We start from the raw sequence: 139534 nt of genomic DNA, 5'->3' as shown, positions 1-139534 counted from the left end.
TTGTACTAGCATATTCTGCAGTCAGGACACCATTGGAGATCAGAGAGTCTGTGGCTGTGTTGGTGTTTCCATTTCTCTTTTGGTAGCATGCAGAGTACCTTCCTGTACCAAAGACACTAGAATATAGGGGTGAAGGCTTTGTGCCAGTACCAACACAACTTCTCCATGTTCAACGAGTTGTATAGGCATTGTCTTCATCAATGGAGACTTACTGTCAGCTTATGGAGAGCACCTATAGTCTTGGCAACAGTCTGGAGTGTTTGATGATTCCCATAGGGTCCCTTTGGCCAATAACTCAATTAGATATAACTCAGTCCCGGTACTGGAAGCTTCATTTGGTGACAAGAGATGCCTTCCCCATTATTTGGTGATTTCATTTAGATCACCTTCATAGATGTGTATATTTTAGGAAGCTTCTACTGTATTTGGTTTCTCAAATGGCTCTTAACTTATTTATTTCTCCCTGTAATCCCTCCCTCATCCTTCCCTCCCTTCTCCCCCTCCACTTGATCTTCCCATTCCAGCCCATCTTCCCCATTCATCCATATCTACTATCTTTTTCCCTTTCCTAACAAGATCTATCTGTACCCTCCAGTACCTATTCTATACCTACCTTCTGTGATTCTGTAAATTGTAGCTTGGTTATCATTGACTTAAAGCTAACATCCACATATAAGTGAGTGTATACCATATTTGTCTTTCTGTGTCTGGGATATATAACTCAGGATGATTTTTTTTCTAGTTCCATCCATTGCCTGTGAATCTCTTAATGTCTTTTTTTTTTTTGTACAGCTGACTAATATTACATTGTGTATATGTACCACATTTTCTTTATTCATTTTCCTGTTGAGTAACCTCCATATTGCTCCCAATTTCTGGCTATTATGAATAGAGGAGCCATGAACATGGTTGAGCAAATGTCTCTGTGGTAGGATAAAGCCTAACAGCCCACATGATGAAGCTGTAAAAAAAAAAAAAAAACATTCTTACATGTACATTTCCCTACCTCTGTAGAGACAAGTGAACCTAATTGTGAACTGTAGCAACTTTTCATAGGTTCAGATCTGACAAGGTTTAATAGCTTGTCTCTGATTGGTCCAATTTCTTCACCTTATCTGCACTCCTACATTCAGCCAATCAGAGCTCAGCTGACACCCTGGCACCTTTCTATATTCTGACATTCTGGGTCTGACTACAGAGATGGAGCTGCTGTGGGGAAGGGTTGTTCTCAGGGCACAGGAGCCTGGCTTGACATCCTCCCTCTCTCTTCAGCAAAGAAGCCTGAAGACATCAGAATCCAGCTCCCAGCTGACTCACTCATCAGAGGAAAACACTGCCTTGAAGACTCACCAGGGACAGTCTTTTCTCAGGCTGGAAGTTCCCTCAAGCCAGTTTCCAAGACTCTATCAGTGACTTCAGGCTAGGGAACTCATTCCTGCCTCAGCCTCCAAGATTGCTCACTCAGCTGGCCTGGGGAAGGGAAGGGAATTCATTCCTGCCTCTGCTTCCAGCCTCCTGCCCCTGCTACCCCTGCCGGTGACCTGCAAACCTGCTGCAGGAAGGACCACTCTTGGTTGGCACCTCAAGGCCCTTTGGGAGCTCTTGAGCTGTAAAGCTTCTCATGAGTTGTAACAGATCTTGGCTAGCATCCAGCTGCTGAGTGCTCAACCCTGTTTCATTTAAATACCATGTAGCAATCGGTTTTTAAGTTGCTTTATCCCCTGGAGGGCTGTTAATTCCAATCTGATAATAAAGTGCCTCTGGCCTGTACACTTTGCTGAGTGTTCACTCCATTCTTAAAGAAGACTGGGATAAAATAGGTGTCCACCGAATTCAAATACCCAGAGAATCTCCAATTATTACTGGAAATACGTATAAATAGCCAGGCTTGGGGGGGGGGGGGCGCTCCACATTGCTATATTTCAGGTCAAAGACGGGATGAACCAAAAGAAGTTGTATGGGTCAAATTGCACTAATAAAAAGAAATGAGTGTTGGAAACTCACACTTATCAGATTGAGGTCACACATCCTTGAGCCCGCTGTCTTTACATGGGACTTCACATCCCCTCGCCATCTCTTGACCCTGCTTTTGTCTCTTCCCTTTCATAAACATAAGACCTTCAGCAGTATCAGGGCCAGAAAGAAAGAAAGAAAGAAAGAAAGAAAGAAAAGGGGCACAGAGATGGTAGACTGCTCACTTGGCAAGCATGAGCCCAGAGTTGAGATGCCTAGCATCATGAGAAAGCTGGGGCACAGTGACACGTGCCTGTAACCAACACTGTAGGACAGGGGTCTCCACCCACTGCCGCGCCAGCCCCAAATAACACACTGAGACTCTGTATTAGATATAATTCTGTTGGCCCAGTTACTTGTTTCTTATCGGCTAGCTCTGCCTTAATTATTAACCCATTTCTGTTGATCTATGTATTTCTCTTACCGGGGAGCCAGCCGGCATACTGCTTTCTCCCGACTCTCCATCTTGGCTCCTCTTCTTACTACTTCCTCTTTCCTCCTCGTCTCCTAGTCCCTCCTATCTTGCTTTCCTATTGGCCAACAGTGCTTTATTCATTAACCAGTATGAGAAGCATATATACATAATGGCATCTCCCATCATCTCCTCTTTTCTGTCTAAATAGAAAGAAGAGTTTTAACCTGAACATAGCAAAATATATTATACAACAGTTATCAAGTAAGAATCACAGTTAACAATATTTAGTCCATTAACATTTAGCAAGATTTGAAGAAAATATTCCATCATCTATTCTATCTTTGTGTGTCTAAAGTCTAAGTAACTTATCTTTAATCCTAACTAATGAAAACTATAACCATAACTATTTGTCTTCAACTCCTTCAAAGACCACAGAAGGATAGTATATAAACTCTAGAAATGACAGAGACAACTCACTGCCTGGTCAGCTTCTGTAACCTCCCATCTTCAGCCCATAGGCCATAGTGTGTCTGGCAGACTCCTCAACAAAACAGGAAATTAAACTGTCTACCTGTATTGGCAGATTGTCAGTTACTTTTCTCTGTGTCCTGTAGACTGTCTGGCAGACTCTCCCATGAAGCAGGAACCCTGTAGCAATGTCCATCTTGAATCAGCAGTCACTTTTCTGTGAGTCCTGCATGTCCAGTTTATATAGCACAAAGTCAAACAGTCCAGACAAGAGCAGTATCTTGTCCAAATGGCTAGTCTTGCCGTATTGGAAGTAAACTCCATAATGAGTTTCTTCGATGTCCATCTTCCTCTCTGATGCAGGTGGTGTTGCCAGGAGCAATTGTGCCTCATTGTCAAGAAAAACCCTAAATCATTTTAAATGCCATATTCTGTCTTTGAAAGGTTTGAAGAATTCCTATTTATCTTAAATACATCTCTGTTTATCTTGAAAACGCCATATTCTGTAGGTCTTTGAAAGGTTTGAAGAATTCCTATTTATCTTAAATACATCTCTGTTTATCTTGAAAACGCCATATTCTGTAGGTCTTTGAAAGGTTTGAAGAATTCCTATTTATCTTAAATACATCTCTGTTTATCTTGAAAACCCTAACTAAACTCTAAGCTTTGACTATCATAGGTTATTATGTATAATCTGTACTACATTATACATTACATTTCTAACTGAGCCAAATAAGCACAATACCTAAACAAGAGGAGAAATATACGTATTACTTTATTGACCTTAAATTGTATCAATAAATGAAAATCCATTCCAAAACAAAGTATTCATATCTATACCATAATTCCCTTTTTACCTTTAAAACAATATTGGTTGTGATCATTAACCATTTATAACCAATCCCATAATAATGAAAACAAACATTTATAAACAATATTTGGGAATTTGGGTGTCGTTCTTTCCAAACTACTTCCTGCTGATAGGGGGCACTGTCATGGGGGATTCTAAGAAGACACAGAATTCCTGGCTGTAGTCTGCAAGGCTGCTTTGTTCAGCTGTTTTGAATGTAGGATCACCTGGTCCTCTGTTTCAGGGGGTCTGGCTTGATCAACCACATTAGTCTGGAAGGAATCCACAGCTTTTTTTTTCCTGTGGATACAAAAATAGAAATCCTTTTCCCCAGTAACTTGTCCTTGAACTTAAATTTTTGAGTCAAAGCATTTTTAAAATATATAATAATGGCATCTCCCATCACCCCAGAGCTTTCTGGCAAGCCAATCTAGCTGAAATGCACAGCCCCTGAGTCAGGGTTACCACTGCTGTGGTGAAACTCCATGACCAAAGCGACTTGGCGAGAAAAGGATCTGTTTGGCTTACATTTCCAAATCATTGTTCAGTCAGGAAAGGAACTCAAGCAGGGCAGGAACCTGGAGATAGGAGCTGATGCAGGGGCCATGGAGGATGCTGCTTACCAGCTTGTTCCTTATGGCTTGCTCAGCCTGCTTTCTTATAGAACCTAGGACCACCAGCCCAGAGAAGGCACCACCCACAATGGGCTGGACCTTCCCCCATCAATCACTAATTAAGAAAGTTGTGCTAGGACCACCAGAGGAGGAAGAGGAGGAGGACAGGGAGGAGGAGGTGGAGGAGGAGCAACAACCTCTATCATGAAAATCTACAACTGCATTGGAAAGTCTAGATTGTTACACCAAGACCTTAACAGCAGTTATTTCTGAGCACTAAGATTTTAGGTGGGATGTTGGCAAACATGATTGAGGTAGTGAACATGGCTGGGTGCAGACAAGTCAGTATCTTCCTGCTGAAGTGCATCATGTTTCTCCAGTATTACATCAAGGAGCAGGATGATCACATCTATGCATTGAAGAAATCTGACCCTATGGGAGAACAGACTTGTTCTGCCCATCCTGCCCTGTTCTCCCCTGATGACAAATACTCATGACACCAAATCACCATCAAAAAAAAATGTGTCAAGGTGCTCATGACCCAGCAACCATGTCCTGTTCTCTGAGGGTTCGTTAATTTCATGTGCTGCTCACCCTTAGACTGGTTACCAGTAACCAAACAAGTCAATCGTGAGCAGTAAAGCCTTCCCATGCTGTTTGGAATCCTATCTCACTATGTGATTGAGTATGTCATGATGGACATTGCCCGTCAAAGAAACAGTCTGTTTTTTATGCTTTCAATTACGTTATTAAAGATACGATGACTTGAAAATTAAAAACAAAAAACAAACCAAAAAAAAAAAAAAAACCACACACACACACACACACACACACACACACACAGTTTAGGTGACCAGGCATGGGTAGTGCACACCTATACTCCCGGCACTCAGAAAGTAGAGGCAGACAGATTTCTGAGAGTTCAAGGCCAGCCTGGTCTACATACCAAATTCCAGGACAGCACTAGTAAGACACTGTCTAAAAAAACAAACAGATAACTCATTTTTTAAAAAGATTTTTAGGTGATTTCTGGGTGTCTGAGGAGATCAGTGCAGTGGCTTAGAGCACATGATAAAAACCAGAACAATTAAAGTCATTAGGAAAGCGGCTGTAGGCTGAGCATGGAGTCCTCCAGTAGTCCTTAGAAATGCTCCTGTGTTCACCAACCCAGCAAAACCAGGCAGACAGCAATGGCTATAAGCTTACCTTTGCCCACGCCACTGCCATTCCTACAGATGAGCCTCTTATTGTGATAGATTTAAAGAGTGTCTTTTTTTGCTATTCCTTAAGCCTAGCAGGCAGGATAAGACAAAGTTTGCTTTTGTCTCCATCCTTAACAATAAGGAACCTCTATACAGCTCTCAAAAAAAAATTTTAGCAATCTCAATCGCTTTGGGTTTTAGGCCTTGTTGATTTTTGAACATTTCGTTCCAAAAGGCACCATTACAGGAAAGCTCCCTTAAGACACTTAATGATTTTCAAAACCTATTAGGCAATGAATGCTAATTGGATTAGACCATCATTAGGCATATCTACAGCAGGCTTATACCTCTCTTTGACAGCCTTAAAGGTGAGCTGACCTCCCCCTGTGCTCCCAAAAGGAGCCATGAAGCCCTACATTTGAACAAAACGGCATTATAAAAACTAACTACAACTTATCTTTGTCTTCATTTGTTTTGAATGTACCTTCACTTCCTATATTCATTGCCCTCGGCAATCACAGAATGGATACATTTACCATCTTAACCCCAAAGGTCAGTTACCCCCACCAGTGCTCAGTTCAGCTATTAGAGCGATGTCAAGATTTTATTGTTGTCCTTTTGAAGCAGCAAATGTTTCTTCATTATATACTTTTGGTCTCCCATAGCAAACACAAGTAGTCTGCTCTGTAGTGAGATATTCACTTTGTCTGCTTCTATAGCACTGACCACGCCCATTGGGGGTGGAGCCAGGGGCAAAATTGACCTGTGGAACTAGGTCTGAGGAGGAATCCGGAACACTCTCTTGCTGACAGGATGCGGAGAGGACAGCATCCGGTGGAACCTGCTGGTGTTTATCTGTCTAGGTTGTAAGTTATTTCTCCCTGAGTAAACATCTATTCGGCCTATTTATTTATCCTGATCCTTATTAAACCTCGATACTGCTCTATAGGGCAAATCTTACAGCATTACCCCAGTGATAATACTCTACAGTTCCCACAATGCACCTCTTCTGCTATTCCTACCATTGCTTCCTCTTACCCTCTTGCCTGATACCCTCAAAATTTTTACTAATAGTCTCCCTTAGGGAAAACAGCTTATTGGTCCCAAGATAGACATTAGCAACATCAAGTTAATTCCTCCAAGCAGCAAACTGAGTTCTTTGCTATTCTTACAGCTTTTACTGACTTCACCTCTCCTATTAATATTGCTCTAGATTTGTAACATACAATAGAGGTCACAGCCTTCTTTAAAATGTCCAGAATAAAATCAACTCCTTCAAAATCGTGATGTTCTATGGGGTGAGGTGGTACGGGCCTTTAATCCCAGCACTCGGGAGGCAGAAGCAGGTAAACCTCTGTGAGTTCAAGGCCAGCCTGGTCTACATACAGAGTTCAAGACAGCCAGGGCTATATAGAGAGACCTTGTCTCAAAAGACAAACAAAAACATGCAAAGTCTGCTACGGAATAATCTTTCTATACATTATGTGAAGATATGTCGCTATGATAGGTTTAATAAACAGGCTGACTGGCCAATAGCTGAACAGGATACAGTTAGGCAGGAGAGCCAGACTGAGAATGATGGAATGAGGAAGGGCAGTCAGAGGAGTCACCAGAAGACACAGAGAGAGCAGGATGTGAATGTGCCATGTTAATAAGGGTATGACACATGGCAGAGCATAAATAAGGAATATGCGTTAACTTAAAATGTAAGCGTAATAAGCCTGAGCTATTGGCTGAACATTTTTAATTAACACTAAGCCTCTGAGTGATTGTTTGAGAGCAGCTTCGGGACAGGAAATTTCTGCCAACAGATGTCCTGTTTCTAAACTTCAACAAGCCATTCGATGTCACACCCTCTTTCTTTTTCTTTTTTCAATTCACAAATATGCTAATTTTTATTACCCAATCCTAATTATCTAAAACACACACTGCAAACATACAGAAATCTATTCTCTCCACATGTCAGTGTCCACTCATCATGGTTTTGGAAATGGAGAGAATAGGTTCCCCTTAAATTGCAAGTCAATAGGTGTTTCTTTACAGTTTACTTTAGCAAAATTCATACAAAATAGTAATTAACAATGATCTTCTTTACTTGTTAACTCAAAGAAACACCTTCAAAACTGCATTTTTGTTAAAGCTTCTGTACTAAAATGTAGAAAAACTGAACTACACAAATATTGTAAAGCAAAAAATTCCTTAATTTTTTATTCCTGGTACCACTACCACAATTTACAGGACAATATACCTGTAATGAAAAGAAAAAGAAAAAGAAAAGCTGCAACAGATAAAAGATCTCAGGAATGTACATCTAATTGACACTACATTGCATTAATCAATAGCTGCACTTTTTGCAAACTGTGGCTATGACAGTCCTGAACAAGAAGGGTTTGCTATTTAAGCTGCAATAACTTTTCTGACTCTGGATCATCATTCCTCCTGTGGCAGATTTTTACAGTTCCTCTAATGCATTTAGGACGACTGTCTCAAAGTAACCTGCAGCTTTCCTGACAACTCCTTGCTCTCTCTCCTGCTAAGAATGGTAGCCCTTTTCTGCTGTATTTTTTTAAAACCCTCTCCTACCATATCCACCACTCCCACCACCAGATCCACAGTCACCACCACAGGGACGCCTGAGCTTCTTCCACCAAAACTGCCCCCTTTCATGGGTCCATAATTTGATTGCTATTGTCCACTATAATTTCCAAAAGTCATTATAGTTTCCACCACCATAGTTACCTCCACCAAAACCTCCTCCTTCATTGTAACCATCATATCCTCCTCTACCATATCCTCCACCTTGGTTCCCACATCCCTGCCCACCACCACCACAGCCTCCTCTATTACTGTAGCCAGAACCATAGTTGCCACCATCTCCCCCAAATCCATTCTATTCACCATTGCCACCTCCATTACTACCTCTGCTGCTACCACCTCCCCCACCAGAGCCTCCTCTTCCACCAAAGTTTCCTCCACGACCCATAAAGCTGCCAGATCCACCTCCACGACCTCTCTGTGATCCAGCAGACTACATCTCATTTAGAAAGGGCCTTTTCCACTTCCCAATTATGCCCATTAATAGTGTGGTGTTTGTGAACAACACTTTTATCATCGGTGTCATGATCATCAAAAGTTACAAAATCAAATCCCCTCTTGTCCACTCTGCCTGTCTTCCATCACTTCTATGGTTTCAATCTTGCCTACTTTTCAAAGTAGCCTCTCAGATTATATTCTTCTGCATCTTCTTCAATACCACCAACAAAAATTTTCTTCACTGTTAAATGGGCACCAGGCTTTATAGAATCCTCTCTAGAAAGAGCTCTCTTTGGATCCACCACACACCCATCAACCTTGTGTGGCCGAGCACACATTGCAGCATCCACATCTTCAAACAAGAGTAGGTCACAAAACCAAAGCCCCTGGAACATTTTGTTTGGGGGGTCTCTCATTACCACACAGTCGGTAAGTGTGCCCATGTCTCAAAATGTTCTCTTAAGCTATCATCTGTGGTTTCAAAGCTCAGACCATCAATAAACAGTGTCCTTAACTGTTCTGGTTCCTTTGGACCATGGCCCTCCTCCCCTGGGCCTCGACAACGGCTAGAGTCAGGCTGGGGGCAACCGGGCATCAGTTTTACCTCCATTGAGACCGGACTTGCTTTTCCAACTCGAGTTCAATATGAGACTGAGAGGAAAAAGCAGGGCTAGTAGTCTCACACCCTCTTTCTACATAATCCATAACGTATGGTTTCATACTTCACCAAGGCCACTGACTTGTAGAATAGTACAGCTGATTTTCTGGTCATGTCAGTTTCTCATTGAGCTCAAAATTCTCACACTTTGCTATGTTGAAATATTCATCCCTTTTGCAGATGATTTCCTTCACTAACACACACCCATACTACATACATATTACACACACATTACACTACTGCTCAACTTCTGTGGTGTTCCCTTCTGTGGTTAAACCCTTCTGTGGTTTAAAAGTATTTTCTTATTTATTTTTATGTATTTGGGTGTTCTCCTGCCTGTATGTATGTGCACCATTTGCAAGCCTGGTGCCTCTGGAGGCCAGAAGAGAGCTTTGGAACTAGAGTTACAGATTGCTGTGAACTGCCATGTCGGTGCTGGGAACTGAACTCCCATCTTCAGGAAGAACAAGTGCTCTTACCTGCTGATCCATCTCTCCAACCCTAGTCCTGATGGTTTAAAATCCCAACAGAAAGGACAAATGGATGACCCTCAAGTCAAGTCTTTTGATCATTTGACCTTCATGCATGTTTTGGTAGGTCCCTAGTCCAGATTCTCATGGGGGAGGGAGGCATGTATGCCTGTGGGTTATACAACTATGGGGAGGCATTCATGTGTGGTGAGTCACACTATCTTGCTGTGTTGACTGTTTTAGATAGGCACTTCCTGCAGGATCAAAGCAGATAAAAGACCTGCATATACTTCCCAAGCTTTCCAAAACTTTTGTTCCTTTGAGGTTTTACCCATAAAAAACAGAATTCCATATAATCCTTCTGGACAAGCCATTGGTAAAACATACTAATGGTCAGTCCACTTAAAACAAAAACAAAAGAATAAGCTCCTCTAAGACTACTGATTCACTTATGATACTATAAGTATACATCCTTCATTTCTTTCTGTAGGTGATAATGGATGTTCTCCCATGAAAAGGCACCTCACAGGGTCTTCCTCCTATTCTGGGCCATACCTAAAGGTTTTCTGGCAAGATCCACAGGATTGCACATGGAAAGCCCCCCCCCCAGATGTTCCTACTTGGGGTAGGGGATATACTTGTATAAGTCATGACTGTGTTTTGATTCCGGGGTGGGGGGAATGTCTGCTCTGGTGCAGTAAAGCCTAGGCCATGAATGCCTTCAGATCAAGGCTACATCTCTGGCCTGGAGGGAAGTGAAAAAGACATCTGATGGCAAACACCCATACATAAACACTGAGTCGAACTAGAACCCAGAAGCAGATGGAGAGGACAAGACCATGCGGTAGAAGTACATAGAGACAGCTTACCTGAACAAGGAGGAGCTAAGGGCCACTAGACTGATAGCTGGGAAGCCAGCATGGGACTGAATCAGGCCCCCTGAATATGGGTCTCAGCCAGAAGGACTGAGCAGTCTAAGAGACCTCAGACAGTGGAGCCAGGATGTATCCCTGGTGCACAAAAGGACTTTGTAAACATATCCCCCATGGAGGGATAACTGCCTTATTCTAGAGATAGGAGAGAAGCCCTAGTCCCTACTTCATAGGACCTGTCAGATCTACATGACCCCAACTGGATGGCATTCCCCTACATATGGTATTGTGGTGGGGGGTTGGGAGGGGAGGGTGTTTAGAGTGCATGGGAGAGTGCAGAGAGGGCAAAAGGGAGGGAAGGAGGGAGGGAGGGCTGTAGGGGAGGGAGGGAGGGAGGGAGAGGGAACTGGGATCGACATGTAAAATAATAAATTAAAAAAAATGCTTTGACTCCAAAATTTAAGTTCAAGGACAAGTTACTGGGGAAAAGGATTTCTATTTTTGTTTCCACAGAAAATGAAAAGATGTGGATTCCTTCCAGACTAATGTGGTTTGATCACGCCAGACCGCCTGAAACAGAGTACAAGCTGATCCTACATTCCAAACAGCTGGACAAAACAGCCCTACAGACTACAGCTAGGATATCTGAATCTTCTTCGAATCCCCCAAGACAGCGCCCTTACCAGCAGGAAGTAGTTTGGAAAGAACGACGCCCAAATTCCCAAATATTGTGTATAAATGTTTGTTTTCATTTAATTGGACTTTGTTATATAAAATTAAATATAAATAAATAAAAAAAAATAAAAAAAAAAAAAAGAAAGAAAGAAAAAGACATCTGATGATGTACAAGAGTTAAGAGAGTTGAGCCAGCCCCCTCCCCTGCAAACATTTTCTTTATGGTGGTCTCCATTGATATGGGACATTTGATCATACTGTATGAACATGTGTCACTGTTTTATTCTGATTGGTTTAATAAAGAGCCGAATGGCTAATAGCTAGGCAGGGGGAGAATAGGCAGGACTTCTGTGGAAAGAGGAACTCGGGGTTAGACTAGGCATGCAGGAGACACCAGTGAGGCACAGAGGGAGTCAGATGAAAAGGATGGAGAAGAGGCAAAGAACCACGTGACAGACAGAGATTAATATAAATGGGTTCATTTAAGTTATAAGACTTAGTTGGGAACAAGCCCAGGCTAAAGGCTGAGTTTTCATATTTAATAATAAGTCTCCATGTCACTATTTGGGGGCTGGTGATCCAGTCCAAATACACCCCATCATCGGGAACTTGTTTGGTTCTGCATATGAGCAGATTCATTTGGGCACGTATTCCACATCCTGATAGAGCTCACCCTGTCTCTTGGTTTGATGCCCCTTGGTGGCATTTTTAAAATAATACTATATACATGCATGTTTTGGTGAGATTTTTGTCAACACAAACTCATTTGAGATGGAATAAACCTCAACTGAGAAAATGTCCCCACAAGATTTCTTTATTAGCAAGTCTGTGGGGCATTTTCTTAATTAATGATTAATGTGGGAAGACCTAGCTCACTATGGTCAGTGGGCTCTGAGGTGGAAAATTAGCTGAGGAAGCCTTGGGGAGCTGGCAGGAAGCATTGTTCCTCTGTGATATATGCTTCAGTTCCTGCCTCAGTAGGACTAGGACCCAGGGTATGTAAGCCAAATAAATAAAGAAACCCTTTCCTCCCCAAGTTGCTCTGTGTCAGGGTGTTTCATCACAACAATAGAAACCTAACTAAAACATTGCTTGAACCCTTACTTGCAGCATGGCCTAGAGATAGAGTGTTTTTAACTGCACTGGCTTAGTGTCCCAACCTCCACTATGCATTGGTTAACTTGGATATCCAAGATATTTGATCAAAAGGCTATGTTAAATTTTATAGCATTATTTTATGAATTTTTAGGGATCTGAACCTAGAATTCTTAGCAATGTCATTTTTACTCCAAATACACTTTTCTGTGCTAAACATAGGCAATGGGACCCCAAGAGATGAGCTTTTATGATAGTCAGAATGTGTTACTACACATCCTTGTGATTAAAAACAGAGCTGAAAGAGAACTCATAGATTGGAGACCACACAAAAAATTAGTACATGGATAAAATGGGGTGTGGGATAGGGATTCAATAAAAAACAATGTAATCTCTCGTGCCACATGGTGATTTGCCCCAATAACACTATGAAGTGGGCTATAGGTGGGTTATCACCCTCCCCAACTCTTACAATAGCTCTTGGACCTATGCAAAACCATCTCTGGAAGTTGGAGGTGAGGCCTGTAATGGTGTAGAAAGGAAATTATTGCTGAAACACAACTTAAAATGTTGCTCATTCAAACCCAAACCCAAATAAGCAAGTTCCTGTATACATGTGATGCATGTATCACAAGTCTGAATGTCAGAAAAGCATCTTGACCATTATTTGCAACAATGTATTAACCATACTCACTCAGGAAAAGACTTTGTGTTATGAATCTTAAAAGACCAGTACTGCCTAGGGTTCTGTCTTACAAAGCCCTGGCAAGACACTCCATCTGTAGCCTTCCTTCCTGCAAATGGTGGGACTTGCCAAAGGTTTATAAGGTGGTCATTACAATTATTGTTACAATTGTGTTCTCAGCTACCGTTGTTGCTACAGCAACTGCTACAGCAGTGGCTTTAGGGAGGGGGAGCGTGTGTGTGTGTGTGTGTGTGTGTGTGTATGTGTGTGTATGTGTGTGTGCGCGCACACACACACTTTTCTTTAAGAACTTCAAGTAACTCTACTTAAACTTGACAAGCATAAATCCACATTGGACAAGATTCTCAGTAAAATTCATCAGCTAAAGAAGTCTATAGATTCTCTAGGTGAACAAGCCCAAGGCCTTTAAAGATCAAAGTGTTTGAAATGCCATTTTAATGTCTTTCAATATTATGTGAAATCAGTTGTGTTAACCTTGATGAGGACCAGGGAGCAGTCAACATTCTTGTCTGAGAAAAGTATCCTGCACCTGAGAGCAGCCTGACCCTTGGTACACTAAGGACAGAAGGAAACAGTCTGTACAGTAAGTTCCCAGTGCTGAAGCGGAGGGTGCTGTTTATCAGATGGAAAGGCGTTCTGTGCTCCCATGTATTTTTCTACCCATACTTCCTTGTCTTTGTTCTCCCTGGTGACACATTAATTAGACCCTCCTATTACTTGTAAGCCCGGTTTAAGGATTGTATAGTATCTTAACATACTGTTGCTTCTAATAAAAGCTTAGGGCAAGAGGAACTCTGGCTTCTTAGAACTTCTGGAATGTTCTCTTGGTCCCCACTCCCACTAGTTCACATTCCAGGCATAGATTTTTATTTCATGAAGTGAGCTTCACTATCCTCAGCACTGCTCAATCATGAGGACCTGAGTTCAGATCCCAACACCTATGTTGGAGGGTTCACACATGCCTGTAATTCCTGTTTCACGGAATAGCAGTATCCTCTTTTGGTTTCTACATCCATACACTTCAAACGCGCGCGCGCGCGCACACACACACACACACACACACACACACACACACACGTTAAATAATTTTTAAAGGACTTTGGGTGATTTCAGACTAAGAATGTTGCTTACTTGGTAGGGTGCTTGTCTAACATGCATAAAGTCCTAGGCAATAGTCGGGAACACTGTGGGGACAAATGACTGATGTTAGGCAAACTCCACCATGGCTAGAAGTCTTCAGTGTGTAGATTCTTGAAGCACAGGCAATAGATTAAGGTCATGACCATGCTCCCATCCTTTGTTTTTAAAGATAGTCTCAAAATGCAGTTCATTCAAGCCTTGAACTGACTATATAGACCAGGCTAACTCAAATTCTTAGCATCCTCTTAGCCAAATCTCCAAAGACAGCTACAACCATGACTCTTTTTTTTTTTTTTTTTTTTAGGTATGTAAATATTTATTTTTTTATTTTATTTTATATAACCAAGTCCACTTAAATGAAAACAAACATTTATAGACAATATTTGGGAATTTGGGCGTTGTTCTTTCCAAACTACTTCCTGCTGGTAAGGGGCGCTGTCATCAGGGATTCTAAGAAGATGCAGAAATCCTGGCTGTAGTCTGTAAGGCTGCTTTGTCCAGCTGTTTTGAATGTAGAATCACCTGGTACTCTGTTTCAGGGGGTCTGGCTTGATCAAACCACATTAGTCTGGAAGGAATCCACATCTTTTCACTTTCTGTGGAAACAAAAATAGAAATCCTTTTCCCCAGTAACTTGTCCTTGAACTTAAATTTTGGAGTCAAAGCATTTTTTTTTAATTTATTATTTTACATGTCGATCCCAGTTCCCTCTCCCTCCCTCCCTCCGTCTCTCCTTCCCTCCCTCCTTCCCTCCCTTTTACCCTCTCTGCCCTCTCACATGCACCCTAACCACCCTCCCATCCCCCCACCCCAATTCCATATGTAGGGGAATGCCATCCAGTTGGGGTCATGTAGGTCTGACAGGTCATGTGAAGTAGGGACTAGGGCTTCTCTCCTGTCTCTAGATTAAGGCAGTTATCCCTCCATGGGGGATGTGTTCCCAAAGTCCTTTTGTGCTCCAGGGATACATCCTGGCTCCACTGTCTGAGGTCCCTTAGACTGCTCTGAGACCCATATTCCCCCCTGAATCAGCCTGAGTCAGTCCCATGCTGGCTTCCCAGCTATCAGACTGGTAGCCCGTTAGCTCCTCCTTGTTCAGGTAAACTGTCTCTATGTGTTTCTACTACCTGGTCTTGTCCTCTCCATCTGCATCTGAGTTCTACTTCGACTCAGTGTTTATGTATGGGTGTTTGCTTCTGTTTCCAACAGGCATTAGTTGAGGGCTCCATGGATAAGTTAATTGTTGATCTCACTCTCCGGGAAGGGCCTTTCCTCGGAAACTCAAATTGTTAACAACCATGACTCTTAAGTATACCAAGGTCACTTCTTACTTCCCTGGAGAGCTGCTCAGAGAGAGAGCACTGCCCTGAGAGCCAGTCATGTCTCCTGCCTGTGCCCCAAGTCCTGCCATTTTCATCTTCATCAACTGCATCAGAGTCCCTGGTGAAACTACCTAAGATGCTGGGTGAGCATTCATAAAAAGAGGAATATGGTATGTACTCACTCATATATGGATTTTAGACCTAGAGCAAAGGATCAACAGCCTATAATTCACACCACCAGAGGAACTAGGATAGAAGGAGGATTCTAAGAGATTCATATAAAGTCCCTCACAGAAGGGGGAAGGGACGAGTCCCCCAGAGCACATGGGAAGTGGGGAGGGCAGTGGATGGAGAGAGAAGTAGGAGAAAGAGAAGGGAAGGAGAGGAAAACACATGGGACAAGGAAGATAGAGTCAGGGTAAGAATAGAAGACAGAAAAGAGAGAGAGAGAGAGAGCATAAAAGAGGGAGCCATTATTGGTTTGAAGAGAAAACTGATGAACCTAAAGAAATGTCTAGAGACCTACAAGACTGACTCCAACTAACAATTTGAGCAACAGTGGAAAGGCTACCATAAATGCCCTTCCCGGATAGTGAGATCAACAACTAACTTATCCACCATCATGGAGCCCTCATCTAGTACCTGTTGGAAACAGAAGCAAAACACCCATAACTAAACACTGAGTCGAAGTAGAACTCAGATGCAGATGGAGAGGACAAGACCAGTTTGCAGAAGCACACAGAGACAGCTGACCTGAACAAGGAGGAGCTGATAGGCCCCCAGACTGATGGCTGGGAATCAAGCATGGGACTGACTCAGACCCCCTGAATATGGGTCTCAGCTAGAAGGACTGAGCAGCCTAAGGGATCTCAGACAGTGGAACGAGGATGTATTCCTGTTGCACAAAAGGACCTTGCAGACACATCCCCCACAGAGGGATACTCTGTTAACCTAGAGACAAGAGAGAAGTCCTAGTCCCTACTACAAATGACTTGTCAGATTTACATGACACCACCTGGATGGCATTGCCCTACATGTGGAGTGGGGGGTGGGGGATGAGAGGGGAGGGTGGTCAGGGTGCATGTGAGCGGGGAGAGAGGGTAAGAGGGAGGGAGGGAGGAGGGAGGAGGGACGAAGGGAGGAAGAGGGAACTGGGATGGACATGTAAAATAAAATAAATATTTTTTTTTAAAAAAATTGACCTTGAAAATAAATAAATAAATAAATAAATAAATAGAAAGATGCTGGGTGAGGAGGAGCTAGACAGTCAGGACCCAGATTCAGTTCCTAGCACCTACATGGCAGCCTCTAAGTTCTGTAACTCCAGCTCTAGGGGATCTGATGCCCTCTTCTGGAGTCCATGGGTTACCAAGCATACACATGGTGCACATATGTACATGAGGGCAAACACTCAAACATAAGATAATAAATAAATAAAACCTCTGGATGAAAGGGCTCCCGGGGAGCTGGTTCTAAAATGTGGGTGTTTTGTAAATGCCAGTCTTGAGCTGTTCTTGTAGAGCAGGACTTTAGTCAGTGAAATCTTTACACAACCCTGTGTACATGGGTGTTGTCTTAGTTAAGGTGACTACTGTTGTGATGAAACATCATGATCAAAAACAAGCTGGAAAGGAAAGCATTTACTGAGCTTACATTCTGGCATTGCTGTTCTTCACTGAAGAAAGTCAGGACAGGAATTCCAACAGGAGAGGAGCTGATGGCCATGGAGGAGTGCTGCTTACTGACTTGCTTCCCACAGCTTGCTTAGCCCACCTTCTTACAGAACCCAGTACCAACAGCCCAGGGATGGCCCCACCCACAGTGGGCTGGGCCCTCCCCCACTGATCACCAAATGTGAAAATACCTTACAACTGGATCTCATTGAGGCATTTCCCCAGCTGAGGCTCCTTCCTCTGATGACTCTAACTTGTGTCAAGTTGACACACAAAACTAGTCAGTACTAGTGTATATACAATGATGTGCAAGTCAAACATTTCCAGATTAAAAAAAAAAATGAAGGTATTTGTTTTGAAACAGTTCTTTGTTATACATAAATTTTCATATTTTATTACAGATTAAAGCCAAATTTATATATTAATAAGATGGACATGTTTGTCTATTGTTACATAAGGAATTAATTCTTAGGGCTGAGAGATGGCTCAACAGATAAAGCACTGACTGTTCTTCCAGAGGACCTGGGTTCAATTCCCAGCACCCTCATGTCTGTAACTCTACCTCCAGTGGATTTGACACCCTAACACAGACATGCATGCCAGAAAAATACGAATGCACCTAAGATAAAAATAAATAAGTCATTAAAGAAATTAAAGCTTAGCCAGGCATGATGGTGCACACCTTTAATCCCAGCACTCAGGAGGTAGAGGCAGTTGTATCTCTGTGAGTTCCAGGCCAGTCTGGTCTACAAAGCAAGTTTCATGACAGCCAGAGCTGTTACAAAGAAAAACTTGTCTTAAAAACTGCAAATAATAAAGAAACAAACAAACCCTCAAAAACAAACAAACAAAAAAGAATTAAATCTTAGTCAGGTATAGTGGAACTCTTTTTTAATCCTCGAACTTGGGAGGCAGAAACAGGTGAATTTCTGAGTATGAGGTCAGCTGGTCTACTAGTGACTTCCAGGATAGCCAGGGTATACAGTGAGATCCTGCCTGGAAAAACCAAAATAACAAACAATAAACAATTAAATCTTGTCTTAATGGTTGATGCTGATGCTGCCCAGGAGAGAGCAGCAGAGACTGCAGGGAAAGAAAACTGCACCAACCTGCAGCATCAGGAAAGGCCACAGTGGGTGTAGACCAGGCTGGCCTCAAACTCAGAGATCCACCTACCCCTGAGATTAAAGGCGTGCACCGCTGCCCGGCTTGAACTTGCCCTCTTACCCTTGCATCTCTCCCTCTTTCTCTCATCCTTGTCCCTTTCTCTTCTCACCTGTTAGTTACAACCTTCCATCTCTTTAACAGTCTCTAGCGAACCCTAACAGCTTCCCAACTTTTCCTTCCCAGGAACTTTACCCAACTCATTTGTTTTGTTCTTTTCAAAGTCAATCTAAGCTGGGAGTGGTGGCAAATGCCCTTAACCCCCAGCAGTCTAGAGACAAAATAAGATGAATCTCTGTGAGTTCAAGGCCAGCCTGGTCTACAGCCAGAACTGTTACACAGAGAAACCTTGTCACCACCACTACAATCTAATACTTATCCCTTCCTCATCCATCTCACTTCCCTGACTCTTAGTCTTATTAACTAAAATCTGGGCATGCCCCATGTTATCCTTGGTTATTGACTTTGGGGCTAGTCTGGTTAGTTGACTGGTACATTTGCATACTGGGAATACCCAACAGCTATGGCTGCTCTTGCATTTACTATTCTGTTCTGAGAATAATACAAAGTCCACACCAGACTCCTTGAGCTCTTGGACTGGGGAACTATTTTCTGAATTAGACATTCTACCACCTTAAAGGCCCCGCACTTCAAATAGTTGGCTGAAGAAATATAACTGCTAAAGTAAAAAGCATCCAAGACTGGAGACATAGCTCAATGTTTAAGAGCACTAGATGCTCTTCCAGAGGACCTGAGTTTCATTTCTAGCATCCATATGATGGCCCACAAACATCTGTAACTCCAGCTCCAGGAAATCTAATGCTAGGTTCCTTGGGCATCGGACACACATACATGGTGTAAGCAGGCAAAACACCTGCATACATAGAATAAAATAATAGCAATTTTTAAATAAAAAACCCAAAGTAACAAGATAACACAGAAACATAAAAAAAAATCAAGGCAACATTACTCCTCCAAAACTTACTAATCCTACAGTAATGGCATCCAGTGAAAATGAGTTAGATAAAATCCCAGACATAGGACTTTAAAAAATAATAAATATATTCAAAGAAATGAAAGAAAAAAAAACAAGCTCCCAAGTGTAAAGTACAATAAGGTAGAAAAGACCAAATGTTAGGTATTGATTTTTTGATTTACATAATGACTTACTTAAAGCACTGCTTGTACTGCCTATTTGCCAAGCATGACTTCACTTGTAGTCTGGGACAGAATAGCCTGGATAAATAGCTACAACAATTGGTTGTTGCCCTTAAAAGTGGCATGGTCTCCAGAGGGATATCAGGGCACTGGTTGGTATTTGGTGCCTGGAGAAACAGACAAACTAGAAATATAATGTGGGAAATTACAAATTCTGAATGAATGACAAATACATGTGTGAATGGCCCTCTGGTTCTGTGGCTATGGGATTTGATTAGGCACCAATCAACCTGTGGTTCTGGTGAGGTCATTTCACCTGAGCAGGCACTCACCTTCCATAGTAGGAGGTGACTGAGCAAGGTGATATATGCATGGCCTAATGTAAGACCTCTTAAGTCACTGCAAGGCAGCCAGCCAGGTGGGCACCTGCCTGAGGGTAAAGTTGGTCTTCTCCATTCCCTATGCAACACATGGGACTGGGCACATATAAACTCTCCCAGCTCTTGGTTAGGGAATTTTTCCCATAATGGGGTCTGCATGGTCCCAGTGTGAGACCCCTATAGTTCTGCAAAGACTGTTAAAAAAACACTGAGGAAACAGCCCATTAGCATCTCCTGAGGTTGATATCTTGCCAATGATACTGCTTCCCACTGACTTCCACTGCCAGAACCAGGTAGCTGCAAGAACACCTCTCCCATCCCTCCAAAGACATCTGCCTGATGTGATCGATATTCATCAACCTCCACCAGCCACACAGCTCTGCCAGACTCCAGATGGCCGAGTTTCAGGGACAAGTCTGCTCCAATGTGTCTCCTCATCCAAAAAAGACGACATCTATGTTATCTGAACAATACTTTCCTGAAGAGGAAAGAGCCCCTCCATGACTGCAGAGAAATCAATACTTCCAGAAAGTACGTTTTAATAACTGATAAAGGAGTTACTAAAAATGAGGAAGACTGACTACTATAGGGGAATAATAATTCCTGAGATGATAGCTCCCAGCCTAGTCTGGCAAGCTCACAAAGCTACCCATCTTGAAAAAAAATGCTCTACAAGAATTGTTGCAAAGATATTTGGTGTTCCCAAGTTTGCCATCAGTGACCCAACAAGCTAGCAAGGTCTGTCTACAATGTGCTTGGACCAATCTCAAGCAGGGAACCAAGGCCCCATGCTGACATAAAAACAGGGCCTACCATCTAACATCTGGAAGTGAACTCACTGGCATTCATCCCAGAAGAGGGCTTCTATACTTGCTGGGTCTGATGTATACCTTCTCAGTCTAGTAGACGCTTTCCTACCTGCACATAGAATTGACTTGAAACTGTGCACATGGGCCTACCTTCAATCTTCACACCAAGTTGATGGGGGATGTCCTTCTGAATATATGTTTCTCTTATTGGTTGATGAACAAAACACTGATTGGTCAGTAGAGGCAGGAAGATAGGTGGGGCTAGGAAATGAGGAGAGGACTGGAGGGGAGAGGCAGAGAGGCACCTTAAGGAGACACCATGTAGATACTGAGAAGATAGAATGTTCCAGGTGGTAAGATAAGGCCATGTAGAAATACATAGTAGTTATGGTTAATAATTAAGAGATGGCTAGCTAGTAAAAAGCCCTAGCCATCAGCCAACAGTTTAATAATTATTATGTCTCTGTGTGATCATTTGGGACTGAAGGGCAACAGAACCTGGCAGGACAGAAACTTTCATCTTCACCAAGTTGAGAGAATAGATAGGACTTTTAAAATGATACTGGCCAAACATTGTCCAGAAACAGGCCTCCCTTGGGCAGAAATTCTGCCATGTGTACTGTTGAGGGTGCATTGCACACCCTGTAAATGTGGTTACTCTCCTTTGAGATCATGTTTGGTTACCCACTTCCAGTGCTCCCCAATGACTCAAACCACCTCTGGTGGTTCCTGAAAGATTTAATTGACACGGCACAAAAATTGCCCACCCCTCAAATCTGAAAGTTGCAGGTGTCAAATCATGTACCCACCACATCCACACCAAGGCAGCTGTAGACACAATCCAGGACTGAACTGTGAGAGCTGACCCAGAGCAACCTCTAAAATTGAGAAGCTCAAAACCAGCTTGGAATGGAGACATAGCCCAGCCCTACTCAGCTTCCTGACACCCTTCCTGACCCTGAGTGCACGCATCTGGGGATCCCCATTCAGCCTCTCTGACTCTGTCACATAAATTAGTATGGAGAGCAATCTTGTTCAAGGGCAACTCCAATTCCTGGGTACCATCAGCATAACTTACTGTCCCCAGAGGGGCTCTGCCTTATTTCTTCCAGGTGGCTCTTCTCCTGAGAAATGGACCAGCCAAGGATCATCCCTCAGACCACCATGCCATGATGGAACTGCCCACATCAGGAAAATAGACTGTGACACCTTTCTGAGATGTCCCCAGCTAGTGACAAGTGACCAGAAGAATGACTATGGATTGTGGGGGGACCTATTAGTCTTGTCTTAAATACTAGTTGTACATGGGCTTTGCCTCAAAAGAGGCTTGAAGGGAGCTCCCATAGAAGAGCATATAGGCCACATGGCTTGCCACGTTGTTTTGTCAACTAAACATAAGCTAGTCATCTGAGGGGAGGGAACCTCAATTAAGAAAATGCCTGCATAAGATCAGTCTGTAGGCAAGCCTGTAGGATATATTCTTAATTAGTAATTGGTGTGGGACCACCCAGCCTATGGTAGGTAATGCCAATCCTGGGCTGGGAGTCCTGAGTTTTATAAGAAAACAGTGGTGGTATACTTCTTTAATCTCAGCACTCAGGAGGCAGAGGCAGGTGAATCTACAGAGTGACTTCCAGTGTTGGGAAACTTAAGTACTTGTCCCTTACAGCTCTCTTCCTCCCCACCCAGCTGAAGAATGTCCATACTCTCAAGGTTGAGCCGGTACCTTGACCCCAGGTGTGGGTGGTGCATGACTTCCTCCTATGCTTAGCCCATCCCCTGGCTTGGGTATATAAGCCCATCACTCTCTGTAATAAAGGGAAGCAGCTTCTTCACTTCTCGTGGTGATCTGTTAAGTGTTTCAGTCCTGACACCCTCCACCAGCTTGGTACTCTGGCGGCACTGGCACAGCATTCCAGGACAGCCAAGCTACACAGAGAAACCCTGTCTCAAAAAACAAAACAGGAAGGAAGAGAGGGGAGGAGGGAGGGAGAGAGAAAGGAAGGAAGGAAGAAAGGATGGAGGGAAGGAGGGACAGAAAGAAGGAAAAAAGGAAGGAAGAGGGCTGGAGAGGTGGCTCAGCTGTTAAGAGCACTGGCTGTTCTTCTAGACATCCTGAGTTCAATTTCCAGCAAACCACATGGTGGCTCACAACCATCTGTAATGAGATATGGTGCCCTCTTCTGGAGTGCAAGGACACATGCAAACAGAACACCGTATACATAATAAATAAATTGAGGGAGGGGAGGGAAAGGGGGAGGTAGAGAAGGAGGAAGGAAGGAAGAAGATTGAGCAAGCCAGTAAGAAAGGAAGAGAGAGAGAGAGAGAGAGAGAGAGAGAGAGAGAGAGAGAGAGAGAGAGGGCTGAGTAAGCCAGTAAGCAGCACCCTCCATGGTCTCTGCATCAGAGCCTGCCTCCAGAGTCCTGCCCTGCTTGAGTCCCTGTCCTGACTGCTTTCAGTGATGACTACAATGTGGAAGTGTGAGCCAGACAAAGCCTTTCACCACATTTCTTTGGTAATGGAGTTTCATCACAGCAATGGTAACCCTAAGACAAGGGGAACCAGGGAGAAATAATATGGGAACTGACCATTAAAAGCCCTACATCTGAGGAAAGCCATGTCTCACAGTGCTAGTTTTAGTAAATGCCAGCCATGAGCTCCTTGACCCAGATCAGGACCACTGGGTATGCTTACAAGCAGGCCAGGCTACTTGTACTGAAGTGGGAATGACTAACCAAAGCCTGACTAACATGTTTAACTAAGCCACCTGATGAGGTCATAGGAAAAGCCCAATGTGTAAAAAATTAAAATGGTGTACCAGAGTAAGAACAGTTACTGTTAAAAGAACAGTAACTCTCAGTGGTACACACTTCACGTGATCCAAGGGTATCTACATCTGCTACGCAGGAAACAGTTGTGGACTGATATTCTTGTCTTCCAACTTATATGTACTCCCAGGAATCAAGATCCAGCCATATTTATGTCCCTTAGATTCAAGAAAGAAAAGGAAAACAAAAACTCCTGTACTTTTAGTAGTCCTGCAAGGAACAGCCATGATAGAATCCATGGACTGCTGTTGTCACTACAAGAAGCATCCAACAAGTCCAACAGAGCCAAATCTCTATTTAGATCAAGAAAAACTGAACCATTGTTCCAGAAAGCATAGTCAGACTTCAGAAGGAAACAGATTCATTGACAACAGTGACCTTCCAAAACCCTAGGGGATTAGACTTTGTTGTCACTGAAAGGAGAGATATATATGTGGTCTTAAATGAGAAGTGCTATTCTTATGCTAGTCAGTTGGAAATAATGTGAGAAAATTGCCAGTTATTTAAATGGATTAAGGCCAGAGGCACAAACAAGAGCCAATGGAGGACAGCGCAGGTAATGTACCGGGAATATTTCTTCAAGATAAGTTTATAAGGCACTATGAAGGTGAAGAGGAGGAAACAAAGTAGAATAACATAGCAAAGACCAATTGCAAGATACTGACTTAGCTGATGGTTTACTTAAAGCACTGCTTATACTGCCAAGCATGACTTCACTTGCTGCCTGGGACAAAATGACCTGGAGAGATAGCTCAAACAATGGGCTCCTGCCCTTAATGACCTATTGGCTGCTACATAGGCTTCTGTAAAATCCTGCTTGCTTGCTCACCTCACTTTGTGGTTTCAGAGCGAAAAAGAGAATACAAACTGGACCAGGCATCGACCTACGCCTTTCTCACTGACGTCTTTCTCCAATCTCACTGGTGTCTGGGAGCTTATTGAAGGAAGACCCCTTCAGCCAAAGAGGATGCAACACCTGCATGCAATAAGGAGGGTGTTGGAAGACATTCAACTAAGAATTCAACAAAAAGGTAGAAATAATTTTTAAAAACCTGAAAAAGTACTGGAAATTAAAACATAAATAAATGAAACAAAAACTTCTGTGGGAAGTCTCACAACAGAATGATCAAGGAGAGGAGAAAACATCTGAGCTTGGAGACAAGGTGAAGGAAATTAACAATGAAGCAAGGACCAAGGAGAAATATTAACTGGTTACCAGTGGGAACTGCAACATTCTGAAAAGAATGTCTACAAGTTATAGGCAAGAAGGAAAAGAATCTTGTTCTAAAGGGGAAAAAAAATCTAAAAACAGTCTTTCCAGTTAGAAAAAGAGATGTTGCCCAAGATAGCAGAGGCATTGAGGGCCAAACCCACAAACTGGAGAAAGAAAAAAAGAAAACCAATCTCCTTGTGCTGGATACTTCTATGACAACTTAACATAAACTAAGTCATCTGAAAAAAGGGAACTTCAATTAATAAAATGCAGAGTTATGTAGTGAGACCTTGTCTTAGGAAAAAAAGAAGGAAGGAAGGAAAGAAAGAAGGAAGGAAGGAAAGAAAGAAGGAAGGAAGGGAGAAAGAAAGGAAATGATTGCTCCAAGGGGGTGGCTCAGCAGGAAAAGGCACTTGCTGCCAAGCCCAATGACCTGAGTTCAAGGCCCAGCACCTACACACTGAAAGGAAAGAAGGAAAGCAGTGGAGAGAGACATCAAGTCACAGATAAAGATATACCCATCAGAATAGCAGCAGATTGTCTAACTGAAACTTTAGAAGCCAGAAGTGCTTGCAATGATATATTTTAAGTTCTGAAAAGTAACAACTGCCAACCTAGACTACTGTACCCGGAAAAGTTCTCTGTCATGGTATGAGAAAAAAACATGACATTGCCATGATAGAAAATAAGCTAAAGTTGCATGTGGAGGCCAGAGGATGGCCTCGGGTGGTATTCTGTAGGAACGGAACATCTCTGGGTCCAAGGGATTTGACTCCTTCTTTGGCCTCCATAGCTACCAGGCATACTTATGGTACACACACATATATATGGGAAAAACATTCATCCACAAAAATAAAAAATGTTTTAAAATGTATTTTGTTTATGATTATTTATATATTTATTTTAAACTTTATTATGAAAATACAAATAAAAATAGTATTAATCTTTAAAAATAAGCTAGAGAAATATAAGACCACCAAGCCAGCTCTACAAAAAATGCTTGAAGAAATCTACTAAACTGAAGGCCATAGGAAAAGATAAACCATGTGAGAATAATAGTTAAGTAAGAAAATGGAAAAAAATCCAAACACTAAAAGAATCAACAAAATGACAGGAATAAATACAGACAATACACTGATAATTATTTCAGAAATAATTATGAATGAATCATTAGGTCTCAATTTCCTAGTGAAAAGAAACAGGCTAGTACATTGGTTCAAAATGCAGGCATCATCTCTTTGTTGCCTTCAAGTGAGTAGACCTAGAAACAAGAGGTGTCTTGGTTGTAACCACTGACAAAAATGGATTTCAAACTGGAACTGGCGAGCAAAGGTTAAGAAGGTTGCTTCACACTGACTGAGGGAACAATCCATCAAGAGGACATTTCAATCCTAAACATACAAGCCCTAAACACAGGTACATCCAATGTCATAAAAGGGGTACTGCTAGAAATCATAAGCTAATTCCAGAACAGCAGTGGTTTTCATACCCCTCCTCATCTAAAGACAGGTCTTCCTGAAATAAATAAATAAATAAATAAATAAATAAATAAATAAATAAAGAGAGGATGCGTGAACTGGATGGCCTTAACAGATGTCTATAGAACTTTCCATTCACACACTGAAGAGTACACATTTTCCTCAGCAACCCATGAAACCTTCTAAAATAGATCATATATTACACAAAGCAAATCTCAAAGAAAATGTAAGAAATTGAAGGAACTGCTCATATTCTATCTCACCACAATGGAGCAAGACTACAAATCAGTGAGAAAAACCCAAGAATGCATGTAAACTTTCAGAAATTAAACAATGCAATACTGTAAGGTGAACAGATTATTCAAGAAAATCAAGGAATATAATAGGTCCTGTGATCATGTAAAAATGAAAACAGCTTATCAAAACCTATAGGATACGGTCTCTGTGCCTATCTCCAGTGGATCGTGCTGATCTCCTACAACCCCCCTCAACACCCCATCCATTTCTCTCAGGCACCAACTCCCACAGGCATCCTGGGGAACACAGCAGCCTGGCCAGGCTGGTAGGCAGGTGATCTTCAGAGCTTCACTGGAGAAATCCAACCCCCAACTCCCCCACCCCACCCCCAGTCTCATCACCAGGTCTGTAACAGACTACCTGCTGTGACATCTTCCTTTCTGCCCTCATTCACAGGAGACTGAGCAGACCCTAATGGAAAACCTTGTTTCCCCCCTTCCTGTGGACCCTTCCTCCCTCCCCTTCTAGCACATCTCTGTCTATAGTGGTTACTTTTATTGTTCTAGTAATAAATAAAACTCAGGAGTCAGCTATTAGAGTATAAACCAGATAGATCAACAGAACGATGGAGAACTAATCAGCTGACCCTCCTCAACACCTTCCCATATTGAAAAGCCCTTGAATCTTTCCAAGCCCCTCCTAATTCTATCCTCTTTTGGGTCTGCCAAAAAAACTCTGTTGATTCTGGCCAGCTGAATGTGGACTCTGCCCTCTGAACCAAGGTTTAACTCTATTGGTGGTCTTGAAGCAACAGTGTGAACAAATCTCCCACAACATTTCCCCTTTTTTTGTCTAAATAAAAAAGAAAGGCTTTAACTCTAACATAGTAAAACTGTATACAATAAGAACAAATATCAGATATCATCTAAATAAAAAGGAAAGGTATTAACTTTAACAAAGTGAAACTATATACAATAAGAACAATTACCAAGTAAGAATTACATTCACAATGTCCAGTCCGTTTGTATTTGGCAAATTCAGAGACAATACTCCATTATCTATCCTATCTTGGGGAATCCAAAGTTTTGTACCTTATTTACTTTCTATCATAACTAAGGAAAACTGTAACTATAACTGTCTAGTCTTCAACCCCACCAGAGACCCAAGAAGGATATTATACTACATGACTAAACAGGAAGTGCAGAGCAAACAACTTCCAAAACTATAGAAATGACAGAGACATCTGGCTGTCTGGGCAGTCACCCCAAGGTTTCTCTGCAATGATGGGACATCCATTTTGAGCCTACAGGCCTAGAATATCTAACAGACTTTTCTGTGAAGCAGGAACATTTAAAGAATTGTCTTACCTGGTTTTGGCAAAGTTCTGCCGTTACCCTCTTTTGTGTCCTGCTTGTTCAATTTGGATGGCATACTGTCAGCAGTTGAGGTGATGGCAGTATCTTGCCCAGTGGCTAACTTAGCCACAATAAACACAAACTCCATGTAGAGGCTCTTCAATGCCCATCATCTTCTCTTAAGTTAATTGGTGCTGCCAGAAGCAGACATATCTCACTGTCATGAAAAGCCTTATGTGGTTAAAACATTTTAGATGCCATATTCTATAGGTCTCTGAAGTGTTTGAAGACTATTTTTCTGTCTAAAAATATATGCCTTCTCAGTACCCAAAACATCAAGTTAAGTATTCTCTTGTTAGGCAGGACATGCAGCAACCACAAGGCTGGTTCCATCCCCTCAGCCTAACCATCCTAGTTTGGGAAGCTGCTATGCCCAAGCCGCAGCAGGTGTTTCTAATCTCCTACCCCAGTCGCGCACAGGCTAGTCAAGTGCTTGGCTGTATTAAATGGGCCATGCTGCTATATCCTGCAAGGTTATAAATCTGATTGGTCCACAGAGTGATGGAGAAACAATCAGGTGAACCTCCTCTCTACCCTCCCATATCGAAAAGCCCATGAATCTTCCCAAGTCCTTTCTTATTCCTCCCTGTGTCTCTATCTTCATCTGGATCTGCCAAAAAACCTCCATTTTTTTTTTTTGATACCACAAAGGTTAGGTATCAAGAAAGGGACTAGGATTGGAGGATGGATGTCCCTAGGAAGAGGAAATAAAATAACTAGTTAGAGATGGATGAGCTGTATGAGGGAGTGGGGCCCAGAATGAGAGGATCAAATAGGGGAATAGAGAGGCAAGAAAGGGACTATAAAAAGGAGAGCTAGAACTTAGGGCCATTTGAGGGGCATGTGGGAACCTGTACAGTAGAAGCTTCATAAAATATATACATACATGGAGGGAATCTAAATGAAACCACAAAATAACAGGGGAGGCAAGCCTCAATTAGACACCTCTTGTCACAAAATGATGTTTCTAGTGCCAGGAATTGGTTACATCTAATTGAGTTTATAGCTCTAATTCTACACTAAGATACTAGGAAGAAGCCAAGGCTACACTGAGAAACCCTGTCTTGAAAAACTAAGGGAGGGAGGGAGGGGACGGGAGGAGGGGAGAGGGGAGAAGGGAGGAAGAGAGGGAGGGGAGGGAGGGAAAGAGAGGGAGGGAGGGAGGGAGGAAGGAAGGAGAGAAATCCTTGGCTGCAGAGATAGACTCAGTGGTTAAAGGCAATTACCACTCTTCCAGAGGACCCAAGTTCTGTTGCCAACACTCACATTTGCCTAGGCAGTCCACTATCACTTCTGGCCTCTTTAGGCACGAGCACTTAGGCTCCCAGACCCACACATATGCACATAATTTAAAATACAGTAAACACTATTTAAAAACAGATATTTCAAGCTGGCTCATGCCTTTATTCCCAGCACTCAGGAAACATAGGCAAGCAGTCTCTATGAGTTTGAGAACAGCCTGGTCTACATAGTTAGTTACAGACCAGTTAGTTGAGGCTACACAATGGGACCCTGTCTCCAAAAACAAAAACAAAAAAAAAAAATCCAGAGAAATTTATAGTAAATAATGTAATGATACCCCTCAGAGCCTTGGGAGTGGTGGAACAAATCAGAAAATGGAAAGAAACTATTAGAATCAGGAGGGGGGAAAAAAAAAAGATCAAGGGGTTGAAAATTTAACTCAATGGTAGAGTGAAGCTCTGTTAGTTTGAGGCCAGCCTGATCTACAAGGCAAATTCCAGAACAGCTAGGGCTGTTATACAGAGGGGGAAAGAGAAAAAGAAAGAAAATGAAAAACTAGGGGCTGGAGAGATGGCTCAGAGGTTAAGAGCACTGACTACTCTTCCAGAGGTCCTGAGTTCAATTCCCAGCAACCGCATAGTGGCTCACAACCATCTATTATGAGATCTGATTCCCTCTTCTGGCCTGCAGACAGAACATTATATATGTAATAAAAATATGTTATAAAAAAAGCCCATTTTAAAAAAAAAGAAAAGAAAATGAAAAACTAAACTAAAAAATTAAGACAAAAGTTTTAAAAAATCAATGAAACAAAGATTTGGCTCTTTAAAAAGATAAAGTTCAACAAACCCTAAGCCGTGTGTGTGTGTGTGTGTGTGTGTGTGTGTGTGTGTGTGTGTGTGTGTATGTGAGAGAGAGAGAGGAGACCCACATTAATAACATTAAAGATGAAAAGGAATCCATCCCAGTAGACACTAGTAAAACTCAGAAATTCCATGGGTCTTCAGCTGGAAGATGGCTCTACAGGTAGACACTTGCTTACAACTGACCACCTGAGTTCAGACTCCTGAATCTGCACAGTGAGAGTTAAGAATGGTTCCTAAGAGTTGTCATCTCCACACACATACCATGGCATTCATGCCCCCCACCCATGGAAAAAATACACATGATGGCTATTCTTGGTGTTCAATTTGACTACATCTGTAATTAACTAAAACCCAAAAGGCTGAGAGGTTTTTGTTTGTTTGTTTGTTTTTGTTTTTCTTAATTAAATTATTTGAAGTAGGAAGACCCACTTTAAATCCAGATCTTCTGAGGTGGGAAGATCTACCTTTAATCCGGGTCACACCTTCCAGTGGCAACCTATATGAAGGACGTGGAAGGAAGGAGATTTTGCTCTTTTCCTACTTTCCCTTAATCTTGTGTGTACATATCCACATACTGACAGACAGGCATATACATAGTTAAAAACAAAATAAATCTTTTTAAAACATGTGTCCAGTGTGGTGTGGGCCTTTAATTCCAGCTCTCTAGAGGCAAAGGAAGGCAGATCTGTTTGAGTTCCTGGTCTACATAGTGAATTCCTAGTCAGCTAGGGCTGTATGGTGACTCTGTCATGGATGGATGGATAGATAGATGTAGATAGATAGATAGATAGATAGATAGATAGATAGGTAGATAGATAGATAGATAGATAGATAGATAGATAGATAGATAGATAGATACTAGAGACATGAAGCAACATTTGAGTGTTTGCTGTTTTTCTAGAGGACCTGAGTTGTTCAGCTCCCAATACCTGTTACATAGTTCACAGCCACTCAAGCTCCAGGGGATCTTGCAGAGATCTCTGTCATCTCAACAGACTGCAAAGAGACAATCCACAAAAGGCAAGAATGCAGTTCAGCTTAACATGCCTCAGTAGGCAGTGCTGGTTGAAACTTCAGAAGTCTGACCCCAAGTGGTCTGTTTTGGGGATATTTAGTCACAGCACAGTCTAGTGAAAATTATTCTGGTGATAACTGATTCAATCCCACATGCACAACAAAGCATGCATAGGTCTTCCAGAGAAACAGAGTAAGTCAAGTACAGATCAGATGTGACCACATCAAAACTCTTTGTAAAGTCCATAAAGAGAAAATCTACAGGTTGACTGGGGAAAACAAATTTATAATGAAGGTCTAGGGGAGGATCTGGTGCTGGAAACATCTCTAGCCACACAGTGCAAAGGTCACCAGGCTAGTAACCATACCTGCTCCCAGCCTTCTGGGTGGACAACAGGTATTGCATCCTTTCCCTTGAAGAAACAACCCTGTGTGCTTAACACTCCATGTTCCCCTAGTGCTTATCTGTGAGCTCAAACATACCTCCTATGTTTCCCCCTAATATTTTTAAGGAGAGTGTGGCTGTAATAGAAGTCAAGGATGAATGGTTAGGCAAGCATAACAGAATTGTAAGAATAGCTAGCAGGTGACCAAAGAAAAGATAAAAACATCTTAACCACATGTCCATTCAAAGATCACTTGAGAGATTTTATCTCTTTATGCAGGTCATCGATTTGATCATTGATAGTGTTATAGAAATCTGACACATTAAGGAAGCACATGCCAGGAAATTGCTGACAACCAAGATTATGCTTGAGAAACAAATACTCTATAATAGCTTTGTTTTTAAAACTGTGGTTCTCAGCCAGGTGTTGGTGACACACACCTTTTCTCCCAGCACTCAGGAGGAAGAGGCAGGCAGATCTCTGTGAGTTCAAGGCCACCCTTGTCTATAGAGCTAGTTCCAGGACAGGCTCCAAAGCAATTCAGAGAAACCCTGTCTCGAAGAAAGAAAAAAAAAAAAAAAAACTGTGGTTCTCGACAAGCAGTGGTGGCCCATGCCTTTAATCTCAGCACTCCTAAGGCAGAGGCAGGTGACTCTCTGAATTCAAGGCCAGCTTGGCTTGCAGAGTGAGTTCCAGGACAGCCAAGGCTACACAGAGAAACCCTGTTTCAAAAACCAAAGTAAAGCTGGGAGGTGGTGATGCACACCTTTAACCCCAGCACCTGGGAGGCAGAGGCAGGAGGATACCTGTGAGTTTGAGGCCCACTTTGTCTACAAAGCTACTTCCAGGACAGCTAGGGCTGTTACACAGAGAAACCTTGTCTCAAAAAAACAAAATAAGTCAATAAATAAATACAAAGAAACAAAAGAAAAACTATAGTGCTCAATTTACTCATCTCTTGATTAATTTTTCTGCTAATATATTTGCTGTAATATTAGTAGTTTTATTAATCATACAGGCCATTTTTGAAATTCCTTTTTTATTCTGGTAATCACTTCTGGGACAATCTTTAGAGTGGCAAAACAGCACCAACCTATCTCCTATTACGGACATGACTGTTATCCCTGCTGACCAAAGGCATGTGGAGTCTGGGTTGACAAGCTGAGACTTAACATGTAATACAGTCAGTACACATAGCAGCACTCTGGGGCTCACTAGGATTGTGCCATTGTCTGCCCAAGGTCTCGGCTTGACAAGTTGAAGTCCTGGTGTCTCCCCTTGATAGGCTGGCTGTTTGTCTTCATGTGCTTCCTTTGTCTGCTGGTCTCTGGGATGCTGCCCTGGTTGGAAGCATTGGAATGGGAACCATCTGAGACTTCACTTCCTGGAAAGACTCAAGTATAACCTTGCCACAATGTTAGAACATCTGGCCCTTTCTGTTGCTTAGTTTATAAATCTTTCCACTTAACGTTTACTTTAAGCTGTGTCTCCTTTAGGGAAAAAATGCTTTAGTCAGCAGAAGCATTATCTGTTAAAGTGAAAAAATTTAAAGTAAGCATGATTAAGAGTAGCACACTATGTGGGGATTTAGGTATGTGTATATACCCCCTTTTATTTTTAAAATTTGCTATTTAAGCATTTGATGATGTCATTCCACAATAGCTTGACTCTGTGGGTTGTAAGGCATTCCAGTAACATGATTAATATTTCATAAATTGCAAAATTCCTTAAAGCATTTGCTAGCATAAGCGCAGCCATTATCAGTTTTTAGTTTGAAATGGGAGTCCTAGAAAGGAGACGGTGTATAGTACATGATTAATATCGCCCCAGGTTGTTCCAGCCCAGTGAGCAGACATAACAATCATATTAGAAAAAGTATCAGCTATTACATGAGTATTTTAAATGTCCAGATTCTAAGATATGAGTAATACCTGCCAAATGACATTAAACTTTATCCCACAAGGCTTTATTCGGCCAGCAGAGGGCAGTAAGGTGAAATAAAAAGGAGAAGGGCAGGCTCAAGGCTCATACCTGTAAGATCTTGCATTTTAATGAAGGAGTATGTGAAATATTTGAGCAGCTGGGTAAGAATCAGCTTGAGCACTAGCAGGTGTTAACAGATCTCAAGGTTAGAATGAGCATGAATGTAAGGTATGAAAAACGTTGCTATTGGGGCTGGAGAGATGGCTCAGTGGTTAAGAGCATTGGCTGCTCTTCCAGAGGTCCTGAGTCCAATTCCCAGCAACCACATGGTGGATCACGACCATTTATAGTAGGATCTGATGCCCTCTTCTGTCATACAGGCATATAGGTAAGTAAAGAACTCATATACATAAAATACTTAAATAAATAAATCTTTATTTACAAAAAAGAAAAATGTTGCTATTGTCTTATAGACATCTGAAAGGAGAAAAATAATTGTGAAATAACATTAGGAGTGGGATTGGGGTTAAGTCTTGCAATTTCTAAAAGAGGAAACAGTTTGAACACAATATTCAGAGTTAATGGAAACATCTAATAAAAGCTGATTGGTTAGAGTGAATTCAGATTGTTGAGATGAATAACTCAGGGTGGGAAGTACAATCTTTTTCTTGTGGAGTATATGGAATTTGTACATAAAACATAAGCTCCTTGTCCTTTTGAGGAGCCATCAATAAAAGTATTAACAGCAATATCTATGGGATTTTTAGATATAATTTTAGTTAATATCTATGAGATATACCCAAAACACCTAAAAGGGGAATCTTAGGACAATGATTCTCTATGGATCCCAAGTAACATGCTAATGCTACCTGCCAGCTACTATCAGTGTGGAACAATCAACCTGTATTTTATAAAATGACACAATGATTGCTGCAGGCTCTTTACCAGTAAGTTGATTAAGAGGTGTCCTTCCCACCATTATTAAGTCTGTAATATCTTGTAAATAAAGACTTCCAGATCAATGCAAAAATTTTGACATGCATAAATTCTATAATACATGACTATCTTGCTGGTAAACAATTCTTGTAGGCGATGAGGAGGAAGGGTAAGTAATTAATAAGGAGGTGAGGGATTAATTCTGTGAGCTACCATGTTAGCCAAAGCATGATTTAATAAGCTAGTAACTCACTCCCCTTTGGGTGCTTTGTTTCCTACAGAGTTTAACCTAGAGTCTCCAAGAAGAAATTGAAGAGCAGAGTTAAATCTTGAGTCTTGAGCAGTAATAGGCAGATAAAGTTGTACTCAACTGACAAAGTCCAATTTTTTTTGTAAGTAATTGAGGATGCACTATTTGGGGAGTTTTAAGCTGGGAGGATGATGGTGGTGACTTTGTTGAGTAATAATAGAGCCTAAATAATTAGGAGGTACATATATATATATGAATGTCCAATGCCTTGGGAAATTACGTGGAATTAGCTCAAGTGCTTTCTTATATTATGTTGATGTATAGTGGTGCTATTTTTCATCCCTTGTGGTAAAGTTTTTCACTGATTTTGGCTCACTGGCTGTTTATTGTTTAAAGTAGGGACAGGTAATGAAAGTTGTTCCTTATCATCAGGATGTAAAAAAAAATAGAGTTTGCAGTCATTAAGTCAAGGGTAAAAATGTAATGTCCTTCTGGAATCTTATTAGGACCTGGCCCTGGCTGGAGGGCCCTCATTGTTTACATAGTAGCTTCTACGCCCGGGAGATCATGTAACAGCCGAAATTTACTATTTGCCTTTTTGTGAATTACAAAATAGGGAAATTCCAAAATCTAACTAAAGATTCGGTATGTTCTAGTTGCAGTTGTTCCTGTGGTAGAAGTTAGGCTGTTTCAGTTTTTCTCATGTAGGAGCCACTGATCAATCCATATTGGGTCACACCGCAGTGAGAGAAAAAAAAAGCCAAAGAGTCTCTGGGGCAGCTGAGTGCTGGCACAGATGCTTCAGCATCCCACTCTCACTGCAGCCAGCACTGTCCATCTCACTGCTGGGCCAAAAGGAGGCAATGGATGTCGGACACGCCCGCCTTGGCTGGACCTGGGTGGGGAGGGGATGGAGTGGGCAGAAAGCTCTGAGTTCCCACCAGGCAAACTGCCTGGCTCAGCGATGTCAGTGCTGCTGGGTAGCCAGAGCAGTGGAGGATTCTGTGCGCCCTAACAAGGTCTGTCTGTCTGTGTCTCTGTCTGTCTGCCTGCCTGCCTCTCTCTCTCTCTCTCTCTCTCTCTCTCTCTCTCTCTCTCTCTCTGTGTGTGTGTGTGTGTGTGTGTGTGTGTGTGTGTGTGTGTGTGTGTGTGTGTGATGAGCCTTCTTAGAGGGTCCAAATACATTACTGCAATCCAGACTGCAAAATAATTGACAGGGAGTTTATTCTTTTTTTCATGGGGTCTTTTTTATTAGCTCCTATGTGTTTCCAATTATCAATGTTTCCAATATCAATTATCTTGGTTTCCTTGCTCAGGAAACCAAGAGTTAAATTTCACAATCACTTGTACAAAGGCACAGAACTGTCCCTTTGAATATTTTGATCCCCTGTATTTTTTTAATTGTTTTGGCTTTTTGGATTTTGTTTATTTTAGGGGGTAGGTTTGGCTTGTTTGTTTTGTTTTGTTTGAGAAGGGTTTCTCTGTCCTGAACTTGATTTATAGGCTAGCCTCAAACTTACAAAGATCTGCCTGCCTCTGCCTCCTGAGTGCTGGTATTAAAACTGTGCCCCATTGCCAGGCTCCCCTGGGTCTTAACAGACATCTCAATAATTGTGTAAAATGTTTTACCTCAGGACTAGAGAGATTGCTCAGCAGTTAAGAGCACTGACTGACCAGAATCTGGGTTCACATGGCAGCTCCCACCTGTCTGTGACTCCAGTTCCAAGGGTTCACACATTGAGGCAAAACACATAAATCAAGTTTTTTAAAACTGTTTTGCCTCAGAGGACTGAGAAGGACATATGCTATTTCACTCTCACTTATGTAACTTCTCCATGGGTAAGAGGACCCATACTCATGAGAGAGAGAGAGAGAGAGAGAGAGAGAGAGAGAGAGAGAGAGAGAGAGAGAGAGAGAGAGAGAGAGAGAGAGAGAGAGAGAGAGAGAAGAGAGAGAGAGAGAGAGAGAGAGAGAGAGAGAGGAGAGAGAGACAGAGAGAGAGGAGAAAGGCTTTAATATTCTATCTCAGCCTATTCAGTCAGAATGGCTATCATCAAACAAAAACCAAGCAGCGGCCAATGCTGGGAAGGCTGTGGGAAAGAAGAGCACTGTAGCAGAGGTGCGCTTTGGGGTAGCCACCATGGATATCAGTGAGACACTTCCTTTCTTTTTTCCTTATCTTTTTGTTGTTGTTGTTTTGGTTTGGTTTTTGGTTTTTCGAGACAAGGTTTCTCTGTGGCTTTGGAGCCTGTCCTGGAACCTGTCCTGGAACCTGTCCTGGAACTAGCTCTTGTAGACCAGGCTGGCCTCAAACTCACAGGGATCTGCCTGCCTCTGCCTCCCCAGTGCTGGGATTAAAGTCATGCGCCACCACCGCCTGGAGACACTATCTTAAAAAGCTAAAAATAGAGCTTCCATGTAACTCGCTATATCACTCCATGGCATTTACCCGAAGGTCTCCACGCCCTCCTACAGAGACACTGTGCATCCATGTTCACAAGGAGGAAACAGGATCAACCTATATAATGAAGATGCGGTACATATATACAGTGGAATTATATTTACACATAAAGAAAGTGGAATTTACAAAAGAATGGACAGAACTGAAAAAGTTCTGCTTAGTGAGGCCAGCCGAGCCCAGCAAGACAAACATTACATGTCCTCTCCCAGATGTGGATCCTAACTTCAAATGTTTAGATTTGTGTGTTTAATTTGGAGTGTCTGTGGCCGTCAGGAAGCTAGGAAGGGTGTGTGAAGGGAAGAGGGGAAGAGATCTTCAGTAAGGAGGGAAAGTAGAATGCATACGACATTAGAGGTGTAGGACACTGGCAGGTAGAGGTTTGGGGGCAGGAATGGGGAAAGCAACCAGAACGTCGTGTATGGAAAAGCCTTCTGGAAAACTCAGTGTTTGCAATCTAATTCAAAGTCTAACTTTTTAAAAAGGAGTTTGGCCAAGAGTGGTGGCACACACCTTTAATCCCAGCAATCTGGAGGCAGAGACAGGCAGATCCCTATGAGTTCGAGGCCAGCCTGGTCCACAGTGTGAGTTCCAGGACAGTCAGGGCCACACAGAGAAGCCCTGTCTCAAACCCTGCCCCCAAAAAAGGAAAGGGGAATAAAAGGAGAAGGGAGGTATTGAAGAGGGGTGTCCATTGAGAGAGGGAGGGAGAATTTATAAACACATATATATTTTATATACACACATATATATGAAACTGCCAAAGAATAGTTGCAAAATATTCTTTTAAAAAATCAGCAAATAGGCAGAATGTAGGGCCTCTTCACTATTTTTCAAAATAAATCAATATTTTGAATTTATGATCATCAATGGTAAAAACATCACTTCACATAAACATGTAATAAAAATGCCAGAAGTATATTTAGGGCCACTTTCAGAAATTGTTGGAAATTCTGTTCTAATCCCAAGACAAACTCCTTCAATGAATTTTTTATGAAATTAAAGCCATCATCTCACACAGCAATTTGTAAAAATCCAACATTCTAATGCAATACAATACAAAGATAAACTAATTTGTTGCACTCTTAAGAATGACATAAGGAAAATATTAAAAATCTTTATTTTTCTTCATTAACCAGCACTTGGAAGGCAGAGGCAGGTGGATCTTTTGAGTTCAAGACCAGCCTGGTCTATAGAGTAAGTTTCAGGACAGCCAGCACTACACAGAAAAACCAAAAGAAATGTATACATACAGTTTTTAAAAAACTTAAATTCATAATCAATGGTCTAGAATCTGAGTCAAAAGGTTTCAAACAGTGTTCATTGCCATTGTTTGCATGACAGCATGCACAGTGAAAAATGTGCACATGATGTGTTCAGAGCAAGGCTGAAGTAAAACAGTGACATTGCACATGGCAGCCAGAAGCACCTCAGAGTCCCTGAGCCTTTGATTTTGACTTACTATTTGGTCATCACACATTCAGTAACCTCCATTTTTTTAAGCCTCCATTCAGTTATGCATCCCTTAATGGGATTGTGATCCACAGGTGAAAAGCTGTATTGTCCCATTCTCTGTACAGAGCAGAAGCTTTTGGACCTGTGATAACACAGGCTTGTAGAAACTTCATGAACCAAGTCCCTGTGGATCCTTCCTCAGGACAGTATGAATCCCAGGCATTGACTCTGTGTGGCCTCGAACTGGCTGATATGATGTCTGGAATCTGTGGCTGAGTCAGATCTGCCTTGGGTGACCACTTAGCAAAACCACATTTGCACACCTGACCCAATGCCTTCTTCTGTGAAGTGGAAATGATAGTACCCACCCAAGATGCAACAGACAAAATTAAGAAAGCATGCTAGTTAGTGGTGGTGCTCACTTTTAATCTCAGCACTTGCAATAGGTGGATCTCTTAGTTTGAAGCCAGCTTGGCCTGTTGCAGGACAGCCAAGGCTAGATAGAGAAACCACTGTCATGAAAAAACAAAACAAAACTAATGCATGTCAGGGAATAAAGCGGCTTTATCATCCACACACCTGGGTTCCTTCTCAGAGTTTGCATTTATGTTTTGAAGTGTTTAGTGAACATGCAGGAAAAGCACCAAAGCACATCAAATAAAAATAAATAAATAAAAATTAGCACATTGTTAAAAAAAAAAAAAAATACTTGAACCAGAATCTACACAAGACCCGTTATTTAACTTTCAACAGAAAATCAAAGGTTGGAGAAATATATTAAAAGGCACCAAAAAAAAAAAAAAAAAGGCACAAAAAATTTAGACTGCAGATCATACTGTAGAGACAATCTAGGCTCTCAAAAACATGAATGGCATGAAATAAAGAAGGGAGGAACTACAGTAGAATAAAATTATCTAAAACATAAAGCAAGTTGCTGGAGAGATGGCTCAGTGGTTAAGAGCACCTGCCATTCTTGCAAAGGACCCAGGTTTGGTTCCCAGCAGCCAAATCAGGTGGCTCACAGCCATGTGAAACTCCAGGGGCTCTGACTCCCTCTTCTGGTCTCCTCCAGTAGTGCACTCACACAGAGTACATAATGTCAGGCCCACACACAACAAAAATTTTAAATAACAGAATAAATCATTAAAAAAAAAAAAAAGAAAGGAAGAAATACAATACAAAAGATGCACTTTAACAACCAAGCAGCTTATTGGTTTTAGTGCTCAGAATGCAATTACCTATGATCCTACAATTATCTTGCAGAAGTATATCCAAAGAATTGAAAGTAGAAAACTCAAACATAGTTGGATATCAATGTTTATAGTGCTTTCACTTACAATAACCAAAATACAACCCAAATGTCAATCAAGAGAAAAATCCCTAAAGAAAATATGGGGTGTACATATAATAGGATGTGGTTCATGTCCGTATCCTTTGCATTTAGGAGGCTGAAGCAAGAGTATTGTTCAAGTCTAGCTACCCAGCAAGCACCTACTTAAACTGCTGCTAGTTCATTAGGCAGTAGTGGCACATAACTTTAATTCCAGCTCTTGAGAGACAGAGGCAGGCAGATCTCCATGAGTTTGAGGCCAGCCTGGTCTGCAGAGTGAGTTCTAGGACAGCCACAGCAGTTAAACAGAGAAACCCTGTCTGGAGGGGAAAAAAAACAAAAAACAAAAAACTGCTGCCAGTTCAAGATTTGCATATTTCTGGGTCATTGTCACAATGGGTTAATGAGATATATGACTGTCCAGAAAACAACAACAATAACAACAACAAAATTGCTAGCAAAGTAAGATGGTCTTGCCTTCAGGAGGTTCCTCCAGCCCTGAATGCCTCCCTTCTCACAAAACATCAGTCTACTTGCAGCCAAGGCCCGTTGGCAACCCAAATTAATGCAAATGTTTGTAAACCATTAAGGTAACCATAGCTATCAAAGAGAGAACATGTGGCTTCCAGCAGCTCTTGTCTGACCTTGGCTCCTGCTACTCCCCAGCAGTGGGATCTCACACACTCTCTGACCTCAACCACCTCTTGGGACCTCGGGTGCTCACTGCTCCCGGACAGCTCTCCTGAATCGGTGTGGCGTTTTGGCCTCTAGTGTGTGGTTTGCAGTATATCAATAAATACAGCATGTGATCCCAGGTGCTGAGATCATCTTTGTGTGAGCTGTTTCTCTTTAGGACTGGATCAATTTTCATGTAGTCATTGTGGTCTTGAACAAACAGAGATCTGACTACCTCTTAATCCTGAGTCCTGGGATTAAAGGTGTGTACCACCACTGCCTGATCTCTATAACTTGAGGCTGGCTTTGCTCTCTGAATCCTCAGACAAGCTTTACTAAATCATAAATAATACAGCACCACAAACACATTTATTGACCATCATCTCTCACTAGATTATGAATTCTATATGAGGACTGGGCATAATAACATTTGCCTGTAACCCAACATCTTGAAAGCTAAGACAGGCCTCCCTACGCTTTTGGGTCTATAGCAATCAACTAGAATCTCTGGCGTCGGAGGATCAGGTACCATTGTACTGAGTACTGCCTGGAGTCCCTAGGCCCTGGCAATGGAGAGAGGAAAGGCAACAACTCCACACCACCATCCCTTATGCCTGTGGCCAGCAGTACTCAACCAAGAGCCACCTATGACCCAACCCAAAGCCCTGGTACTGAGCAGTTAGACACCAGTGTGGTGAGAGAGTACCCGGTGGGGAGGTAGGAGAGGGGGAAACAGATTGCTTTGTGGACTGGGGAGATAGGCAGATCTGGGGTGGTAAGGGTAGTGAGGAATTGGTTAACATGAATGATCCAGGAAGAGGTCCAGGAAGAGGTCTGGGCCTGGCCTATGACCAAGGTCCAGCTCTTGATCTGAGGTCCTGGGAGTAGGGGGCCTGTATTGATGATATCTGTCACTCCTGTCATCACTAGGGGCCTGTGCAGGGGCCTTGGTCTGGGCCACCACTTGGGGTCACATTGGTGTCTGAGGGCCATGCTGCTGCTGGGGCCATGCTTGTCCAGGTGGCCTGAGCTGCCACCTGGAACCATGGTGACATTCAGGCCTAGGCTGCTGCCTAGAACCATATCTGGGTCCGTGGTCCTACCACAGCCAGGGTCTGTATTGATGTGGCCCATGGTGCCACCAAAGGCCACCTGTATGGCCTTTGTCTAGGCTGTAACCTGTGGCCATGAGGGTGTCCAAGGTTTATGCTGCCACCAGGAACATCCTGATGTGAGTGGCCAAGGTGTCATCCTGCTGCAGAGGTCATGTCTAGGTCTAGGTCCTTGGCCCTACAGTAGCCAGGGTCTGAGTTGATGTCCAAGGCTGCTATTGTCATCAAGTGCCGTGTGGATAACTAGAGTCTGGTTGGCCATCTTGGACCATGTCAGTTCTCTGAGGAAAATGCTGCATCCAAGGCCATTCTGGGTGGCCAGTACTGCCACCTGGAGCTACACGGAAGAGTGAACCCTGCACTCCACCTGGGCAGCACCCTAGAGCTGACCCTGTTGTCAGGGTCACAGGCCAGCCAGCCCTGAGGTTGTGATAGCAGAAGAGCTGACACCCCCCTACACCACACCACACCCCCCGCACCTTGTCTGGGTAAAACAGTAGAGATGGCCCTGGCAATATGGGGGAAAGGAACCTGGATCTGAGGCCTGAGAGCAGGAGCACTGGCCCTGCTCCTTGCTGAAGGCTGAGAAAGCCCAGTGCTGGAGAGGCCATCTGGGTGGTGGCGATGAGGGAAAGCTACCACCCAGGCCCAGAACCAGGGCTATGGTTTGGCCCACCTCAACATCCATCCAATCTATGAATTGTTGTAGCGTGTGAAGGATATGCACCTACAGATCCAAAACAGCAGGACAACAGCAGATATCCAAGAGAAGCCCCAGTGAGAACCCACTATCAGTGGTGTAGCAGAAACCAGAGGCCTTGAGCCAGACCGATGACTCATGGCAATGAACACTTGCAAGCAAAGATAAACAGACTAAAGGGTAAACTGTATGTCTCAAGGGGTCACACTACAGCTTCCATGACAAGATTCTTCTCTCTCCTTTCTTATTTTTGTTTTGTTTCTTGGTTTTGTTTGGTTTCTGGGTCTTCTTTTAAATTTGATTTTGTTTGGGAAGTGAAGGTTGCAAGAGTGGAGGATGGATTTGAGGGGATGGAGAGATAAGTGGATTGGAATGCATTCTTTGTGAAATCCACAAAGAATCAATAAAAGAGAAAGAAAAAGAGAGGGGGGAGGGAGGGGGAGGAAGGAAGGAAGCTAAGACAGGGTTAGAACTAAATAGACATTTCCTCAAAAAGGGAAGGAAAGAGGGGAGAGAGGGAGGGAGGAAGGGAGGGAGGGAAGAAGAAACAAGCACGCAAGTAAGTAAGCAAGCAAGCTAGCTAGCTAAGACAAAATAGTAATGAAGAGTCCAAGACCAGCCTGGGAACACAGCAAAAATCTATTCCAAATACCCCACATGGGTAGGATAGTTGTTGCTTTTTGTTTCTTCAATTTAATTCAGTGTAACCTCTCCAGCACCTGAGATACTGTACGGTAACAGAAGATGCTCAGTAAATATTAGTTGTAGGGCTAGAGAGGTGGCTCAGCAAGTACAGCACTTCCTATTCTTGCAGGGGATCTGAGATCAACTTTCAGCACTAAATCTGGGAGGTCCATCCCCAGGGGTCAATGGCAATAAAGTGAGAATGGCCCCACAAACTCATGGTTTTGAAAGCTTGGTCCTCAGTTGTTGGAAATGTTTAGGAAGGATTAGGAAGTGTGGCCTTGTTAGAGGAGGATTGAGAACAGGCTTTGTGGTTTCAAGGATGTGAGCTCTCAGCTATTCCTATTACCCTGTCCTCACTCCACCAATGTGAACTCTAACCCTCTGGAACTGTAGCCCAATTAAACATTTTGCTTTATAAGTCGTATTGCTCATGCTATTTTATCAGAGCAATGGATAAGCAACTAACTAACTCAGGATCTGACATTCTCTTCTGGCCTCCATGAGTACTTGCACACACATATACACATGGAGACACATACATATCTATGCACATAAATACAATGTTTTAAAATAAATAGATAAATACATATGAGTTGTGTGGGTAGGCCTCCATAAGAAGCCAGTGGTGTGGCAGCTCTTGCTGACAATGTAAAGTGAGGGTCTGTCTGCATCTCTGTTCCTCTTGGTATACAGATCCCAACACCTAGAAGCTTATCATCAGCAGTGCAGAATCCCAGACATTCTGAATTAGCCTTTGCTTTTCAACAATCTTACAGATGGCTTAGATGCAAACAGGATAGACTTATGCCTTATTGCTCTCAGGTGAGTACTGTCCTCTACACTGGACTCAGCTACTGTGTCTCCCTAGAGTGGGCCCAGATGACCAGGATAGAGCAGTGGGAAGAAACCATGCCCTGAGTATCATTTTGCACCTTTGCCTGTGATCCCTGGGCCTTTAGAAGTGATCATTGGTAACTTTGACATAGGTAAACCCCTTCAGCTCTTCTTCCCGACCTCCTTTCTCTGCATCTTCCTAGCCCATGGCCCAAATTTCCCTTCAGCATAAGGAGTATAATGTCTCTTCTATGGCCAGAGTAGAAGGCAGACAAGATGAGAGGAGGCTTGTTTGTTTGTTGAGACAGGGCTTCACTATGAAACTTGCTAGATAGACCAGGCTGACCTTGAACTCACAAAGGTTCTCTTACCTCTACCTACAGGGTGCTAAGATTAAAGACGTGCGCCGCCATGCCTGGAGAGGTTTGAATTTTAAAGAGTAAGTCCTTGACTTCTTATATTCACGTAGGACAGAGTGTCCTGGCTTCCCTAACCTTCTTTAAGGGCTGGAGTTTCTTGGGGACCCAGGTCCCCGTGTTCAAAGGTCAGAGCCACTAGCAACAGCCAGCTGCAAATGCCATTTCCAGAGTGTTCTTGCTGCGTGTATGGAAAATCACAGCCACAGCCACCTGTTCCTGATCCGTGTTCTTCTCGCCAGCCATGCTAGACTCACGAGGCCTACCAGCTGCTGGGCTGGAAGGCACATACTTGGCAGGGTTTCTTCCCAGTCCTCACACAGGAGCCCTCATTTCTCTGCCTTGAGAGCTCCATGCCAGGATCGCCAGACAGTTCTTTGCCTTGACACCTGCTGCCTTCATGTGTGTTCTGCTTATTCCTCTGCACATATGAGTGAGGAAGTCTCTATCACAGCACAGCTGGGGCCTCATCAAGGAATGGGGCCTTTGAAGGAGGAAGAGAACCCTGGAGTCTCAGTGAGTGAGCCTAGCTGGCCAAGGCGAGCAGATCAGAAGAAACTGAACATCCCACAGCAGCTCCCTCCAGCTCCTCCCCATGATCCCTTGGGCCACCTCTGATGCCCATAGGACAGGGAAACTATCAATATCTGTCAGATGAGGAGGTAAAACCTGTACACACCCCATGTTGATGGACACTTTCAGACATCTACAGCTACAGTTTGAAACCATCCTTCTTAAGTCACTGTCATAAATGATTCATGGCCCAGCATTGCTCTAGTGACTTGGCCAAGGCCCTACCATAACAAAGTACCAGAATCAGTGGCTGTTTGTGGCCTGATATGCCAAACTCTGGATTCTGCATACAAAAGTACATAAAGAATGTCACTAGAAGTTCAAATGGGACATAGCAAAGTAGAACTACACATGAGTTTTCCCTTTAAAAAGCAAGTGGTATCAAACCATCTGTCCTAGCAGCCTATGTGCCCAAAGTGTGGCAGGCTGCCGGGCCTGAACTTCGAGGCCACATGTTGTTGTACTAGTGAGTGTTTGGAGATATTAAGACACTGCCCAAGAATATCACATCTCCAAGGCTTTTGTTGTTTTATGTTTCTTGTTCTTTGGGTTTTGGGTTGTTGTGTTGTTGTTGCTTTTAGTTTGGTTTCCTTAAGAGAAAGGAAGGCCTCCAGCACCATGCAGCTGCTTACATGGAGTGCATGGGGTGCCCTCTTGAGGTCTCTGGATGTCAGGACTTTGAAGAGACCCCACCCCACAGGGCTGAACTTCTCAGGTCCTATCCCATTTCCCTAGGGCTTGGCTTGGGCTGAAATGAAGTCTAGGATGGGAACGGTATTCCAGCCGCTTCTATGTAGAAAGAACAGCCCACAGCCTGCATCCACTCTGTCCACACATTTGCTCAGTGGGTGTCCTGAGGCCTGCTCTGAAGCCACTCTGGGTCTCTAAAGCTAAAGATGGTGGGCAGGGCCCTGTCTCCTACAGCCACCAAGTTCCCCTAACTCAAAGCTCCCTCACTGGTAAGGACAGTATGGTGGCAGTCATATCTCCCAACATGAGACACCTCATGCTCAGCCTATGTTGAAACCCATTGATTCCTTCTGTCTTCTCATCTCTGTCTGGTCCTCATGATCCCCCAACTGCAACAGCCAAGGCTCTGGCCCAGGCCAGCCACCCCCATCATTATCAACCCTTCATCCTCAGCCTAGCCCCTCCGCAGATGTCCTGCCAAATACAAGTCCGTCTCTTGTCTTATTCCAGCCAAGGTCCACTGCAACTAGAGCTCTTTTTCTAACAAATACTTGCCTGGTCCTGGGCTGTACAATGGATGTGCTATGGTTGCATTCTATGAGGAAGATACCTGACTTACAAAAAGGAAGCAGAGTACATTGAAGCAAATTACCTCAGTGAAATAACTGTAGAACTAGAACTTGATGCTTTGAAGGGCTAAGATGGTGTCTGTTAGCTACACTTTGAGTGGGCCTAACACCAGCAGCTGTGACTTCTCCTTCCCTCCACCCTACCAGATTTATCCTGCATTATTCCCACATGCGAGTGTGTGTGATTTCTAGCATTTTGCCCTTGTTTCTCTAGGGGCTTGAAGGAGTGTCTGGTTCCTGGCAGCAGGGATGAGGGGAAATGGGGAAAAGTAAATGAAGGTATCTCATGTTGTTCTGCCCACATAGCCCTTTATCTCAAGATGAGCTCGGTTTTAACAAGATCAGGGTCGAGCTCAGTTCACTCTGATCTGGGCTTGCCCCTGAATTGGTCAGCAGACAGCTGTTCTCAGGAAGAAAAATATGGACCTCACTTTAGACAAAGAATAGAGGCTGGGGCACTTTGTTTCTTTCTTGAGCAGCTTCAGATAATATGGCATCAGCAAAAATGCCACCTATGGGAAACTCAATTTGAGGTTACCTGGGCTCTTGGTACTCCAACCCCTTGATGGACAATCCCAACTCCCTTTATGGAGCCTAGACATGCCATATAACTGCTATTCCTTACGCCCCGTCAGCTCTCAGGGTCAAAGGGATGTGGGCCCAGGGCTCCTCTCTTACTTCCTACTTTCAGATCTCTTTCCACTGTGCCCACTCATGGCCACAAAGAGCCTAACAAATGCAAAGACTGAAAAAGAAAAATGTTTTAATAAATACAAAAATCTCTAATAATGACTCTGCTCAGCTCAGGGGCAGCAGGAATGGTGTGAGGGAACCCTTGGCGCTGAGTGAGGATAAATTAAAAATCCCTATAAGCCATGGCATTATGTACAGAAGAAAAGGGTTAGGCTTCTAGGGCAGAGGCCAAGAGAGTAATGGGGCAGGAGCTAGCATGGATTGGGCCTTGTCTGACCCAGCAGTTCTTCCCCTTGTAAAGCTGTGGCTCCCAGAGGTAGTAGGGAGGAGAAGAAGCAGAACAGAGGCACTAAAGGCACTGGGCTTCCCACAGGAGAGTCAAGGTCCTCAGCACCCCTCCTTCGCCCAGCTCAGGCCCAGTCCTCTTGGTCACATGGCTTTCCAGACGCTCCCTAGGAGCTTTCGGCTTCTTTCTCCATCTCCGGAAGGGTTCTAGTCCCAGAGGCTGCTGAACACAGAAGGGAGTGAATGTTGAAAGAGAAGTGGAGCAGGGTGGCCTGGAGGAAGGCATGGGGGCTGGGCAGAACATTTCTGCTCTAGTCCCAGAAAGGCCCAAATTGTCCAAGCAAGTCAGCACAGACTACCGGCATAACTGCCGTCTAGTCGCTTAATCCGATTTGTAAAGAAATGGCAATAAGTGACAAGCCTGGAGGGGTGGGCTGGGATGAGGCCATAGTCCTCGCTTCCACAGGGGTAACCCTCCCTCCCAGCTACCATACAGCCAGCCCACAGTCGCTGCTGCAGCTTCCTTCACTTACAGCTTTGGGCTGCGCAGTGGGAACAGCATCGACTTTCCTTCCCTGAGCCACAGGACAGTGACAAGGAACAATCATCCCGCTCACAGTGGGGTACCCCTGCCTGGTGCAGGGAGGAGAAATGCTGAGGTTCCTCACAGGACACTATAGTCTTCAGCCTCTTCGGGAAAAGCCATCTCCAGGCATAATCCTCATGCAAGTCCCCCACTTACCCCACATCTGCAAGTAATACAGCTCATCTCCCCAAAGGGGGGCACTGATGGGTGCCAGCTCTGATTCTCTGGGAACCACTGCCCAGCAAAGCGACACCCCCGAGGCCCATCAGCCTGCATGGGGTCTCCCAGATTGGCAAGGACCCCTGACCCTACTGTTAGGAAAGAAAAGACAAAGTCAGCCTGGAAGGGTCAACTAACTAACTTCTCTTTGAATCCCTATCAAATAATAGTTTCTGGTACTTGGTAGGCAGTAAATTGGATGGACAGATGGACGGATGGATGGATGGATGAGAGATGATTGAGTGAATGGATGGATGAATTACAGATGGAGTGGATAGATGATGATGGATGGAGGGTAGCTGAGTAGACAGATGGCTGGATAGATGGATGGATTGATGGATGGGTACACAGAAGGTAGGTGGATGGATGGATGGACGGATGGGTAAAGGGATGGCTGGATAGGTAGATGGATGCATGGATGAATGGGTGGGTAGGTAGATAGATAGCTGGATTAATGGGACTGGAACCCTGTTAACCTTACTTTGCATGCTTATACATCCCCACCATAAGCTTGGTCAATGAGAAGCTCCTCTCCTGCCCCTATCACACACCCCAAACAGGTCAGGGCCAACCCAACCCCAAGCATCTCACCTGGACACTGTTTGCAACAGTCAGTGGGGTTGGCACGGACAGGCTGAGCACAGGCCAAGCGAGGACACTGCACCTTCTCACAGTGCACCTCTCCAGTGGTCCCCTGTAGGCATCCATTGAGAAAGGGTGTCAGCAATAGGGAGTCAAATCCTTCTCTCTCTTTTTCCCAACCTCAGGTGAAATACACGTGCAGCCTTTTACTCAGAGGCCTAAGTTTGCCTTCTAACCCAAATGCAAATCCTCATTGTATCTCATAAGGCAGTGTGCCATGTTTGTCCACAGGAAAGGAAAGAGAAGCTTGGGGGAAATTCAGAAAGCACCAAGGGTCACGTGAAGCCAATCAGCTGGCACAACCACATATGTACCTGTCAGCCTTTCACCCTCTCCTACAATAAATCTGTTCTCAAAACCCAAGGAACACCTCATCACAATACCATCCTCAGGCCTCTCATCAAAGGTGTGCTTTGCTCTCTAGGCATGCCCCCTCTGAAGAGCCAGCCAGGTTATGATACCAGAAAAGATTATGTAGCCATACCTTGCAGGTGCAGACAGCACACTTAATCAAGCCAAATGGGGGCACAACAGGATGCCACCGGGTACCGGCTGCCCTCCAGCTCCGGTCACCATCAAAGTAACAGCCTGGTGGGGAAGAGTACCCAGCTGCCATTAGTACATCACCCACCACCAAGGCTCAGGCCAGTCCCACACCAGCCTAAGCCAAGAGCCAGTAAACACTAATAAGGGCTATCAGGTGTGCTTAGAACCTATATACCTCAGCTTCCCCCAGACACACAGTCTGTTGCCCCCTTGCCCCAACCCAAAAGCTTTTTTGGATCTTTTTACCCCTGGATCCGCCCTCCCAGCTCACCCTCTCCTGGTTCCTGGTTTGGTAGACCAGGAAAATCTCTGCTGCGTTGCTTCTCTGTGGAAGAAAGAGAGGGTGAGGTGGAGTGGCCCCTGCTTCCCACCCTGGAACACTCCTCTCCTGTGGATACCCCTCCACTACCTTTCCTCCCCTGCAGGACATTCACCTGGACACACAGGACAGCACTGGTCCAGAGCCTGCACCGGGTTGGGGCAGCTTGGTGGTGGGCATACTATAGGATCACAGATCACTGTCCGTCTCTGTAGAGAGGGGCTGAGGCTTTGAAGGTGTACTGGACCCCTTGCTCCAGACCCTGAGGCCAACTGTGCCCTACCCAGACATCCTACCTGGCAGGTACAGAGTGAGCAGAGTGGGTCATAGTTGGGGGACCAGCGAGCCCCATGGGGACGCTGCTGCCCCTCGAAGAAGCATGTGTCAGGGTCTCGGGGCCTCCCAGGGCTGCCATGTTTGGCTGGGGCTTCAGGGCCAGGCCCAGCAGGCAACTTAGGTGCTACAGCTGGGTCTCCATTCGGAGCCACCGGCATCCGCATTCCGTCTGAGGCCAGGCGCAGGCCTCCCGCCTCACACTGACTGGCAAGGCGCACCTGCGAAGACAGGGAAACTGAGGCTGACCTGGGGCTCCCCGTCGCATCTCTAACAACCATTGCTGGTAGTTGACAGAGTGCCCAGACATAGACTATTCACTTCAGCACTCACCCCAGTTACAAAGCCAGGGTGGTAGGCTGCCAGCCTTCTTATGCACCTGTGTGCCTTCATTTTTTTCACTAGCTAGAATTTAATACTAGCGCCTAGTGATCGGAGAACACAGCAACTGCACCATCCCCACATACCTGCCCACGGAGTTCTCCTCTGGGGCTACCCTTGGTGGTGATCAACAGGGAGGCAGTGCCCTGTGCCAGGTGCCGAAGCAACACGGGCTCCAGGTCTTTGACCACACCCTGAGCCTGCAGACAGACAAAGTGAGGAAAAGAAACAAGGCACTCTAGGGTTTTGTATCATTTTATTTTATGCATATGAACGGTTTATGGCCTGGTGCCCACAGAGGTCAGAAGAGGGCATTGGATTCCCTAGAGCTGGAGTAACAGATGGTTGTGAGCTACCACATGGGTGCTGGGAACTGAAACTGGGTCCTCCAGAAGAGCAGTCACACCCCTGAGACACCTCCCCAGCCCCACAAGGCACTATAGGACAAAGCCTGCTGTCCCCAGTTTGCAGGTGAAAAAAACATCCAAGAGATTAAAATCTCTAAACTGGAGGCCAGGTCTCTCTGACTCCAAGTCCACAGCAGCCCATCTACTTCTCTAAAGACTCAGGACCTCTATCCTAGGGATCATTTAGGACAGAGGACACAGAAAAGAAGATGCATACACGACAAAGGCTGAGATCCATTTATACCTAGGCTTGACAGACACCTGAGGCCATGCCCACTCTATACCAGGGGCCTGCCCTTTCAGCTAAAGAGTCCACACAGCTAAAGAGCAGAAAATGTCCAAGCTTCTTCCTATCTCTATGCCCTTACCTCTGAGCCATAGAATCCCTTCAGTAGCCGCTGGGGCCCAGGCATCCCAGGCGGCCCGAGGAGATGGGCAGTGACAGTGCCTTGCTCTGAGCCACCAAGCCCAGCCAGTAGAACCTCATAGTGTAAGTGGCAGTGTGTATCCAGGGAGAGCCAGGCATGACCTGCTGCCTGACTCCTCACCGGGGGCAGCACTAGAGCCCCTGCCAGAGGTACCGGCAATCCTGAATCCAAACACATGAGAGATGACAGGTGAGGAGAGTAAGCTCTTACTCTCTGCATCTCCCGCCACAGACTTGGAAGACACTGTCCACAAACCTAGGGCCTGGGGAACAGCAAGTTTTAGATTCTTCGTGTAACGACGAAGGGAGGGCTGGCCAGCAGCAGCACCCCATGTGCCCCCCCCAAATGTCAGCCAGAACTCAGGAGGAAGAGGACACAAGGCTCTGGTTCCCTGGCACTATTCCTTAGATGTTTGGGTGACAGGGCAGAGGATACAGAAGGGCAGCTGGACCCTGAAGCACTCACTGTCATAGCGGGCACTATGCCCACTGTAGGACAGGGCAGTCACATGCCCCCGAAGCTCTCCATCTGGGAAGTCCTTGGTGCCAATATTCAGGAACAGCTCATTCTGTAGCAGCATATGAGCCCCTCGGGCACCCAGGCCAGAGCAGATACCCACAGCCTAGGGGTCAAAGAAGGATGAGGCCTCTCAGCTTTCCATGTTTTATGCCTCTACTACACACATATATCCTTCCTCATGCCAATAATGCTGGACGAGAACTCTGTGGGTCAAGTTTCAAGGCCCTCCTCTGCCACTTCCTAGACTGCTTGCTTATCATTGAGTCTTTACTTCCTCACCTACCGAAGGGTTCTGTGAAGGTCAAAAAAAAAAATACATAAATAAAGCAACCAGTACAACACCTGACACAAATACTCCAAAGTAACAACACATCTACTGCAAGGTTCTCCCTGGCTGATGTCTCCTTTAACTGTGAACTTGCTGAGAATGAGGGCAGGGTCCCCACCTAAGGTTTACTAAAATGTGTCAAGTGGATAAAGGACTCACTGAGGGAGCCCATGAGTGTGTGAACAATACTGCTCACCCCTATTCAACCAACCTGGCTTCCCGCAGCCCATGTATTGGCAGCCCTGGCACAACTCTGCCTGGGGCCCTCACCATGTGTCCTCCCAGCTGGAGTCCAGCCATGTGGCACAGGACAGTGCGCTGGTTCTTCCGCTGAGGCTTGGTCTCGAGTGTCATGGCCACCACCTCGCTACCTGTACCTACTACTTGCACCTGGTGGGCAGGGTTGGGGGGAGGGCAATTGGATTGCCAGCCAAGATCTAGGGCCTTTCCCCCTGCAGGCCAAGGCTCTGCCCTGCTGCCCTCCCTACCTCCTATAGCCTCTGACTCTTACCTGATAGATCAGGGAGCCATTTCCTAGCAGTATGAAGCTGGCTGAGCCAGCAGCACCCGTCTGGACTGGGATCAGGGCATCAGCCCCACAAAGGACGCTTTGAAGGACTGCAGGAGGGCAAGACAGTTGGCAGCGGGCTTGCCCACACCCAGAACCCCCAGGAACTCTCTCCCACATCTTCTTTGACCGTTTCTTTAGCACATGCTTATGCCTCTGAGTTGTGTGTACCCACAGCGCCGAGCCCCACCCTGCCTCACCATCACAGCTCTGCCTGGTGGTAATGTATCCACTGATGCGTAGCTCTGGCCCACCTGCCCTCTCTAGGACCATCTGCAGCTCCCCCAGTACCAGCCACTCCATCTCTTGGTCTGTAAGGCTGGGCAGCACCTCAGCAAAACCTGGCTCCTGGGAACAGTGCAGAATGTGGTGGGCAACAACAAGAGGCCAAAGCAAGCAGCTGCAAAACCCAGGCCTTCCCTTACCTCAGCTGAGGTGTTGGCCTGGAGCTCTCGAAGTGGCTGTCCCTGGTGGAGAATCTGAAGCCTCAGGGGGACCTGGGCTGGGCCTGCAAGAGCTGTACAAGTGAGCATTTCTGAAAGTTGAGATCCTCCCCTAAACTCTCATGAATGCCTTCTCCACTGCTCACCTTCATCCCTGGGTCCCAGCAGACCCCGGAAGAGCAGCAAAAAATGCAAGGAGTCTTCTGTATCACTGAGGGTGAGCAGGGCTATGCCCCCAACACCCCGATGCTGTGGGCCTTCCAGAGTAAGGATGGCACTGAAGGTCTCTGGGGAATGGAGGACATGACAGCCATCAGAGGAGCCTCTCCAGTCCACCCACCCCTGGGATAGACAAGGCTCAGCCCTTTCTGTCTGGGAACTGCTCACTCCCCCTACCTGCAGCCAGAGCACCTTGCCAAATGAGAGGCCCCCAGACTTCTCCTGAAAGGTGAGTGGGTGTCACAAGGGCTACATGCAGCTGTTCTGCCCTCAGGAGCCTCTGAGACAGCCGAGGCACTGCCCGCCACACCCCACAAACCTACAGCATAGGGACAAGAAAGTCTACAGTCACTATGCTGGACAAGCCAGCTAAGAGGCAGGCCCAGTCCTGGTGAGGGGGGGTATGGAAGGGAGATCAAAGACCCTCCTATGAAGGACCCAGGATCCTTGAGTTCAAGTCCTGGCTTACCACTTACTAGCCAAATGACCTTGAACAAATCACATTCTGCTATTCTGAGCCTCAATTCCCTCCTCTGTAAAATGGGCATCATAATGTCAGGGCTTTTCTCCCACCGGGGTGTTGTGAGAACCAAAGGAGGCAATGCAAAGCATGCTCTCAGCAAGTGCCTGTTTTGGATAAGCACTCTCACCAGGCCATCCTGGGTGGGGGCAGCAGGGTGTTCAAACAGGATGTTGCCCGTGGGATCTGTGAACCGAACCCTGCTGGGGCGGTCCAGCCTGTGAAGAAAGGTCCAGTGAAACTGGATCCAGAGCCTGCAGTCTCCCCTTTCCCGCCCCCATTCACTGCTACTAGCCGCTGCTCGCTGCTCTTTCCCTGGTCTCACCGCTGGTAGGAGATAGAGAAGCGAAGACTTGAGCGCAGGAGAGAGACTCGAGCGCGAGCTACCGCCTGCGACCTTGGTCCTGTCAGCAGCGCCACAAAATCTGTGAGAAGAGAAGATGGCCTGAGTACTGTCATCCCTTGCTGCTGGCCCCAAACTCCATCAGGCCCACCTCCACCCCAACCTACCCGTGTGGCCATCAGCACGTGTTCTCTCCCCAGCGCCGGGGTCCCCTCGATCGCTGTAACTGCGGTGCTCTGGGTCCCTAGGATACTCGAAGACTAGGCCAGCTGGCTGTCGGTCCAAATTGCTGCGCTCTGAGTCAGGGGTAAGGAATAAGACCACTAGCTTCAGCAGGGTACCAGAGGGGCCAGTCCTCCTCTGCGATCCAAGCCGCACAAAACCTAATGTTGAGACTTCCACCCTCCCTAACACGGCGTACAGCGGGCCTCACCCTGCGGGCAGGTCTGGCAGCAGTGTCCTGGCAGCTGGCGCGGCTGCCTGCAGGCCAGGGTGGGGCACTGGGGTTTGATGTTCTTGCAGCTGACCCTGCCAGGGCCCCTCCCACGGCGAGCCCACTGAGGCTGATGGCAGAGAACACAGGGAAATTAAGTGAGTGTAACGTGCAACCATCAGACACCAGGATAAGTTCCTCTGCTGGAATCAGTCAACTCCGCTATTTACAAGTTACACGGCCCTGGACAAGTTTCTTAAGATCTCTTAACTCTGCAAAGTAAAGCTAATAATGCCATTTATCTAGCAAGGTTGTAATGGGAAGGGGGAAGTTGGCTAAAAGCCAGTCGCATGGTGGGCGATCAATAACTGTCAACACCGCAGACTTGAAAGGGGTTTCCCCGGATTTGAGGACCAGCCTTCCCCTGAGCATCTCCGAGTCTACTACGGCTTAGGGCGCCAGCGTTCCGCTACCCTCTAGGGTAGGGCGGGCAGCTGCGGTATCCACTCACCGCTTCACAGGCGCACAGCACGCAGCGCATCACCCCAAAAGGCTCCCCCAGGTCCGGGTGCCACGTCTCGTCCAAGGCATAGACCTTCCCGCCGAAGGAGCAGCCTGTGGGGACGGGCTTGGCTGGCGGCCGCTGTCCGGTTGCTCGTGCCGTAATGCCTGCTCCGGGCTCTGCCCGCCAGGCCCTGGGTCCCTTGGCACCGTTGCGCCCCGCCGCCTCTGCTTATCCCTCCCGCCCTCCCGCTGCGCCGAGCCACCTGCGCCCGGGGCCCTCTCCCGGTGGGTGCAGACTTGCCCAGAGCCAGACTCCCCGCCCGCGCCTCACCCCTGGCGCCCACCTACCTGCCGCTCCCCGAACAGGCAGCGGCTCCTTCTCGGAACGGATGGGCAGCGCGGGGGACTCTGGGCCATTGCCATCGGCCGGCCGCGAGCCGAGGAGCAGCAGCCCGAGGAGCAGCCGCGGGGCCGGCGGGGCCGGGAGGCTCGGCATGACGCGGAGCGGACAGCTGGGGAGGCGGGCGGGAGGAGGGAGCAGGAGAGGGAGTAGGGCCGGACCGGAGGCGGGCCGGCGGGAGGGGGTCGGGGCCAGGAGGGGGGCAGTGGCAAGGGGCTCGTCTCGCAGTCGCCTAGTCCGCTCCCGGCCGGGAGGGGCGGGAGAGCTCGGGCGGCTGGGTACTGACCCGGGCCGTACGCCGCTGTAGTGCCCTCGGCGACGGCTCCGGCCGGTTTTATGCCCGCGCCAGGAGTCCCGGCCCGGGGCCTCCTCCTCAGCAAACGGGGCGCGGCGGCGGCTCCGCAAGAAGCCCGGCTGAGCCCGGGGGGTCCGGCCCAGCAGCGGCGTCCGGATCGCGAGTGGGGGAGGGGGACAAGCTGGGACCCGGCAGGGGAGGAGGGAGGGATTGGAGGAGGGGGGAGCGGAGTGGGCAGGGGGAAGGGAGGAACCGGGGGCGCAAAGAGGGGGAGGAGAGGCGGGCTTCGACACCCCCACACACACTCCTTGCGGCCACCCCTGTGGCGGGACCAGGAGGTGGTATCCATCCCGAGACCGGAGCCTCGGGCTAAGTGAAAGGGCAGAGGCTGGGCCTCCGGCCTGTACCAATCATGGGCAGGATGGGCCGCTGGAGGATGAGGACTTGTCTTTGAAAAAACAACGATCTTCCCAGCCTAAGACCCTCCTTCCTTCACTCTGGCTGTATTCCTAGTTCCCTTCTAGGGTCTCTTCTCTTTCTGGAGTTCCCAGGGACAGGGACCAAGCCAGAATGAGGACGTGCTCCCTGCACCAAGTAGAGTAATAACCTCTCCCTTGTAACCTGTTCACAAATTAATCCAACCATCACCTGGCTTTCCCACCCTGCTCCTTCATCCAAAGGATCACTCTTTTCCTCCCCTTTGTCCTGCTTCCCTAGTCCTGCCTCCCCATCTCCTCCACCCCCACCATTCTTCCCACCATCCCAGCACAGGGCTTCCTAATCTTAGGAGGCATCTTTTCTGATTGAACTAGAGAATTCCGGGATCTGGGCCATACTCCTTAGTGGACAGCCCATCTTCAGAGCAGACGGAACAAGGGGAGAGAGAGCGCAAGGTCAGGCCAGGAGATCCCTAAGGACAGAGACTGTGGGCAGGCAGGCACTGAGGAGAAAGCACCCGAGCTGGAGCCAGGGCCAAGTCAAGAAAGAGAAGGCCAGCAGAGTTATTTGTGGGGGAGGCTCAGCAGCTGTCTTTCCTAAGTCAGGGACAGATGGGCCTGGTTATTTCTCTTGTCACATGTATAGTGGTAGGAACGGGAGAGGGCCATTGGGCAATCAAGGGCAGACTTGCACACAGAGCTAAGTGTGGTTAGCTATCCAGGTTTCTGTGGCCCCTGTAGAAGAAAGACACCTAAGTCCAGTCAATCTGTTTGCTTTTCCTTCTTTTTCAGACAGGTTCTCATGTAGCCATGGCTGGCTTGGAACTCACTAGGTAGACCAGGCTAGCCTCAGACTCACAGAGATCAGCCTACCTCTGCCTCCTGAGTAGCTGGGATTAAAGATGTGCTCTAGGCCCACATTAACCATATACCCCATCATTCCCCAGCTCCTCAAACTGTCCATACCTTCTTTCCTATAATATGATCATTTCTAAAATAGGCAACAGCTAAACTGCCAGTGGATAAGGAAAATGCCAGGAAAGCTAAAGTGCTGTTGGATTTCAACAGCAGGTATAGTGTTCAGGTAAAAAGAGATTTGGAGAGCCAGGAATGGGAAACTCCATCAATCTAAAGCAAGATTTCTCTTTCCCATGAACACATGTATTCTGCCAGATTTCTCCTAAACTAACCCTCTCCTCTCTCCCTCATTCAGATCCCAGGTTCTCCTGTCTCCTAGAACATGAGACAGCTCCCCTATGTAAATCTCTCTGGAGTGTGTGTGGGTGGAGGAGCTTGGCTTCATTCATGGACCATGGTCCGGGAAGGAGCTCCAGTTCCAGTAGGTAGGAAAAGAACTCGTCATTTCCGGGGCCTTCACCAGGGCTTGGTGGCTCTCAGCTTTCTGATTGGGTAGAAGTGGCCTAGGCAGGCTTGTGACCCTGCTGCAGGGGAGGGGCTGTGCCCCAAAGAGTGTCTTCCTACCTATCTGCACCCCAGAGAGCTGCCTGCTGTGCACCTTGGTCCTGGATCCCTTCTCTACCCGGTGAGTGACAAGCACAGTTTGGGGTTAAGTTAGGGTATGGTATGAAGAACAAAAAAGAACTGGGCTCTTGGCTGGGGGAGGGGCAGGCAAACTGGAACCTACAGGCACTGACCTTTGTCAAGAAGAGCAGAGCCTTCCCAGAATGGGAGGAGCGGGACAGAGCAGGGAAAGGGGGTTGGGTACTGGTTTATGAGGGACTATTCACAGACTTGGTAGAATTCAGAATAGTCTTAGCTGCCTTCGGGCCATGAGAAAATAAGAAAAGAAGTACATGCAGGGCTAGAGAACTTTGCACTAAGGGACATAATCCTAATCCCCATTCTCATATGGTCATTCTTGTTAGCTTAGGGTTCTGAATCTGGGGCTGGGAAAACTGGGTCAGATGAGACAAGGCCCAAGAAGAGGGTAATGGGAGGAGGGCTTGCATATGTTGACAGACCTACAGGAGATCCCAATATTGAATCAGGTGCAGGCCTCTTTGCTCAACTTGTGAAGAGGAGGGTCCTATTGCCTATTCACTCAACTTGTGAAAAGTGGGGGGGGGGGGTCCTAAGAAGGAACTGAAGGGATCTGGAGGGGGCAGGGAGGTCGGGGCAGCTGAGGAGGATACCTGGGTGAGTGTCTAGGTGAGATAAACCATGTGAGGTAGGTGGTGCCTTGCTCCCAGTGCAACTTGCCTCAGGAAGGAAGTCCTAGTACTATTAGCCCTTTGATTTGAATAACAGGGCATTTCAGAACTTGGAAGTCCAAAGAAGAACCCCAGGTTTTATTTGTGGGGCAAACAGGGAAAGAATGAGAAGCTGGTGTGCTTCTGGTGCTGCTGCTATATCTTTACCCAGTCTCCTGCCTCAGATCCCTGCTAACACTAATACTCTAGCTGTCCTTCCACACAAGTGCCTGCCTGCCACTTCCTCTTCTTAGTCGATAACCCATCTTTCTACTCTTCTCCAGATTTGCACACTTCCTTTCTCTATTCCCTTCTCACATTCTCACCCATTTACACCTAGGTTGCTGGGAAGTTGAGCCCTCTTAAGAGATGTGTATATATGTCATGTCTTGCTGCTCTTGGCAGGGCAACAATTGGTAGACAGGGCACCAAGACCATATCAGAGTCACTGAAGAGCCCTGACAAAGAGGAGGCAGTGACAAGAAAACATGGAGCAGTTGGAGCACTAACAGCCCTGACACTGGCCTGCCAGCGGCGTGGGGCCTCCAAGCCTGTTTCCCCACCCCAAGCAGACTTTTCTTTGAAACCTACTGAAATAGTCACTATTTCTGCCATTTTCAGGATAGATTCCTTGGCCCACCTGTGCCCAACACCACTCTGTGCCCAAGTGCAAAAGTTCAAGCCGCCTCCATGGCCTCAGGAAAGATTCAGGGGAGAGGCCCCATACAGGGAGCTACTCCAGCCAGACACCCTGGCAAGAATGGAGCTGACTGGTAAGAAAACACTTGGGGAGCTAGGAACAAGTTCACGAATGGCTTGACAGGGTAGGATATGGGGACAATGCAACAGGAGTAGAAGCCTGGAAAACTCAGTCTCCCAATAAAAGGGAGCAGACCCCTGGATTTCAGGTCTGCCTCCCAAATGGTAGTCCCTGAGTCACCACCTAAGAAATACTTTCCCTTTATTAACCCTTTAACTTCCCTTCTCCTCATCTAAGATCTGCTCTTGGTGGCCATGCTTCTCCTTACTGCAAGGATAACTCTGTCCAGCCCAGCTCCTCCTGCCTGTGACCCCCGACTCCTAAACAAGCTGCTTCGTGACTCCCATCTCCTTCACAGCCGACTGGTGAGCATCCCCAAGCACTGTGCCTCCTATCCACTTAGTTGATTTCATTTCCTCTCACTCCAAGGTTGTCTTTGATCCACATGTCAAGTGCTGTGATTTGCACTGGTCTCTCCGAAGCTCTGGTATGGGCATGGTACCAAGGGAGACCACCACCCTGCTCTCTATTTCAGCTTCTCTTCCTCCTACCCATCTTTCTTAACAGAGTCAGTGCCCTGACATCAACCCTTTGTCCACACCTGTCCTGCTGCCTGCTGTGGACTTTAGCCTGGGAGAATGGAAAGCCCAGACGGTAAGAGGCATCCAAAGACTGCCTACCTCACACATGCAGGGTGGAGGCTGAGGCGGGATGCTTGCCTTGAGCCTGAGGCCAGCCTAGGATGTATTATGAGTACAGGCCAGCCTGGACTACAGAGTGAGACCCCCATCTCAAAAAAAGAAAAAAAAAGAGAGAGAAATCTCCTATATATCTCTCCCCATCCTTATTGTTCCCTATAGTCTTTAAATTTTTCTTTTTAATGTATATAGGTGTTTTGCCTGCATGCTAGAAATTGAATCTGGGTCATCTGGAAAAGCAGCTAGTGTTCTTAACTACTGAGCCATCTCTCCAGCCTCCTAAAATCTTACCTTAAACTTGGCCACCTTAACCCAATTTACATTCACCAAGACAAAATGGAGACAAATTTCTGACCAATATATCAAATAGGCTGGGCATGGTAGCTCATGCCTGTAATCTTAGCACTCAGGAAGCAGTGACAAACAGATCTCTGTGAGTTCAAGGCCAGCCAGGATGAGATTATATCTCAAAATGTGTGTGTGTGTGTGTGTGTGTGTGTGTGTGTGTGTGTGTGTGTGTTGCACTAAACAGATTTGAAACTGAATACCATGAAATGTCGTTATTAGCTTCTCATAGCTATACCTTTGACCTGTTCTTATTCTTGTTCAGTTTTTTAAATGTATTTATTTATAAATATGGGAGGTTTGCCACGGTGTACATATAGAGGTCAGGAGACAATTTGCAAGAGTCATTCTCTCACCCTGCCATGTAAGTCCCAGAGATTAAATCAGGTCATCAAGCTTGGCCACAAGCACCTCTCCGCTGGCAGCCATCTCAATGGCTCTCCAACCTTCTTAGTCGGCATGAAGGAAGTCTGATCTGCTGCCCACAGGTGACAGAAAGCAGAAAGTACCGCTAAAATAGAGGAAAAATCAAGATTCAAACCCTTGCTGGTCATGGTGACACAAACCAGAAATCCCAGTAGCTCAGAGGGTGGGGCACAAAGATGAGCTGCAGGCTAGCCTAAGCTATACAGTGAGACCTTGTCTCAATAAATAAAAGCAAATCAGGCCAGGTGGCACATGCCTGTACCCCCCAGAGTCTCCTTCCTTTTCAACTCTTGTAGGGGTCCTGAGTCTGGAGAAGGATTAGTGCTATGGATCACAGCTCTAGCTCTGTGTTCGTAACAGAGTCTTTCAGGCTGGCCCTTGAACTTGTTATCCTCCAGTCTCAGCCCCACAAGTGCTGGGATTACTTGCATGTGCCTCTACACCCAGCTCTGCCATTTGTTAAGTCCCTGGCAGTGGTTATTATAATAGTCTTGCTGCTACATTTAGCTTAGAAATTGCTGTGCTACAACTTTGTAACAGAAAGAATAAGCTTGCAGCCCTGCATCCTAGAGCTAAAAGCTGCCCTAAGGTGGGGTGGCTTTCTGACCAAAAGTCTATGCAAGACCAGGCTAGGTTGATGGACACTGGTGTTACTGAAGCAGAGGCCAATGACCAGAGACTGCAAAGGAATTCCTGTGATGGGTGGGACCCTCATCCTGTCCAATTCCCAGCTCCTATGATTATGATTCATTCCGCTGGCTACTCCTATGGGCTCCCCACCCATTACTAGCACGTTTTTTGAAGCAGTTCACTTCTCTCCTCTCTTGTCTTTCTCAGGAACAGAGCAAGGCACAGGACATTCTAGGGGCAGTGTCCCTTCTATTGGAAGGAGTGGTGGCAGCACGAGGACAGCTGGAACCCTCCTGCCTTTCATCACTCCTGGGACAGCTTTCTGGGCAGGTTCGCCTCCTCTTAGGGGCCCTGCAGGGCCTCCTAGGAACCCAGGTAAGTCTGCAGACAAAAGACTTCTAGAAACTACTACCTTCTCACTCAATCCTTCTGTAGACCTGGGGGAGACAAGGGATTCTGGGTACCTTCAGTGTAGAAAGGCTGGCCTAGAAGGAGTCTGCTGGCAATGAACTTTTTCTCCTTAGTCAAGAGAGGCCTGGTATGTGGGCCTGCTCTCTGGCCTCAGGCCCATCCTCTGCCCTCAGCTTCCCCCACAGGGCAGGACCACAACTCACACGGATCCCAATGCCATCTTCTTGAGCTTGCAACAACTGCTCCGAGGAAAGGTGCGCTTCCTGCTGCTAGTAGAAGGTCCCACCCTCTGCGTTCGAAGGGCCCTGCCCACCACAGCTGTCCCAAGAAATACCTCCCAACTCCTCTCTCTAAACAAGCTCCCAAACAGGACTTCTGGATTGTTGGAGACGAACTTCAGTGTCTTAGCCAGAGCTCCTGGCCCTGGGCTTCTGAGCAGGCTTCAAGGACTCAGAACCAAGATTATCCCTGGTCAGCTGAATCAAACTACCAGGTTCACAGACCAAATCCCTGGATTCCTGAACAGGACACACAGACTTCTGAATGGAACTCAAGGGCTCTTTGCTGCAGCCTCACTTCAGACCCTGGAAGCCCCAAACATTCTGCTAGGAGCTTTGAACAAAGGCTCCCTGCCATTCAACCTCCAAAGTGGACACCCTCCTTCTCCTACCCATGTTCCTGCTGGACTTTTCCCTCCTTCACCTACCTTGCCCACCCATAGGTCTCCACCCCAGATCCATCTGTTTCCTAATCCCTCCACCACTGTGCCTAACTCTACCAGCCCTCATCCAGTCGGAGTGTACCCTCATTCCCAGAATTTGTCTCAGGAAGCATAAGGCACACAGGCACAGCCCACAGCCGGCATCTGCAAGGTCTCTCAGGCACAAGCCTTCCCCTGAAGAGGCTCTGAGAGGCAGGTGCACTAGACTTCCTGTCTTCCCTGAAACCCAAAACCCTGAGAAAGGGATACACAGGGCAAACTATCATAGTGTCTTAGGAGCTATTTTTTTTTTTTTAACCTATCAGCAATATTCATCAGAGCAGCTAGTTATTTTTGGTCTACTTTCTGTATAAATTTGAAAATCACGAATTCTCTATATGTGTTTTCTACAAAGGCCTAGACTGGTCCAGCCTCTGAACCGAGATAGAGATTAACATTGTATGAGAAAACAAAAAAGCAGCTTCCTTTGCTTCAAGTTTAAGCCTCCAGTGCCCTCATTCCTGTCACCGTTGTAAGTCTCAGTGACACTGGTCCTCAACAGACACTGCGCATGATAAAGGAATATCGAGTTACCTCTTAGAAAGACTGCCTCTATTTAGAGACAAAACTGAGCCTGTAAGAGAATAAATGAGAGCATCCAAAAGCCAATGAAAACTCTAGGGAGCCATGGTCTTCACTGGGACAACAGATGTCCTGCACCCTACCTCCCCAGAGTGCTGACAGGAAGCTTAGGGAACTCCACACCCCAGGTAAGGCTGTGCAGACGATTAGGTAAAGTCCAGACCTGGAAGCGGCAGCTGAGCAAATAACTAGGCACATCAGCAGCTCAGCAGGAGCTTAGCCAGGCCTGGGCTCCTGCTTCCCTCCTGTGGAGGTCAGGCGGAAGTGCAGGAAGTGGCAAGAGTCAGGCTCCAGAGCTCACACAGCAGGACAAGTGCAGAGCAGTAGTTCTTTCTATTTTCCACAAATGCACCTAAAAAGCAGCCTTGTGTGACCACCACAAACTACTGTGAACCCCCAAAATGAAGGCAGACTCCTGGGGATTTGCAAGTAAGTGCTTCGTTGGTGCTAGAAGTTTACGTTGCATAAAAACAAAGTACTGCTAGGGTCAACCTGGTACCACAGAGTCTGTGAGAAAGCTTCTGGGAACCTCTTCCTCCAGTAAAGAAGGGAAGGCCACCATGTAAGCACAGAAGAAGGCTGTCAGCGTTCCAAACACTGCCACAAAAAAAGCGAAGGAAAGGGGGTTCTTCACATAGGCAGCAGGTGCCCCAGAATCTCCACCACAACTCTGTAGGATGGGTAGTATTATCCATCTGTTTAACACATAAATACACCAAGGCCAGATGGGCTTCCCAGTGGTCACATAGCCTCCAGGCAGAAAAAGGACCCCCAGCCTGAGTGACAGTCCATTCATATATGCAGGGTGATGGTGCCCTGTCTGATATGTGCTTCAGTGAGTCTGTGCATTGCAGGGATGTCCACGTCCTTGGAGGGTAAATACTCTCTTCAGACATCTGGTGTCTCCATGGGCAGGTGTCCCTGTAGGCACAAAGCTAAAAAGTGTTATCAAAATCTCGAGGCACAGTCAGGTTCTACACAAGAGTGTTTCATCTACACTATTAATTCTAGGATCATATAGTATAATTTGTAACACTAAAGGAGGTTAAACTTAACATTTAAAAAAAAATAGGAAGAGCGGGATGGCTCAGTAGGTCAAAGTCCTTAATGTGCAACCTGACGTGAGTTTGATGCCTGGAACCATGGAAAAGGAAAGAACCAACTCCCAAAAATTGTCTTCCAACCTCATTATGCATGTCATCACATGCTGGCTGCACACACACACACACACACACACACACACACACACTAATAAGTAAAATAAAAGGGAAAAAAGCTGAACATGACCGCACATGCTGTAAACTCAATACATGGAAGGCAGAGACAGGAGGATAGGAGTTCAAGGCCACCTTCTGCTATATAAGGAGTTTGAGTCCTGCCTAGAGTACAAAAGACTATGTCTCAAAAATTAATTTGTATTATGGCAGGGACATATCTCAGTAGTAGAGCTTTTGCCTAGCACACCCAAAGTCCTGGGTTCAATTCTCAGAACAATAAAAACAATAACAACAAAAACCACAATCAGCAAGCCAAACACTTTCCAGCAAGGAGAGCTGGCACCCAGAACAAGATAAGCCAGAGGCCAAAAATGTGGGTTCTCGGTGGTCAGAAGACATGTGGGGATTCTGAGCTGGCTAAGGCTCCAGGCATCTGACACGGACTAATCTGAGAAACTGGTTTCTACAATTTAAACCAATCTGAAATCTACCCTCTTGAGACTGACTCTGAAAGTAGGTGTGACGGAGTGTATGCTGGTAAGAGCAGCACTCTGTGGGTTTGGGGCAGGAGAATCACGAGTTCAAGGTCATCTTAGGCTATATGACCAGCTGGCATCTCAGAGAGCCAGCTCAGTGACATGACTGTTGCCTAGGTGAGCCTTGGGTTTGATCCTGCACCATCAAACCCAAAGTGAAAAGTCTAGAGCAGAACCATTCTGTGCCGATGATCCCATCCCGTATACCCCAAACACACACTAAAACAAGAGTTCGCTGGCAAAGGCTCAGCCACTAAAAGTGACCATTAAGACTGACCACGAGTCCACTCTCTGGGACCCACATAGCAGTGAGAAGGGACTTCTCAAAATTGTCTTCTCCCTCACACACACACACACACACACACACACACACACACACAATGAAATGTTGAAAGCTTTTCTACTAAAGACCCCCTTTCCTATGTTGGGGCAGCCTACTGTCCACTCGACATTCTATTACTATTTCTAATGAGGGTCTCTCACTGTAATCTTACCCATCTTTTCTCAACCACTAAAAAACTAACTCCAGGGGATGATTAAAAGATTCTGTTAAAACTCACCCCAACCCCCAATGTGTCACACACACCCTACTGTTGACAGGAAAAAAAAGAAAAACCTTCCCTGCTGAGGCTACTCTCAGCCCATTTTCCTAAACACTATTTCTAACACCTCTTGTAAAGACAAAAAAAAAAAAAAAAAGATGGGGAAGGAAATACCCTAGGCATCCCAGCAGGGTCACCAGGACATCAAGAGAACAACTATGGACCAGGAAAGAAAAAAAAAGGGGGGGTAAAGGAGTTTGTCCTGACATCCTGGGATTAATCAATCCCCAGGCCCCAGATGATGGAAGAGACTGGTCTTGTAATATTTTGGTGAAGAAAGTGGTGTCCAAAGAATCTGCCCAGTGCTACAATGAAGAATTTTGGATAGATTCCCCATGGGCAGAAGACATCTCAAAACAGCCCTAGTATAGAATATGTCATATGATTACTAGTGTTTCTGTTTATAAAGGTTTATAATGAAAAGAAGCAAGCTGAGCAGGGTAAATTGCAAAATGTAAATTTTGAGAAGACCAGCAGTAGCAGTAGAATATAGGGAGTGGTGACCTCAGGGCAAGATCCCACCTAGCTCAGTTTCTAACTTTTGAGAAGGAAGTAAAGAAAATCTCAGTCTGGTGTGGTATGGCACACCTTTAATCCCAGCACTGGGAAGGCAGAGGCTGTCAGATCTTTGAGTTTGAGGCCAGCCTGGTCTAGAGATCCAGTTTTGGGACAGCTGAACTTAGGAGAAAGCTGATAAAAATGTAATTGAATGAGGGGGCCATGCTCCAGCCCCAGTCAGCAGCAGAACTTGGAAGCTTTGAACACGTGGTTCTGGCTTTAGAGTTAGAATAGAAGAAATGGGTTATGGAATTTGCCTCCACACCTAAAGAAAGCCACTGAGGTCAGGCATGTGTCAGCAGTATCCCTAAATGAAGGCCTAGTAGAGAGGCCATTGTGTGAAGCTGTGAAAGTGAAGCCTGGGTTGCCTTGGAGACCCCAAGATGTTTGAGATGCCAGAGTCATGAGACACCTGCTGAGAAGAGCTGCTAAAAAGGAGTAAAAGCGGCCCAAGAGAAAGAAGTGTGTTGCAGTCAGCAAAGCTGAGTGGAATTGAGATCTGAAGAGTGTTTGGACATCAGACATGGAGATGCAGAGGTTGGAGTTTGCCCAGCTGGTTTTCAGTCTTGCTTTGGTCCATTATTTCCTCACTATGCTCCCGTCCTGGCATTTTGGAATAGAGTGTATATCCTGTGCTATTATATAATACAACGCAATAATGCTGGTTCAGAATATCATGTTCATTTCCAAGTCCTCTTTCCTCCCCCCTTCCTTTCTTCCCTTCTTTACCTTCCTATCTCTTAACTTATTGAGCTGCTTTCTTTGAGCATGTACTTGGAGTAAATAAATTAACTAAAAAAGCTGCTCCATAGGGCACAATCTAAGAAAGGGGACCACACACACACACACACACACACACTCACTCCTGGAAATTCTTGCAATCCCAGGCATCATGACAGTGTGAATTAATTTTTCTTTTGTCTCTTCTCTTTCTTCATTGCTTCTTATTCTTCTTGGAGAAGTCCAAAGTAGCAGAGAAGCATAGAGTTCCCTTTTGCTCAGTAAAAGATGGGAGATACTGCAAAAAGATACCTTCTTGCAATTGTTAGTTACCCTTTATACAGAAGATTGCCTGCATCCACATCAAGAATGATGCAGAGCCTTGTCCTGGACTAGGTGTCAGCCTCTGCTAGGAATGAAACAGCCCTGAAGGTGGAGGTGGCTCTGAGAGCACAATTTGAGGAGCTTTTTCTCTGGGCAGTTCACAAGAGCTGTACTTCACAAAGAGATTCTGGACATGAGATATTATTAATTTGGTAGGAAGAACTCTTGACTGCATACTATTTTGAATACATAAGCAGCACTGCCTAAACAAGTCTTTGGTCTTCAAGAAAAGAACACTGAAGTGCATATGAGTTGTTCTTTCTAGGTATTTAGTCTTTTGTTGGTTCGTCTCTTAACAATCACCAGAAGTGTCTGTGAGCCCTACACAGTCAGGGAACTCCAGGAATGTATAAGCTTTCTCAGGCACATTATGATTCTCCCTTTAATGGGATCCCATGTGCTAGGTAAGCACTATAATCAAGGGCTTAAAAGGAATAAATTAGCTTTCAGTTTTCTGTATTCTGATTTCCTGGGGACACCCGCAACAGTTTCATAATCAGAGAGTTTCATGTTTATTTCAAATAAGTATTTATCCAAGCCTGGCTTCAGATTGTAAATATCAAATTTAATTGTACCACCATTTCTTCTGTTTTCCTCCTAATTGTTGATTTAGCAATATGGCACTTTCCTAAAAAATGATTAGTAAAGTAAGAGCACAAAACTATTAATATTGATATTAACTTAGATAAACTGGATCAGTGTTGAACCTTAGCAAGGACACAAGCTGACGCCTGTGCTCTCCTCAGGTGTGTGTGTGTGTCCGCGTGTGTGGTGGCTTTGTGATTTGAATTTGTTTTCACATTTGTGGTGGGTACTGGAGATACTGAGAATTGAACCTGGTTCCTCTCTCATGATAAACACTGGTATATCCTGAGTCTATTATTTACTTCCCACCTACATTTCTTCAGTTTATACAAATGGTAGGAAGGACACAAGAGGAGTTCCAGATTTGTTCACAATAGATATACAGTGCAAGCAAGCAAACAAAGCCTCAGACTAGCCAAACCTTTGCATGTAACTGTGGAGCCTCTCAGGGATCCTGTTTATGCCCATTGTAGTGTGTACATGCCCACTGATGTCCTAGAGAGGCCAAATGCTGTGCCCATGGGTCTTGCTGCTGGTGTCACCAATACACTTACTGGAGAAGCTGGCCTAGAATGTCTGAACTCTGGGTGAAAAAGGGCAGGACTCCAAAGGAGGAAACCAAATGGAAAGCGAGCAATAGGGGACACTGGGATGCTAAAGAATCTAGCCCCAGAATGTAGCCAATGAGAGGCTGAGATGAAGTGGTGTTCTGCCGTGTCCATAGGACCCTACAAGGATGAGCAAATAAACAACGAAGATTTTAAAGCACATAGCTTCTAGTCTGGATGTCTATCTATGTCAAGAGCATTTAGAATTACATTTTATTACTTAAAGTTTTAAAGAGAGTTTCTTTACATGTAAGTGTTTCAGAGTGGGCTGCAGGTGAGTCAGGCATTTATGATGAGTACATATGTCCTTTCAGGTTGCTTATGACACTGTCTTCAATGACACCTGTTCCCATGTTCAGTCCCTTGTGACTCATCTTAGTCAACACCCACTTTCACCCCCCACCCTCCCGTGTAACCTCACTTCCCTTCTGCCCTTTCGCTTGCCCACTTCTAGAGGAAGGCTTTTTAAAGGGGAAAATAAGACAGTAGATACTGGTCAAAGGAGAAGAAAATTAGATTTAAAACATTTAGTGGAAGAATTTTTAACCCATTAGTTTCAGGAAGCATTTAGCTACTACTCTCAAGTCATGGAACAGAAAACACTTTCTTCAAAATCTTATTTGCTTTGGTAAGTGAATTTTAATTTTATTTTTTCTTTTTTATTCATTCATTTATCTTAGTGTATGTCTTAGTCAGGGTTCCTATTGCTGTGAAGAGACCATGACCATGGCAACTCTTAGAAAGAAAAGCATTTGATTGGGGCTGGCTGACATTTCAGAGGTTTAACTGGCACGCAGGCAAACATGGTGCTGGGGGAGCAGAGGGTTCTACATCTTCATTAGCAGGGAGCAGGACTCTGTGTTCCCAGTGGGTGTAGCATGAGCACAGGAAACTTCTATGTCTGCCCCCACAGTGACACCCTTCCTGCAACAATGCCACACCTAGTCCAACAAAACCTCACCTCCCAATTGTGTCACTCTCTATGGGGGGGGTCATTTTCTTTAAAACCATTGTGTATGGTGTATATGTATGGGGTGTACACACAGACACACACACACACACACACACACACACACACACACACACGTATGCTTGTAGGCGAGTTTGGGGAGGCCCAGGAGGACGCTGGGCTCTGCTCTATCACTGTGTACTTTATTTTGTTGAGACAGTTTGTCTCAGGAGACCTCGAGCTATGCTGGCAGCCAGCCCTCACTACAATCCTCTCGTTTGTGCCCACCTTCTAGGCTGGGGTTATAGGTAGGGTGACATGCTCAGCTTTTAATATAGGTGCCAGGGATAAAAATGCAGACCTTTATGTGTATAGTAGGTACTTGAACTCACTACTCATCTCAGTAGCCTGATAAATACAATGAAAACAATGATGATGATGACAACAGCAGCAGCAAACCCCTTGAATTCTTTCTGGTAAAAAAAAAAAAAAAAAAGTGAGCGAGGTCAGGCAGTGGTAGTGCACGCCTTTAATCCCAGCACTCAGGAGGCAGATGGATCTCTGTGAGTTTGAGATCAGCCTGGTCTACAGAGCTGAGTTCCATGACAGGCTTCAAAACAATACAGAAAAACCCTGTCTGGAAAAAAAACAAAAACAAAAACAAAAACGAAAAGTGAACGAGAACTGGGAGCGTGCACATTCGAGCACGAGCAGGCACACACAGGTGGGGGCTGGGGGGATTCCCTTTGTAGCACACAAAAGGGCCTTGGTTCTGATACCCAGCATTGCATAAACCAGGTGTGATGCAATCCCAGAAACCCAGAAGGCAGTGGCAGGAGGCTCAAGTCCAAGGCCAGGCTGTACTATACAGCAAAAGCAAAACCCTGGATGCCCCCACCCCAATTCAAGAGAAGAGTCTGAAAAAGTAAACTTTAATTAAAAAACAAATCATACACAACTTCAGATTCATGCTGAGCTCTACCACTTGGCCTTTTACAGACAAGTCACTTTTCCACTGAATTCAGACAAACTGAAGATGTACCTGGAGTGGACACAGAGCCCAGTCCCTCACACAGACCAATACCACCAGCTTCTGCTCAGGTTCAAATAATGTCCATGACTTGAGTAACCAAGCAGCAAAGCTGGTTTCCCTCGAGGTTCAGAATGCCAGTTTCTTCATCAGCAGATACACTCTGGAATCCACCTCAAATCCATGTAGGTTGTTGGCATCACCCTGAAGCCTCATGAGCAGGCCCCCATAGGACACATATGCAGAGCTGAAAAAGAAGGTCCCTGGTCCTGAGTCTGAGCTGTCAAGCAGCTGCTTCCCAGCATCTCTCCATCCATTTTTTTAAGGCACTCCCCTAGTGTTTTGTCATTAAGAATGAACAACTAGGACAAAACTGAATGCAGACATGCACAATGTTTTACTCTAGTGGAGAAGTAAACACTGCTACTCCCAAAACAGGAGAGTAGTCACACAAATGAAGGTGTCACCATTCACAGCAATGTTGTTCCCACAAATGGAGGTGTCAACATTCATTGCAATGTTACACAAGGTTACACAGCTATTAAGACTACTGAGGAAGGGGCTGGAGAGATGGCTCAACCTTTAAGACCACTTACTGTTTTTAAAGAATGCAGAAAACCTGGATTCATCCTGCAAGTACCCACATGGCATCTTACAACCACCTATAACTCCATTTTCAAGGTGTCCAATGCCCCGTCTGACCTTGGTGGTCTCATGTCTGCACATGGTACACATACAAGCACCCAGGTGCATGCATACATACAAATAAACAAATAAATACTTTTTTGAAAAGGCTAATGAATCAGGAGGACGGCACATGCCTTTAATCCCAGCAGCAGGAGGCAGTCAAGTAGATCCCCAAGTTCAACACCAGCCTAGGTCTATATTGTTAGTTCCAGGACAACCCAGGCTACAGAGAGACCCTGTCTCAAAATAAAATAAAATTGAGGGGAATTTTCACCTGACAAGGGCAAAGCAAAAGTAGAAAACAGAGACAGGGTTTCTCTGTGGCTTTGGAAGCTGTCCTGGAACCAGCTCTTATAGACCAGGCTGGCCTTGAACTCAGAGATCTGCCTGCCTCTGCCTCCCCAGTGCTGGGACTAAAAGCGTGTGCCACTGTAAATTATCTTAAAGGGGAAAGTAAAAAAAGGAAACGAAAACTAGATATTCTCTGTTGTCCCTCACAAAGCAAGGTTACCAAAGTCTCCTGTGGGCTGGGCCACAGGGCCTTGAAATCCTGATAGCAGGTGACATAAGTAACCAAATATTCAGACTGGAAACTGTTTTCAAGATAAATTCTTCTGTGTACGTTTAGGGTACTAGAAAAAAATGAACCTAACACAGAAGTAGAAGCATGGCCCAATTTCACGACAGGGAGGGGGAGGATTTCCCAGACAATGCTACTTACAGACGTGTCGCTGCTTCTGTCGAGGTCTCATCCCCCTCAATCCTGTACACTTTCCCATACATGACATACTCAAACTGGTCAGCCCTACAAGCAACAGGCAAAGTTATTCTTCACAGCAAGAAACAATGTAAAAGACATTTAGAAGTGGAAACTGAGCCAGGTATGGTGGCAAGATCCCAGCCCTCGGGAGGCAGAGGTAGGTAGACCTCTGTGAGTTTGGGGCCAGCCTGGTCTACTGAGCTAGTTCCAGGCCAGCCATGGCAACACAAAGAAACCCTGTCTTGGAAAATCAAAAGAATAAAAATAAGAAATAATTAAAATGGAAACTGATAACAAGAAATGCCACAGAAGGGTGACCTTATTTGGCTCTCACATCAGTTCAGTGACCTGGACATGACTATTTTATCGGTGAGGAAATGGAGGCTGAAAGTAGTGGAAGTGAGAAGGGAAAATTCAATATGTAGTCATGGCTGTCCTAACTGGCTCTGTAGACCAGCCTGGCCTCAAACTCACAGAGCAACTCCTGCCTCTGCCTCCTAAGTGCTGGGATGAAGTATGTGCGCCACCAGGCCTGCTACCCCACAGTCTTTCTATCACACCAAGCTCCCTCCCAAAATCTAGGTGGCTATGTAATCATTTCCTAGGCCTTAAAAAAAGCTACACTTAAAGGGTGTGGGGATACATACCTTTAATTCCAACACTGAAGAGGCAGGGGAAGTGGATGTCATCTGTGAGTTCGAGGCCAGCTTGGTCTACATAGTCCAGGCCAACCAGGACTACAAAGAGAGGCCCTGTCTCAAATAAAACAACTGCAGCTCACAAGCTTCCACTCATTGCTCTCAGTAAGTAATAAAGCAGGTTGTTTGAATTTGTTTTTGTTTTTCAAATTTTTCAGAGATAGGGTCTCTTGGAGCCCAGGTTGGCCTCACACTTGATGTGAAGCCAAAGGCGTTCTTGAACTCCTGATCCTCCTGCCTCATCTCCCGAGTCCTGGAATTACAGACACAAACCATCACACCCAGTTCTGGTTGTGTGAATTCTAAGTGCAGCGATGTTTTTCCCTAGCATTAAATAAAGACTTTTCAGGGGCTCAGAGGTTAAGAGCACTGGCTGTTCTTCCAGAGGTCCTGAGTTCAATTCCCAGCAACTACATGGTGGCTCACAACCATCTGTAATGAGATCCTGTGTCCTCCCCTGGCATTCAGGCAAAAATGGAGGCAGAATACTGTGTACACAATAAATACATAAAGCTATCCTTTAAAAAAATAAAATAAAATAAAACGATAAAGACCTTTCTATGCACTACTTATCTATTTACTTCCTCCTGTACTAACTACTGCCTCACCTGGAAGGCCTGTCATCTGTGGGGTTGTATTCACCATCATCCAAAGTCCCATCTTCATACAAAGTACTAGCTATGACCAATCGGAACTTGTCACCTAAAAAGAACACCAACGCCAGAGTGAAGAAGCAGAAACCAAAGACCAAAAAATCTCATCCTTCTGCCTGTGTTCAATAGTTACCTAAGTCCACAGGGTAAATCTGAATGTTCACATCTAAGATGAGGTCCATCTTGAAAGATTCACTCTCACAGTGCAACCGAGATACTGAGAAAGAGCGACAGACATAATTACAGGCGCCAGGGTGGGGGTCAAATGCAAGAGGACAAATCTCCCAACAGGTCCACTCTGGCTAGCCTCGCTCTGGGACACAAGTGCAGTCCAAATCAGATTCAGAGAAGGAAGTAAAAACCTCAGCAGGTGATAGGATCCCAGAAAGAAGCAAAGCTTCTCAGGCAGTAACCAGTCTCTAGGCTCTAAATACACCTGGATGATTCAGACTAAACTCAACTCGGAACAAGGGAGTCACTTATCCAAGGATCCCCTCTTCCTGGTAGGCACTCTGCGAAGGGAATCGGCAGGGTAGGGCTTATTGAAAAAATCAAGGGTAGGGCTTATTGAAAAAATCAGGGGGCAGGGGTGCAAGCCTTTCATCCCAGCACTTGGAAGGCAGAGGCAGATGGACCCCTGTCCCTGTGAGTTCAAGGCCAGTCTAGTCTACAAAGCAAGTTCCAAAGAGAGACTCTGCCTTGGGAAGAAAAAAAAAAAAATTGTCTCCAGGTAAAGTGACACTAAGAAGAAACAACTTCCGGATCCCTGGGAAAATTAATACACCAAGCAGTCAGCTCAATGAAATTCGGAGAGGACTTGGCAAAGAGCTAACAATTCTTGGAGCAATACAAAACTATGTGTTAGGAAGACAGGGAGGTAACTCGCCTTAAGTAACAAAATAGGTCAGGCATCATCTACCTCTTGTTATAATAAATAGTTAAGTGTGCGAGAGAGGCGTGCGGTACAGCACGTAATACTGAATAGGGAGTTAGGAAGGTGTCCAGGGATTTACCAGCACCAAAGTCAAGGGCCACCCAGGCACCAGACAACGCACATATAATAGGAAAAGCTGTCTCAAGTTCCTCATTATGAAAAAAATTGTTTCCTGAAGAAGATACCGAGAGGGTGGGACGAGCCACTTGGGGTGGGTGGGCATGTTGGCCTCTTTCCTTACCTCCCCTACACACCTTACCTCGGTCAAATTTCTTGCCTTCTGGGTCAATGTCTTTCACATCAAAAATATCCTCGAACAGGATGCCCGCCATCGTAAGGGGCACGAGAGCTGCAGAGGTGCGGAGCGCGCGGCCACCACTGGGAATTCGCGCACCCCCTCACGTGGAAGTAAGAAGACAGGGCAGAGTACCGCCCCAAAAGCGGCAACCAGCCGGAGGGCGCAGGCGCACAGGCTGCAGCAACGCAGCCACTTCCGCTGCCTCCCCCTCGGGGCTTCTCAACTTCCGCCGGGAAAGGCCACTTCGGAGCGGGGCGGACCTTGTGGGCACGTCTCAAAGCGCGGTGACTCCGCCCAAGGCGGGGACGGACTAAATCCCACCCACCGCGGGTACCGCGCTGTGCCCGGCTCTACGGCGCCCTCTTCAGACCCCGAATCCCGAAGCTTGGAAAGCTTGGGGGCCAAACCCAGCCAGGAACCTTGATCCTTGGCCGAGAGGAGCGCGGCCCTAGCCCTTCCCTGCGGTCCGCGTGCCCGCCGAGGGCACAGTCCGTGCTGCAGGCGGCTGAAGCCGAACTCCACCCGCAGAGAGCCCGCCCAGCGAGGATGCAGTGCCCAGTCCCTCCGACTGCCACCAAGGTTCCCCACGCTGGTCCGAGCTGGCTCGGACCAGCTAGCTGGACGTCACCCGAGCCGGGTCGTTCCGGTTTGGGAATTGCCATGATGTCACTCTCAGGGAAAGGAAAGCCCGCATTGTGCCCTCCCCTGGGGCTTCACTTCCTCACCACTCCGGTCTTCCCTTGGCCCTGCTTGGCACTAATTCTGATCCCCTAGAACACTGCCAACTGAACTTGGTACTGCCTGTCACCCCATTATACTACCCTCTTCTGGACACTGATCTAGTGCACTTCCACCCGACATTGGCCTTTCAGTGGAAGACGACAGCTCGCAGTGCCATCTTTCGAGGTGCTACCTCCTTTCATTGCAGCCCCCGTACTGGGCATCGTACGCTCCGCTTGAGCACCCTGTTTCCTGAATGAGTCTTCATCCTGGTACTGTTCTTTCTACACAAATTTCTGGACACCGTCCTCTCCAGTGGCACCAACCTAACACTGTCCATCCTCTTTGTGCCCACGCCACACTGTCCTTATGTCCTTATCCTTCCAGGGTCCCCGAAAGACAACGCAGAGCTCCAGTGAGCCGCTTCCTCGAGGCGTCAGCTGCTATTCAAGTTCCCCCTTTAAGCGATGCCTGGGAGGAGCGACCTCTGCTCCCCCACACCCGCCTCCCAGGAGCGGCCTCCCCCGCACCAATAGCTCCCTTCCATCGGGCCTCACCCCTTCCCGTCCCCTCCCATCTCCACCTCCGCCCCTCTCTCCAGGCCTAGAAGTTCCAGGTGCACCTTCCCGGGGGGGGGGGTAACCCGGAGGAAAAGAAGAAGGAGGAAGGGAGGCGATAAGAGAGCGGGCTCTCAGGGATCCTCCCAGACAGGTCGGAGCCGCCTGCAAAAGCCAAGCAGAGACTGCCGCAGTCGGGTCTGGCCTGGATAGCCCGAGAGAGCCTTTTCAGCAGCCCCCTGCCCCAGCCCTAGAGTCACTACATCCTCAGCCCCTCCCGCACAACGCTGCAACAGCCAGAGAGCCCGTCCCCTCCACGTGCCAGCGGACCCGCCCCCGCCGGGCTCCAGCACCCTCTCAGGGCCGGGTCAGCCCCGGGCCTCCCCAGAGAAGGGGTGCAAGATCGGGTTGCAAGCGCCCCCTGCCGCCTCTCCGGAGACCAGGAGGCGGCTCCAATGCAGACCCCAGCCCGACCGGACGCCCCTGCAGATGGGCCAAGGCGGAGCGGCAAGCAGGGCACCGCCCTCGGCCCGCCCGCCAAGGAGGGGACACTAGCAGGAGGCTGAGCCTGCGGCGCGCGCCCGGAGACCCATCGCACTCTGCACTCGGCCGCCGGGGCTGAGGGGACGGGACGGGTGCGGGCGCAGGCTCAGCGGGTCGGGAGCTGAGTCAAGGCCAGAGCCCGAGAAGCCAAGGGAGGCAAGAGGACAGTGTACCGAGATGGCGGCCGCCACGGCGGCGGCGGCGGCGGGGGAAGGGATGGAGCCTCGGGCGCTGCAGTATGAGCAGACCCTGGTAAGTGAAAGCTACGGGGTGCGCTATGGCACCACTGGTGCAGGTTGCCCTAGGAAGTGTGAGGACAGGCGGCCTACCCAAGCCCGGCCTCAGCCTTCCTCAGCAGTGGAAACTGAGGTTCCGGATCCGACAGCCTGTAGGTTCAGGGTGTTGGAAAGCTGCTTGCTGGTTTCTAGCTGAGGCTGGTGGCCTGCAGAGGACAATGACACCAGGTGCTTGGCCCAGGTGTCCTTCCCCTTACTCCCTTCAGCATACACAATTTTGTTTTTTCACCCAGTACCCTTTAATGCCTCTGAACTTTCTCCACATGCCTATCTATCCACATTCAACACCCTCCCTGTGGCCCTACTATGGCATGACAGTAAGCTGGGCATAAATACTGTAGGCAAGTAGTCAAATCCAAACCTACCCCCTGCCTTTAAAGGCTCAAAGTCCAGCATTGACAAGAACCCCTCAGTCGAACTCTTGGGAAAGGTGGCTTAGGTGGCTTGTCACCCTGGGGACTGAAGCTTGAGAGTTGATGCAGGAAGCAGGAATGGGTGTGAGAATTGAAACCTTTGTTCTAGCTGGATCTAGGCAGGTACCCCACCACCACCACCCACGCCCATGGAGTGTCCCTTGACACTCATAAGAAGCAAGGGTCCTGAGCTTCGCGATGACTCATGGCTACTACTGTTAAGAACCCATTCACCCTCATGTCACTAGGGTGGGGGGCCCAAGCCCTACAGAAAGAAACTGGCCCTATGGCTCTGTTTTATCAGCTCAGGCTGGAATTTGCCCTGAAGGGTGTCAGGGAGGAACCTCCTTAAGAGAGGGCCTGGATTGTAACTGAGTCAGGGAGGTGCCCAATTACCAGAGACTATGAAACAGGATGACTGGGAGAGGTGGTAGGTACGAGCGACGCTAGTGCAGGCAAGCCCTTTTGTTGGCAATGGCTGTTATCCTTGCCATCCACAGGTCAAGGAGAGGGGCATTTGGCCATGGAAGCCAGGCACCTACCCTCTGAAATGGTATCTCTTTTGCACCAGCTGCCACTCCATCTCCATGCGTCTGTGAAAAGAGTTCTCAGGGTCAAGCCGTCCTGCCCTGGCCTCTCCCACTTCCCCTCCTACCCTTTTGTCTTGCCCTTACCTCCTCCCACCTGCTGTGTTTCTATACTCTGGCCTCTTCCTCCTCCTCCCTGCTCGCTGGTCTTTCTCCCTCTTTCCTATGCAGTTCCTTTTCTTCTCTTCTCCTTTTCCTCTATGTCTCACCCGCTCTGTCTCTACCCCCCCACACACACACACAAACCCCAACCCCAACAGGAGCCCTTTGTGTCTTGAAGCTCCGAGGGTGGCAGCCAGAATCTACTCCTCCCCACCCCCCAACACACGCCCAGCTTGGCAGGTCCAGCCATAACTCTCTTCCCATCAGCCTCATATCCACAGCCACAGCCTTGCCATCTGCAGCCTCTGCTGTCCCCCAGACCTGTCGCTGGCCCCAAGTGCGGGCCCAGAGTCTGACTGAAATCACCCAACACTGCCTTACCGACCCAAAGAGGCTTTCTTCTTTCAGCTGGGCTAATGGGAGTTTTGGAGTGGAGAATGAGGACAAGGGGATTAGGGTGGGTGGGAAGGGTGCCACAGAGTTGGTCACAGGCCAAAGGCCCAGCAGGAATGTGATAAGGATTGGGGCTGGGACCCTAGGCCCAGCTCAGCTGTTCAGCTCCACCAGCCTCTTATTGTTGTTCATGCGCCCTTGACCATCCCTTAGTCTCTGACCTTCCCGCCTCCCACTTTCAGACTGTGGCTCAGGTTTTTCCATGTGTTCCCTCCTCTGGACCCTTCCCTCTCCTCCCCAGTGCCCTCACTCCTGGCTTGCTAGCAGAGGGCTGATTATTCTGCCACCCCCAGAGTTGCGTCCCTGTACCTTGTCTGTCCCCATCACTCTGGCCAGGACAGCCCCCGCAGTCTGCAGTATGCATTGTTCCCACACTCTGAGTCTAGTGAGAACTGGATTCAAGATGGGGTACACAGTGTGGGAGCTGAGCGGGGGGGGGGGGGGGTCAAAACCCAGGAACCCTCCCTGTATGCTCAACCACACATGCTAACGCCACATTTTGTCTATCACTCCAGATGTATGGCCGGTACACTCAGGAACTTGGGGCCTTTGCCAAAGAGGAAGCTGCTCGGATTCGCCTGGGAGGGCCTGAGCCCTGGAAAGGGTCCCCTTCTGCCCGGGCTCCCCCAGAGCTCCTGGAATATGGACAGAGCCGATGTGCCAGATGCCGCAGTGAGACCTAGATTGGGGCAGGGACCTGGCTGTTCTATACTGGGGGAGGCAGAGACCATTAGAGCTGCCCATGGGGGATGGGGAGAGGCAGAAGAATAAGAGCTTCTCTATGGGTCTTTCCTTCCCTGCCTCCAGTTTGTTCTGTACGCTGCCACAAGTTCCTAGTGTCCAGGGTTGGTGAAGACTGGATCTTCCTGGTCCTGTTGGGGCTCCTCATGGCATTGGTCAGTTGGGCCATGGACTATGCCATCGCTGTCTGTCTACAGGGTGAGGGCAAAGGCTGGGAAGGGCCAACCTGTTTCCTCCATGTCTCAGTTCTTTAAGTCACTTGGCTACTGGCCCCTTCCTCTGGCCAGGCTGACTGCCCATCTCCAGGCGTAGTTACTGCCACTTGCATAGGCCACACCTTCTTGCCTGCCCTCCAAGTGTCTTATCTATGATTGGCTTTGTCCCGGTGAATGCCTTCTACAGGCTTTCTGTCTCTCTGTGCCCCAGCTCTGTACACTTGTCATATCAGTGTGTCCAAGTGGCAGGCAAGGTGTGGATATGTGCACCAGAAGTCCAGCAAGCATTTCCTGTGCCCACAGCTCAGCAATGGATGTCCCGGGGCTTAAACACCAACATCTTACTCCAGTACCTGGCTTGGGTTACCTACCCTGTCGTCCTCATCACTTTCTCTGCTGGATTCACCCAGATCCTGGCCCCACAGGCTGTCGGTAGGATAGGAGGGGTTGAGGGGGGCTCAAGCTTCCTGAATGGGGTGTGTCAGACAACTTCCCTGGGCATGTACCTCTACAGGATCTGGCATCCCTGAGATGAAAACCATCCTTCGGGGAGTGGTGCTAAAAGAATACCTCACACTCAAGACCTTTGTAGCTAAGGTCATTGGGCTAACTTGTGCCCTGGGCAGTGGGATGCCCCTTGGCAAAGAGGTAATTGCAGGTTGGGGGAATGAAGGAGCCCCTCCCATTGGAAGAAAAGGCCAGGCAAGGTCTGGAAGGCCCCATCCCTACTCACAACCAACCCCTCCCTCCAGGGACCCTTTGTGCACATTGCCAGCATGTGTGCTGCCCTTCTCAGCAAGTTCCTCTCCCTCTTTGGGGGTATCTATGAGGTAAGAAGAGAACCTTAAGAACCGGGGAAGTGGGTGTGCTGGGGTGTGCTGCTGAGCCCAAACTGACATTGTGCCCCCACCCTTGCCAGAATGAATCCCGCAACACAGAGATGCTGGCTGCTGCATGCGCAGTAGGAGTGGGCTGTTGCTTCGCAGCACCTATCGGAGGTAGGCATGGCTCCAATCAGCATTGGCCTCTCCTCCTCAACCCCTCTTCTCCTGGGAGTAAGTCCTCCAAAGGCCAGACTCTGGCCTCAAGGGTGATATCCTCTGCCCCTTGCAGGGGTCCTATTCAGCATTGAGGTCACCTCCACCTTCTTCGCTGTTAGGAACTACTGGCGGGGCTTCTTTGCGGCCACCTTCAGTGCCTTCATCTTTCGGGTCTTGGCAGTCTGGAACCGTGATGAAGGTGGGGATAGAGGGGGTGGTGAGGGCATCTAAGGTAATTCAAATGGGACACAAGTTTATCTGCCACTCTGTATTTCTTCCCTTCAGAAACCATTACTGCTCTCTTCAAAACTCGGTTCCGACTGGACTTCCCCTTTGACCTACAGGAGCTGCCAGCCTTTGCTGTCATTGGGTAAGGAGCTTGCAGGATGGTGTGGGATAGCAGGGAGGTTCCCGTAAGAAGGCCTCCCCTCTGCCCTGGTACCTCTTTCTTCTCCAGTATTGCTAGTGGCTTCGGGGGAGCCCTCTTTGTCTACCTGAACCGGAAGATTGTCCAGGTGATGCGGAAGCAAAAAACCATCAACCGCTTCCTCATGAGGAAGTACGTTGGCCACACTTTTCCATGCTGTTCTGGGTTGACTAAGGGCCACATGGCCAGAGGGGGAGGCATTGGGGGTTTGAAGTAGAGGCCAGTCAAAACCAGGCACTTGAGCCAGTGCCATGCCACGCACCTATAATCCCAGCACTCCAGAGGCTGAGGCACCCAGGCCTACAGTGTGACACTAGGTCTCTCATGTGAGGAGGGCAGCTATGCTTGGGAAATCAGCTAATGTTTTCATGCTGAGGCTATGACCTGTATCCCCAGGAGCCACCGAGGATCTGTTACTTTTGAACTTTAGTCAGGGGCAGGGACACTTGGGATAAGAGGCCAAGGTTTTCAGGCCTGGTGCAGATAGTAGACAGGGTTTGTACCTCAGTTTACCCCCATGACTGGTGTGGATGGACCTTTTTTATCTCAGAACACAGCTCTTTGTGTCATGAGCCTGAGAACTGGGCATGGGAAGGCATGTGGGATGCACATGCTGCTCTCTTCAGAGCTTCCTCCACGCCACCTTCGCTTTGGAGACAGGGTCTCACTGTGTAGCTCAGGCTGGCCTCAAACTCAGAGTGTGCCGCCTGCCTCTGCCTCCCAGTGCTGGGATCAAAGGCGTGGGCTACCACACTCAGCTCACACAGCTCTCACTTAAGTCGCCATTGAGAGTAGATAGTAGCAGCAGCTTCTTTAAGCCTTCATACCATTCGCGCTTCAGCTGGGCTTTTGAGAGCTGAGGCAGTCCCAGCTCAGGCTTCTCTAAGAAAGTGTTAGAGATGGGTTTGCTGTTGCTTCCCCCTATGGGCTCAGGGAAGGACCCCTCTACTCCTAGCTCCTACAGTAATCTCAGTCCACAATCAGCCTTGGAGCTGCAGCTTCAAACACAGTAAAAAGGACTTACTCTTTGGGGAGGGGGGGTCGCTGAAGAGATGGCTCAGTGGTTAAGAGCACTGGCTGCTCTTCCAGAGAGAGGACCTGAGTTCAGCATTCTACCACCCACATGGTGGCTCACAGTACCCTCTACAGAACACTGCATACATAATTAATTAAATCTTTTTTTTTCTAAATAAAAGGATATACTCTTAGGCACTGTGCCTAGATATATAAGCCTTACTCTGATCTTAGTCCTGAGGTATGCAAGAGCACCTGGCCTATGATCAGTCTGTGGGAGGTGTGACTTTTGTCTGATGCTGTCAAAACTCCATCTCTAGACGGCTGCTCTTCCCGGCACTAGTGACCTTGCTCATCTCCACTCTGACCTTCCCTCCTGGCTTTGGACAGTTCATGGCTGGACAGGTAGCCCTTAACAGAAATGTGACTCCCCCACCCCCGCTCCACCCACTCACCCAAATGCATTCCTTTCCAAAGCCAACAGCCCCAGCATGACTAGGACTGCTTGTTCCCATGGACTCCTATGGGACTCTTCCTGGGGTCCTGTGTCCAGCCTAGAGCGCTCTGTTCATTCTAGCTGTCACAGAAAGAGACCCTAGTCACTCTGTTCGACAACCGGACATGGGTCCGCCAGGGCCTAGTGGAGGATCTACAACTACCCAGCACTTCACAGGCCTGGAATCCACCACGGGCCAATGTCTTCCTCACTCTGGTCATCTTCATTCTTATGAAGGTGAGACTCCTTCCATGGCTATATACCACTTTTGGTTTCCAGGCACCTAGGAACATGCTCTATCCCAAGCACTTACCATGCATTCAAAATATTGTGAGGAAGGGACCCTTATCCCTGTTTTTAAAGATGGTGAGGCAAAACACCGAGAAGTAACTGCTAACGCAGTTAGTTGGGTGAGAGGATTTGAACTAGACCCTTCCAGATCTAGAGTCCTTTCTTTTCCCTTCATCTCTGGGGACTCTGGGCTAGCTGGGAAGATTGTACATGGTAGATAGACAAGCTGGGCTTCCCTGAGGCCTCTGTTTTGAAACCATCCTGCCTTCAGTTCTGGATGTCTGCACTGGCCACCACCATCCCAGTGCCCTGTGGGGCCTTCATGCCTGTCTTTGTCATTGGTGAGTCTGCAGCTGCCTGCCTTCCAGCCTGTGCCCTTCATACCCTCTGGCTATCCCTTGTAGATCCCTCCTCTGCCTAAGACTGTAGCCCACACCCCCATTCCCATGGGACTGCCCTATGTACTAAATGGCCCACTGGCCCTCCCCCACCTTCTGACCCTCTCTCTTCCTAGTGCTCCCCTACTACCTCTTTCTCTTCCTAAAACCCTCCCTGAAGGAGCAGCATTTGGGCGGCTGGTGGGTGAGAGCATGGCTGCCTGGTTCCCAGATGGGATTCACACAGATAGCAGTACCTACCGGATTGTACCTGGAGGCTATGCCGTGGTTGGTGAGCACCCAGTTCTGTTTGCTTTGTGGTGCTGGGGACCAAACCCAGGGTGATGTGTTTACAGTCCCAGCAGTGCCCCAAGTCTTCATCTGCAGTGGGAGGCCCCTGGGCCAGCCAGACTCTGAGGCTCTGGTGCCCCCTGCTGGCAGAGCCATAGGCCCAGGCACTGTATGGAGCCACCCTGAGGGCCCGAGGGACTCTAAGCAACCCAACCCTGACCCCAGGGAGGGAAAAAGTGTCTTGGGGAATGAGCACCCTGAGGAGACTGAGCATGGCTATTCCCAGGGGCAGCTGCACTTGCAGGAGCAGTGACACACACAGTGTCCACAGCTGTTATCGTCTTCGAGCTCACCGGCCAGATCGCCCACATTCTACCTGTCATGATTGCTGTCATCCTGGCTAATGCTGTTGCCCAGAGCCTGCAGCCCTCCCTCTACGACAGCATCATCCGCATCAAGAAGCTGCCCTACCTGCCTGAGCTGGGCTGGGGCCGCCACCAGTATGAAGGGCCCAGTGCAAAGAGGGTGGGAGTGAGGGGTAGGCCTCCCAGGACCCTTCCATCCCACCTCCAGCAAGGTCCCGAGGGTGGAAAATGCTACCTGCCCTGGGTCCTCCACTCATGTCCCCTATGGTTCTCCAGCCTAAGGCGTGACACTGGGGTGGTGGTACCCTGGCCAGTCTTGCATGTTGAGCACACACTGAATGCCCGACTCTATCCCTAGGCAGTACCGGGTGCGTGTAGAGGACATCATGGTACGGGATGTGCCCCATGTAGCCCTCAACTGCACTTTCCGGGACCTGCGATTGGCACTGCACAGGACCAAGGGCCGTATGTTGGCTCTAGTAGAGTCCCCTGGTGAGGCCAAGGGGGTCCCAGGTGTTATGAGTATCTCCCATGGCTTCAGCTCAGAAAAGGTTAGGGAGCCCAGAACCAGTCACCTCCTTGTATACAGGTCAACACTTGGGACGCAGGGTTTTCCTTTAGGTGTGTAGTGTCTGTCCAGGGTCCCAGCTTGGGAGTGGAAAGAGGGCCACAAGTAGGAGCTCACTCCCTATCCCTGAGACTCCTCCCTTGTTCTATCTAGAGTCCATGATCCTGCTGGGTTCCATCGAACGCTCACAGGTAGTAACATTACTGGGAGCCCAACTGAGCCCAGCACGACGGCGGCAGCACATACAAAAGCTAAGAAAAGCCCAGACATCTCCACCATCAGATCAGGAGAGCACCCCCAGTTCTGAGCCGTCCATCCGCTTCCAGGTAAGGAAAAATGCTACAGAACCTCACATAACTTCTGAAGCATCATCTTAGAGGTTCTGAGCCATAATCTCCCAGCCCCTTCCTGTCCTGTGGGGTGCAGGTGAACACAGAGGACTCGGCCTTCTCTGGATCCCACGGGCAGACTCACAAGCCCCTGAAGCCTGCTCTAAAGAGAGGGCCCAGCAACACCACAAGCCTCCAGGAAAGCACCACAGGTAACCCTTTTCTGAGCCACCATGGATGGATAGAGCTACCTGGGTGGACAAGGTGGAGTTGGAAAAGCCTCTCCCCTTCTGCTCCTTACCCCTACCCAACTTGCCCCCTCTAAACCACGGGTTTGGAACACAGGCAACATGGAATCAGCAGGCATTGCCCTCAGAAGCCTCTTCTGTGGCAGTCCACCTCTGGAGGCTACTTCAGAGGTGAGTAGCCCGGATACTCCCCTCCTGCCTGCCCAGTTTCCTGTCTGACTCCCCCGCTCTGCCTGCCTCCTACGCTCCTGTCAGCTCTGCCCCTGAGGTGTACCCTTCTTCCTGGGTCTCGTTTCCCCCTTCACACCCCTCTCCCCGTAGCCTAACTCCTCTCTGCTTTGTCTCTGACAAAGTTGGAAAAGTCGGAATCCTGTGACAAGCGCAAGCTGAAGCGGGTCAGAATCTCCCTGGCGGTATGTGTGCCCCTCTCTCTGCAGCTCAAGACCACGGGTGGGTGGGGGGATAAGGGGCACGGGAGGAGGTAGTTATGTTCTAGGTGGGACAAACATCTCAGAGCTAGGGGTACATCCACCTCCCTTCCTGCCTTCCTCCTAGAGTGACTCAGACCTGGAAGGGGAGATGAGTCCTGAGGAGGTAAGATGCCATTACACTCTAGACTGTTTCTTCCTGGGTGGGTTGTATCTTGGGTAATGGATCACAGGGAGGAAAATGGCAAAACCGCCTTCACAGAGATAGGAGAGCAGCTTCAGGCTCCCTCTCTCTGTTCATCAGTCTCTCACTCTCAGATCTTAGAGTGGGAAGAGCAGCAACTAGATGAGCCTGTCAACTTCAGCGACTGCAAAATCGATCCTGCGCCCTTCCAGCTAGTGGAACGGACTTCTTTGCACAAGGTAGGACAAGATAGGTCTGGACTCATGTGATAGTGTAGGAGGAAGGCATGAGAGATGGTATGTTTGATGCTGTTTTTTTTAAAAAACACACTGCTTTAGGCCATGGGAGCCTTCAAGCCAGGACTCTCGAGCCTTGTCCTACTCCATGGTAGAATCAGGCATCAATTTTCCTCTGCTCAAACTTAGCCCAGAGAATTGTGCACCAAAGCAGCAACAAAAACACAGCTTGAACTGGGTGGAAGCCAGAAGGCCGGGCCAGGGTCATAGCTAGGCAGGAGGCTTCCAGAGCCCAGCAAGGCTGATACACACCCATGCTGGAAAAAAAAAGGGGGGGTAGGGTAGGGGGATGAGAAACAGGCCAGATAAGAAAATCTAATAATGAAGCTAACCAACAGTCAAGAAGGATGAACCGACTGCAGCTAAGAGATAAACAGATGAGAGACACCAGGAGAGGCCTTGGAATGCCAGACCCCTGAGAGTCTAACTTCAAGCAAGCAGAAGGGAAACTGGTAGAGGAGACTCAGAAAAGCAGCTCGCCAGAGGGGCAGTAGGAAGGGACAGAGTACATATGGATGGAGGTAGGTGGCTACACAAGGAAGGCAGGGAATATAGGCTACCCAGCCAAGGCTTAATGTTTAAGCCTCCATTGGCAGGCACAGGCAAAATAATAGGTATGGGTCAATGGTCCCAAGCCTTCAGCTTGGGTGGCTAGCTTAGATACAAACTGTTGCTAAAAAGTCAGCATAGCACATACAAGCAGAGGCCATGATGGAAAGGAGACAAAAGAAGAACAAAACAGGGCTGGAGAGATGGCTCAGAGGTTAATAGCACTGGCTGCTCTTCCAGAGGACCAGAGTTCAATTCCCAGAAACCACATGGTGGCTCACAACCATCTATAATGAGATCTGGTGCCCTCTTCTGATACACAGGGATACATGCTGAGAGAACACTTTATACATAAAAATCTTTAAAAGAAAAAACAGCAAGAATAAAAGAACTTAAGACCTTTTAGATAGAGATCAAGTGAGGAACTGCAGTACTATGGCAGAAGAGTCGCCAGAAGAAGCTGCACCTAACCTAAACCCTTAAACCCTTTCTCCCCGGACCTCTACAGTATTCTCAGTCACCAGCATCTTTCTTTTTTTTTTTTTTTGAGACAGAATCTCATATAGCCCAAGTAGGCCTTGAACTCATGACAGTCTGCCTGCCTTGGTCTCTGAAGATTTCAGGCAAACACCATCATCCCCAGCTATGATTCCCTTGATTTTCTGTCACATATAATAGTGGTGATAAGAACACTAGAGTGCTCTAAGTGCTTGCTATGTGCCAGGGGCCATGCTAAGATCTTCACACGTGTAATTTAATTCTCACGACCACACTAGCTGATGGATATTGTGACATTCCAATTTTGTAGAAGAGGAAATTGCCCAAAGTCACACATGTAGGAAGTAGCAGAGCTGGGCCTAGACCGAAGACAATCCAACCCAAAAGCCTGTCATAAGCATTCTAAAACAGGGAAACTAAGTCATGCAGTAAGAAAATCATCTGTCCGCTTCAGTTTAGCAGAGTCAGACCCAGGACCCTGCTCTCAATTCTTTCAGAAGGCCACGCTGTCCTTTTCCCTGTCAGTTCAGTCCACTGTTCCCAGGCCCAAGAAATTTGGGCCTTCCAATGGGCTCCCTGGTATTCAATTAAATTAAAATGAAAGAACAAAGTAGGTTTGTTACAACTTAAACTATCACAGGAAGGGGAGAAGCCGCCAAGGAACCACTAACAAAAGTACAAAGAACTGGAATGATAACATAAAAGATTAGAATTCTAGAGATTAGAGTCTACATTAGAATCTACTTATTAAAGCAGTAAGCAGTAACCCACTTAAGTCCGGGAGGATGCTTCAGAGGGTGAGAACCCCGCAGACCATTTAGGGACCTCATTACTTCAGAGGGTGAGAACCCAGCAGACCATTTAGGGACCTCATAGTGGTAGCTAGCAGTGGGGAGAGATGGGGAGGCCAAAGACTGGCTAGCAAGTCTGGCTAAACCAAATCCTCTCCCCCGGCTGCTTATAAACTTGGCTGTAGAACTTTAGCAAGCTGCTTAGCCTATCTGGGCTTCCTTATCTATAAAGTAGGGGTGACATAAACTGAGTATGGTGGTGTATGCCTGTAATGCTGTCACTTGGGAGAGGATCAAATGGTCAAAGTCATCTGTGAACTACATAGCAAATTCAAGATCATCCTGAGATGTGTGAGACCTTACTTCAAAAAACAGAAGTTGGCTGGACAGCAGTGGCACACTCCTTTAATCCAGCACTCAGAAGGCAGAGGCAGGCAGATCTACAAAGTGAGTTCCAGGACAGCTAGGGCTGTTACACAGAGAAATCCTGTCTTGAAAAACCAAAACAAGGAAGGAGGGAGGGAAGGAGACATGTAAGCATGCGGGGCACAGCAGAATTGCAGGCTGGCAAACCAGTCTGGGTTGACTTAAGAAGGGGTCTCATGAACCACTCTAGGGAGTCCCAGCTGCTGCTCAAGTTCTAGAAAGCCATAGAAAGCCCCACTAGAGAGTGGGGAAGCAGGAAGTAGGAAAGCTCATCCTGCTGTTGTCTCAGCTCTGGTGAGGATAGCCAGGCAGCACTAAGGAGAATGGAAAGCACAGATGTCCCAGAAGTAGAGCAGTAAGCTTGGCAACTGCCAAGCACAAGTTGTTCGCAGGCCTATAAAAGCACATTGCCTGCTAGGTCACTGTGATTGGGAGTGAGCAGGAAAAGAAGGCAAGGCAACTATTTAATAAGCTCCTTGGGAGGTGAGATGGGTTATATGACCAAAAACTAAGAGGTTAAAATAACATACCTTATTGTAAAGATGTATCCCTCTGGGGAAGACAGGGAAATTAAGGTTATTTTGTAGCATGTAGAGTTCAAGTTATATAACAAGAGATTGCTACCTACATGATAATTACAGGTATTGAAGAAACATGAACATGACTTCTTCAAAAAATGAGTTTTTTGGTTGGTTTTGGTTTGTGGGGTTTTTTGTTTGTTTTTTAAAACATTTATGTAAACAACATTCTGCCTCCAAGTATGCCTATAGGCCAGAAGGCAGCACCAGATGTCATTACAGATGGCTGTGAGCCACCATATGGTTGCTGGGAATTGAACTCAGGACCTCTGGAAGAGCAGCCAGTGCTCTTAACCTCTGAGCCATCTCTCCAGCCCTCTTGGTTTTGTTTTTTTTTTTTTTTTCAAGATAGCATTTCTCTGTGAAGCCCTGGCTAAAACTCGCTCTGTAGACCAAGCTGGCCTTGGAACACAGAGATCTACCTGCCTCTGCCTCCTGAGTGCTGGGATTAAAGGCGTGTGCCACCAGAATACTAAATTTTTATGATGGGTGTGGTGTGTCTGTAATCCAATACTTCAAGGCCAGCCTGGGCTAAGTAGTGAGACTTTCACACACACACACACACACACACACACACACACAAAGTAAAATAAGACTGGGTAGGAGACTTACCCAGCATGGATAGCACTATGCCTTTAGTCCCCAGAGCCACCAAACACTTGAGACTTGCTTCTTTATAAGTGTAGCCCTGACCCAGATGGAGGAAATTGGGAAAATTCTGTAAGCCCTTCCCATAATTTAATCTAAGAAAATACATAAGATATTAGGTAGTCAGGAAGCTGTCAGTGCTACACGTCTTGATTCACCTGTTATGCCAAGAGGCTCACAAGTACACTCAGTAGATAAGAATTCCAGGAAGTGCTGAGAGCTGCTTTCAAGACAGCAAATGCAAACTGCTGATAATGTGAAGGCGGCCACATCTGACAGCTGGGAAGCAACAATGTGAGCAGCCTGGAGGCTGTGGGTTCTAAGCTATGGTATGCTGGAACATTCTCATGCCATCTCCCTCCAGCAGGGCTCCCATTCTCACACCCCGTGTGTCCCACACACCCCCACTCGCCCCTTTGTCAAGTGTAGTGTTTCCTCTCCCCGCTCTGCAGACGCACACCATCTTCTCGCTGCTGGGAGTGGACCACGCTTATGTCACCAGCATTGGCAGGCTCATTGGGATTGTGACCCTAAAGGAGGTGAGGTGACAGGGCCAAAGCCACTTCCACGGGAGAGGTGCTGGGGAGGGGTCTAAAGAGGAAGCAGACACCTGAACTCTCTTACCTTTCCAGCTCCGGAAAGCTATTGAGGGCTCTGTCACAGCACAGGGTGTAAAGGTCAGGCCACCCCTTGCCAGTTTCCGGGATAGTGCCACCAGCAGTAGTGACACAGAGACCACTGAAGTGCATGCGCTCTGGGGGCCTCGATCCCGCCATGGCCTCCCACGAGAGGGCAGTCCTTCGGACAGTGATGACAAGAGCCAGTGAACCTCTCACTGGCTTACCTGTGTTCCTTCTGCAAGTGGCAGCAACCAGAAGCTGGAACCCAAGTCCACTCTAGCTGTGTGCCCTCCACCTCCCAGTGGTCCTATATGGAATGTAACTCAACACCTCCCTGCTGGAGGACCAGCAATGCCCTGGCAGGATGAGGTGGGGTTGTGTGGCCCTTGCCCACTCTTTGAGAAAAGGGCAGAACTAAAATGGATTTATACTGGAACCTCCAATGACAAGATGTATATAGAAATTTACAAAGATTTTTATATTAATTTAATAAAACAGAATAAAGTAAACACCTAATTAGCCACTCGTGTATAGAACACTTGTGCTGTTGGCTCATGTTTTCATCTTGGATCTTCTTACCTGCCCAAGCCTATGGCACTCATTCCACAGCCACCTACTGACCCCAGTGTCCCAGAAATCTAGGATCTGCCAGGGGCCTCCACTGCCTGATCAGCAATACCCTGCCTGAGACAGGGCCCCTTAACACTGGCTGCAGCCTTCTATTCAGCCAAGAAAAGCATACCCTCTTTCCCAAGGATAGCCACGCCCTCATGACTGTCCATTCATTGGTACAAACCTTCTGCTACCCTTGTGCTCCTGTGAAAAGAACATGGCCCTCCCAACTCTGTAACAACCAGAGCCAATCCCTTTCCAGTCCCACCCTACTGAGAACTCAATATGTGCCCACAAGACCTTGCCATGCTAGGAAAGGGCCAGGGTCCAGGGGAGGGAGGGGCGTGGAAGGAGGGGATACACCCTTTCATCATTCCAGTGCCTCCCAGAGAAGACCGGCTCAAAGAACAGACCAGAAACTCCCTGTCTTCAGGGAAAAAAGGTTTAGAGACGACTAAGAGGTGAAGCACAGCAGAGCCCAGCAGGGCAAGGGGCCCTCGGGGATGGCTCGGTCTGTAGACTCCCAGAGGGCGGGAGCCGGCCCACAGGTGGAGGTGGTTCAGTCAAGCACTGCACGTGGACTCGGGTGAACAGAGAAGCAGAGGAGGAGGGGCACAGGGAAGGATGGAGGAGGCAGCCAGGGTTCCTCCATTCCCACCCTCCCAGCCCAGCCACAACCCCTTCAGGTTCACATCCCAGAAGGAAATGTGGCATTCTGGTTGGATTCAAGAAACATGAACGTCACTGTCTGCCACAGCTGTAGCCATGCCCCAGGGGTCCCGGGCAAACCCCGGCAAACCCCAAGAGTGGAAGCAGTACATGCGCCCCTAGTCTGGCCCCTGCCTCCTCTCCAAACACTTTCATGCAAAACACACAATGGAGAAGTGAGTGCTCCCAGAGGCCCTCGGAGCTCCAGAGCCCACATTTTGGCCACAGAGAGCAGCAGCCAGGGGAGACATGCCACCACTGGGCATGTCTGGATCACTGGTCCTCAGGTTCCACCTCGTCCTCATCTAAGGATACGACCCCAGAAGAGGCCACATCAGAGACTTGCTGCTGCCTCTCCCAGCTGCCTGAGGGTAGTGGGCAGAGCAGTGGGCAGTCCTTGCAAGAATCAGGCTCCTCCTCGGTAGGGGAAAGGCAGGATTCCGTGAGTGGTGAATTGTAAAGTGAGTCCTGGGCCTCCAGCGGACCCAGGCTGCGGAAGGCACTTTCCCGGCTCGGGGGCAGTCTGGCAAGGAGCAGCTCTTCACCCAACATCTGGGAGGTCATCCTGGCTGGGGAGCCCAGCAACCCATCCTCCAGGCTGCACAGACTAGAGCACAGGGTATCTGGGGACACGGTCTGGGAATAGTCGCTCTCTGGCTCCACAGAGCCCTGGCGCACAGGCCTGGAGAATCGACGACCTGTGAAGAGGTCCTGGAGGTGGGACCCCAGAGGCCCAGCCATGTCTGTGAAGGGAAGAAAAAGACAGCTTTGCTGATCTCATTGGTCAATATGGAAGCCACATGACCATAGACCTCCCACCCATGTCCATCTTTATCATACCTGAAGGGGCAGGGGGAGCTGGATAACCTGAATAAGTCTTAATTTTTGCTGCCTTAGTGGTGGATTAGAAATCCTAATAGTATTTACTTTATAGTGTCAGAACAAGAGTTTGGAACAGAGGAGGCACGCAATAAATGCAGCCCCACTGTATGGCCACACAGGTTGCTCATTACTCAGAGCACTGAGGCTGACTTGCCCACACTGCCCATTAAGTAGGGCATCCTAAGCATAGGCTGTGCCCACCAGAAAAAGCTATGCATATTTAAAATTTTGCTCAAAGATTCCACACACACTTTCAAGGTTAGCCTGGGCTACATACTAAGTAGCCTGAGCTATAGTGAGGCCCTTTCTCAAAAACAAAACAAAATTTTAAAAAAGACAAAAAAGAATCAGAAAATACTGGTGTCTGAGGGTTCCATCTTTGCCTTAGCATTCAAATCGGCCACCTGTGGACCACAGCAGCAGTCCTTGCCAGCTTTAATGCAGGTTTGGCTTTGAAAACCTTGTTAATTATCTAGAGGAGTAGGAACTAATAGGTGATCTTCAAATGTAAAAGGTTGGGGGCTGAGGTCTTGTGAGGCCAGCACCAGAAGCTGCAGCAAAGTTGGCCACATAGTTCAAAGAATGGCGGATGAAAGGGGAAACAGAGCACAGCTGCACAGCCTCCAGGGTTGCAAGCACTGGCCCAAAGCAAGACCCACAGGCTGGAATACAAAGATGCTGAGCTGAAGCCAGAATCCTGCCGAGGATTCCAGACCCAGCATGCCTTCCTGTTTGCTTGGGATCACTGCCCTGGGAGGTGCTGAGCACTGTACTCATCTGTCCTGCCACAGCCAACCAAAGCCTCCTCAAAGACGGAAAGGCAAGGGTTCCACAGATCCTTCTGGAATAGGACTGAACTACTGGGTTTGTTTCTTTATTCTGAGAACTGTAAGACCCACTACTCATAGCGGGAGAAGAGAGCTACAGCACCTACAGAAGAGACTCAGCTGTTCCATTCCTAGCTGCTGGTTCCCCACCCAGTGTCCTTGAGATGTCAAGGTCAGTTTAGGTACTCTGTTTCCTCCTATTTGGAAGGCTACAGTGCTCTGGGAGGCTCAGAGTGAATCACCACACCTACCAGGCAGCACCAGCACAAACTGTTCCTCACCTGTGTCGGTTCCCCCAGTAAAGTCCTCGTCATAGGAGTCATCAGTGGAGTCATCACCATCTACTGAGGACCATGCTCGGAGCTTAGCTTCTGCAATCGCAAACTGCTCAGCAACTCCTATCAGAGAGACACAGCATTCACTGCCACAGGAGCTGAGCTAAGACTAAGGCTTGGTTTACAGACAGATGTCCCTGAGGACTCTGGGCAGAGAGAGGCATGTGGGAAAACTCTAGCCCCACTGCTAGATCCAGTGAGATCAGAGGCAGCAACTCGAGGGCAAATCTCCGGGGCTAATTCCCTTTCTGCTACCCACCTGCTGCAAAGCGAGCCTCTTGTTCACCTTCACTGAGGTCTGAATAGGAGGAAAAGGCTGATTCCAAAGCCGCAGGTGAGTCACTGGGCTTGCTCCAGCCCTTCCATTCGATGAGGTGGGCCACACGGCCCTGGGCCATGGCTGTGGGTTTGGTCACGTGGTCCTTCACCACCTGGGAAATACCTGGAGATGGGAAAGAGAAGTTGGATTAAGGGAAAGGACTAGGGAATGACTTGCAGAGAAGGCAGAGAGTGTTTTTCCATATCCTTAGGGTAGAAAGAAGGACTAGAAAGAATCTCTCTCCTCTCTCTCTCTGTCTCCCTGAGATAGGGTTTCTTTGTGTAGCCCTGGCTGTCCTGAAACTCACTCTGTCCTGGAACTCACTCTGTAGACTAGGCTGGCTTCAGACTCAGAGATCTGCCTGCCTCTGCCTCCCGAATGCTGAGATTAATGGCTTGTGCCACCACTGCCCAGCTAGGCTAGAATTGATTTGCAAAAACCCAGAAAATGTCCACAGGAAATAGTCACACAGGAATCAGTCCCACAAAGACATGAGGGAAGGAAGGAAGGAGGACAAAGTGAGCAGAGGAACAGAAGTAGGATGCATACCATGCAGGGAAGATCTGGCCAGTGCAGCGATCTCCTGGATGGTTAGGGCTCTCCGGGACTTGGGCAGCATCGCGACTGTGTCTCCAACATTCACCTTGAGCAACACCATCAGAAGGTCAGTGCCCCTCCAATAGAAATTACCTTCTTTCCAACATGCTCCTGCCTATTCCAAGCTATCAGTGGGGGGCCGGGAGAATGCCAGGGTGGCACATATGTCCTAGTGGCTACTGGCATGCAGAAAAAGCTAAGAAGGTGGAGCCCATGGGCTGCCCTCCCAGGGAGGGACAGACACTCAGGCCCAAGGGAACAGAACTATAGCTGAGCCTCCACATTCCCAGCTCCCAGCAGGGAAGGAGACAGCTGAAGAAGTGAAGAATCATGGAGTAGAGCCTCTGGAGACAGAGAAAGGCCAGGAGGTGGTGGCCACGCCTCTAATTCCAACTCTCCAGAGGCAGAGGCAGATGGATCTGTGAGTCTAAGACCAGACTGATTTACAGAGCAAGTTCTAGGACAGCCAGGTCTACACAGAGAAACCCTGTCCAGAAAAAAAAAAAAAAAAAAAAAAAAAAAAAAAGGGGAGAAAGGAGGAGGAGGACAAGGAGAAGGACAGCTAAGGTGAAGGAAGGAAGGAAGGAAGGAAGGAAGGAAGGAAGGAAGGAAGGAAGGAAGGAAGACAGCTAAGGCAAAGACTTCTTTAGGTTCTGTCCTCTGTCATTAGATATATGTCCCAGCTCTTTTTGGGCTTTCTACCAGAACCACACATCAGCATAACCAAAGCTAAACCAAGCATTCTCTTCCTTGCATGTGGCTTTGCTTTCCACCTTCCCTTTTATCAACTGCTGTTCTCCATTTCCCTGGGGTCCCTATCTCAGGGTTACCATCCGCTCTCTCTTTCCTAAGCTTTGCCTGCATGTATCTGATCTTAAAACCTAGTGAGGGGCCAGGATGTGGCTCAGCTGGTACAGCTCTTGCCTACCATTCTGCAAGCATTGTGTTTGATCCCTAGCATCTGGTATCTGGTACACAATGCCAGCACCTGGGAGGTGAAGGCCAGAGGATTAGAAGTTTAAGGTCATCCTTGCCTACCTAGCAAATTGAGGCCAGCCTGAGCTACATAAGACCCTTTCTCCACCAACAAAAAACTATTATCGCCAACAACCAAGAATCCTTATTGATTATACCTCCAAACCTTCCCTGGCCCCATACCTGTCTTTTCTGTTCCCACTGCCACCTCCCTTAAGCCCTCGGTGCCCCTCCCCAGGTTAACACAGGTCATCAGTCCCTAACGTTCCATACTTCTTTCTCATACTTCTGGCTGTGTATATAATCCATAGCTGGCCTTTTCAACTTTGTGGTTTTGACTTCCAGGAGAGCTTTCTTAGCTACTCAAACAGTGGCCTGCACTCTCATTGCATCTCCAGTTAGTTAATCACTATTTCCTATCAATGTACCATTAATGGAGTCAGCTTAACAGTTGTAAATATGGCTTCCTTTATTGGTCTTTATCTCTTCGAGGAATTCTGTCTGTTATGATCACTGCTACAACCCACTGTTTGAACAGTGCCTGGTAACAAGTAAATGTATGGGCTGAATGAACAAGACAAGGTATAAATGTACAGTTTCCCAAGAACAAAGTGAACCAAAATGTCATTTCCAATTTTGTACAAAGATGCATATACATGAAAGTGTCAATGAAAACCATTATTTTGACCAGGCAGTGTTGGCGCACCCCCTTAGTCCCAGCACTCGGGAGGCACAGACAGGTGGATCCCTATGATTTTGAGGCCAGCCTGATCTACAGAATGAGTTTCAGGACATCCAATACTGTTTCACAGAGAAACCCCACCTTGAAGAACACCCCTCCTAAAAGAAAACCATTACTTTGTATGCTAACTAAAACTTAATCTTAAAAATTGGCTTTGAGCCAGGCGTTGGTGGCAACACCTTTAATCGAAAAACCAAAATAAACAAATTAATTAATTAAAATAAAAATTGGGTCTCTCTCTCTCTCTCTCTCTCTCTCTGTGTGTGTGTATGTATGTATTTTAGGAGGAAAAAAAAACTTTTTAGAGAGATGGAGAAATGGTTCATGGTTAAGAGCATTTGCTGCTCTTACAGTTCTCTGCCCCAGGAGATCTAACACCTCTAGGCTCCATGGACAAACTCACAAGCAGATGCATACCCATAGTTAAAGATAATTTTAAAATTTTAAAAAGAAATAATATTGTCTTTTCTAGGCTCTCCCTCTGTTACTCTTGAGTCCATAAGGAGGACTCTGCCTCTCCCTGAGCCTCCTTGAATTCCAGCACTCATTTCTCCCCAATACCATTGGGCTCCCCCACCTGCTTCCAGGTAAAGGAACCAGCTTTTTAGGCCAAGAGGGCCATCCTTGCCTTGCAAGAAAATGCTCCCTATCATTAAGGCCACAAGCGTTACTTCCCAACAGACTTACTCATTTTTCTTTACCCGCCCCCCCATGCGCTCTGTTCCATACTGCCTTTGTGTCACTCCCAATGAAGCAGGAGAGGCAGGGTCGGGGTTTAATCCATCTGAGCTCCTAACTCCATCCTGTACCTGACTTAATGCTCCTTGACAAGCCCCAGCAAATGTTTTCCTTGGCTGAACATAATTGATGCACACACCCCCTTCCCAGCATTACCTAATTCTCCTCCATCATGGTTGGTTCCACCTGATACAAGCAACCTCCTCCTGCCCCTTGACCTCAGGCCCATCAATCCATCCCTCTCCTTCAGTACCTGGCTGACAGGGCCTCCAGACTGTCGCCGATAGCCCCTGGCCAGGCCTGTGGGAAGGAGAACCTACCGGGTGTTTCCTGGCTCGCGCTCTCCCTCCCTCCCTCCCCTTGCTTCCCCTAGCCGCTGCCATCCATGCAGGGGCGACGCTCCGCGCAGCTGCGGCCCTGGCCCAGAGAAAAGGTGTATATCTCCGTGGCAACCCATCACCATGCAACAGGGTCTCCCGGGATACGGCCTGGGATGCGCTGACGTCAGCACCAAAGGCGCTAGCAAACCAGCCCGCTGGCACCAAGCAGAGCCGAGCAGACCGGCGCGGGGGCGGCCTGCCGGATAGCGCCTCCGCTTGCAGGAAGAAGGATCCGAAGCAGGATGGTGAGGCAGGAACGGGGAGGGGTCACATGAACCCTAAATGTGAACGCCCCCCCCCAACACAAACATGCACAAAAAAGGCCCAGCACCTCTGGCAAGTCCTGGCTGTCTACAGAAGAAGGACGCGGGGACCGGCTCCAGCCTCGGAGAGTCCGAGCAGATCCCAAAGAAGACAGAGAAAGACCTCGAGGGAGTTCGATCCACTCCACAGCCCAGGCAGGGTCTGAAGCCACTGAGGAGTCAGAGGAATAAAGTGTTCCATCTGGATCCTCACTTCTACCAAGATTCCCATTTTCATTATGTTGCCATGTCATTTTTAGTACCCCTCCCCCATCTCAATCTGAGACCCCCTTATCCCACATCTCTAATTTGGGGCCCTTTTGTGGCCGCTCATTGAACACATATTTTGCCATCAAAACGTAAGATGAAGTCCAAACTAATTCTGAATCTTCCCCGTTTTTCAACCCTTGGAAAGTACATGAAATTCTCCCACCAACACTATCCCCATCTCCTTCCCTTCCGCCTCCCTCCTCCCTTGGCTCTTCCCTCTCACGGATCTCAACCGGTCTATCACTCTGTTCTTTTCCAACAAACCCATGTTTTTTTTAAGTTTTCACCCTTGTAAGTAATTTCCTAATAGCCCCAGCCTGTGTCTTCCCAATATCTACACCACACTGGGTTTCCTCTCAGTATCTGGTGTACCTTCCTCCTCAGCTTCCCATCACCTCCCGTATCACATCCATGGTCTCTGGTCTCTGGTCTCACCTCTGCGACTTGTCTGACAAGTCCATCTTCCTCCAGGCCCTTCACGCTGCCACAGAAACATTTTACCCAGCACAGAAATCATAGGCATGCTGGCTGTGTTGATGCAGAGAAGCCAAAGCCTGACTGCTTCAGGCTCAGCTCCCAGTTCTATTCTTGTTTTGGCTCCGGATGCTGAGCCAGTCCCCTCCCCACTTGGAACTTGTGCCTAGTCACATAAGGAGAACACTCCTGCCTGTCTCATAGCTTTGAGAAGTGGGAGTGCCAGGGGCCTAGCCAAGTTCTCTGGGGTATACGGAGCTGCAGCTCATCCTTAGCTTACACAGTGCCAACTGGCCATGTACATACCAACCAACCTTTTAGCTGGAGCAGCCGTCTCTGTCCCTGAGCCTCAGCCAGATGGTGGTCCCCAGAAATGCTACCAACCAGAAAGGAGACAAGTTACTGGCTATCCTTAACCCCCACTGGTACCTAATCAGGGCCCTCAAAGCTAGCCCTGAGGTCAGCCAAACTCTTTCCTGAACTCCAAGCAGACCAGGAAAATCACAGCACCCTGCTCCTTCTCAAATTCATACCCCACGAGGTTAATCCTGGGACTACAAATCCCAGAATTCATCGAGAGAAGTACAAATCTCAGCCAGAATTTAGTTGTAAAACACCTCAAATATAAACCACGAATGTGTTTTGTGACTGACCACCTGCTTGGAAAGTCTAGGACCCATGCCAAATCCATTCCTTGACATAGACACAAGGTAGGCTGGCAAATCTCAGATGCCTAGAGCTAAAGCAGGACACCCCCCATGTGTCTACAGGGGAACCAAGGGCCTGATCAGGGGTTAACTGCTTTAGGGAGACCTGATGGCCTACTTGAACACTTCCAAGAGTAAGGGTGATGGGGGGGGGGATAGAAATATAATTATCTGTGAGCATGAGAGAAATTTATCAATTTGCTCACAGATGCTCCACATGAGGCTTCAGTCTCTTTATTCACCACCTGGTTCTGAAGCCGGGAACAAGTGTTAGGCAAAGACTCCATGGTAGGGTGAGCTCTTGGCCAGTATTTACAGGCTGACTCCTGAGGATGACAGCACCCACAGCTGGGAGCGGCGGCTTCACAGCAAAGAGCCACTCCTAAGACAGTGAGATGAGAGGTAGGTGTAGGCAGAGGAGTATGTAGATACAAGACTAGTTGATAGGAGCCAGGAAGGTGGGGGCCGCCGGTTGCCCAGCAGATCCCAGGCTGTGTGTGCTCCTGAAGTCACCCTCAGCAACAGGAATACAGAAGGAAGGTGAATATACCACGGAAAAACCCAGCAGAAGGCAGGCCACAGAAACAAGCCAGAGTCGGTTAGCCCCCACCCGGTTCGCTCATCTGGCCCGACCCGCCTCCCGGGCGCAGGCTCCTCCCTCTCCTTATACCAGCCCCCTCCTCACTGCCCCTACCACCCACGGCCCCACCGGGTAGATGTGCAGCCCGATTCCCTGTCCATGCTCTGGCCTCCGCCTCTTACCCTGACCGGCTGGGCGCCGAGAGCCAATATAGCCCATGGCAGGGCACCCAGGCACGCTAGCCCGTGTTTGGGACACGGGCCATCGCCTTGCAGAGGGTCGGGCCGCGGTCACCACCGGGGAGGGGACAGCCTGTGAGAAGGGGAGGGGGTGGGAGCAGCGCGTCTGCTGCCGCTCCCGGGAGAGGGGAACAGGGTTGGTGACGTAAGCCCGGGGCTGTGCCCATCCAGAACAGGCGGGGCAAGCCTACGTCACAGGCACTACCAGTCTAGGTCTTGAAACAGCCTGTATCTTCAGTCCACTGCGGTGCCACACTTAAGGGAGAAGGCGCTAGGCCATGGGGGTCACAGGATGCCCCCTTATAGCTCCTATAGCTTCAAAACCAGGGTGTGGATCAATCTGGTAGGTGCAACAAATGCCAAGTACTCTATAGCACTTATCTCCAATGTCAAACCAGAAAGCCCTACCCTCCAGAAAAATCAATTCCCTGGGTCCGTTCTCCCCCATCACTGACTGGGAGAGGCAGGTTATCACTGATACAATGCCAAGTCTGGAGAGGAAGAAGTCCACCTACCCATACTACTCCGTTGGAGCAGATCAGTAAAGAGACAATGAACTTAATTGAATTCATGTTTAATAATTACAGGCACCGTGCCCCCCCCTTTCCCCTGCCCAGGCAGCAGCAGGGGTTGGTGCAGGGGCTGGGGCATATGCCCCCAGCAGCGAGGACGGCAGTCCCAAGAGTGATTTCAGAAAATAAAAAAGGACCCTAGAGGCAGGCGGTAGTGCGCCCCCCACCCCCCGCAAAGACACACCAAATTTCAAGACTTTATATATATCTCTGTGCCCCGGGGGGAGGAGAGGGACACTTGGCAGCATCCTGGAGGGGGGGGCCCAGGCAGCCCCAAGCCATCCTGCCTCATCAGCCACTTTATTAGCTCAGACACATCCCACTACAGGCACCCACTGCCGCTGCCGCCACTGCCACCGCCGCCCCCCTGCAGTCCAGGCAGCTGGCTGGCTAGGCCATCCACGTGTCCATGGCTCCAAGTCCCCGGCCCCACCCGCCATCAGTTGTGGTCAGACTCTTCCTCCTCAGCCTCTCGAAGCCAATTGAAGAAGGCTGTGACAGATTTTAGGGCCACACCCTTGCCCTGCTGCTCAGCAGGGTCCTTGCTGCTTTCCCAGCTGTAGAAAGCATCTTCCTTCACCACGTCCTCATCATACAGAGCATCAAAGAACATCCGAAGCAGGTCTGCAAGCCACAAGGACATCAATTAGGTGACCAGTCTGTACCCAGAGGTCCCTCCCAAAGACACTGTAAAACTATACCCTGCCCTACCATCCTGGTATTCAGAGTGACCAGGCCTCTGACAGAATGCTAATATCACAACACAGAGACTACCAGCCTAAGAATTTGTTATTTGGACATTAGCAATCCTCATAAAATAACCGCAAATATTTAGGAAGCTAAGGCAGAAAGATAAGGATCAAAAGTTTAGGGCCAGTTCTGGTTATTTAGCAAAACTATCTGAAAAGGGGGGAAGAAATGAGGCCAGGTTTGGTGCATGTCTTTAATCCCAGCACTCAGCAGGCATAAGTGAGCAGCCTGGTCTGCACAGTAGTTCTACACAGTGAGATTATGTCTCAGAGAGGTAAGGGGAAGGGGGGAAGAATAACATCACATGTAGAGTCAAATTAGAGATGAAATGAACAATGTTAGGCATGGTGGTTCACAACTGTCATCTTGGGAGTATAGAGGCAAGAGGTTCAGATGGTAAGACAAGTGCTTAAACAGTTAAGACTGCATCTAGGAAAACAATTGGAGACCAGACATCTCAATGGAGACAACAGGCACAGATCCTGACAAACACTTGAACCCTCTGTGGCTTCTAAGTTCTACACTCTTTGCCAGAGTTCCTCAGGCATTGCCTCTGACCCGTCTCTAGTCAACAGAACACTGTCTATCCCATTCTGTACAAACTACAGCAAGTGAATGATGCACAAGGGACTCAAGCCCAGTTTCATGGTGAAGTCAGTAATAGCTCACCAACTATGTGAAGTTCAGGCCAAGACATCCCTCTGGGCATTCCACCTGTGGGTACAGCTAATCCTTCCCTTATGCCACATGTGTGCTTGAAAACCCATGCACATTCTGAAGACCCTATATAACTGCTTATCTACCTTGCCCCACATATTTAACCCCATTCTTCTCCAATTGAAACTATAGCCATCTTTCAACTACCCTACAGCTAAACAAAATTTTTACACAATTTCTTCCTTTCTCAGTCAACTATGTCCTTTTCACTTCAGAACTGGACCCCTAACTCTACCAAATACTCAATTTTGCTAAGATCTCAATGTTTTAATGAAGTCTTCAATTTTTAGCTAGGCTCCTATCAACCAGCATTTTCAATCACTTTTTCCCAAATTCTTTCTTTTGTTCAGAGCCCTGCACTATCCAAGGGTGTCTCCACTTCTCCAGTATCTATCCCTCCTGAGGTGATCCCATTACCCTGTTGTGAAAACATGTTGGAGAAAGTGAGAGTTCTAGCAGGTCCTTTTGAAGCAAGAAGCCCCAGTCTCCCCTATGCAAGTAAATAGCTAATATTTTAAAGGAACTTATGCGTCAAGTGCTGTTTTGATGTCTGTCTTGAACTCAAGAGACCTATGTTCTCCAAAGTGTCACCATGACCAGCTGGGGGTAGAGTGGGGATTTGATGAAACAAGGAGGCCTAATCAGTGTAGGTGGGCTTCTGGTTCGAGGACGGTAGGGCACCCTTCTCAGCTCGAATTCTTTGCTTACAAAGTCCTGCCCCCACCCCCGTGGCTAAAGCACTCTTCATTTCCATAGCTCTTTTCATGTCTTCATTCCAAATCAGTACTTGCTCCATCTGTCAGTCAACTAATTCCTCCCTACCATCTCTCAGACTAATCTCCCAACACTCTCACAGCTGACTCCAGGCCAGCACACAACTGTGTTCTGCTTCCTTACTATGGTTATCTAACACCTGAACATACCCTTGTGTTCAATTTGTAACCCTCAGTCTTACAGTGTAGAAAGAGGAGATAAACCCACAATGGCTATGAGATAAGGCAAGGTAAGCCAAGCAATTTAGCCTTGTGCCAGACACAGTGGGCACATGATGTCTGAAAGATACTACTGTTTATCACTTTTTGTTGCTGTCACCTACTGGCCAAGCACAAAGGCTGCAGGTTAACAACACTCAAGGCTAACTCATTCTTTGTAGGAAAGGAAACATGCACTGGGTAGGATAAGGTATCAATCAAACCATCAGGGCATTTTGTTCTTTACCCACCTTTCTTGGGTTGAGTACTTTTCATGACCACCCTCTTCTATCTGACATCCCTCTGTCCCACCCACCCCTGCAGCCTGGCTCTTACTGGCAGGCTGCTCTAAGGTCACTACAAGGGCTTGGAGAGCGTAGAGTGCTTGTAGCTCCTTCTGTTCATCACACAAGTATTTCTGTAGCAGTCTCGCTCGCAATTTCAACACTGCAACATCCACTCGGAGAGGAGTCTCAACTACATTGAAAAAGACAAGGATAAATGGAAAAATACACACTGTACTTGGCTTAGCCCCAGAATGCCAAAGCCCCCCTCTCCCTCCATTTGTCTGTCTGGCCCACCCTTGCCCCACCATCTCCCTGGCTCCTTACAGATAATTGCAGAATAACAAACAGTTGTCATGAGGGCTCGGACTAATGTATTGGATGCTATCTGCTGCTCATTCAGGTTAGCCTGTGCAGAAAAACAAAGGCTTGTAAGTTCTAAATTATGCTTCTTAATCATCCACTCCTGTTACCTCCCAAATTGAAACACACCTCTATCCAGTCAAACACCCGCTGGTTACTGCTGTCTTCCTTCAACAACTTCTCTAGCTGCCTCCGCAGCTCCTCAAAGGCAAGGGCCCTCTGGCCAGGAGCCTCAGACTCTTCTCCCAAGGTATACTCTACTTTCTGTAAGCAAATGACCAACAGCCAAGGTTAGGACTGGTGTAAAAGATTAGGAAAGATGAGATGAGCTAGCCCCAAATAGAGAATAACTAAACTCCATTCTCAAACCTGTTCAGCCACAAATGTGCTAACATCTTGGCCTTCTGCTAGAAACTCCCTCCAGCTCAGCCCAGCCTCTCGCCACAGCATTCCCACCTTTTTGGGACCCTGGAAAACAAAAGACCAATTCAGCATCTCAATATTTACCTCTACCTATCTATGGCCTCTAGCTCTCAGGACTCAATAGTTCAACAGTCATCTAAGTATACCACATAGATACCAAACAGGTACCACCCTTCCATGACTAAACCAACAAACATCCCAAGCAATAGGAGCTCACCCACCACCACAGTGGTGAGACATTAGGAGAGGGAAAAGCCTGTAGGGGGAAAAAAATCAATTAGCATTTGTAAGATTCAAGAAATCACTAGGTCTCAAAAAGGTAAACAACCAAATCTATACACCTCACACTAATATATTCCTACTGTATATGTAGTATATATATTTCACCTAATTTTTTTCCAAGCAGCTTTGTTGAGTTTGCTTTGTTTTTTTAATATTTATTATTGTTTGTCAGACCTGGCTTAGCAGTTAAGAACACGTGTGTGGGTCCCAGCACCCACACGATCGTTTCACAACTACTCATATGGCCAGTTTTAGGGATCTGACATACTCTTCTGAACTCTGCAGGCACATGGCATACACATGATCATGCATACACACACATACACAAAATAAAAAGAAATCTAAATCAAATCTCTTAAATGTATTGTTTTCCTCTTAATCATTGAGCTTTTTTTATTAACCCAAGTAAATGAATGTTTGCTTTAAAAAAAAAAAAATTGCCAGGCTGTGGCATACCAAGACATAGATCTTGATTCTCACACACAAAAGGAGCAGATATGCCTATTGGTTTAAGTTCAGAAAAATCCTAACAGCAGTAACACCCCACACCCTCACCAAAAAAAAAAAAAAAAAAAAAAAAAAAAATCCCTTGAGTCCCCTTCAATCTTGTTTTATCTCTCCAAGTTCTAGATACCCAAACTCTTGAAACCACATGTCCTGACTTCTTATACCATGGTCACTACTCTTGACTTGCTTGTTTCGAGGCTTTACAGTCTAGTCACTTCATTAACTTAAATTAGCTCCCTTGCTCTTCAAAGGTCCTCTACTGTAAAGGCTGTCAAATATTTCACAACTCCACAGCACTGAGACACCGTTTTCCTAAAGTTACTGAAGCTGCCACCTCTTGCTTTTTCCATACCAAGATGGAGTTCATACCGTTTAACTGTTGTTCATGCTGTGTGTGCACATGGGTATGTAATATTCAGTGAATGTTCAAATAAACATTGATCGAATGAATAATGAATTAACCACAGATCTACGGTCTTTCTTTGCCAATCTTCCTTCTGCCCAGGCAAAATCCATGACAGAAACTGCCTACTTAAACTTCTTCTCAAGTACCAAAGGCTATCAAAGAGCCAAGAAGTTCCATGGCAACCAGAGGCATCGCAAATCATGTTAAGTCCCTGAATACAACATCACCCTCTGAAAGGCCAAACTTACCATGCTCTTGCATAAGAGACCCAGGATCTCCAGCAACAAAGAAGTAGCTTTGCCCATGGGTCTCAGAGGCTTCGTAATTTCCCTGTAAGAGAAATCATCAATCTTGATGACCCCATAGCCCTCTTCAAAGGTATTCAACTTGTCTCACTCCATTATCTCTCTTGCATCTGCAAAGGGAGGGGGGAGGTTACCTGAAGAGCTCTCCCATGGGTACCCCATCTTCCTGGAGAATGGGTGTTATTAGTTCTGCCAGGTAAAGCCATACATGAGGGATGTCAATTTCCATGTCCTCAGCTAATTCTAGTGTTTCATACAGCCTGAAAAGGGAAGGAGAAGTCAGGGTATTTGGGAATATGAGCTAGATTACCCTGCCTTCTGGGTAAATATAGCATGACTAAGAGTCAAACAACATTTTCCAGACACGAGACAATATAAAGCTAAAGTTACCTTCACCCCTCACATAGCTAACTGGAATGGTTAGCCTATACACTTAATGCAAAGCTCCAGTAATTCCAGAAAAGAGAAGGCATTGGTGAGCATGTGGACATGGAAGACCCGCAGAAATCATCATACCCTTGGTAGTACTGGGCAGTAGAGAGGTGCCCCGCGCAGAGCAGCTGGTGCAGCAGCCGTCCCATATGTTCACGAGCAATGGTGCTGCGTTCCAGCGTGGACTCAATGCCATGCCGCACAAAGATGAAGAGCAAGGAGGGTGAAGCCAGCTCCTGGACACACTGTACTGCCTCCTGGGGAGGGCAAAGCATACAAGAGAAAAAACCATCATTGCCTGGCCCATAACCATACCAACTATGCCAATCAGCATGGCTCCCCTCCCTACCCCTACCAGCAATCACTGATCCCTTCCCAGTGCCAACCTTCATGTCATTGAGATGGAGATATTCCTCAATGATGGCCTTAGATTTCTTCTCCACCTCATCCTCAGAGAGTGCAGCTTTTGGAGGGCTCACTGGAGGTAGAGTGGCTTCCCGCTTCACTACAGGAGAACTTTTCAGTTATTCATCTTACAGAGTCTAGAGCTCTCAAAGATAGTTGGAGAGCACTCAGTCCCACACCAGCCAGTAGCCTTCGCCCCCATCCCTTTGCCAGCCTTCCCTTCTTTCTCACCAGGATCCCGACCACGATCTTGTGTGAGGCTGGCTGCCTTGCGCAGTCCCTCGGGCTGGGAAGGCCGCTCTCTACTCCGCTCCTCCACTTCCTTGCTAAAACTTCTCTTGGTGGCTGGTGTTCTGGCACGATCAAGTCGGTCCCCACGGTCACCTCCCCGCTCACTCCGCTCTAGTCGGTCTCCCCGGTCCCCAGCTTTCTCACCTCGTTCCCGGCTTAAGCTACTCCTAAAAGAGATACATTGTTTCTCACCTGTACTGGCTCAGGCACTTTCATGTGACTATCCAACATGCAGGGCAGCTGCTGGGTCTCATTCTTGGCATCAAGGACATGTCCAAGCAATACAGGTATGAGAAATTTCTATGCTTTGACAATCAAAACCCAACCACAGTATCCTATGAGAACAACCACCCCATGCCCTACAACTCACCTCTGAACGACACGCCTGTTATCTGTGTTCTCTGTGGGTAGTGCTTGTTGAAGAGCAGAAAAGCGATTCAAGGTACTAGTAGCTGGACGAGTAGCTTCTGATGCTAAGGAGACATAAAAGGGCATTAACCCACTTTCACCTTCCAAGAGTTGGGTTACAAGAGTGCACCACTGTGCCTCATTCACTCTTGGTCGCAGTATTGAATTAAGTAGCTCACTCCCTGGCATCATATATATGCCTCCTGTATTCATCCCCTAATTACTTATTCTGAGTTTCCAGTGGAGGAAAGGGAAGTGAGAATAGCAACTACCCAGTTTCCCATAGTGGCCTCCATACCTGTGTCTGAGGGCTTGGCTCCCGAGCCCCCACTGCTGCCCTTGCCCCAACTCAGTCGCCCTCCCGGTGCAAAGAGCTGGTTGTTGGAATCAATGGAACCAGGCTGCAGAAGGAATGAAAATAAGACTCACACTTCTGACCTAGCTTAAGCCCTTAGCCAACACCACTACACACACCCATGAAGGGCTGGGGGGGAGGGTGAAGTAAACTTTTACTATATAGTTGGACAGTAAATATTTTAGGGCTTTACAACCCACAGCCTATGCCTATTACTCATTCTGTCAATACCATGTGAAAATAGTATAATACATAAAGGAATAACTTGGTATATCCCAGAGTAGTTATTCATACAGTGGAATTCAAATTCTACATACTGAGTATACCATAAAGTATCAATCACCCTTTTATCTTTTTTTTCCCCAATCACTTAAAGTGTAAAAACTGTTCTTCGTTTTGGTATTCTTAATTTACTACGACCAGTGTGAACAAAGCCTGTAGCTGGAGCCCTCTTTATCTACCTAGTCTCCAGCAATCTAAATAGTCTAAGAAGAAACATTCAGCTATCACCATCCTATATGTGGGGACTAATGTATGGTTCATCCCTTTTCACCCTCCACCTCACTTTCAGAATACAACCCTACCTTGGTGATCTTGGTGAGCCGTGAGGTGTCAATGGGGCGGCTGCCTTTGCTAATTGGGACTGTATTCCAACCACCATCATCCACAAGTGGAAGGCCACGGCCTGAGACCCAAAAAAAAAAAAAAAAAAAGAGGGGGGAGGAGGGGGCATGTTAGAATGACAGATCCTGACAACCCCCTTCTTGGGCCACCCTCAGCCTCTCTTCCTCAGATCCTCAATCCCATCATGTGGTCTCAGTGGCCCAGACACGTGGCACTAACAGAAGTCATCAGTGGAAAGCAAGATACCCTCATACCCTCCAGGAGCTTCACTGTCTCCTCCTTAGTCCTAGCCTCAAACTCACTGATGGGCGGGCCTGGAGGGCCACCCCGACGCTTGTCGCTGCCCTTGGCCATGAGCTGCTGCACTTTGATATGTTCTCGGTGCTCTTCCATCTCAGCCTCCTTGTGGATCTGATCGATAGTCTTGGGACCCTGATCTCCTCGGCGAGGCACCCAATTGCTCTTTGGGAATAGAACAAAAAACAGCAGTTACTTGGGGGTTGGAAGGGATCAGACAAGGCAGTGTCGGGAACTGGAGCAGCAGATGAAGTGGGGAAGACACACCTGCCGCAGATCTAGTACATCCTGCAACATAAAACGAATTCGAGACGAGGTCTTCTTTTCTTTAATGATTTTTTCCATTTGGTTGAAATACTGATCCATTCGAGGCTAGGAAGCAAAGGATCAAGTCAATCACCTTGTACCACACTCTGACATTGGCTAAGTAGCCCAGACCCCCTAGGCTATATGTTGTCAGCAAGCAGGAGGTCCGTTCGCTTCACCCACTCCCCACACCCCAGGACCTCTACCTTGGCTTTTGCGAAGTCCAGGTCTTTGCCAATAGTGGTGAGGAGGCGACAGAGGCATTCCAGAGACTCTTCATCATGGTTCTTAAGTAGTTTGACCACACAGTCATGCATTATTGCTTCTGTTAACATCTTCAGCTTGAATAACTCTCCAATGAACTTAATATTTCCTAAAGAGCGTCGACGAGCGATGTCCCGGGCCTCTTCTAGCTCTTCTTTCAGGCGTCCCCGTTCTTCTGCCTATCAGTCATAGGACAAAGATTGTTTCAGAAAGATAACCAGTGGGCTAGAGACATGTGACTGGCTGCTCTTGCAGAAAACCTGGCTGCATTCAGTTCCCAGCACAGCACCCACATGGCAGCTCACAACTATCTGTAACTCCAGTTCCAAGGAATCTAGTGCTGCCTTCTGGCCTCCTCTGGTACCAGAATGCATGCACGCGCGCGCACACACACACACACATCACACCACGCCAGGCAGTGGTGGAGCACACCTTTAATCCTAGCACACACACACAAGAGGCAGAGGCAAGTGGCTCTCTGTGAGTTAGAGTCCAGCCTGGTCTACTGGTCTACAGATCCAGTTTCAGGACAGCCAGGGCTGTTACACAGAGGAAACCCTGCCTTAAAAAAAAAAAAAAAAAAAAAAAAAAAGCTAAGAACAAAATAAAACAGTTACTTGGCTAAAGCCCCCTTTTCTCTTTTATCTAGATGGCAAGCCTAGCATTAAACGCTCATGTCCTAAGGTTTAGAGAGCCCTCAAGATCCTTAATACTATCCCCAGGCCTCTAAAGTCAAGCTCTAACTTTGTAGGATAGGATGGTGAGCATAGAGTAGAATTGGCAATACACTTTCTCACCGTAGCAGCTTCATCCATCTCTTTCTGCTTTTTTTCAAAAACTTCATCGTCATCTTTGTCTTTCTCAAATTCCTTCTGGCATCGATTTAACAACAGTTTTCGAAAATTTACAGTCACTGTTGGCTTTTCTGTAGTGGGCACTTTCAGCTGTTGGCCAAAGAGAATAAATATCACACAAAAATCAGTACAGGTCTTTCAAGTCTCCTTGACCCAGAAGTCTATACTGTACCACACTTAGCTGCTACAAAGGGCAAAGGGGAACCAAGGAAAGATGGATTCCAGTATCCCCAGGAAGATGTAGGAAGGTAGACAGTAAGGTTTACACAACTGGGTTAGCAAACAGCTCAGTGGGCAAAGAAGCCTGCCATGCAAGCTTGGCGACTTTGAGTTTAATCTACAGAATTCACATACAGGTAGGAGATCCACAATGTTATCCCCACTGCCAAACATGCACTGTAGCAAACATACATCTATGTACACCCAGGCACATAAAATGTTAATAAAAGCATAAAAAAAAAAAAAAAAAAAAAAAAAAAAGACAAACAGTGGAAACTAACCGCCATGAGGCAGCGGCACATGTTGGCATAAGCCACAGAGAAATTGGGTTCTGAAATGGCTTTCTCAAAGATGAGGTCAATAACTCCTTTGAGGCGTTCCTCGGTGTCAATGGCCAGCTGTGTCACCTGCTTCATCAGCTGCTGGAACATCTGGGGTGTCAGCTTATTCAGAATAGAGCGAACCCTGCGGAACAGGTCCTGTGGGGAAAAAGGTAGAATAGACATAGGATCTAGTTTAGTACTCAAGATAAACACAGGCTGCTAAGTAAGACAGGACAAAATGGTTTAAGGACTGAGCCCAGACATTAGGAATAAATACGGTAGACACAGAATAAAGTGCTCAGAAGGCACATCTTGAGGAGCAAGAATGGAGCAAAAGGCAGGATGTGTCAGTACCTGGGTTTTGCTTCCATCAGCATCTTCTTCCCCTCGATCCTTATCAGCAGCTGTCCGTTTGCTGCTGGGTTTCCAAGCCTTCTCGGCTTTGTTCAGTTTTATGTCCTCAGTCATTATCACTGAGGAGATGATCTTGCGTGTTTCCTTTCGTGGGCCCTGCTGAGAGCGCCTGGGTCCTAGGCCAGCCTGCTAGACAAGGGATGAGGACAAATGAAGACAGAGAACAAGTACAGTATGTGACCCGTTAACACACAGCCTCAAGAGACTTTTCTCACAGGATGAGACACACAAGATCCTACTGTTACCCATCTGCCCCTCAGCCAGCCCCACTCACCGGCCCTCGGGGCAGCTCCCCACCTGGCCCACCCCTTGGGGGCCCACGGCTGTTGAGGGTTGGTCGACCAAGGTTGGCAAAGGATGGAGTGAAATCTGGGCCAGAGTTTATGCCAGGAAGCCTGGAGGGATCCAGCGGCCGAAGTGGTGTTTTATTGGCCTGCAGAGAAGATGTGTGTCACAGAAAGGGGTTACAGACTTCTCTTTGGGGGTTTCAGGCACTTCCAGGTCAAACCAACTTTCCTCACAACACCAACCTTGTCCAGGACCACATCGGTTATATGGGGCAATCCTTCTGGTTTCTGCATACTGGCAAAGATAAACTGAAAACCCAGCAGGAACTCTCGGTCATAGCGCTTCTTCTCCTCAAGGTTCAGTGGCTTCCACTGATCTGCATGACAGGGTCAAGTCACACGCCTATGTCCTTCTATAGGGATAGCCATTTCTCACATAAACAGACAAGTATTGTTCAACCATTTAACTCTTCCTTAAACACACCTGACTTATACTCGTACTTCTGTTCCCCAGGCTGGATGTTCTCAGCATTGTGAATTTTGTCTTCCTTTGAGTCCCAGGTTTCATCTGCTTCCTCAGGCTGTTGGGGCACAGTGCTGCCCTCTGATTCTGAGTTTGGGGTGCTGCCTGTGGGAGGCTGGTTCTCTACCTCTGGTACTGCTGGGTCCACCTTCAATCACAGATAACACCCATTCAGTTGCATGGCCACTGCCCCCAAACCGGCCATCTTCCCTTCAACCAATTCTTGCTCCCTTACCTCCTTGAAGGCATCCAGAAGATCACCTACAGCCTCCTTCTTATTTAGCTCTTTAATTTTCCGCCTCCTCTTTGGCACAGATACTGCCACTAAAAGGAGGAGAAAGAGGAGGACCAATGTGTGTGTGAATGATTTAATAAGTAACCCTAACACATGGAAGAAAAAACAAAATAACGGCAGCCACAGAATTCCCTCTATCCATCATTCCCACTCTAGGCTCTAAAATAGTTATTGCAAGCCAGGCATCATGGCACATTTCTATAAACTCAGAACTTGGGAGTCAGAGACATAAAGGTCAGGTAAGGATTAAGAGTTCAAGGCCAGCCCAGGCTAAGACCTTGTCTCAAAAAGCTTACTTCTTAGGGTCTATCACAGGTCCAAAAATGGGAGCTTGCATAAAAAGGTGGTACACGCCTTTAATTTCCAGCACTTGAGAAACAGAGGCAGGCAGAACTCTGAGTTTGAGGTCAGAGTTCCTGGACAGCCAAGCTACATATATATACCCCGACTCCAAAACAAAGCAGAAGAGGTTCCAAATGGGAGGTCAATGAAGAGAGCACCCCAGGGTGAACAACTATCATCTAGCTACACCTCACCTTGGGTGGCTGCTGCCACCTCTAAACTCTGAGACAACTGGGCTGGAGTGCTGTCAAGGGGGAGGTCTTCTGCGCCCTTCTCACTCTCAGCTTCCCCACCTTCTTCTTCCTCTATTTCTTCCTCCTGAGTAGAAGTCTCTGAAGGAGCCACAGGTGGAGTGGCACAGAGAATGGTGGCCAGTGCCACAGACGAAACTTCCCTGACCTGTTCCTCTGGCTCACTGACTGGGCTTAAGTCCACAGCTGGTGGCGAGGGGGCTCCATTGAGCAGTTCCTCAGGTTGGGCAGTTGGAGCGATGGGCACAGGTGATTCAGAAACACAAGCTGAAAGAGGAGGAGAAGCTGGCTCTATGCTTGACTCCACCTCTGATTCCAGATCCTCAGATGGGACCATGCCATTGGGCTCCTGAGTTTCCACCCTGTGAGGCGCCAGGGCCGTGGAACCATGGAGAGGACTGGAAGAGAACTCAGATTCTGGAATGGGTTTGCTGAGTGTCACTTCTACTTCCAGTATGGGTTCAGCAAGAGTGGGTTCTGGAGAGAGGCAATATGGCTCCCCAGTTTCACAAGAGATGGGAGTCGATTCTTCTACAGACATTTGTATCATCCCCGTTGTCATAGTGTCCCCAGGAATAGAGAGGACTCCAAGATTAGACTCAGACCCCGGCTCCAAAATTGGGGGTGGTGATGGGGTTGGAGAAGGCGAAGAAGGCTGAGATTCTGTGCCAGGGCTGTGCTCTGGGCCCGACAGTCCTGGCCGCCCCCCAATGGCTGCTCCCTGTGACCGGTCATCTGTACAAGAAGAATGAGAATTCATGGCAGCCAAGTCCTTCACTGCTGCTTTTCTTCTTCCTAGCCAAAGTTACTTCCAATTTAACACTCTCACACCACAACCCAATCTTCTCCCACTAAGGCTGTTTTTCCCTTCTCTTCCAAAACAGTCTACCTTCAGACCCACCACATGAAACCTACATTATTCTCCTCTGGTACTCTGTTCACATCACTCCACCTCCTTCAAGTTTAAATATTCATACTTCACCTCCCCATAAAAGCTATGCCACTGCCTTCCTCACCTGGCCGGATAATGACAGCAACCTGAGGCGACTCCCCATTAGGCTGAGGCTCCAGACTGCCTCCCGTCTGCAGGACACAAAGCAGCGTTATAAGTTTGCACTCAAGAGTTCCACGCCCTTCTTTACTAGAGTCATTTCTACTTTAGCTCTACCTAGAAATCCAGGAAAGCAGGGAAATAAACCCCTTACGTGAAGGAAAAGATCAAGTGGCTTGGGAATCCAGGGCAGAATAGCTGTCCAGACTAAGGTATCACTCAAAGAGTTGACAGTACCTGGGGAGGAGTGGGTGTGGAGGCAGTGCGGGCCCCAGACATGATCTCTTCTGTGATATCCTTCCCTCCTTGGTTTGGGTCTCGAATTCGGATCTGGGGAAAAAAAGCTACAGGATGAGCGGGAAGCAGAAGGAGCCCACCTCTCCACCCTGTCCCACTCCTAAGACTCTGGGCCAACCTCCCACCCCTACTGGGAAGCAGGTGGGTGGGTGCCAGAAACCCCATGAGTTCTACTGTCAACCCATCCGGCTGCTCTTGTAGTTGATGCCCTAGCCCCCACCCCTAAGACTCTTGACCTCACAGAGCAGCCCTGTACATCACAATGCCCCTCCCTCCCCTCTACCCACCAGCAATCCCTAAGTCAATGGCTGCACACCCTGGGGCTCAAGACCCCCATCTAACAACCAGCTAGCTCACTTGTGGCTGGTCGGCCTGATCTCTAGGGGTAGGGCCCAGATGCAGTGGGTGGAGCCAGGGTGACTCAGCGGCTTCCCCAGCCCTGGCACCCTATTCTGGGCATCATGCCCAGGGCTCGAGGACTGAGCAGAGGCGTAGGCCTCCAGAGCTTCCAGGACTAGGGGGTAAGGAGCACAAAACAAACCATTTCCAAAGCTAACTACCAGCCACCCCAAACCAATCACAGGTCTTACAAACCTACAGGAGCCTAAATCTTTTGGGAATGTCCTTGCTGTTCACTTTAGTCTTCCCATGAGTTCCTTCTACACTGCAATCACCTTACAAGGAACCTTTGTAGTAGTACTCCACAGACCCGATCACTGCTTAAACTCAGATGAAGGTGTATGATGTTCTGCACTCACAGGCACAACATCTCAGTGACACCAGACCATGATTTTCCCTTCCCAGGTTATCCCAGAGCCCCTTGCTGCTACTCACCGTTTTCCGCTCCCTCTTAGGAGCGATCTGGGGTGGCTGGTTCATCAGAACTGGGGCAGGAGCCACACTAGCAGGAAACTGCTGCACACCTTGGGCTGGATAATAGGCACCAGCTTGAAGGAAGAACAGAAAGGAAGATTCGGGACAGCATCAGGACCCAAACATATACTAACGAAGGTCTGCTTCAACGCCTCCCACTACAGAACCTCTCATCAATCATAGCCGGCCCCTTGCCCTGCCCTGCCCTGCCCGCCTCTTTAGGGAATTAGGTGTCTGTCAAAGCAGGGGAACCAGTTTGAACTGCATTTACAAGAATTCCTCACATAGACACACACACCTAGTAGGCAGGAACTCCTTCCTCTCTATGCTATAAGGTACCTGTTTTACCCCACAAGGCACTCTTATTTATGTATATGCTCACCCCAGCAACACACATTCACCCACTCTACTTGAGACACAATCAGCTCTTTGGCAAGGAATGAAAAGGGTTCCCCCATTCCACTCAACCTGACTCCAAGTTCCAATTCAGCCCTTTGCAAGGGGTAATGTAACAAAAAGTAACACTAGACCCAAAAAAAATTAAGAACTCCCTGAAGCATTGTTTCCAAAATGGGGTGCCCTTATAAATCCCTAGTTGCCTATGGTAATTATCTGTTTCAATCACACATATAAAACTGTAAATGAACACACTTAACATCTTCCCAATGGGAAATTTTAGATCCTGCTGCATGCAAGCTGCATGGTGGCACACTTGTAATTCCAACAATGGGGGGGGGGGTTACTTCAACTTTCAGACTAGCTTTTATATAGCAAGTTCCAGGCCAAGCCAGATCTACAAAATTAAGACCCTGTCTCAAAAACAAAACCATCGGCCATACAGATTATAAAGATAGCTAAGAAAACCACTCAAATCCATGTTATCTCCCATCTATGAAAGAAGCAGCACAGAAAAAGTCCACTAACTTTGTTTTTAAATCAGAGTCTATATTCAGTTTATTCTTACACGCCTGTGTGGGGTATGTATATGCCTACGGATACCCAAAGGGGCCAGAGACTTTGGCTCTTCCAGGTGTTCAAAGTTTTAGATAGTTGTCAGGTGACATATGGGTCCTGGTACAGAACTTGGGCCCTCTGCCAGAACCTCTAAGTCACGGAGCTCTGTATCTCCAACTCTTTAAATGATCAGTTTATTCATTCATTCAGCATATGCATGCCTGAGTGCCATGGCTTATGAGTAGAGATGAGAAGGCAACTTAGGATTCAGTTCTCTCCTTCAACCCACCCATGTCCCAGTGACCAAAGCCACCAGGCTGGAGGCAAATGCTTTTAACCACAGAGCCATCTTGAAGGCCCTGGTCCTGGTTTTATTTCAAAAAGGGACTTAATACATAGCTCTGGCTGTTCTAGAACAGACTATGTACAGCAGGCTGGCTTCAAACTTAGAGATCCACCTGCCTCCGCCTCCTGAGTGCTGGTGGGGATTATTAAAGGAGTATGCCACCACTCCTAGCTTGATCCTGTGTTTCTTAAGTGGAAAAGATTCCAATTCTCTTGGCAAAGGATCAAAGTTTCCCTTACCAACAGGAGTTAAATAGTAGGCGCATGTATTAATCCTATCATTTTAAAAACCAAAAGCATGCCTAGGAAGGTCTTAGAAAGCAAACCACTTAAGTGTTCCGTAGGACGTACTCTCACCACTGACTCTTTCCCCTGCTTACCGTAGGTCCCAAACTCGGTAGGGCTTGCACCCGGATAGAAGCCTGGGGCTCCTGGCTGCACAGGGTACTGCTGTGTTGGGACAACATACGTAGAACGCCCCTGATGGGGGTTGGAGAGAGGGAAAAGAAGGAGATGAAAGCTACGAATATCAGATTATGAAAAGTAGGGTAAGCCAAGCCCAGGCAATGACTAGAAGTCCCACCTCTATAAGAGAAATGGATCTAGAAGACCAGGTAGGAGAGGTGGAGGATTACAAGTACAAGATAGTCTGGCTTCCACCCCCCAGCCTCACCTGTCCAGGGATATAGTAGGCTCCTTGGGAGGCTGAATAGGAAATCTGGGAAGGGATCATCATTACTTGGGATCCAGCAGGGTAGACATGGGTGGCTGGGCCAGGACGGGCAGGGGCTGCACTCTGCACTCGGGAGGCTGCACTGCTCGGGGGCTGGGCCCGGCTAGGGTAGAAGTGCTATTAGGAAGGAGGAAAGCAGTTGGGGTCAAGAAGGACAGGGAGTGAACAGCAAAATCAGCACTCCACAATGTATATACAATCTCAGAGTACTGTAGGCTTCAGAGCATGGACACCAATCCTTCCACACAATGAACCAATGCTAAGTGGCCTCTTGTACTAACACTTGCCTCCAAACTTAGATGAATACTTTGTATCCTGTACTCCCTCACTGCCACTCATACTCTGTCACCTCTAGACCATCCCCCCCCAGAGTCTTCCTAATACCAAGATGCATCATGCTTAGTAAGGCCCTTGAGGGCAACATACTCCCCAGCATGCACTTCAAGTACTGATTAACTGCTACATGCAACAATCTTCCGGTTCTGGGACACTTGCTCTTCAACAGTTACTCTAACATGCAGTATTTGGACTCAAACTGAAGACCTAAAGAGAAAACAAGGCCCCACCCTGAATATCCCATCTGTGTCTAGCTATGGACTAGGGTGGACAGGGTGGCACCCAGGTGGCTCAGGATTAGGAAAGGGGTATTACCTGCAGAGACCTGAATCCTCCCTGAGAGCACATGGGGACAGGAAAGACGACAATTATCCCCAAGGTGATGAAAGGGGTTTAGGGGGAGTGGAGTAGGTAGGGAAAGAATCCTTCCACTTAGGAAGAACTTGAGAACAGGGGGAAAAAAAAAAAAAATGAAAGCACAGCTGGAATGTTTATCTCATCATAGTTCAAAGAGAAAGTGAAGAGGAACGGGGTAATGGCAACCTCCTCATCTAATAGGAAAGAGCTGGCAGCAAGACCCACAGTACTGTCCCCAAATGTCAAAGGCATGAAGACCCAGGAATGTCACTCTCAGACTACAAACTTCACAAAGAGTGAGCCACCATAACTAACTAACAGCACAAAAGAGCACAGAGCAACTGTCAGGAAACTGGGGGCAAGTACACAGCCTCCATAGTTTCCATACCAGTCCCAAACCAACAGCAGATTTTCCCGGTTCCCACCCAGAGACCTACTCTATCCACAGCCCCTCACCTGGCGGGGCTGAGAAGGCGTGTTCATTTGTGTCGCTTGTGGCGTGCTAAACACCACCGGTGCAGTCTGCCCCGGGGGAAACGCTGGCTGAAGGGGAGAGACCAGAGTTCAGCAAGAGGGGAAGCCTGGGTGGGGCCGAAACCCAAGCTGGTGAAATAAGGGGAGCAGACCTGCAGCAAAGCCTCAGCAGTCCACATGTTCCCTCCCTGTGACAGCCCCAGGGACAGCCAGGGGCCCTATCTCAATTTGGCAGCAGGCAACTGCACTTTGCCCTGACAGATGGGGGTGGGAAAACTGAGAGCTAGTTGCATGACCTCCACCCCACCAGAGTCCTGATCATTTTGCCTTGATTACCTGTGGGAGTCCAGGGGACCTGGCGGGTGGGGGGCCTGTGGGCTGAGGAGCTTTGTTCATTTCATTTGGTGCCACATCAGGGTCCCCCCAGCACCTGTTGGAAAGAGCAGAGCTCGGAACGGGCAAATGACCCAAGCTTATGGCAAATGGGCTGGGGGAAAGGTATCAAGAGCTACGACAACGTGGATCACGGGAGATACCAAGGGAATGCAGAAACACAAGTGGTCCAGACTATGGATCCCACCAACACACTGCAACACCCCGACCCCACCCTTGCCTTGCTCAAACAGCCCCCTCACTCACCCCCTCGGTTAAGAATAAGTCCACAGTGCGGCCTACAGGTTCTGGGCATCCGAAGGCCTGGGGTTGGGAGGTGAGGGGTATCAACCTGGCTCCACGGGGCCCAAGACCAACCAGACCGGAAATTCCAGGTCTCGCTGGCACCAGGCTCCCGGATCACAAATGAAGTCGGCTGCTTCGGCCGTGGTGTCCCCACCCCCCACCCGGGGACACTGGGTTCCGAGACTGCCGCGGGGCACTCGCACGGGGCCGGAGAGGCCTGAGACCGCCCGGGAACATGAGCCAGGAAGGGCGCGAGCCTGGCCCTACCAGCAGGACTGGCAGCGACGGCCGCGGAGCCGGCTCGGGGCAGGCGAGGGTCGGCCGCCGGGCGGGGCTGGGGGCTCCTCCCTGCCCGCCGCCGCCTCCCTGCCCTGCGCAACGCGGCCAGTGCCAAAGAACAACGTGTCACTTCCCGGCGGCCGCCCGGGCCCCGCAGGGGGAGGGGGCGGCGGGTCTGCGCCGCGAAGCCTGCGCCGGGCCACGGCCCGGGCCCAGCATAAGTGGCTGTCGCGCCGCCGCCCCAGAGCCCTCCCCGCCGGGGCCGGCCGGGCCCTGCTCCCCACCCCCACCCGGGCCGGCCCGGCACACGTGGGCCGGGGATCGGCCTGGCGAGTAGGGCCTGGGCGCGGGCGCGGGGCCGGGGCGCCGGGGCGGCGGCGCACGGTGGCGGGCCCCGGCCCGGATGGCGGCGGATGCGGGGGGAGGGGTGGGGGGCCGGGTCGGGCCCGGACATGGCGGCTTTACCTTCAGTCTCCTTCAGTCCGCGCGGCCGAGCCCCACGCAGCCGCACAGACGTAGTCCACAACCATTTCCGGCTCCCCGCACAGATCCCGCTCGGCGGCCACCGCTTCTCCGCAGGCGCAGCCGGCGCCCCACGTGACCGGCGCAGAGGGCGGAGCCGCGTTGGCGCTGGGGAAGCACATGGGATTTGCTCCGCCCTATCACGTGATGCTCACTGCCCGCCCTCGTGTCCCCTCCCGAACTTTGGAACTCCCAGGCCGACCCCCTCTGAGGCTCTGGCGGTTCTTTAGTTCATTCATACTTTGCGTAAGCATTTATTGAGCGCGTGAATGCTAAGCGAAGTGCCGCTGGGGAGCTGAAAGTGCTGTATTTAAACGTAGTCCTGCCCTGGAAAATGGTACAATACAAATTATGTAGCCTCTGAAAAATGCTGTAGATTTGATCTGTGATAGGTCTATAACAAAGGAAATTGAATGCACCAAAAGAACTGATGCATTCTAACTGAAGGCGCAATTTTACATTCACTGTTTACAAAAAAACAAATTGCTGCTAGGGAAAGGCAAAAATCAATCACGAAAACTTTGGAATAATGAAACAAACAATCCCAAAAGTCGAGTGTACAGGTGCATGTCTGTGATCCCAAAATTCTTTAAGGCTAAGACAGGGAGATTGGCATATTGGTTAGAGCACTAGCTGCTCTTCAAGAGGATCTGTGTTCAGTTCCCATCACCCCTATGGCAGCTCACAATTGTCTGTAACTCCAATTCTATAACCTCATGATATCTTTTGGCCTCTTTAGCACCAGGTTTGCATGCAGTACAGACATACATGTAAGCAAAACATTTGTACAAATAAAATAACTATTTAAAAATAAAATTTTAAAAATAGGTACATTTGAAACCAGACTAGCTCAAGTTTGAGCTTTTAACCCTCTTGACTTTTTTGTTGTTTTGGTTTTGGCTGGATGTGGTGGTGGGTGCACGCCTTTAATCCCAGCACTTGGGTGGCAGAGGCAGGCAGATCTCTTTTGAGTTCAAGGCCAGCCTGGTCTACAGAATGAGTTCCAAGATAGCCGGATCTACACGAAAAGGAAAAAAAAAAAAAACTGAGTTGGGCCAGGTGGTGGTGGCCCAAGCCTTTAATCCTAGTCTGCTCCTCTCAAAACTCACATTAAAAACTGACCAGGGTTTGCAATACCAGCACCAGGAAGGCAAAGACAAGATTTCCCTGGGGCTTAACAACCAGCCAATCTATCTGAACTGGTTGATATCCATATTTATGAGAGATGTTTGTCTCCAAAAAGAAAATACCAAGTGACCTCTGACCTCCACATGTACACATTATGAATGTACAACTGGATAACACAAACATAAGCAGGGGGGGAGATTAGTAAACTAAGGCATCACTCTAGAGACTTGAGCAACAACAGCTCTGAAGAAATAAAAGCAGGTATACACTTAATGGAAGGAAACGGTGAAAATGTGAAGTGTTTCCTGACTTTTCACTTGTGTTGGTGACCAATATCATGTAGGGCCTCCTTCTCGGCTGGCTTTTTCTTTTTCCCTAAACAAACTAATTAATAAAAATCAATTACTGTGTGAGTAGACTGGGATGGGGAAGCGGGAGGAGGAGGAAGGGGAAACACACACAAATTTTCTGGGCATGGTGGTGAACGCCTTTAATCCCAGTGCTCAGGAGGCAGAGGCAGTGGGATCTCTGTGCTAGGACTAAAGGTATGTGCCACCACTGCCTGAATTTCTAGCTTCATTTCTTTTTCCCCATTTCCCTGGACTCCATATACTTAGCCAAACAAAACTAAGCCTGGTCTCTGAAACAAATAGCTTTTCCTCCTGGTTGCCTTTGCCTCTATATATATGTCCATCTCTCTCCAAGTCTCAGACTCCCCTGCCTGAACCAGGTACTTAATACACTTTCTTTTGGGGGTGGGGACTAGGCATTATTGGGCACTGAACCTAGGGCCTTGTACATTCAAAGGCAAATACTCCATTAAGCTATATCCTCCGTCCTCTTTTTGTTTGGGACAAGGCCTCACTATGTTTTGTCCAGGGTACTTTTAAATGCATTATGTAGCCCAGACAAGCAGTGAACCTTCTATCAGATTCACAAGTAGCTGGGGTTACAGGCCTATAACACCTGGCTCTGGCCTTAGGCTATCTCAATGGTACCAAGTACCTCTGTTCACATTCCAGTACATTACTGATCACAACACAAACACACAATTGTTTTCATGTGATTTTCATTGCATAATTCAGGGAGGGTGGGGACCAGGCTCATGTTAAACCTTGGAAATCCTTAAATATCAACTTTCTGAATGTTGGGATTACAGGTGTGAGCCAAACATGCCTGGTTTACATTTGTTTTAAACATTTTATTACATTTGTATCTGGTGGGGGGATATGCATGTTCCAGTCAACAAACAACTGCAAATAGTCAGTTCTCTTTCCACCATGTAGGTCCAAATATCATTATCAAGCTCAAGTCATCAGGTTGACTCCAAGTACCTTTACACTGAACCACCTTCCTGGCCCCAGTTTTTGTTATTTTTGAGACAGGGTCTCATGTAGCTCAGGCTGGTTTTAAACTCAGTATGTAGCCAAGGATGACTGGTTACTATCTCACCCAATTTATACAATGCTGGGGACTGAACCCAGGGCTCCAGGCATGCAAGGCAAGCACTCTACCAATGAGATACACCACTAGTCCACATCAAACCTTTTTTTTTTATAAACAAGATCTCAATATGCAAACCAGGTTAGTCTAGAACTGAGATCAGCCTGTCTCTTCTTTCCAAACTTACCTTATTGTCACTATATCTAGAAACCTGGGAAGGTAATTAATTGTATCACTATTAGACAACAGGCTCTTCCAGTCAGGAATCACACTGAAGGGGCACAATAATGACATCCAAGATTAAGCCTTTCACACAGCTGCCAAGTGAGAGCAAGATGACTATAGTGACCTAAAGTTACTGTTGCTTCTCCAGCTAAGATCCTGAGTTACTGGGGCACTGAGAGAAGGCTGCAGTAGTTTTCCTATACTGACCACCTGCTCCCAAATAACAGACAGAGGCTTATATGACTTATAAATGGTCAGCCAATAGCTCAGGCCTATTACTAACCAGCTCTTACAACTTAAATTAACCCATTTCTATTAATAGAACCAGGCTTTACCTTTCCTCCGGCATGTCCTGCTCCCTCTGCAGCTCCTGGCGACCCCTTCTCTCCATCCCTCCTCATCCAGTATCCTCAGTTTGATTGTCCCACCTATGCCCTGCTTTGCTATAGGCTAATCAACTTCTTTAATAACCAATTTGCTATAGGCCAATCAGCTTCTTTAATATTAGAGTAATACATATTCACAGTGTACAGAAGGATTATTCTACAGCAGATGGCTTGGTGGTTAAAAGCACTGGCTGCTCTTCCAGAGGACCTGGGTTTAATTCCCAGCACCTAGATAGCATCTAATAACCATCTGTAATTCTAGTCAAGGGAGATCTGATGTTCTCTGTGGTCACTTCACACACACCTAAGCGTAACACCCCTATACATAAAATAAGAAATCAAGCCACCTTTAATACCAGCACTAGAGAGACAGGTAGATGATCTCTGAGGCCAGCCTGGTCTATATAGTGAGTTCCAGGGCAGGGCTATATAGAGACCCTACCTCAAAAAAACAAAAAAGGTAGGGTTTTGTTTTAAACCAAGGGAGCCCTATGTCTCAAACCCCAGAAACATATTACCATAGTTACTAATGTATGAGATACTTAAGATACCAATCCTGGTCTCTACTTCTCATATGACAGTAAACAAGTTATCAATCTCTAAGGAAAATATAGGTCTATACTCACCTCTAAAATTGCTGCAGTTTCAGAAACACAACAGTTATTCTCCTAACATTTACAGCACTTACTGAGTACCATTTACCATTCAGAGATTAATTCAAGGTAAGTGCAGGATAAACATTATCTGTGATTATATGGTAGGATGATATGCCATTCCCACTGTCAAAAACGCACATCCAGAGGGGACTGGGCCCCGCAGTAGTGGTTATACTTGTACCAGTCACACCCAGAATGAGTGCTGCCTATCAGTAGTGACCCCTTTCCCAGGAAGAGGCTGCTCCTCTTTCCTATGACTCCACTTGCCCAATCGAAGTCAAGTTTTCTACAATAGCCCAGAGATGCTAACATGACCAGATCATTCAAAAGGCAGTCTCCAAAGGTGGATCATAGGAAATAAAAACATCCCTCTAAGCACAAAAAGCAAGATAGGAAATTAGCATTCTTGGGCATCTTTAGCTCAAAGTCAGAAAAAAGATGGGCTTGAAGGAAGGAGTGCACAAAATCCTAATCCTTTGAAGGCTGGCTGTAAGAGTTTACCCAAAAAAGGTACAGATAAATCTTCTAGAAGATTCTTTAAAGCTGGGTGTGGCGATGCATAGTCTGTAATCTTAGCATCCTCAGAGGTGAAGGCAGAAGTATCAAGATTTCAAGGCCAGACTTAGATATTAAAAGACAGCACTTGGATGCAGAGGCAGGAAGTTCCTTTGAGTTTGAGGCACATGTTGTCTACACAGGAAACAAAATAAAAATCCATCGATTCTATCAACTTCTTAGAGACTAATGAACTTAGTTTCTTTTAGGCTTTCTCACATCCTCTCTGCTCTCCAGTCTAAGCCCAGGCTATGACACCCAGTAAACAGACAGTGACCTTGGGGATAAAGGTCTTTATTCAACAAATTTATCTTACTCAGTAACAAAACAACAGGAGGTAACAATTCCCCCAAAGATCTGGAACAGTATCCACCCCTGGCAGGTAGTATGGCCTACTAAAAATCAGCTGCAGACCAGGGTCTCTAGTGGCCACTTAAAGGTCATAGTTGGGGTTCTTCCGGAGTATAACAAAACCTTCCAGAATGGGGGTAACAGGAAGAAACTCCTCAGTGGCCAATTCTGCCCGTTCCCCATGGGCCAACAACACTGGAGTTGTGTGTGTCTGGAACCCCGTGATCGTTTTAGGCTTCCCAGCCTGGCCCACCACATCCACTGCCTGTGGGATGAGAAAATTGAAATAAAGGGTTTCCAGAAGGGAGAAAAGCAGTATCCCCAACCCCCTCACTACCCACACCAATATGCCAACTTCTATGACATACCCTGAGCCCATATTTTTCTACCCAGTTCCTCACCTGACCCACACGGACAGAAACTGGCAATGGTCGCAGCTCCTCATCAAAGGTAACCAGCATCCGGGGCTGCATGGCAGCCACCAGCCCATACAGCACATAGTGTGATTTGCCTAGAATGACTGAGGAAGCACAAAGAACAAAGGGTTGTAGACATCAGGGTAGGCCTGGCCTGAACTTTAGGAATCTATCCCAGCCCTGACCCACTGACCTACTGTGACCGAATTTTGTTCCTTGTACACCCTACCACCAACACAAGACACTTCTACCCTTCTTTGTTTACATCCCTAACCCTGAAAATCACTTTTCCTAGTCAACTAAACTGACCTTTCAAGTAGATTCACCTTGAAATCTTTTAGACAAGATCAAAACTGTGAGAAGCTAAGGTCTCATATGGCCTCCCATAAGTCCAATGAACCTACAAAAACAGCTAACTTGGGATCTTTACCCTGACTGCCAAGGTAGCCCTGTATGGGACACAATGCACATGTGCACCATGCACTGTTTCCAACAGGAACTCACTGTTTCGGACATCCAAAAAGGAAACGAGCACAGTGAGCAACCCAGCCACAGCTACTTGACTCATGAGCTGCCGATCACTGTGGTAGGGGCAGAGGGTCAATGTACCCTTCCCTAAATGTGTAAGGCCCTGCAAAATAAACAGAAATGTAAAGTGAGGAACCACAGCTGAGAAGCCATCTTCCTTCCCAGACCATACTGCATCAACACAAGTACTGCAGTTGCCACACTAGAAAAAGGAGACTCCTATTCTTTACCTGTGCCAAGCGCACCATGAAGAGATTATTGGGGTCCTTGGCATGATATTGAGCTAACTGACGCAACATTGCAGCCAGACGAGCATTATTGGTACCTAGAGATAGGAAATATTACAAAATCTTACAAAAAGAACCTTGAATCTTCTAGTGTGTTCAAGATCTTTTCCCAGTACTTACCACTGCCCACCATGCCCATGGCAAAAATGGAGTTATAGGAAACTTCTGGATCAGCATCATGAGAGAATTTGCTTAAAGTGTCCAGGATGTTGAGTCGTGGATTTGAAACAGAGATTAGTGCCAGTGCTAAGGGTACAGCCCGCCGGAGGGTTGGCTCCCCATACCTCAGCTAGCAATAAAAGAAACAAAGTAACAACATGGGAAAAGAGGGGAAAACAAATTCAGGGCTGAGAGTTCCTTGGGTAAACTGCCTGCCTGAGAACTTAAGCTTACCTAGAACCAATATAAAAAAACAGAATAGCAGTGCATAGATATCTGCAGTTCCCATATTCCTATTAGGAAAAGAGGAGTGCACAGAGTATGTCTGGAAGCTCTTGAACCAGCTAGCCTGGTGTACTCAGGGTAGAAATCTGACTGTGATGGTTTGAATAGAAATGACCCCCACAGGTTCATATATTTGAGTGCTTGGTCATTAGGGAGTGATACTACTTGACAGATTAGGAACTGTGGCCTTGTTGGCGGAAATGTGTCACTGGGGGTGGGCTTTGTAGTTTCAAAAGCTGAACCAGGCCCAATGTCTTTCTGCCTGCTGCCCATGGACCCAGATGTAGAACTCTCAGCTACTCGTAAGTGGTTCTCAATCTTTGGGTTGCAATTCCTTTGGGATTGAATGGCCCTTTCACAGGGTCACCTAAGACCATCAGAAAACAGATTTTACATTACAATTTATAACAATAGCAAAATATTTTTTTTATAGAGGGGGGTCACAATAACATGAGGAACTATATAAAGGAGTTGCAGCATTAGGAATGTTGAGAATGACTGCTCTAGCACTGTGTCTGCATGCCATCATGCTGATAATAGATTAAACCTATCAACTGTAAGCAAGACCCACTTTAATGCGTTCCTTTATAAAAGTTGCCATGGTCATGGTGTCTCTTCACAGCAATAGAACACTAAGACAAAGATCCTATCTCAGACGAAGTCTAGGCACCTTTTGGCATATACATGACTACAAGTGGCATATCAAGTTCAACTATAGGATTAGGCTAATGGGTCAAAAGGGACTAGCTTCTCCACCAAGCAACTCTGAGCCATCAAAATTAGAATTAGCCAGGGTTAAGGTATAGCATGGTGGTGAATCACATCCATGTATGTTTAAGGCCCTGGGTTTAAAATTCTCTATTTCCTCTCTCCCCTGCCCCCCAAGTCTATTCTGTGCTACTCACCAAGTGACCAAAGGTTCGCAGTGCCATCTCTGCACCGATCTCTTCACCCATGGCAATAAGCGCAATCCCCAGAACAGCTACTCCCTGCAATTCCAGAGGCACAAGAACCCAGTAAGTTCCAGGAACAAAAACCAAGTCACCCAACTTGACTCACAGCTCATCTATGAAGAGTTATCCTATAGGGGACACCTTGCCCTTCACAGACAAAGCTCAGTCCTGTTATTCTGACACATGACAGTATCTGAGGGAGGAAGTGGAGGCCAAAACACAGCTAACTGAGCTCTACCACTATCTATGCTTATCTTTTCTCAGTGTCTGCTGGCTCCACACCTGATGGGCTCCCATGTCGGCAGGGGCTTCCTTCTTGTCCTTGTCCTTCTTTTCCTTCTTGTCCTTGTCCTCCTCCTTGTCCTTGGAGTCAAAGTGCTCACTACAGATGTGGAGGAGCTGCTGCACCTTCAGCACATTCCCAGAGCCTTCAGTGGGGCAGTGAGTGCAGAGATAAAAATGAGAAGTCAGCAAGAAAAAGCACACCCTGCAAATACAGGAAGCCTTGAACATCTGGAGAGCAGGAAGAAAGACAAACGAGCACCAACCTGAGAAGAAAAGGGCAAGAGAAGTGGAGCTGCTGGGAGACTAAGGCACAGACCTGCATAGGCACACACATCCACCAGAGTGTTGGCAAAACTTCGGAACGGCTCCGACACAACCTCCAGTGCAGCCAGGATCGCCTCAATAGCTTCACCCTTCCCTATAGGATTCAAGGGTCCAAGGACAATGGCTTGTATCCAGCTCAGTGTGACGCACAAACCCTCTAATTGTGATCAATTACTGTCAGCCCTTTGATAAAATAAATATCCTCTCACCCAGGTGATTGAGGCCCAAGCCAAGAGGAAGCCAACGAGCATAGGTATCCTTGAGCTCAGTCTCCGATTTCTCCATGATGGTTTGAAGGATGGTGGAAGTGACATCTCCATTGCAGGATCCTACTGCTATCATTCCACAAGCTAGAGCTGTCACACCTGCTACCTAGAAATAAGAAAATTCCTTTCCTTTTCTTTATTTGAGACAAGGTCTCACTATGTAGACTAGGATAGCCTAGAAACCCAGAGATCTTCCTGTCTTTCCTAGCATATGCCAGATTCAAGATGTGTACCACCATACCCAACCACAGTAAGCTATTAAAATGCTTGTTTATGTGCCTTTATTCAAAACCCAATTCTACTGATCCACTCACTGTGAGTCATTCTCTCTAACCACACAGGGTTAATTGATTTCTGTAAAATCAGTGAATACTTAATATGTCAGACAACTGTGCCAATCCATTTGTATATTCTTATCTTAATACATTTACTCATTTAGCATTTGCATACACACTACACATGTGAGGTCAGGACAATTTTCAAGTCAGTTATCTCCTTCCAATCATCAGGCTTGACTGCAAACCCAACAGCCCTAGTTTTGCATACCCCTAAACACAGTCCTTACAACTCCACAAAACAGATGATAGGAAAGAATGAAGCTTAAGGAGATTAAGTTAACTGTCCAATATTGTGTGCTTGTAAGCACAAATAGCAAGATTTGAACTTGGATCTTTTTACTCTAAAATCTCTGCTTTTGAGAATGACTCTGCATGAGCAAGAGTAACTAGGATTAGCTAACCACCAGAAGTGAGAATCACTGCTGTGGTTTACATGTAGAATGTTTCCCAAACCTCATGCAAGAAGGCCTGGACCTCTTTTACACATGTAAGGTGGTGGCACTCTTGGGAATCTTAGGCAGTTGTGGAAACTAAGGGGCGGCCCTCATTGGGAAACCTTTGAAATCATTAGGGACAGTGAGGGGAAAAAAGTTTAAGGGGAGGGAGGGGATTCTGGCCCCTTCCTCTCTGTTTCCTTGCTTGTTGCTAAAGTAAACAGTTTTGTTCCACCATGTGTTTCCACCATGATGTGTTGCTGTGTTCTAGGGACAGAAAACTGGCCAGCACAGGCAACAACCCTTAATTACCTTCACCGAGATTCTCCTCCTTACACTTTTGAGGAGCATGGGGGGTAAGAATAACAAGGTACTTGATACACAATTTTATTCTGTAGTTCAGGCTGGCCTGGAAGGTATTGGAATTTTCCTGCCTCAATGCACCAAGCACCAAGGTAGCCATTACACACAGTTTGAAGCTGAAATTCTAAGTGATTTTTAGTGAGGTATCCCCTACCTTTTCACTAGAGAAAGACTCACCTCCATGCTAGACTTGGAATCACCCATCACAGGTAGTAGCAGTGTTAGGACATCTTCCCGATTGGAGCCAGCATAGGCCAAGCCTAGCCTACAAAGTCAGGAGATAAAGTCCCCAACATATACTCAGGAGGGACACAGCAAAAAAAAAAAAAAAAAAAAAAAAAAAAAGAACAAAAATAGAACCGATCACCAGCACATTCACCAAGAGCCAGATACTTAATTGCAAAGGGCAGTCTTGGGCAATGACTTTACTAGATTTATAAGCTGAGCACTAACAAAGGAGAAGCAGTCTCAGACACCTAAAAATTTCAAAATAATAAGGAAACAGCCACAGGAAACCTTACCCAAAGATGGAACCAAGTCTCATGGTATTGCTGTTATGAAGAACATAATCTGAAAGCAGTGCCAGGGCAGGGTCACACTCATTCCGAACCCCAGAGTTCACGATCCCACAGGCAAGGAGAGCTCCTGACTGCAAAGAGCAAGCAGACTCTTAGACTATCTCCCCTCTTAACTACAAAGTGTGCAGCAGGACCTCCCTGTGGCACCTGCCTTATCTGGAGTGAAAAACTGAGCATGCCTCATTTGATGGTTTGAACTGAGAATGGTCCTCATAGATGCATATATTTGAATGCTTGGTCCCTAGTTGGTTGAATTGTTCTGGGTAGGATTAGGAGGTGTGGCCTTATTGGAGGAGTGTCACTGGAGGTGGGCTTTGAGGTTTCAAAAGCCCAGGACAGGCCCAGTGCCTCTCTCTGCCTCCCATGTGCTCCAGTACCATTCCTGCCTGCTGCTGCCATGTTCTCCACAATGAAGGTCATGGGCTAACCTTCTGAAACTTAAGTGAGGCCCCAACTAAATACTTACTTTCTTTTCCTTTTTGTATTTAGAAACGTGGTTTCTCTGTGTAGCCCTGGCTGTCCTGGAACCTGCTCTGTAGACCAGGCTGGCCTCAAACTCAGATCTGCCTGTCTCTGCCTCCCAAGTGCTGGGATTAAAGGTATGCACCACCACTGTCCAACTAAAATACTTTATAAGTTGCCTTGGTCTTGGAGTCTTTTCACAGCGATAGAAAGTAACTAAGCTACCTCATTAAAAAAAAAAAAAAAAAAAAAAAAAAAAGGCACTAGAACATGAGAAGAAAAAGTCTGCAGTGAATAAGCTTTGTCCAGACTAACCTTGATATAATCCTCAGAGGAGTACAGGTACTTGTCAATCTGGGTGAGGCCACCATCCACATCCCACAGCAGAATCATGCCAAGGGACGCAGCAGCACTTAACATCCCTATGACAAAGAAGACTATCAGCTTTAGAAAGGCCTACCCAAAGGAACTTATAAAGGATTCCCCTGGAAACTATACTGTGGACACTTCTTAGGTAACACCTGACTATAAAATAAAAAGAGAAAATTATACCATGGTCCTTGTTCTTATACAGCCATTTGTTGCCATCATCAGTCAGCAGTTTATCTTGACCAAAGGCTGCATTCACAAAACCATTCACAAAAGAGGAGGCCAGGTTCATCCGGGCAGAGTCCACCTGAGAGCCACTGCCACCAAACCCTGCACAAGAGGACATAGAAGAGGCAGTTCAGCGTAGGATCTGAAAGAACACAGCCTGGTAGGCAGTCCCTGATTTTATTTTTGTTTAGTTTTCCAGGAGAGGGTTTCTCTGTGTAACCCTGAGTATCCTAGAACTTCTATAGACCAAACTGGACTTGAACTCAAGAGATCTGTCTGCCTCTGCCTCTAGCAAGTGATGGAATGAAAGGTGTGCACCACCACCACCCAGCTTGAGTCTCTGATTTTAAGTTAATCCCATAGTCTAAATCTCCACAGTGACCTCGACATAAAGCCCATGGAAATATGAAGTTCTTTTTAAGTGGGTTAGCCAAGCCATTATTCCCAATGCATTAGTCCCTGCAATCCCCACACAGTTACTCACTGTTATTCTCTAGGTGGGTTTTGTAGATGTCATCAGGCACCTTGGGCTCCATGATGTCCAGCTAAAGAGAAGTCAGAGGGTCACAACTTCCTCCCCAATATTCCCCTAGCTGTCCCTTCTGCTATCCAACCGAACAGCAACTTTAACCAGTAGTCTAGTGAAAGGTATTAGGGAGGTAGAATGACAGGTAGAATTTCAACAAAAAGCTTTGGGGCAAGAGCATAGAATCTCACCTCCCGAGCTAAGGCCAAGAAATTGCTGTTGAGTTGTACATTGGACATGATTTCTGTGAGGTCTTCATACTCTTCTACATCTTCACTCAGCTCCAGGAAGACTCCATGGCGACCCAGCATGAATGCCATCTGCTTCTGTACCACCCTGTGAGGAAAGCCATCACACCTGCTCATTCTCACCCACTATGGGACAGAAAAGTGTCCTGTGTTCCCACCAGAAACTGTCAATTTCCTGGTTTTCACACAAATGCTCATGCACACTTATCTCTTCCTTTATCAACTTCTCTACATACACATCCTTGCAGGAGGTGAAAATGTCTTCTACCAGTTCCATGTCATTGAGCATCAATGCCAATCTCAGAGCTTCAGGGAAACGGCTGAATTTCCGGAACACACCCAAGGCACAGCGCAATAGGGCAGAGTTCTCAGGTTCTGGTACATAATTCACACAACTAAAGGCAAAAGAGGTAAAAATTCAGAAAGTGCATTCCATTTATTTAATTCCTTTACTCAAATATATACTAAATGTCTACTATATATGAGGCATGTTCCAAGGTACTATGTTCCAAGATAAATAAGGAGATACAAAGTTTCTGTCCTCAAGAAATTCATGGCACCAATAAGTGACTACAGCCTAAGGTGACTCTAAGATCCTCTGGGAGAAGAGGCATAATGAGATCAGTGCTGAAGAAGGCAGGCCTGCTACCTTCCTCTGCCATGCTCACTTACCTGGTGAGATAGAGGCAGACCTTTGAGTATGCATTCTCATCTATGTCCTTTTCCAGCATATCTACCTGCTCAATCTCCATGAGCAGGTCACAAGCCTCATGCTCTGCATTATGAGCCATATTGTAGGGGACAATTTCCTTCACCAAGGTGAGCAATGGCTCCCGCTGTGCTTTCTCTGCATCATCCAGCTCCTGCCACTCCTTAGCCACTTCTCCTGCCAGATGTCTATGGACAAACACAATCATTTGGGAAGCAGGTCCCTGAGAGTCAAGGAATTCAGTGTCTGGGGAAGTCAATACATTGATATTTTCTCTAACTTGAATTATACCTACAAGTCCCTTCACATTCCCAAGAAGAACTATCTTACCTGACATACTCATGACCCCATGATGCCAATTCCTCCTGGGAGCCCACTAGCCGATACTTCAGGCATTCACGCTCACCACTCATAGTCATGGCCAAAACAGATATGATGTCAGCAGCAAAACACTATAAAGAAACCAATCTTTTAAGACCAAACCAAACAGTTCTAGGAAACAGTTTGTGACAATACAGATGTAAGATCACTGTCCCCAAAATTCACCAATAACATCCACTATATACTAGTTTCTATACTGAAAATTTCCATGTGATCTAAGCTAAGCCTCAAAGAAAACCTAAAGTTGGTATTGCTAGCTCCCTCTGAAGCCAACCTAACTGAAGGGCAACAAGCAATGTAGATTGGAAAAAAGATTAAGGCTCCTGAGCATGAATCTTTGGAGACAGTGGTTCTCATTACATCTCTTAGTTTGGCCTCAAGAAACACTGAATGGCTGGGATTATGCATCATAACCAGCATAAATTTTAATTGTAATAGTAAACTATTAAAAGGTTTTAATAATGGGGCTGGAGAGATGGCTCAGAGGTTAAGAGCACTCACTGGCTGTCCTTCCAGAGGTCCTGAGTTCAATTCCCAGCAACCACATAGTGGCTCACAACCATATGTAATAAGATCTGGTGTCCTCTTCTGTTGTGCATGTATACATGGAGGCAGGACACTGTATACATAATAAATAAGTGTTTAAAAAAAAGGTTTTAATAAGCTGGGCAGTGGTGGTGAGCACTTTTCATCCCAGCACTCAGAAGGCAGAGGCAGGCAGGTCTCTTGAGTTTGAGGCCAGCCTATAAAGCCAGTTCTAGGACAAGGAAACCCTGTCTCAGAAAAACAAACAAACAAAAAAAGACCCACAATCTATGTCTGAAGAACTGGCTCAACAGTGAATAAAACATGCTGCTCTTGCTGAGAAACTGAGCTCAGTTCCCAGCTCCCATGCAAGGATTCAAATCTTACTCATCCAGTTCCAGGGGTCAGTTCCCCGCTTCTGGTCTGCATAGACACTATGTGCAGGTAGTGGGCATACATCATACAGGCAGGCAAAACACCCACCCACATAAAGTAAAAACAAACCTTTAATAAAAAATTCTACCAGGTGGTTGTGACATATAACTTTAATCCCAGCACTCAGAGGCAGAGGCAGGCGGATCTCTGAGTATGAGGTCAGCCTGATCTACAGAGTGAGTTCCAGATAGTCAGGGCTAAGTAGAGAAACCCTGTCTTAAAAAGGAAATAAATAAATCCATGATCTATTTCAATCAAGTAGCTGCTTTATGATAGGTGTAGGGAGGTCAAGGACAAAAGCAAGCCAATTAGGAGACTACTCAATAATCCACTGGAAATAAAGACTTCTGGGGCTAGAGAGATGCTCAGAGGTTAAGAGCACTGGTTGTCTTTCATAGAACTATGGTTCAGTATTCCCAGCGTACACATGGCAGCTCAACAATGCTTGTAATTCAGGGATCTGAGGCCCTCTTTTGGATTCTGCAGGCACTAAATGCACATACTGCATAAACATAAATGCAGGCAAAATACCATCACACATAAAATAAATAATAATTCAAAGAAAAAAGAAAGCCAGGCATACTGGCTTATGCCTCTAATCCCAGCACTCCAGAGCCTGAGGCCAGAGGAATGCCACAAATTCAAGCCCAATCTAGGCCACATACTGAGTGAGTTTGAGGTCAGACTGAGCCACAAGAAATAAGTAAGTTAGAGTGGCTGGAGATGGCTCAACAGTTAAGAGTACTTCCTGCATGATCATGAGGATCAGAGTTCAAATCCCAGTACTGATGCAACACGCCACAAACACCTCTAATCACCAAGGGTCTCCATGCACACATACACACAAAATAACATATAAACAAAATAAAATTTTAAAAGTTAGAAACATATCATGCTAAGAAAACCTCAAGGTCTTCTGGGGAGCGGAGGAGCATTTAGGGGTTATTCTGATTGTCATGAACTTTTGGTGCTAGGTTGGGTCTACCAGGCTTTCAGTGACTTACCATGGGTCCTATTGTCTAGTTAAAAAGGGACTCTTCAACCAGATAGAGGTGCTCGGGAGGCAGTTAGGCGGATCTCTGTGAGTTTGAGGCCAGCCTGGTCTACAGAGTGAGTTCCAGGACAGCCAAGGCCACTCAAGTAAACCCGATCTCAAAAAAAATAAAATAAAATAAAGGAATTCTTCAACTGCACAGACACCCACCATATTCTGAATTACCTTATTCTCTCCAGGGGCCATGTTATCATAGATTTCCTTCAGTTTGCCATAGTGCGGACGCAGAAATTTGAGAGGCTTGGGTACAGAAGTCATGGAAGTTGTAGAAGAACGAATCTGTCTTCTCAGTTCCTCCAGGGCTGGTCGGTATAGGGATGTATCCTTCTCCTGATGAGGGCATGTCGGGGTTCAGACCAAAAGGAGTCACATTACTCCACATCACAACCATAAAGACATAACTGGCTCCTATTCCATGATTCCTAACTCCTGTAAATTGCTTGACACAAAAGACACCATTCAAATATCCTTTGTAACTCTTTCCCCTCGCGTTATCATATCTAACATGTGATATTCAGTCGTTGCTCAAAATGATACAGAGCAAACTCCCCACTCAAGTTAACATCTTGACTCACCCCGAGTCGCTCCACAAGCATCTCCAGTTCATCCTGCAGTTGTTTGTCCTCCTCAGACTGCAAGGTTGGAGGAAGAAGCCCATTAACCCTAATCACATTCTCCTCCCATTCACCCCGGGACAGGTGGAGTGTGTGAATGCACCTCCAGGAGGGCCCAGATGGACAAGAGATGGGAGTGAGTAGGGAGGAACCTTGCTGGAAAGGCAGTCAGTCTAGCCAGGCAGACTCTGGAAGCCGGTCTAGAAAATAATGGCAAAGACCCAGGAAGTGGTGGTGATGCCCGCAGGGGGTGGCAGTGCGCAATGAGATAGGCATAGAAGCAAGGTCTCCCTATCCTGTGTCTCCCGGGTGCGGTGGGCCGTAGGGAGTCGGGCCGAGGCCTTCAAGCCAGCAGTGACTCAGCCCAAGGCCTCCTCCCCGGGCTCCCGAAGCTGCGCCTCACCAGCTCCTGTTCTTTGTCTTTGTCCCCGGCATCCCGCCGCTCCTTGCCGCTCGACTTCTCGTCCGCGCCAGCGGGGGCCGTCGCTGAGGGTTGTTGGGACTGCACCGGCGTCTTGTCTCGTCCACCCTCCTCCATCTCGGCCACCACTGCCGGTCCGCTGCGCGCGCACCTGCTCACACCGCCCCTTTTCCCAGACGACCTCGCGCGTCATCTTCCAGAACGGAAGCGCCCTGCGGATTCCGGGCCCCGCCTCCTGAGGCAGGCCGGGAATTACAGTTCCGGCCTCCAGCGCGGGTGACTAGTGGAGGCATTTCGGTGTCTCTGGGCTGTTAAGAGTGCTCAGTGGCGATGCCTAGCTCTCCTCTCAAGATCTAACAGCAATATAATTATGTCTAGCCTCACACCACTGTGGAATAGTAACCGCAAAACATTCCCCCAGTGAGAGTGAGTGATACTACTTGAAGCTTACTTACTGATTTGTACAGGCTAGCCTCAGATTCGCTATACAGCAGAGAATGACTTAAGGCCTCATGGTCCGGCCTCTGCCTAGGGAGTACTGCGATTACAGGCATGCGCCACCACCCCTGCCACTGCTCATCTTTAAAGCCTATCACTTTTGCACTCAGTGCTGGATTCTAGGCATAACCATCCATTACCACTGCAAGGACTTCTCCAACCTTTCGACAGAAATTGGACAGCCCGTAGCTGTTCTGCCTGTTCTGTCTTTAGGATGTCCATATGTTTCCATGCTTGCTTTAGTTCTCTGTAACGAATTTCTACCAATTTCTGTTTGTATGGCTCCTATCACAGAGCTCGGAATACATACATACATAGATACATGCATGCATGCACTCACTCTCTCGCATACCTGTCAGTATGTTGGAGATAAATTGGATGTTGTGCTATGAAACAGTTTGTCTAACAGCTGATGAGTCCAGATGAAGAATATATGAAAAGTTACTGGAATATAGTACAACTTTTTTGTAGGTATAAATTGTTTTGAAATAAAAACTTGAAAAGATGGAAGAACTCAAACTTTAGAAATTTATGATACTGAAACCAAATTCTGCCAATTACCAGCTGTGCTGTTTGATTAAACTTCCTAAAATCAGCCTGTTTTCACCTATGTGAAATGCAAAAAAGGGTTACTTATAAGAATGAAACAAGCCCGGCTGGAGAGATGCTCAGAGTTAACAGCACTGGCTGCTCTTCAGAGGTCCTGATTTCAATTCCCAGCAACCACATGGTGGCTCACAACCATCTATAACGAGATCTGGTGCCCTCTTCTGGTGTGCAGATATATATGGAGACAGAATGTTGTATACATAATAAAATCTTAAAAAAGAAAAAGAATGAAACGAGTCAATACATAAAGGTCTCTAAGGCAGACCTAATCACAACATTTGGGATTAAATTAGGAGGCAAAGGCAGATGTATCTGTGTTCAAGGCTAGCCTGGTCTACATAGTGAGTCCTAAACCAGCCAGGAACTACCTGTATCCCTAGTATACAGCTAATGCCTGGTTTGAGGCAGGCCTTAGCAAATACTTAACAGATGACTGAGTGGCTTTGCATTGGTCTTTAGGTCATATTTGTATATAATAAGAATTTGTGATTTCCCTCTGGAGCCCAGAACAATGAGTTGGAAAACTCTCAGGGTCCCCCATTGATGAGCCACAGGAGGCCCTTTGAAATTGTGCTTATTTGTATGAAGTACTCTCTCCTAGCCTGATATGTCTGGAGGTTTTTTTTTTTAATTTTTTTAAAATGTATATAGTGTTCTGTCTACATGTATCCCTACATATGGATTTAAACTCAGAACTTCTTTTTTTTTTAATATTTATTTATCATGTATACTGCCTGAGGGCACCGATATGATTACAGATGTGGTTGCTGGGGTTTGAACTCTGCACCTCTGGAAGAGCAGCCAGTGCTCTTAAACCTCTGAGTCATCTCTCCAGCCCTAAACTCAGAACTTCTGAAAGATCAGCTAGTGTTCTTAATCTCTGAGCCATCTCTCCAGTCCCATGTCTAGAGTTTTATCAGGGTAAAATCATATTTCTTGGCAGGCTTCCTTATTGTGGTTGAGGATGAGTTACCCAATGAGATAGCAGAGATGGGCCAGTATTGTTCATTTTCTCTTCTGCCTCAACACAACACAGTATATAACTGAAAAAAAAAAAAAAACATTCATTAACTGCACAAGGCTATTAAGGGTGAAGATCACATCTTCACCTTGAGGTTCACCTTGCTTTACCTCTGGAACCAGGTCCCGGCAGAGTGCCCCACAAAGAGATATTCTATGCTTTAACTTTGGTTCACTGTGTGTAACTTTTCTGTAGCTACCTGGTTGTACAGGTATGTAGCCTGGGAGGCCTGTGTTTCATGGAAATATACCTGGTGTTGGTGATGGTCCCACTCAGCCTGATGAATCTGGCTGGAAGACAGATGTCTATATTTGACTTACAAGATTAACTGCCAGTGATTAAGAATACCTGAGTCCCAAACGCATCTTTAGTACAGTCTGTCTGGCCTGATATTGGGAGTTCTGAAATCTTTTCCCATTTTCCCCACCTTTATCATGAAACAGAGACAGTGTTGTTACAGGCGCTTATGATTTTTCTTTTTGTTAGACAGGGCTGGCCTCAAGTTTTTATCTGTAGCTGATGATGATCTTGAACTTTTGACCCTTCTTTGTCTACCTCATGTCCTATGATTACTTGGATGCACGCAAGTCAAAGTGGAAATCTTTGTGTTGTTAGCTCTCTTCCACCCACATGTCGGTTCTGGGCTCAAACTCAGGTTAACCACTGGGCCATCTCATTGGCCCCAACCAGGGGTTTTGTCTTTCGTTGTTTAGACAAGGTCTCACCATGTAGTGGGCTGAAATTGTAAAAACAAACAAACAAAACACCTGCTTCTGCCCCCTCCCAAATGCCGGCATTTCCAGGCCTGATCCAGGTCTAAAAACAGGAACCAGGAAAGCAAAGATCTGTATTACAAAGCTTTTCATGAGGTCAGTATGCTCTAACATTGTGAGTCTTACCCCTGCTCAACAGTCAAGCTCCACACATTATTTATGTATGTATTTATGTATTTATTATTATTAGTATGTCTTTGGGTTCTAGAATTTGCAGAGCCCATAAATTAATTTTTCCCTAGTATTAGGACCTCATTCAAACTAGGCAAGTGTTTACCACCGAGCTATAGCCTTAGGCCTTTTATATTATTTTGAGACAGCGTCTTGCTAAGTTATTCAAACTGGCCTTTGACATACCATTCTCCTGCCTCAGCCTCCCAGAGAGATGGATTAAAGGCCTATACATTTATGCCTGGGTTGAATTTTCCTTTCAAGGCATTGAAGCTGAATAGTCTCAGAAATCATCCTACCCAACCGACTTATTTTACAGACTGCTGAGACACAAGACCTGCATGGTGTCATAAACTAGTGGGTGACAGAAGCTGGCACCAAAACTAGTTCTCCAGAAATGACAGCTCTCCTCTTCCCAGTACACTTTGCCATCTACACTGTAGTTGAGCATAGGGGTCCAGATTTAGCAGTGTGGGTCAGTGGCTCAAAAGACATCTTGCTCTTTCAGGAGTGTAACTGCCCTCCATCAGTAAACAGCTATTATATCCAGGGAACATGGCATGGCCCCTTAGAGGGGCAGTCCGTCCCACTGAAAAAAACTGGGGTAGGATACAGTCTATGGGGTACAAGTTAGTGACATACCCAAGAGACCAGAGACACCAGAAGCAATTATAACAAGCCCTCTTTCTGCTCTTTGCCAACCTTGCAGACTCACCCCTACTTGCACCTCCAGAACTCTGTCCACTGTTTTACTGTTGTTCTCCTTTTACAGATGAAGAAACTGAGGCTCACAGGGGTTAGGTCATACTTGTCAGAGCCTCTGTTTCAATCCGGATTTCTTTGGCTCCAGTAAAGTGGTTAGGATTACATTTGCATCATGGAAGCAGAGCATTGGTAGAATTACTGTGGCTGTGGGGACTGGATGAGCTTGTGAGGGTAAAAATGAGTAACTGGAGTCCCCAAAGGACAGAGACCATTGCATCCCCTGTGCCTGAGACACACATTACTGGTAACCAATATATCATTCAAAAGTAAATCTAAAGAACAGTACAAGTTGGAAGTGATGGCAAACACTTTTAACTCCAGCAGTTATGGAGGCAGAGGCAGGTAGATCTTTGAGTTCAAAGTTAACCTGATCTATGTAGTGAGATCCAGGGCAGCCAGGGCTATATAGTGAGACCCTGTCTCAAAAACACAAAAACCAAGATGACCTGAACATCTAATCCCTGGATTCAGTAACAGGCTGGATACAGAGGAAGTGGGGAGCTGCAAACCTTTCCAACTGTGGAGAATGTACCATGACTGCACAGACCAGCTGGGTTCCTCCCTCCACCTTCGTCTCCTTTGGGCTTCAAATCTCAGTCCCCTATTTCTGCAAGTGAGCCAGTTTCTAAGAATTACTACTGTCATGGTAGTTACAGATGATGTAGTTCCACCCCTCCCTGGAGTGGCACTATTAGGAGGTGTGTGGGGGTTCCCATAAAGATGGCTGCACAAAGGACAGAGAGTTCAAAGCTGTCAGCAAGTCACAAGACCTAAATGTCAAAGGTGTGGCTACAGAAGGACGTTTCGGACATCTTAGTCTAAATAACAACAGACCTGAATCTGAGGTGTGGCTACTCCAGACTGTTAAGGCTAAGGAAGAAGTTAAATCTGAGGTATGGCTACTCTTGACCTCAAGGCTAGGGAACAAAAAGTTTAGAGCTAAGGTGTGGTTATTGAATCCTTGGAATGAGTGAGGAAGAAAAATCTGTTTGTTGCATATACATGATACTGTGTTCCACTTTTTAGTTATGTTATATAAGAGTGGTGGAAAATAAACTGGTGGCATTTCAGTACTGACTGATCTGCCCTCCTGACTGTCTGTCTTTTTTATCTATAGCTAGCCTTTCCCTCATCCACACTCCCCCACTCAAGTATGAACTTGGGGCTGCTCGGCTGGCTCTGATTGCAGCCCTGCAAAGACTGCTCCCTACAGATGTGGCCTTTTTGGATGAAGTGTGTCACTGTGGGAGTGGGCTTCAAAGTTTCATATATGCTCAAGCCACTCCCAGTGTCTCCGTTTCATTTCCTGTTGCCTTTGGATTAAGATGTAGGATTCTCAGCTCCTTCTCCAGCACCATGTCTGCCTGCATGCATGATGACAATGGACTAAACCTCTGAAACTGTAAGACACCCCAATTAAATGTTCTCCTTATAGGAGTTGCTGTGGTAATGGTGTCTCTCCACAGCAGTAGAAACCCTAACTAAGTTGTAGTTGCTCAAATATTGATCGGATGAGAAGGTAAATAAGGAAAGAGGACTGAAGGAAGAGACCGGCTAACTGATATGGATCTATTTATTGGCAAAGAGTCCTATAAAGCCAAGACCACACCCTCCCCACCCTTTTCCCTGCAAAAATAAACTCTTTCCTTTTCTCTACTAGATCT

The 139534-nt window shown here is 47.0% G+C and overlaps 7 protein-coding genes and 1 non-coding gene across 26 annotated transcripts; 2 read left to right on the top strand and 6 right to left on the bottom strand.

Annotated features, from left to right (window-relative positions):
- Positions 1-46814: 46814 nt before the first annotated feature.
- On the bottom strand, positions 46815-56152 carry Chrd (chordin). 5 transcript variants are annotated; one of them, XM_051191171.1, is made up of 23 exons: positions 55130-55879; positions 54789-54892; positions 54278-54407; positions 54012-54140; positions 53827-53926; positions 53632-53719; positions 53159-53300; positions 52909-53049; positions 52745-52827; positions 52520-52667; positions 52263-52369; positions 52022-52141; positions 51370-51526; positions 50845-51065; positions 50156-50269; positions 49652-49909; positions 49471-49564; positions 49308-49361; positions 48975-49078; positions 48440-48542; positions 47786-47940; positions 47577-47676; positions 46815-47266 (listed from the first exon to the last, which is right to left on the bottom strand). In XM_051191171.1, exons 1-23 carry the CDS (start codon positions 55275-55277, stop codon positions 47211-47213), a joined length of 2856 nt encoding a protein of 951 aa, XP_051047128.1. In that variant the 5' UTR covers positions 55278-55879; the 3' UTR covers positions 46815-47210. The 5 variants fall into 5 exon arrangements, with proteins under 5 accessions (XP_051047128.1, XP_051047126.1, XP_051047129.1 ...); XM_051191169.1 differs by having other exon boundaries at positions 52263-52667; positions 55130-56152; XM_051191172.1 differs by lacking the exon at positions 52022-52141 and having other exon boundaries at positions 55130-55880.
- A 664-nt stretch (positions 56153-56816) lies between these two features.
- Positions 56817-62483, top strand: Thpo (thrombopoietin). 3 transcript variants are annotated; one of them, XM_051191176.1, is made up of 6 exons: positions 56817-57456; positions 58745-58896; positions 59121-59248; positions 59451-59537; positions 61190-61357; positions 61579-62483. In XM_051191176.1, the coding sequence occupies exons 2-6, from the start codon at positions 58884-58886 to the stop codon at positions 62227-62229; spliced, it is 1047 nt and encodes a 348-aa protein (XP_051047133.1). In that variant the 5' UTR covers positions 56817-57456; positions 58745-58883; the 3' UTR covers positions 62230-62483. The 3 variants fall into 3 exon arrangements, with proteins under 3 accessions (XP_051047133.1, XP_051047131.1, XP_051047132.1); XM_051191174.1 differs by having other exon boundaries at positions 61507-62483; XM_051191175.1 differs by having other exon boundaries at positions 56819-57456; positions 61567-62483.
- Positions 62484-69810: 7327 nt separating this feature from the next.
- Positions 69811-74120, bottom strand: Polr2h (RNA polymerase II, I and III subunit H). The gene is made up of 5 exons (XM_051191185.1): positions 73916-74120; positions 72856-72939; positions 72678-72771; positions 71333-71416; positions 69811-70171 (listed from the first exon to the last, which is right to left on the bottom strand). Exons 1-5 carry the CDS (start codon positions 73986-73988, stop codon positions 70054-70056), a joined length of 453 nt encoding a protein of 150 aa, XP_051047142.1. The 5' UTR covers positions 73989-74120; the 3' UTR covers positions 69811-70053.
- Positions 74121-75597: 1477 nt separating this feature from the next.
- Positions 75598-89581, top strand: Clcn2 (chloride voltage-gated channel 2). Its single transcript, XM_051191186.1, has 24 exons — positions 75598-76026; positions 78141-78297; positions 78433-78564; positions 78885-79013; positions 79096-79229; positions 79334-79411; positions 79501-79579; positions 79695-79820; positions 79907-79991; positions 80079-80180; positions 81383-81467; positions 81640-81795; positions 82121-82190; positions 82408-82518; positions 82804-83017; positions 83241-83374; positions 83604-83776; positions 83877-83991; positions 84125-84198; positions 84381-84440; positions 84583-84621; positions 84774-84878; positions 88878-88964; positions 89058-89581. Exons 1-24 carry the CDS (start codon positions 75952-75954, stop codon positions 89250-89252), a joined length of 2715 nt encoding a protein of 904 aa, XP_051047143.1. The 5' UTR covers positions 75598-75951; the 3' UTR covers positions 89253-89581.
- Positions 89582-90293: 712 nt separating this feature from the next.
- On the bottom strand, positions 90294-98844 carry Fam131a (family with sequence similarity 131 member A). Of its 5 annotated transcripts, XM_051191179.1 has the most exons (7): positions 98676-98844; positions 97521-97582; positions 96492-96634; positions 93278-93371; positions 92669-92851; positions 92356-92472; positions 90297-91108 (listed from the first exon to the last, which is right to left on the bottom strand). In XM_051191179.1, the coding sequence occupies exons 4-7, from the start codon at positions 93345-93347 to the stop codon at positions 90639-90641; spliced, it is 840 nt and encodes a 279-aa protein (XP_051047136.1). In that variant the 5' UTR covers positions 93348-93371; positions 96492-96634; positions 97521-97582; positions 98676-98844; the 3' UTR covers positions 90297-90638. The 5 variants fall into 5 exon arrangements, with proteins under 5 accessions (XP_051047135.1, XP_051047137.1, XP_051047141.1 ...); XM_051191180.1 differs by lacking the exon at positions 96492-96634 and having other exon boundaries at positions 90296-91108; XM_051191177.1 differs by lacking the exons at positions 97521-97582; positions 98676-98844 and adding an exon at positions 97168-97408.
- A 446-nt stretch (positions 98845-99290) lies between these two features.
- On the bottom strand, positions 99291-118205 carry Eif4g1 (eukaryotic translation initiation factor 4 gamma 1). Of its 9 annotated transcripts, none has more exons than XM_051191159.1 (34): positions 118045-118136; positions 117262-117318; positions 116959-117052; positions 116605-116691; positions 116107-116127; positions 115396-115572; positions 115103-115202; positions 113385-113497; positions 112491-112583; positions 112219-112285; positions 111146-111937; positions 110550-110638; positions 110276-110462; positions 110035-110168; positions 109779-109937; positions 109445-109633; positions 109049-109246; positions 108492-108638; positions 107637-107873; positions 107392-107496; positions 107130-107289; positions 106788-106888; positions 106147-106249; positions 105811-105913; positions 105381-105607; positions 105131-105249; positions 104829-105001; positions 104447-104572; positions 104256-104337; positions 102759-102857; positions 102519-102653; positions 102354-102435; positions 102079-102219; positions 99291-99928 (listed from the first exon to the last, which is right to left on the bottom strand). In XM_051191159.1, the coding sequence occupies exons 3-34, from the start codon at positions 117016-117018 to the stop codon at positions 99744-99746; spliced, it is 4791 nt and encodes a 1596-aa protein (XP_051047116.1). In that variant the 5' UTR covers positions 117019-117052; positions 117262-117318; positions 118045-118136; the 3' UTR covers positions 99291-99743. The 9 variants fall into 9 exon arrangements, with proteins under 9 accessions (XP_051047116.1, XP_051047118.1, XP_051047121.1 ...); XM_051191161.1 differs by having other exon boundaries at positions 109445-109630; XM_051191164.1 differs by having other exon boundaries at positions 115103-115172.
- On the bottom strand, positions 106989-107063 carry LOC127227295 (small nucleolar RNA SNORD66). Its single transcript, XR_007834980.1, has one exon. It is a non-coding gene; the product is annotated as a small nucleolar RNA SNORD66 (small nucleolar RNA).
- A 4567-nt stretch (positions 118206-122772) lies between the features above and the next one.
- Positions 122773-134202, bottom strand: Psmd2 (proteasome 26S subunit ubiquitin receptor, non-ATPase 2). The gene is made up of 21 exons (XM_051191158.1): positions 134016-134202; positions 133574-133630; positions 133164-133328; positions 130934-131055; positions 130567-130791; positions 130131-130289; positions 129838-129982; positions 129605-129665; positions 129076-129222; positions 128839-128945; positions 128005-128132; positions 127661-127748; positions 126292-126454; positions 126075-126176; positions 125756-125901; positions 125426-125509; positions 124197-124365; positions 124020-124114; positions 123766-123892; positions 123247-123365; positions 122773-123110 (listed from the first exon to the last, which is right to left on the bottom strand). Exons 1-21 carry the CDS (start codon positions 134148-134150, stop codon positions 122928-122930), a joined length of 2727 nt encoding a protein of 908 aa, XP_051047115.1. The 5' UTR covers positions 134151-134202; the 3' UTR covers positions 122773-122927.
- Positions 134203-139534: the final 5332 nt, after the last annotated feature.

This window comes from Phodopus roborovskii, unplaced genomic scaffold (genome assembly GCF_943737965.1).
Source record: "Phodopus roborovskii unplaced genomic scaffold, PHOROB, whole genome shotgun sequence".
Lineage (NCBI taxonomy): Eukaryota > Metazoa > Chordata > Mammalia > Rodentia > Cricetidae > Phodopus > Phodopus roborovskii.
This window is presented reverse-complemented; position numbering and strand designations above follow the sequence as displayed.

Bases quoted from the DNA above. Each gene is read 5' to 3' on its own strand.
- Fam131a (XM_051191177.1), bottom strand. From the start codon at position 97,255: ATGCCTATGATTTCTGTGCTGGGTAAAATGTTTCTGTGGCAGCGTGAA. The intron at 92,473-92,668 runs GTGGGTAGCAGA...TCTCTCTGATAG, and splicing joins AGAGGCTCGCTTTGCAGCAG to GAGTTGCTGAGCAGTTTGCG. The intron at 91,109-92,355 runs GTGAGGAACAGT...TTCCCTTCACAG, and splicing joins TACTGGGGGAACCGACACAG to ACATGGCTGGGCCTCTGGGG.
- Psmd2 (XM_051191158.1), bottom strand. From the start codon at position 134,150: ATGGAGGAGGGTGGACGAGACAAGACGCCGGTGCAGTCCCAACAACCC. The intron at 133,329-133,573 runs GTGAGTCAAGAT...TGCCCTCATCAG, and splicing joins TGCTTGTGGAGCGACTCGGG to GAGAAGGATACATCCCTATA. The intron at 123,111-123,246 runs GTGAGGAACTGG...CTCATCCCACAG, and splicing joins TTTCTGTCCGTGTGGGTCAG to GCAGTGGATGTGGTGGGCCA.
- Thpo (XM_051191174.1), top strand. The intron at 59,538-61,189 runs GTAAGAGGCATC...TGTCTTTCTCAG, and splicing joins GAGAATGGAAAGCCCAGACG to GAACAGAGCAAGGCACAGGA. The intron at 61,358-61,506 runs GTAAGTCTGCAG...TTTTCTCCTTAG, and splicing joins AGGGCCTCCTAGGAACCCAG to TCAAGAGAGGCCTGGTATGT.
- Eif4g1 (XM_051191160.1), bottom strand. From the start codon at position 117,018: ATGAACAAAGCTCCTCAGCCCACAGGCCCCCCACCCGCCAGGTCCCCT. The intron at 110,463-110,549 runs GTAAGGGAGCAA...CTGTGATTGAAG, and splicing joins TTCTGGATGCCTTCAAGGAG to GTGGACCCAGCAGTACCAGA. The intron at 110,169-110,275 runs GTGTGTTTAAGG...CCTGTCATGCAG, and splicing joins GAAGTACGAGTATAAGTCAG to ATCAGTGGAAGCCACTGAAC.
- Clcn2 (XM_051191186.1), top strand. From the start codon at position 75,952: ATGGCGGCCGCCACGGCGGCGGCGGCGGCGGGGGAAGGGATGGAGCCT. The intron at 79,580-79,694 runs GTAGGCATGGCT...TGCCCCTTGCAG, and splicing joins CTTCGCAGCACCTATCGGAG to GGGTCCTATTCAGCATTGAG. The intron at 81,468-81,639 runs GTAGCCCTTAAC...TGTTCATTCTAG, and splicing joins GACAGTTCATGGCTGGACAG to CTGTCACAGAAAGAGACCCT.
- Polr2h (XM_051191185.1), bottom strand. From the start codon at position 73,988: ATGGCGGGCATCCTGTTCGAGGATATTTTTGATGTGAAAGACATTGAC. The intron at 72,940-73,915 runs GTAAGGTGTGTA...GCTCTTTCTCAG, and splicing joins AGGCAAGAAATTTGACCGAG to TATCTCGGTTGCACTGTGAG. The intron at 71,417-72,677 runs GTGAGGCAGTAG...TGTTGCTTGTAG, and splicing joins ACAGATGACAGGCCTTCCAG to GGCTGACCAGTTTGAGTATG.
- Chrd (XM_051191169.1), bottom strand. From the start codon at position 55,277: ATGCCGAGCCTCCCGGCCCCGCCGGCCCCGCGGCTGCTCCTCGGGCTG. The intron at 52,142-52,262 runs GTAAGAGTCAGA...CCTGCCCACCAG, and splicing joins ATGGCTCCCTGATCTATCAG to GTGCAAGTAGTAGGTACAGG. The intron at 51,527-52,021 runs GTGAGGGCCCCA...TTTGACCCCTAG, and splicing joins TCCAGCTGGGAGGACACATG to GCTGTGGGTATCTGCTCTGG.